The 144,179-nt window shown below is 36.0% G+C and overlaps 6 protein-coding genes across 11 annotated transcripts in view; 2 read left to right on the top strand and 4 right to left on the bottom strand.

Annotated features, from left to right (window-relative positions):
- The window catches only part of LOC121730363 (prisilkin-39-like), a 12,716-nt gene extending 8,521 nt beyond the window's left edge, over window positions 1-4,195 (bottom strand). The window contains exons 1-2 of the mRNA XM_042119375.1: window positions 4,113-4,195; window positions 3,090-3,266 (exon numbers count right to left, since the gene is read on the bottom strand). Of these exons, the coding sequence (XP_041975309.1) occupies window positions 3,090-3,261 (172 nt within the window). The 5' untranslated portion in view covers window positions 3,262-3,266; window positions 4,113-4,195. The remainder of the gene's footprint in view (window positions 1-3,089; window positions 3,267-4,112) is intronic.
- Window positions 4,196-27,475: 23,280 nt separating this feature from the next.
- LOC121730150 lies at window positions 27,476-42,761 on the bottom strand. Of its 2 annotated transcripts, XM_042119042.1 has the most exons (6): window positions 42,725-42,761; window positions 36,404-36,589; window positions 31,774-31,849; window positions 30,779-30,820; window positions 29,754-29,783; window positions 27,476-27,594 (listed from the first exon to the last, which is right to left on the bottom strand). In XM_042119042.1, exons 2-6 carry the CDS (start codon window positions 36,579-36,581, stop codon window positions 27,582-27,584), a joined length of 339 nt encoding a protein of 112 aa, XP_041974976.1. In that variant the 5' UTR covers window positions 36,582-36,589; window positions 42,725-42,761; the 3' UTR covers window positions 27,476-27,581. The 2 variants fall into 2 exon arrangements, with proteins under 2 accessions (XP_041974976.1, XP_041974977.1); XM_042119043.1 differs by lacking the exon at window positions 30,779-30,820.
- Window positions 42,762-53,609: 10,848 nt separating this feature from the next.
- Window positions 53,610-118,568, top strand: LOC121730125 (solute carrier organic anion transporter family member 5A1). 2 transcript variants are annotated; one of them, XM_042119001.1, is made up of 17 exons: window positions 53,610-53,878; window positions 75,245-75,279; window positions 88,534-88,665; window positions 96,036-96,206; window positions 98,203-98,338; window positions 99,009-99,225; window positions 100,710-100,909; window positions 104,445-104,586; window positions 108,767-108,868; window positions 109,968-110,195; window positions 110,811-110,975; window positions 111,845-112,046; window positions 112,388-112,557; window positions 112,990-113,224; window positions 113,922-114,113; window positions 114,774-114,925; window positions 116,007-118,568. In XM_042119001.1, the coding sequence occupies exons 3-17, from the start codon at window positions 88,595-88,597 to the stop codon at window positions 116,678-116,680; spliced, it is 3,057 nt and encodes a 1,018-aa protein (XP_041974935.1). In that variant the 5' UTR covers window positions 53,610-53,878; window positions 75,245-75,279; window positions 88,534-88,594; the 3' UTR covers window positions 116,681-118,568. The 2 variants fall into 2 exon arrangements, with proteins under 2 accessions (XP_041974935.1, XP_041974936.1); XM_042119002.1 differs by lacking the exon at window positions 75,245-75,279.
- Window positions 118,569-119,862: 1,294 nt separating this feature from the next.
- LOC121730147 (peptidyl-prolyl cis-trans isomerase-like) lies at window positions 119,863-120,563 on the bottom strand. Its single transcript, XM_042119039.1, has one exon. The coding sequence runs from the start codon at window positions 120,509-120,511 to the stop codon at window positions 119,939-119,941; it is 573 nt and encodes a 190-aa protein (XP_041974973.1). The 5' UTR covers window positions 120,512-120,563; the 3' UTR covers window positions 119,863-119,938.
- A 1,880-nt stretch (window positions 120,564-122,443) lies between these two features.
- On the top strand, window positions 122,444-126,149 carry LOC121730137 (mitochondrial ribonuclease P protein 1 homolog). Of its 2 annotated transcripts, XM_042119025.1 has the most exons (6): window positions 122,444-122,464; window positions 122,637-122,762; window positions 122,858-123,078; window positions 123,167-123,315; window positions 123,408-123,774; window positions 125,683-126,149. In XM_042119025.1, the coding sequence occupies exons 2-6, from the start codon at window positions 122,642-122,644 to the stop codon at window positions 126,046-126,048; spliced, it is 1,224 nt and encodes a 407-aa protein (XP_041974959.1). In that variant the 5' UTR covers window positions 122,444-122,464; window positions 122,637-122,641; the 3' UTR covers window positions 126,049-126,149. The 2 variants fall into 2 exon arrangements, with proteins under 2 accessions (XP_041974959.1, XP_041974958.1); XM_042119024.1 differs by lacking the exon at window positions 122,444-122,464 and having other exon boundaries at window positions 122,578-122,762.
- An 86-nt stretch (window positions 126,150-126,235) lies between these two features.
- Window positions 126,236-141,208, bottom strand: LOC121730123 (death-inducer obliterator 1). Of its 3 annotated transcripts, none has more exons than XM_042118997.1 (17): window positions 140,801-141,208; window positions 139,540-139,704; window positions 137,715-139,443; window positions 137,272-137,473; window positions 137,114-137,152; window positions 136,063-136,656; window positions 132,665-133,000; window positions 132,360-132,512; window positions 132,140-132,249; window positions 131,232-131,747; window positions 130,540-130,796; window positions 130,317-130,429; window positions 129,826-130,034; window positions 128,958-129,159; window positions 127,692-127,821; window positions 127,020-127,213; window positions 126,236-126,664 (listed from the first exon to the last, which is right to left on the bottom strand). In XM_042118997.1, the coding sequence occupies exons 1-17, from the start codon at window positions 140,931-140,933 to the stop codon at window positions 126,506-126,508; spliced, it is 5,241 nt and encodes a 1,746-aa protein (XP_041974931.1). In that variant the 5' UTR covers window positions 140,934-141,208; the 3' UTR covers window positions 126,236-126,505. The 3 variants fall into 3 exon arrangements, with proteins under 3 accessions (XP_041974931.1, XP_041974929.1, XP_041974930.1); XM_042118995.1 differs by having other exon boundaries at window positions 136,907-137,152; window positions 140,801-141,207; XM_042118996.1 differs by lacking the exon at window positions 139,540-139,704 and having other exon boundaries at window positions 136,907-137,152.
- Between the last annotated feature and the right edge of the window lie 2,971 nt (window positions 141,209-144,179).

Below are 144,179 nucleotides of genomic sequence, written 5' to 3'. Positions count from 1 at the left end.
TAAAATCTAATTTCGATACTCACGGGACGTCCATAAAATATATTAAGAAAGTAATTTTCCAGATAATAATGGACCTTAGGTAATTTGATGATCCTAGGTTGATGAGAATTTACGCACGGCTCGGCGTCGCCGTGCGTTACTCCTAGGAGTCTACATAAATAAAGTATATTGTCTACAGGAGTCTACAGGTTTAATTAAATTTTGCTATGGGGTGTTAACATCAATATGTTATCTGGATATGAAAATAGGACTAGAAATAAATATTGAAAGCATAAAGGAAATTGTAAAAGATAAGAAAAATCGGGAAGAATTTTTGCTATATTGTGTTATAATAATAAAAGGAGTAAATGGAATCAACACAACAGAAAATAGAAACAGAAGATAAGTGTGTAGACATAGGACAATATAAATTGTATTCACAACATAAAACCCTCGAATAAAAATCAGGGACAAGAGCATTATAATTAAAAAAAAAAAAAAAAAACATCGATATGTTTTTCAAGAGAATCTGTGCTGTGCATATATTATTACAGTACACTGTTTCTATGTAGTTAGGAAAGGCGTGGTCTCTTGCAGAAGAATTTAGGTAGCCTTATTCCCTAAATTCTATTACACTGCCCTTCCAGAGTGAGGAGTTTTTGAATACAGTGATTATAATTACTACAATAATCCCCTCGATTATAATCATTAATCATACAGCTTTGATGTAGTCTCGATATTATAGAATTACATAACGATATTTACATAAATATTATTGGTTGTATTTTGTGTGCAGTGGCGGATTTACAAATTTGCCGCCTGTAGGCTATTCAATTTTAGCCGCCCCTATAACTGACCATTGAAATTCAATACGTTAGTTTAGTTCACAATCATATCCCACCGAAAACATTTTTTGAAAATTTTTGCTTAGACGACCACACAATGTTTCACATGGTTTCACCTTGTGCGGTAGCGAAACGGCGAAGACTTACATATTTGTTTAAGTTAGGGTCAGTAGAGTTAGGCCGTGTAGATTCAGAAGCTTGACTCTACATGAGATCTCATATCTTTTTCACAGAGTAAACCGTAAACCTAATATGTCGCCCTCACGGCGATATTTTACAAGAAATGTGTTTGGTGGGATTTTTTATTTCTGTAAGATAAAAAAAATGGGGCTAAATTTGCCGCCCCTCTAAATCTGCCGCCCTAGGCTCCAGCATACTTAGCCTATTGGTAAATCCACCACTGTTAGTGTGTACTTTGGCTATCTTTTAACACATTGGGCAGTATGCTTGTTCAAATAAATCTCGTACCATTTTGTCATTAGCGGAAAATTTATCGAAAGTAAAATATTATATTGTCGCTAAGAGAACGTGAACTTACTACTTGTGATAAATTGTAAAATTATTACTATATCTATATATTAATACGTGAGCTAAAAACTTTGTATCCCTTTTGACGAAAAATGGGGACACGTAGGTCAATTAAATTTTGCACAGTTATAGTGCATCGAGCTAATATTATTTTGAAATTATGCTTTTATCATACATTTTTTTACAATTACACACACCACAACACACACACTAGGAAAAATGACAAATTTTTGAGTGACAAGCTTATACATACGAATTTTTTTGATGGTTGAAGTCTGTAAACTGTAGTGACTATAATCCATTTTCAATTTGTCACCTTGTTGTCAACAAGGTGACAAATTGAAAATGGATTATAGTTTTTTTTTTATTGAATCTTAGATACTATAAGACAATGCTTACACGGCCAGTCTGAGATCAGCTGAGTCCCAGAGACAAGAGTTGAAAAAATATGATAAAGTTAATATTTTTTTACAAAATATAGTCTTAATGTAGTTGAAACTAAGGTCGAATTTCGACCATTGGGCGATCTCTAGTTGTTATTATTATGTGAAAGTATTTCTGTATTTTTTAATCCTACGCATCCCCGGCGGATTGGGGACATCGGCCGGGGTATGTGGGACTCTCCGAGGAGCTACCCACTAAAACCCCATGGTGCTCCAGTCACCGCTTAGGCAATTATTTTTTAATCCTAGTACTCCAAAACTAGACGCTACCGGGAACATTATTGCGCTGGCATTCGTATGTCACGGAAACTGTAAATTTTTCGGAATTAAAACTTTCCTTTGTCTTTCCCGGATCCTAAAGTAACTTCATACCGAATTTTATTAAAATCAGTTCATCTCCCCAACGGAGATGCTGATTTTTTTCGCGTCCACTCTATCGTGTGGGGTGTCTTGGATAGGTTTTTTGTAAATATTATGAGTATTCAAAGATCATTTTTCGATTTAAGGATTCATTTATGAAATATGAAGTTTTAAAGTGGAAAAACACGTTATAAATGTACACTTGTACATGACCATACAAAAATTATCAAAAACTAGCGGTACTACGGAACACTACATTGGGTGTGGCACGACACGCACTTGACCGGTTTTTAATATTTGTATGGATATATTATCAGTAATAAAAGCTGTTATGTAACGACTATATAATGTTCGAAATTTATTTCTCTCAAAAGAACCTGAATACCAAACTTGTAGCGGTCACGCCGCGCTGAGATTTCAATAAATTATTACTCCCGGACACATTTTGAATTACATCAATAAAATATATTAAAGGGAACAAATTATTCAGTCACAATATGATAATTTCGCATATTATAACCATAAAATCAGGTTCGTAATAAGGAAAAGTTCATCAATAAATTGGTGACGATAAAATCATGCTAATTTCTTCTGACTGTAAATGGCTTAAAATTAATATTATTAAAATAAGTTAAGGTAGCTCTTCTATTTAGGTCAGGTTATACCTTGGGTAAGGTTATCTTGATTAGGGTTAGGTACACTGTACAAAAATCTCTATTTATTAATTTATACCTATATAGAGTTCACTGTGAAAGTAGCAGCGTTGTAAGAGGCAAGCGCCCCCGCGTCATGAATATTTCCATACAAAGACGAAAAACAAAGTTACTCTTTCAAAGCTGCTATTTTCATGGTGAACTCTATATAGGGGGCGCATACACACCCTAAAGTATTAACACTTAGTTTTGTTACACCCTGTGTATAAACATTAACCTACCTAAACCTAAACTCCTCTTGTCCCTGTTCTCTTCCTGGACGGCGCCCTGGTTCTTGGTGTTAGTGACGGGGTTGAGGACGGTGGTCTTCTGCGCGGGAGCCGGCAGCTGCTCCACCGCCAAGGTCACGGCGCACGCCGCCAGCAGGACCAACACGGACACGGACACTTTCATTTTGGCTGAAAAAAAGTTCTTTTTTTTTTAAGAAACTCTACCAAGGAACTCTACATTTTTGTGAGAAAAGCCTATGTGTTTAAAGCGACAACTTGAATTCCATATTTCATATTTATTTCAAAACCGAAGAATAATAATATAATTTATTTCATGAAATATAAATCTAAAGTATTTGAGAGATATAAAATTTTTATACACTTTTTCTGTTTAAAGGAAGAAAGTAAAAAAATATATTTCAATAAGTCTTATAAAAATATATTTCCTTATTAAATAGCCATTAAAAATATTTGCAAAATTTCATAGCAACGTTATAATTTTTTAAAATAAACCAGCCGGCTTCTAAAAATCCGTAATCGGATCAGAGGGACTGTCAAAAAATGGTTAAAAAGTTTTCAAAACACACGCATTTTCCATGTCATACGGATTTTAAAATTTTATTACAGCGGGTCAGATACGTGAATAAACCAAAGCTTACAGATTTTTAATTGAAAACGTTGTTGAGGGGAACGCTATTTGACAAGAGTCAAATATTATTTTAATTTCAATACTATAATATTATTACGTTTATAATATTTCGATACTGTGCAATAAATTCTAAATCAGCAATAAGTGGCTATTTCAAATATTATTTGAATAATGGACATAATTTAATATTGAATTTACAAGTATTTTTAGATTGCAAAGTTTCTAATTTCAAATATTTCGTCCGTTATTGAATATTTAAAACAATTCAAGTCTGATATCAAACACACCAAAAATTTAATTGATGATCTTTCAACTTTTTAATCAACTTAATTAAAAAAAAAACAAAACCTGATAACTTGTAATATTAAAAAAAGAAAATCACCAACCTATTACGAAATCGGCAACTACTTTGACAATCCAAATGGCACTGTGTGAAGTGGTCCAGCCGGTACGTATATATAGGTCGGAGCTGCTGACCCCGCGCCATGGTGGTACTATACTCGTACGAACTCATCAAATAATCCAAACTCCTCTTCTATCAGGCCTGAAGAACCTTTGATGACAATGACAATAGATTAGATCATCTATCATCTATATATATAAAACTCAAAGGTGACTGACTGACATGGTGATCTATCAACGCACAGCCCAAACCACTGGACCGATCGGGCTGAAATTTGGCACATGCAGGTAGATATTATGACGTAGGCATCCGCTAAGAAAAGATTTTGATCAATTCCACCTCCAAAGGGCTAAAATAGGGGATGAAAGTTTGTATATTATAATAATACTTCTTAACGCGAGCGAAGCCGCGGGCAAAAGCTCGTCTTTAATAATTATACACTCAAAGGTGTGTGTGTCTGTCGGTCTCTCGTAACTTGTCTTTACCTCTTCACATATTATAACCCCATGAAACTGACTTTGACGTACGTTGAGTCTAGTAAAAAATATAATTTCAGCAGGTTACAGTAAGCCTATTTTAAAAGCCTAGTAACCTTTAGGAAGAATTTGCTTCATTTTCAATGATCCTATTTATTTTTAGAACAAAATTTCAATAATATTAAAGTTACTGCCGGAAACGGATATCTATAATTCATGCTTCGTATAACGTAGAGGTGACTAAGGGTGGCTATGGATCCAAAAATTAATAGGCAATTCTATTGTAATGTTTTTAATATAAGCTTTTGTCATTGATATTTTAGAAGACCGACGGAACAAAAAGTTTTCAATGTTCCCGGGTTTGGATGTGTATTAAATATGTGTATGATATAATAAAAATCTTAAATATATGTATAGTATAAAAGTATTAAATATATTTCCGTTGTCTGGTACCTGTAACACAAGTCCTTTAGGTGCTTAGCACGGGGCCAGACTGACGTGGTGTGAAGCGTCCATAGATATTATTATTAGTATTATTATTACTATTATTATTATAGGTATAAAAATATATTATGTGATTCAAGAAAACCAAAATGTTCAATTTAAGCTCCGTTCACAGTTTCCATTTTAATTAACTTTTTTACTTGTATCATGTTCAATTTTTATTTGAAGTTTATATTAAACGAGGAGAAGTAGATTAATTTTGTTCGAAATATAAAAATATGTGAATGCTTTTTTTTTATTTGAATAAGAGAAAAATGTGATACTTTACCTATATTAATCTTCATTGTCAGGTAACGGATGTAAAATATTGAAATTAGAATTAGAACATGAGTACCTACTTACCATTTTACAATGGTCACCATGATATGGCGCTAATCTGCCTATAGTCACAGTGTGTTATGTATTTATTTTGTGTAAATTATGACATACAATAAATCGCGTATAACTTACAAGTACATATAAAAAAAGTGTAAATGTAACATTTAGAAGTTTTGTGACTCATCCCAATTTAAATTTATTTAAACTGTAAAGGTATCAGTAACGATGATCAAATACATTTAAATAACGTGTAAATGGTAAACACAATAATATTTTATCTGTTAATTGCGTAACAAATATGAATGAATAATTTTAATTACGGTATTTTACTATTGTTTTAATGATCAAAATGATACATAAAGGCCTTTTCACGTTGAACTAGGATGATTAATCATGATTGTGTCGTCGATAATAATTGGCAATCATAAAAGAATACACGCTCGAACATTCTTTGCTCTAATATAATTTATTTGCGTACAAAAGTGTCCAATAATTGCACAGAATACATATAAATGTCTGTTTGTTTTTGTTTTGGATTTAACTTTGGTACATTAACAAGTACCATTCACTTAGTGCTGACAGCACCTAATCTGCACACGTGTTGACAATGATTACGCTTGTCACAGTATGTGATTACTAGAGCAGTATGTGCAACTCAGATCCCGTGCTGACACATGGACATCCAAATATAGACTGAACAGAATTCAGATCTCAGTCTAACATCGTTGATCGTAATCTACGTTAGTATAATGCCACGGCCGCACATGCGTCTGTCGTACGAAGCTTCGTGCTATGAGACGATACCATTGGACGTTACACCACAGAATATATATTAGTAGTACCAAGTTACACGCAGATCGTCCAATGGTATCGTTTTAAGCACGAAGCACTACTCATGTGCGGCTGCGGTATAAGGAAAATAATTGTAAAAGTTACTTTTACTCGAAAACTTACTATAAACAAACTACAACAATCACACAGGGTGTAACATAAGTAGGTTAACAGATTTAGGGTGCATGTGTCCCTTATATAGAGGTGCACTAAAAAGTTACTTTTAACATCTGTTTCTATGACAAATTTGTCTAAACAAGATGTCAGTTGCATCGCGATCACAGCCGTAGCTAGGGGGGGGGGCATTGTGGGGCAATGCCCTACCTTAAAAATACCAAAACCCAAGAAAATCATTCAATTATGATTTTATTATTACTTCCGCCCTACGGCCTACCTGTAACCAATGCTGCCCTACCTCAAATCTGACTCTAGATACAGCCCTGATCGTGATGAATATTAAAAAAGCTTTTAAAAAGCGGTTAATTGTAGTATAAAAAAATTGTATCATTTTTTATATTTTCATGGTTATAAATGCTTTTTGAGTGAGTGGCCTAAAATATACCTCTAGCTACAGCCTACACGGCAAACAAACTCTTAATGAGTTTAAGAGATTAAATGAATAATTTATGAATTCAAATATTTATCTTTGGTAGCCATTAATTAATTTACAATAAGCCTTGTGTTTGTGAAAATAATTATAAATTTTCACAATAATTTATGTACGAAGTAAAAATTACCTACTTGTTAATAAGTACTCGAAATATTTTAATACTTTTTATTGTTATTTGTGTTTGGTGAAAAGTTAGAGTGTTGAAAACTAATCTACAAAACTTTAATATTATAATCTACAAAATACATTTTTAAGGACAATAATAATAATAACTATAATTGTCGTACTCAAAATAAAAATTGCTATGGTCATTCTCTTCTAAACGTGCCTATGCTAATAGGCTAGATGACAAATTTTTTTTCTTATTGGTAATTGAAAGACCCTTAAAAAATAGAAACATCGCTGAAAGAATGACTCTGATAGCTTAAAAATTCACCAAGATATGACAATTCAAACATCTCATAAAATAGACCTGCCCGAAATGCTCCATACAAAGTGCTACGAAAGACTGACGTCACTCTTTCGTAGTTTGTATGCATCGGGAGACAACTTTGTTCGATAGGTATATCAAATATTGCGTTTATGAAAGTGGTTTCATAACAAAAGTTGCTTTTAATTGCATAAGTTATCGATTGGTATACAAATATTAAGAAATTTAATTGAAAAAAAAATCGACTTGATTATCTAACTTTGAAGGCGCATAACAAAAAAAATAAAAATGCTATCGAGCTGTAATTTTGGGAACACTTATTTTTCACCGTGATTTCTTTATTTTATTAACAAAATTCGCTAATCTTTGACCTTGTAATCATCCCTATTGCTCGCCCACTTGTCGCCCACATAAAAGAAGGATTATTATATATTTTTTTATGTGTGACAATTATTATTTTCTTGCCAAAAGGGTTCTAAGTATGTAAGTTACACAAAGTATCTCTGTATAATTTTAATATACCTAAAATTTTACCAAAACGTAATTCAGATGGAGGAAAATGTGCCTAATGGTGTGAAAATAATATTTAGTTAACAAAGCAACTACATATTAATAATTTACTAGTGTTAATCTATACTAATATTATAAATGCGAAAGTATCTCTGTTTGTCTGTCTGTCACGCTTTCACGCCAACTCTGTCTGTCTGTCTGTCTCGCTTTCACGCCAAAACTACCGAACCGATTGTAATGAAATTTTGTATACAGATAGTCTAAGGCCTGAGAAAGGACATAGGCTACTTTTTTACTGGAAAAAAGGGTTGTAAGGGGGTGAAAATGCGTAAATTTGTTCAAATTAAGTTAGTTCCAAAAAATCATAATAAATGGCGCCGTGCGTCTCCTACATCGCGGTGACGCTTGCCCAGACTTCTTTCTATAAGAGGTGGTATCATCTTACATTTGAGTTTCGATTTTTTTCGATTGTTATTAGGTACTTTTTTTACGTTATTAAATAACTCAGTACTTTGTATATGCAGTGACGTATCGCGTAACCTTAAAAGTTAAACCTATCAATGATATAAATAGTTTATGGGTAAAGTTGTGTAATTATGGGCCTAAATAAGCTTTAAAATTTGGCATAAAATATAAAGTTTAATTTAAAAAAATGAAATATTAATGTACCCAATGCACAGCTGTTTTGATTTAAGGGGTACCAGGGTTTTTATATAAAAGCTTTTGACACCAATTTTGTTGACATCGTGCGCTATAAACTGAAGTCCACGCGGACGAAGTCACGGGCAACAGCTAGTGTGTTAATAAGACGTTTTAAGTGTTTGCTGGACTCGTGATAATGATAGTGGCTAAAGGCCCTCATATACGAAGAGACCGATTTAACTGGTCGGACTGATCCACAGGCTGACGATTTGTAACCTCAGTTGTGGCTCAATTTGTTGATGACATAGCTATAGACGGAGGTCGTGGGTTCGAATCTCGCCGAAGAGACAAAAGTTTCTAAATTCCTGGGTCATGAATATATAATATTATCCAATAATATTATGTTAAATATACCTGTAGTATAAAAATATTAAATAATATAATATTTCCGTTATTCGGTACCAGAAACAACATGATACCATACTGACGTTAAGTGAAGCGTCCATAAAATTAATCCAACATTATATAGATTCCATACGGTTCTCTGCTCTGAATCATACGAGTAATATATTATTATCTGAATAATAATAATAATATAACTATTTATATTATATATAGTTATATTATTATTTTTATTCAGAATATATTTCCTACATATCCTATTATAATAATATATCCTACAAGTCAATTTAAAACGTTCCCAGCCGGCGGGATTCCAACCCGCGACCTCCGGTTTTCAACCAACTGAGCCATAGAGGTTGAAGCACAAAATATCGACCTGCGATAAGTCCGACCGGACCGACCGGCCCGTATATGGGGGCCTTAAGAACAGTGTGGCAACTGGCACGCACACCTCATACAAGTTAATGAGTTTGTTCATTTCCTAAGACATAAGTTCCGGTTCGCCGAGACTTGGTCAGGGCTTAATAATATTAGATCCAGCTTGAACTTATACTCGATTATACTATTTTGACTAACACTAGATGACGCCCGCAACTCCGTTGCGCCAAAATTCGTTTATCGCACAGGAACCGCACATTTTTCTGGGATAAAAAGTAACCTATGTCCTTTCCCGGGACTCAAAGTATCTCCATGCCAAATTTCAGCAAAATCGGTTCAGCGGTTTGGGCGTGAAGAGGTAACAGACCGACACACATTCACATTTATAATATTAAGTAAACTATGTATGGATTTACACAGCTTCGATCAAGTCCGGATTCTGTGAATCAACTGTAATCTGTAAAATAGTAACTTACATAAACGACAAAAAAGTTATCTGACTGCTGAATGACTTTTGGAGTTTTGACCAATCAGCTGGGAGTGCCTGACAAAGATTTGGTCTTTGCCAGGACCAACAAAGATTTGGTTGGTCCAACCAAATCTTTTAATCTTCATTAAATCATGACTGTACAATTTCATTATGAAAAGGAAAGAATAACAATAACTCTTAACCGATTAATATCCTACCTGATAAGTGATATGAAACGGTCAAGCGTTATATTGTCTAGATCAGGCACCAAATGGCGGACCGCGGTCCGCATCCGGGCCGCCGCGCCGACCTATTGTGTGCGGACCAAGCATGCTCGAAGATGATCTTCGTTCATCTTTGGACTTGAACATCTCCAGGATTTAACGTCAATATCTATAGCTTGCACCAAAATTTAACTTCAGAGTTCAGAGAGATAATTAAAAGCTACAAAAAATGGTTACTTTTCTCATTGATACCTTAAAATACCTTTGTAATATTCGTAATTACTTACCTTTGTTTAATATTTTTTGTATATAAAATGTGTGGACCGCGAAGGTCGTTTCATGTCTTAAAACGGACCCCGAGCGAAACTAATTGGTGACCCCTGGTCTAGATTATCCAGGAATTTGTCGCAATGTTTACTTACAAACTTAATCCGTTTACGAAGCTCATAATGGTGATTCTGCCCTCCCATATTAGGCGCTCATTCATACATTTATTGGTGAGTTCCACTCGACAATTTTATGTACACATTAAAAATAATTGAGGAAGCATCAAAGTAATTGCGTCGTTACTGCAGCCGCGTATTTGTGTGAAAGTACGATGACTCGATGGTCCTTCGAATTAGGGGTCAAGGTTGGTGACTTTTTTTAGAGAAAATTTTATTCGGTCGTGACCCAATTGAGTTTTCTCGAGTCTGTAGGTCGCGACCTCCTGTATTTTATCCGAATGCAGCTTAAAGGAGTGAGCACACTGAAACGGGCCGTGCCGGGGCTCAGCGTGCCGGGGCTCATCGCAAAAATCCGCCTCCATACAATTTGTATGGAAGCGGATGCGCGTATCGCACACTGTGTCGGGGCGCAGCGGATTTTTGCGATGAGCCCCGGCACGCTGAGCCCCGGTACGGCCCGTCTCAGTGTGCTCACTCCTTAATGCAGCTCCTAACGTGACAGCCGTGACAAGAATATCCGTTGTAAGGATAATTATTTTTTTACTTACCTCAATCACCAAACAATATTACAAGGCGCTGAACTTTAAATAATTTAAAAAAGTAAAGCTTTTTTTCCAATTATTGCGATGGTTGTGAGTACTTGTAAAACAATGTTAACGAAGATGACAAGAGATTTCTTTATTTGCTCAAAAAATTATTTAATTGACGTCATTATAACCAATTACAACCAGTTACTGAGTAAATCAGCTCTACATTTTCACGGGACACTTCGTTAATGTAATTACCGGAAACTTGTTTTTACTTTTTAATGTGGCATTGTGCTCACCACACACTTGGCCCAGTTTTATTTTTAAAAAATATAAGCTGTCACTTTTGTCACCTCAGTTCCCGCCAAATTCAATTTACCCGCCACATTCCGTGCGATTGAGGTGGAAGTTCCGGTGAAACAAGGTCGTCAAGGTCTGGCCACTGTAAACACGGGGCAAAGGATTTATGTACTACCTACGGTCACATCAAAGGTCAAAAACGTTTGTTTACAACAAATTACTTTTTAATCATCATACCCATCGCACATGTTTCTTATGCATATCCATTAAGAGGATACCACAGCGGCTAGAGAAATGAAAAAAAAGTACGTGTAATATCTATAGCTGTCTCCCTTACCTCAAGCCTATACCGCAGAACGCGATAGAGACAACTGCAGAAAATCCAGAAAATCAACGATTCGTTGTCCCCTGATTCCTTCTCCAAAACTTAACCGATTTAAGTACTTTTTTCATTAAAGATTAAAAAGAGGCTTGAGCTGTGTTCCTATGTTTTGCTTTTTTTGTATAATCTAGCCAAATCTGTTTTCTGGACGTTTGAACACAGTGGAAAATATGGCCATTTTTTTGGGTTTTTGAACGTTCATATCTTATTTAATAATTAAATTATGAAAAAAAAGAAAACATAGGGACATTGTATTAGTGGCCGTAGATATTCAGGAAAAAAATTATAACTCTACTTGCATTATCCAGGGAGGAAACAGGGGACAGCGTTTGTATGGAAAAAATGGCGGTGTGGAATCCTCTTAAATATTAAATGAAAAATGTATGCTACTTGTACCTGATTTTAAAAATAACCTGTTAGACAATTCGCACTTTTGCTAAAAAATGTGCTGTAACTTGTAAGAAATGGACCGAAATCGCGGGAAAATATTAATTAGCAAGACATAATATTATTATTCGGAGTTTTCTTTAATGTCAGTCTCTCAAATTAATAAATTATATTTCAAAGTCAAAAGATACTCATTTAGGTATTCACCAACTCGTGCTTTTAATTTATTTATAACTAGCTTTCCACTGTGACTTCTTCCACTTTTATAACAAAATAAATAAAAGTTTTGTGTTTCTGTATTTTCAAGATAATGAAATTCATCTTTGCCCTAATTTTTAACTCCGTTTTGTAAAGTTCGTTTCAAAGGAGACGAATAACATTAACTTTTCTGCCCCTCAAATTATTTTTTTAGGGTGGAAAAAACTTTAACAACATTCCTGAAGATTCCGCTGATGTTTGATTATTACAGAGTACCTCTGTAGAATAACTATGAACTATCACGTCACGTCCACTTAAGACCGGTAACGCACTTAAAAGTTAAAACTCATTGGGTGGTGCTAGCGTCTCTGAACAATGGTAATCACTTTCCATGAAGTTGTGGCATTATTTTCGATGAAATTCGAAGTTCCTGAGATCGGCAAGACAAATTACGTCATTATAGGGCCTCGGTTACACATGTCAACAAGGTAATCTATTCTTAAAGAACGCCAGATAAGTTTTTTCTGGCATGGTAATATTACACTAAACGCTAAGTGCAGTACCAAACGTAACAAGTGAATAAGTGTGACGTTTTATTTAATTTTGTAAGTGCATAGACGTCGACAGCTGCACACCTCTCTAATTAGCTAGTTTTTCGCACCTGAAATATTGTTATATTTAATAAAGATGTAAGGAGGTTAACAAACTTCCAAATCATAAAGCGTCTCATTTATAACCTAAGGTACCGGGTTACTGACTTTGAAATTACATTAACTTTAATAGTTAATGTAATTTCAAAGACTACTTTTTTAAAAGAAAACTTTTAAGCAAGGAGATGTTTCGGAGTTATAATGTTTTATGGTCTATTAAAAGGTTTATGATTTAAAAAAAATTAACGCTATGTAAATTAGTAACCTCCTTACGATTATTTTTTTATGAAACGGCAAACGGGTCACCTGATATTGGAAAGCAACTTCCGTCGCCCATAGACACTCGCAGCATCAGAAGAGTTGCTGCTCTATTCCCTCTTAAAAGCAGCTGCTGCTGCTTTTAAGAGGGAACCCACCCACGCCATAGATCCACATTGTGTAGTGTGTAGAGAGAGAAACGTAGAGTGACAGAGAGAATAGTAGAGAGTAGTCCTAGAGTGCAGACGTTCTAGTTTCAAAATGTTTTGCCTTTTTCTGGTACGAAATGTTGCATGACAGACAAATACTATAAGCACAATGGATTTTTTAAAAGTAAGGGATCAAAAATTATATATTTACTAGCTGTATATATATTTACTAGTAGCAAAATTTATAGAATGCATCAATTCCTTAACATTTTACGATGTCTTAAATGAACAAAACGCTAGCAAAGCATTTTCTAATTTTTCTCTTTCTTCTCTCTAATCTTTGTTTTCCCATTATTACAGTTAAAAAATTTGCTAAACGTAAAAATCAGTGGCTAACAAAAGGTCTCAAAAAATCTTGCATTAAAAAAAGAATATATTACTTACATTACCGACAAGGATCAGTCACTCAACACATAAGCAAACAGAAATACAAACCATACTCGAAAATTTTAAATAAATGTATCTTACAATCTAAAAAAATCAATAACATTAAATACATGCTAAAGGCAAAAAATCTAGCCAAGGCAACATGGGACATCATAAAAAAATATACAAATAATAATTCTACAGGATGTGAATCCTCTGACATAACTCAAATTCGAAACCTAGAAAATAATACTATATTGACTGATCCTAAAGACATTGCAACTTAAATAATTCCACGAATAAAAATAATCTATTACATAACAAATCAAAAAATGATATTTCGAATTTAAATTTTAGCAACAATACAAATAATTTTAATGACAAAACAATATTTCTTACACCTGTCACGGAAGCACAAATCTGCAAAATTATCAGTAAATTAAAAAATACTAATTCTTCAGGCTTTGATGATATAAAAACTGACATAATTAAAAAATGTAAAACTAAAATTTGCAAACCATTGACGCATATTATTAATTTAACTATGACCCAAGGAATTTTTCCAGAGGAGCTAAAGTTCTCCATAGTTAAGCCTGTTTTCAAAAAAGGAGACAGTACTAACCCCAATAACTATAGACCAATTACCTTAATACCCATAATTGCTAAAATTTTTGAAAAAGTAATGTTTGACAAAATATATTATAACTTCCTAGAAAAGAGTAAAATATTAAAAGAAGAGCAGTTTGGTTTCAAAAAGAAAACATCTACAGTTCATGCTTGTTTCTCACTAATTAAAACCATAACAGAATGTCATAATTCAAAGACTCCTCTTGTGGCATTGTTTTTAGATATGACAAAAGCGTTCGATTTTGTCTCGCATGAAACCTTACTAAATAAATTGCATGCATTAGGCATACGAGGCGTTGCTCTTGAATGGATCAGAAGTTACTTATCTAATAGGTATCAGTGCGTGGAAATAACAACCACTAAGAACAGAATAAGAACTGTTTATAAATATATCTTTAAAAAAATGATGTAGGTGTGCCACAAGGCACAATCCTGGGTCCTTTACTATTTTTGGAATACATAAATGATTTGCCAGATGAATTCGAACATGAGACTATTTTATTTGCGGATGATACTACTATTCTTATCAGGGGAACTAAAGGAAATGACATGAAAATCTAAATAACTAAAACTTTGCGGTGTGCATCAAATTGGCTAAAACAAAACAACCTACAAATGAATTTAAGTAAAACAAAACTAGTTCACTTCCAAACTCGTAAACAAAATACAAACTATAAATCAAAAGTAAATTTCGGTGACGTTAAAATACAAGAAACAGAATCGACTGAATTTTTAGGCCTTACTGTGGACTATTTATGCACATGCAAGGAACATATCGATAAAATCTGTGTTAAATTGGAAAAGTATATGTAAAACACACAGTGTCTGTCCAAGCAGCCATCATAGCGTATCATGGGCATGTTGCCTCTGTTCTTCGCTATGGTCTCGTTATATGGGGCAACTCCGTAGACATGAACAGAGTCTTCAAAATACAAAAGAAATGTATCAGATGTATATCGAGCGCTAAATATTTTGAAACCTGTAAGCCATTGTTCAAAAAGTTTAATATACTACCGCTGCCTTGTCAGTATATTTTTGACGTTTGTATTTTTGTGCATAACAATCTAGATCGCTTCTTTAATAAAAAATGAACTTAGCAACAAAAAGTAGTAGAGATAAACATAAACTTGTTATACCTGACCAAAGACTCAACATTTGTAGTAAAAACGCGTATTGTATGGCAGTTCGGATCTATAACAAATTTGTTATAGATCCGAACTGCCATACAATACGCGTTTTTACTACAAATGTTGAGTTGAGTTGATTCTTTGAAGCAGTTAGGTAATTCCTAACTGCTTCAAAGAACTGACTATAAAACAATATAAAAATAAACTATACATATGGCTCCTTAACAAAATGTATTATTCAGTAAATGAATTTTTCGATGATAAAAATATTATGAATGAGTTAATTTAAACAAAATTAATGTGTAAGTAACTTAAATGTTTCTAAAAATATATAAAATGCACCTGTCTATTGTAATGTAATAAATTAATAATTAATTATCGACATTTCTATTTCTATGATCTATATAATAAATCTTCTGACATTAACCTTAAATTAAATGACTTAGTACTTTGTAGTTTGTAGTAATATTTGCACACTCATTGTAGTAGAATATGTGGAAAATGTAATAACTAACACCTTATTGTACCATATTCCTAAGCAAACAAAATGATTTTGATTTGATTTGATTTTTGATTTGTCCCGGTGAACTTTGTGTCACTTAAAAACCTTCCCTGGACTTCAAGGATTATTTTAAGACTAAAATCAGCCCAATCCGTTCAGCCGTTTTCGAGTTTTAGCGCGACTAACATATAGGAAAATCCATTTTTATATATAAGAAGAAGAAGATAGATAACTGCAGTATACCGTAGTACTATCAATCATGGCGTATATTTTTTATTTTCCAATCAAAATTCTAAAAATATTAGAAGCTCGACGGCGGGGCAGGTGCGGGCGAAAGGCAACAATTTCCTATGAACTTGCACCTGTCACAGGCGAAAATTTCATATTTCAGCCTTTATCTTGCACTTTTATATAAACTTCAGCTTACTGCTCTCAATATTATTGGCAGAATTGAGGATAGAGATAAATAAATAAATAATGAACCTATATTTAAATATTATCCATACTAATAGTATAAATACGAAACTGTGTCTATCTGTCAGTTACCTCTTTATGCCCAAACCGCTGAATATACTGATACCTTTTATCCCGGAAAATGTACGTTTCCCACGCGACAAACGAATTTTGGCGCAACGGTGTTGGTCTGATTATAAGAAAATACTTACAGCAACTTATTCAAGCGAAAACACAGATAATATAGTAACAAACTTATTATTATTACATCCATATTTTTTTTACTAATCTGATTTGTCTCGTAATTATTGATCTGAGGTATACCAATGCACAATGGTCTAACCATTGTGCATTGGTATATCTCAGATCAAAACAAGACCGATACAAATTAGATGTTTTATCTATATCTAAGTATATTCTATATGTTATATATAAAAATGGATTTTCAAATGTGTTAGTCGCGCTAAAACTCGAAAACGGCTAAACGGATTGGGCTGATTTTAGTCTTAAAATATTCGTAGAATTCCAGGGAAGGTTTTAAAGTGACACGAAGTTCACCGGGACAGCTAGTCTTATATATAAAAATGGATTTTCAAATGTGTTAGTCGCGCTAAAACTCGAAAATGGCTGAACGGATTGGACTGATTTTAATCTTAAAATATTCGTAGAATTCCAGGGAAGGTTTTAAAGTGACACGAAGTTCACCGGGACAGCTAGTCTTATATATAAAAATGGATTTTCAAATGTGTTAGTCGCGCTAAAACTCGAAAACGGCTAAACGGATTGGGCTGATTTTAGTCTTAAAATATTCGTAGAATTCCAGGGAAGGTTTTAAAGTGACACGAAGTTCACCGGGACAGCTAGTCTTATATATAAAAATGGATTTTCAAATGTGTTAGTCGCGCTAAAACTCGAAAGCGGCTAAACGGATTGGGCTGATTTTAGTCTTAAAATATTCGTAGAATTCTAGGGAAGGGTTTAAAGTGACACGAAGTTCACCGGGACAGCTAGTCTTATGTATAAAAATGGATTTTCAAATGTGTTAGTCGCGCTAAAACTAGAAAACTGCTGAATGGATCGGGCTGATTTGAGTCTTAAAATATTCGTAGAAGTCCAGGGAAGGTTTTAAAGTGACACGAAGTTCACAGGGACAGCTAGTATATAGATGTAAATATTCCAGACCTGTTACTAGTTGAGTCTTCGAACATAGTCGTAAATCATCATTTAATTTTATTAAATTTATTGAAGGCATATGATATTTTATTCTACGCCCACGAGTTAGGCACGTTTTAAAAATGCTAATATAATATTATGATACGTCCTAATCAATTTTCCAAATTTATAGAAAGATATTTTCCATTTTTTATATTGGGAAAAACTCCCGTTTAAAACAATTAAAAAAAACATGTTTATAAATAATTTAGGTCTTCTAGCGGTCAGGTTTATAGCATTTGTAATTTGTAAGATGATGATGAATGAATGGTGTTAGGGATACCATCTTTCAGGATTCGCGTATTTCAGTAGATTTTTTTTATGATATAAGGGGGCAAAGGAGCAAACGGATCACCTGATGGTAAGCAACTTCCGTCGCCCATGGACATTCGCAACATCGAAAGAGCTACAGGTGCGTTGCCGGCATTTTAAGAGGAAATAGGGGAGGGTAAGGAAGGGGATAGAGAAGGGTAGGGAAGGAAATAGGGTAGGGGATTGGGCCTCCGGTAAACTCACTCACTCGGCGAAACACAGCGCAAGCGCTGTTTCACGCCGGTTTTCTGTGAGCCCGTGGTAATTCTCCGGTCGAGCCGGCCCATTCGTGCCGAGCATGGCTCAACCACGTAAAAAAATAATTGATAATTTTATTATAAATAGTTTAATATAATACTTTTCAACTAACTGGATGTCGTTCGCGAATTCATGCGCGTTCTCTCCACCTAGTCCACCTACCCTGTAGCTTACTCTATAACACTGTTACATTACATCGAAATCGGTCCAGTAATCTCAGAGCCGATCTCATATCTTTTAACGAGCAATTCTTGTATATATGTATAATGTATATATATAATTGTAATCTCAAAATCAGCTCCAATGATTTTCATGAAATTTAGTATACATACACATAGTATACATAGCTAGGAATCATTTTTAGAAAATGTCATTTTGTTCGTGTTTTATCGAATACCGATTAAAGCTCGGTCAAATAGCTAGTATCAATAAACAAGGAAACGTTTTCTCTTTAAAAGCACCGAAGTACAAATAATATTAGGTTCTACGATAAAAGACTATCGGTCTTACCACAAAAAACGAAACATCTGCTGAACACTTAGATGAATGATTGGTCTCGCGCGTGCGCTACGACTAGATACCGTCGGAGTACTTGAAAAATGCGGCAACAAATCATACGCCTTATGCGGCGTAACCGCGCCAGTCGCGCCGCAAGCTTCGGGTGAGGTAGATGTGTCGATAATTTTCGAAATTTAAAGTTACGTCCGTAGCAAAATGCCAGTTTGCGTAGTGAGACTATGCAATAATAACACTACAAGAAACAAGAAAGGTACTGGCATCACATACCATCAGTAAATATTATATAAATCGTCATAAACACAGAAAAATAATATAAACCTGAAAATTCGGATCGGAGTACTGCTTGATGTTCAGTGTTGCCAGTTGCCATAAACTAAAAATTCCCAATTTTTTCTGAGATTGTGATTTTTATTTATTTATTTATTATATCTTTTTTTATATATATATACATAGTGATTAGTGGCTGAGTGGATGAGCGCATTAAAATCTCTAGCTAGCGTAGCTGGTTCGAATCCCACCAACGGAACAAAAAGTTTTCAAAGTTCCTAGATCATGAATGTGTATTAATAAATATGAATTAGGAGTATCATATTAAAATAAAAATCTTAAATACAGTTTATATTTTATGTACACAATACAGTAACAAATGAGAAAACAAATTTAACATTTGCTTTTTTATGCATCTTCTTAACTTTCGTTAAACTTCCTACCATTGTTTTTGTATTGTTTTCTCATCAATATTGTACCCATTATATTTCGTTGACCTAAACAACGTTGTTATTTTATCGCATTCTTTTCGAATAGACTTTATTCCAATGGTAAAGTTTATCTGGTGATTGAAAAATCAGCACTTACTATACAATAATAATAAATTACAAGACCACAGCAACTAATTTTTCCCCATTGATTGGGCACCAGTCACGTATCTGGCAACCCGATTATCTACGCACACAACAATATTTGTGCATTGTTTTACACACACTACAATATTGAGTTGCCGCATTCTGAAATCAAATTTTCTATACAGCGCGGTATCTAGTCGAGCGCGCGCGCGAGACCAATCATTTATCTAAGTGTTGAACAGTTGTTTTGAGACCATTTTGTACTGAATTTTTCTCTAATCAACTGTTCAACAGGTGTTTAAATTTTTTGTAGTAAAACCGCTTATAATGTCTCTACTTAGATTGGAATGTCTATGAGAATAATATTGCTAAATTACTTGGTTGAAAATTTACCTGTTTTCAAAGTTAATTTAAAACGATCATATCATTAGGTAGTAAGGATTTAACAAACTTATATATTACTATAATAATTATTATAACTAGCTGTCCTGGCAAACATTTCTTTACCATAATATAAAGTATTTCGCCCATATTATTTTATTGAAGTGACTAAATAAGTATGTCACCATGGCAACGTCCATTGCTATCCCGTCGCACAAACAATGGTCGCCGTCAGTCTCGAGTTGGAATAATTTACTATTATTTATTCAACAAATGCACTTATCAATATAATAAGTACCCAGTAGCCGATTCTCAGACCCACTGAATATGCATATAAAATTTGGTTAAAATCAGTAAAGCCGTTTCGGAAAGAATTTTATATTAAAATATCTAGATTATGTTTTGCCATGTCATAACCCTAAAGAAAATCAAACTTCCGAAGTTCTAGAAAATTTTAAATCAAGTTATGGCTGCTAACTGCAATCTGAACGAGAACAAACCGCACACAGACATCTACGAGTTAATGTACAGTCGGCTCTTTCATAAGTTGTCCATTTCCTGAACAGAAGTGAAGCAAAAAGTGTTATGCACAAGTTTTACCGTGCACAGCATGACAGAATAAACATAGCAAGCAAAAGGTCGGCAAGCAAGTATTAATTACTACTTGTGTTTTGTTTTTCTGTAGACATGTTATTTTTTAATGAAATAAGGGGGCAAACGAGCAAACGGGTCACCTGATGGAAAGCAACTTCCGTCGCCTATGCAGGTGCGCAGTCAGCCTTTTAAGAGGGAATAGGGTAATAGGGTAAGGGAGGGTAAGGAAGGGAATAGGGAAGCGTAGGGAAAGGAATAGGGTAGGGGATTAGGCCTCCGGTAAACTCACTCACTCGATGGTTCACAGCGCAAGCGCTGTTTCACGCCGGTTTTCTGTAAGCCCGTGGTATTTCTCCGGTCAAGCCGGCCCAGTCGTGCCGAAGCATGGCTCTCTCATGTACTAATATTGCATTCTGTACTTTCGTACTTATAAAGAGATAAAACGTTTCTTTACATTGAATAATTTGCAAAAATCACAGTCACAGCAAATTAAACGTTTCTTTGCTTTGAGATTTTTGCATATTTTGAGCTTTGAGATTGCTATACTGCTTTTGATGAAATTTCGCCGAAATAGAAAGTAAACTGCGGAGAAGTTACTTAGGTTATTGCGGTTTAGGGTCTCTTTCCGCTCCTTTGCATTACATTTCATGACAAATCCAAGGTTATCTTTAATACATTTTAAGTAGATAGAACAGTAAAGGCCTGTTTCACCGCTTCCTGATAAGGTGCCCGATAGGGTTATTTGACAGATTTTCCATACTCCATCTGTCAAATTAAGTGGTGGATAGCCTTATAAGGAAGCGGTGAAACAGGCCCTAAATCTAGAAGCCATAATAATATTATTGTTACGGATACGGATACGGGATACATAGTGCCATCTAGTGTCAACCAGTGGAACCACTCGGGGAATTAAATCAAAATAAATCCCCTACTTAATACTAGATGGCGTTAGGCTTCCTGAAATATTCCACACTTGTTTACGCGAATAGGGTAAATTCTAGAAAGGAATGTTCTGGTACAGTCTAGGACTCGCCTCGGCCCATATAAATAGCCGCATGAAGGCGGGCCAGTGATTAAGTTCAGTTCGAGCGATCTTCAAGGCGACTTTGGAGTGGAAACAAGGAAACCTACGACATGGCTACGACATCGCAAGTGCTTAGTGTTTGGACCTATAAGTGCTTAGTGTGGGACCTAGTGCTAGTTGATAAAGTCTTTAAGAGAGTCAGCAGGTCTTTTTCTCCAAATCCTTCGAACCCTAGCACGTAACAATATATCTCGCTCGGTCTAGCATTCAACTTGTTAATACAATATTGCGTTCAGTAATGTGCGATGTTGATACATAATATTTTAACACTGTACCAAACGATTATTTGGCCCTCATAAACATTATTGTATGAAATTTTATAGCTTTGACAACGTTATGCTTATGAATTACCGATAACCGTGTCAAAGCCTGTTAGCTATTGACTATTGAGTATTAACTACAATACATATAGCGGTATAACTACAAGTAATAGCGCGTTTATATTATACGAATCCAGTAATCCTATCCAGCACTGGATTGCTACTGGAATAATGGAAACGAGCCATGTAATGCACGCATGAAATTCCTATACCTTTTTACATCATTCCAGTAGCCCTAGCACCGCGGCCACCAGTAGAAATGCGAAAGTATAGACAAACTGTACTTATGTAAGTAGTTAACAAATTACAATCCAAAATATATCTTGTTAAGCACTATTTTATAAGCAACCGCCTGTACAAGGTGCTGAGTTTGTATATTGTATACTATACTTGAATGCTAATAAAGTCTTTGAATCTTTGAATCTTTGAATCTTTGAAACTGTGGAGATAAACTCAAGGTAGCGTTCCGAAAAATTCAATTAAAAATGCCACTTTATGACAGACTCTAGTCCTTAAAATTCAAATAATATCCTATTCAATGACATATACTATAGTCTGTCATAAAGTGGCATTTTAATTGAATTTTTGTCGGTCGCGATTGGCCGCGGTAAAGATCGGAACGGCAGCTTTACTTTTAAATGTCCACAGTCTGTCCATACTTTCGCATTTCTACTGGTGGCCGTGCTAGGGCACAGGACTCTGGACGCCTCGATAATCCGAAAAGGGTCTTGTTTTGCCTCAGCGGATTAACAAGGCCCTACAGCTGTACTTAAAATAAAGCACGATACATCTCATTATATTATTCTACATACAATTCTCGTGTCACGGGGTGCGGGGGTGCGTGGTTGAACGCCTCCGAAACGGCTCGACCGATTTTCGTGAATCTTAGCGAGCATATCGACTAGGGTTGAGAATCGGACAACATCTACTTTTTATATTGATAAGTGTTTTGTAAATAATAATAAATTAAATAATAAAATTGTGTGACGGGATAGCGATGGACGTTGCCATGGTGACATACTTATTTAGTCACTTCAATGAAACAATAGGGGTGAAATACTTTATATAGCAAAACAACGTTTGCCGGAACAGCTAGTCTTAAGAGGATACACCAGGGGCTAGAGAAATGAAAAAAAGTACGTGTAATATCTATAGCTGTCTCCCTTACCTCAAGCCTATACCGCAGAACGCGATAGAGACAACTGCAGAAAATCAACGATTCGTTGACCCCTGATTCCTTCTCCAAAACTTAACCGATTTAAGTACTTTTTTCATTAAAGATTAAAGAAAGGCTTGAGCTGTGTTCTTTTTTTGTATAACCTAGCCAAATCTGTTTTCTGGATGTTTGAACACAGCGGAAAATCTGGCTATTTTTTTGGGTTTTTGAACGGTCATATCTTATTTAATAATTAAATTATGAAAAAAAGAAAACATAGGGACATTGTATTAGTGGCCGTAGATATATTGAAAAAATTATAACTCTACTAGCATTATCTAGGGAGGAAACAGGGGACAACGTTTGTATGGAAAAAGGGGCGGTGTGGAGACCTCTTAACATAATTATAAATCTTTATGATCTACACACGGCAGCTATAATACAGTATATATTTTACACTTTTTACGTTTTCGTTGAATGTAAGGTACAGTAAGGGAAATCGATTCATAGTCAGATGGCGAACTTCATAATATATTTTTTTTTATGAAATAAAGGGAAAAACGAGCAAACGGGTCACCTGATGGAAAGCAACTACCGTCGCCCATGGACACTCGCAACATCAGAAGAGCTGCAGGTGCGTTGCCGGCCTTTTAGAGGGAATACGCTCTCTTCTTGAATGTTTGCAGGTCGTATAGGTCCTATGCTGCGACTGCCGTATGCCGCAGCATAGGACCTATACGAGCCCTTAAAAGAAGCTTTTAAAGCGAACATGTTTTTTCGTTATATTATTATAGCGCACAGGTAAATATTATCTCAATCTATTTCACCGTAACCTGAGAGTATTATGTTTAAGGGAGATTTATATTCGAAAAAGGTTTACGTTTGTGTTTTTGTAATAAAAATCCTGCGGGATGGTAACCCTGGCCCTCGGGCAATAAAGAAATTTCGGGGTCGTTCGCCATACGTCATAAACTCTTGCCGAGCCGCGAGCGTATCGCCATTCACAGTTATTCTACCTCTGATAGCATCCTTATTGCTAATGACATGAGGACTATATTCGTAGGAATGTAACCGAAATTATTCTAGACGGTTAGTAAGGTAAAGTAGCCCTTGTCTTTACGAACTACAAAATTGTTATTTCTCGTTCGCCTTGAACGTCATGGTCCCGCGAAATGTTATTAAAATTTATTTTTGAATGGTACCTATAAACCTCTTACGACGTTTCTCTTCTGGGATTTGTATTTTTTTTAATTTATATTGAGGACTCAAGGCACGTTTATATAATCTCTTATTTCCGTCTCTTTATTAACTTTTGATCTTTGAGCTAGAGCCATAATTAAAAGTCTATTTTATTTATTCGGAACATATTTTGCAACTTTAAGATGGGTCTTAAATTAGAAAAGTTTTCCTGGCATGAAAAATTTAATGCCATATTAAAATTTAAAACCTTGTAAGGTTTTACCTCACCTCTAGGTGAAATTTTTTAAAAGTCTGGCTAAATACATTATGAGAACAAATGTGCGTTTCAAGTGCAAGCGTTTGGGCTGTGCATTGATCTATCAATGTAATTAATTGATGTTTGATGTTGTGAAACAGGTCAAACAACATAATCCGCGCTAAAATATTATTCTACATAATATTATTACTAGCTACTCCTTAAATAGCGTGTTTTAACAGTTTGTCTTTCCAAGGAAAAAGAAAAAGAAAGTAAATGAGAGTAAAACCTTTATACGCATAAATACTTTTTTTTAATTTACATAATCTAAAATAAAAGCTCTAAATCAGCTGTAGTAATTTATGTTCTAAGCATCCTAATTGTACAGAACCCCTAGGTTTATGGACTAAATCGACGACAAAACTGGAATACTGCCTGCCTAGCATACGCCAACGAGATATTTCACTCTCGAGATAATTAAAAACTACTCGTCTCATAATGTCAAAATCTCGACATTATTTCGACAAAACTCTATAAAAATGTGTTATTTCGATGATAGATCTACGCGAGAAAAAATGTTTGTCATGCTAGGGTCAATAGAGATGAAGAGACAAACCATCAAACATCGAGAACACAATATGTAGAGTGAGATATCTCGTTGGCGTATGCTAGGCAGGCAGTTCAGTTAATTTTTCCATAATTAAATTGTATTTATCACCATAGAACCAATATTATTTCCTAACAATTGTCAATTAAGACCTGCAAACAGTAGCCGGTGGCGTAACTATAGGGTGGCAGGGTCGGCAAAATGCCACGGGCCCCCGGTCCAAGAGGCTGTGAGGTCAGAAATCAGAATATTATTATAATTATACATTGTTTTATTATTAACTTGATGATTTTTACTGATTAATTTGCCCCATTAATTTGCCACGGGCGCCGGATGTTATGGTTACACCACTGCCTGCAAACCTTCAAGAACAGAGTGTTCCCTCTTCAAAGGCCGAAAATGCAAAGGTCGATATATTATTGCAACGTTTTCACGCTGGAGCCAGCACCAGAAAACGTTTCTGCCAATATGATAAAACGTGAGCAACATGTAGGATTTTGGTCGGATTATTTACTGTATGTACCATCGAGGAAATTGATTCCTAGGCAGTTGACAGACCAACGTCATTTGGTCGGATCATGTCAATTCAATGTTAATTGTTATCTGTCGGCTGGGTTTGACGTAATGCGACCAAACTACGTAGGTCCCCCATCTGCCTAGGAATCAACTTCTCTATTAGTACTAGTAGCGTCCTCTGCTCCGACCTCTGCTTAATATTCCCTGTTGCAACTGCGGGGCTAAAATGGTCGCTTTGAAGAATCATGATATGAATCATAATATGATTCATTTTTCTAAAATCGCAAAATGCAACTCCGCTTGCAATTCATTTCTGTATTTTTGTACTGATTTGACATTTGTCATTTTGACAGTTTTGACAATTCATTTTAGCCCCGCTGCTCTTAAACTTCTCAACTGATATAAAGCGATAAATAGGTGTCTACCATCCAACACGCGCTTTAAATCTTGGTCTTTGCCCCAGTCTCATAAATAAGTAGAAACTACTAGAGTCTATAAGTTATTACAATATATTTTGTAACTCATTTCACAGCCTGTCTTTCGTGATACTAAAAAGAAGATATGAGTGGAAGAACTAGGTAGCACATAAAAAATCCATTTTTGCATAAGTGCCGGGAAAATGATTTAAATACAAAAAATCTGGATTTTATGTAAAGCCAGATATATTTTAGCCAGATGATGAAGTAGGTAAGTTCCACGGTTTGTTTAAATTATAAATAAAAAATGACTGATTGTCCTTATATTATAATATGTTAGTTATCTGGTTCTTCCACATAAGTCTTTAATTATTATTAATTGAATTTAATAATATCCTCTTCTGTGATATAAAAAATGAGCGATTTGTTTTTTGATGATCGTTTAAGATTCAATAAAAATGTTATTGACCTTTTTTGACGATAAATAAGCAGAATCTTTTCATTATATTAGTGGAACCTAACAGCTAAAATTAATCGGTTTTTGTAAAGGTCACTTCTTTCAATTATAATATTGTGTATGTGTGTGTTTGTGTACAGCTGAAATCAAAGTAGCAACCTAGATGGCAGAGGGTCTCTTTAGGTCTCATTTGGTAACACTACTTGTACTATTATCTATTCAAGGATTTAGATACTATATGTGCTCACGCTTATTTAAAACTTACTAAAGCTAAAAACTGTATAAAAATCTTTGCGATCAAGATAAACACTGAAATCAAAATCAATGAACTTTAAGAAATTCTTTATTTACAACCCAACAATACTTTACTTATTGTTATAAATATTATAACAAACTCGTTACTATACTGTTAAAGATAAAATATACGAAAATACAAATTATATATTATGTACAGTTAAAAGATAATAAAAACCAGACCGATCGAGAATTTTCTTTCATCAATTTTCATCATCAGTTTTACCTTATGGTGGCGCTTCACATGGCTATTGGTATGTTATTGGCTATTTGTTGCATTTGGCAAAATTATTGACGTTTACACAAACAAGCAAATAAAGGCAAATACGGCCTTCCACACATGGACGTCAAGTACCAAACTTTTACTTGATTTTGTTTACTTGCCTATTTGACTCTTTTGATGTGCGTCAAAAACCGACAAAGGTACGGATACGTGTATTTGGTATTGGTCAAATACGCAAATGCAAATAGTCATGGGAAGTGCCACCATTCTGTATATTATGTAAACTTTATAAAACGATCACTAATAATTATTATACCTTCGTTCCGTTCCTAATACATCTTCTATGTGATATATTTGCTAGTTCTTTCCTATAACTATCGTAGCAACACACCAAAATTGACGGGTTCTACGTCCAATTCAAGATATTCATTTGATTTTTACTATCTTCCATCGGGTTTTATAATATGGCAGTTTGAAAACAATAATAATCCAAGTAATTTAAAACAACATTAACATTTATTGTCTAAAACTGTACAAGCACTAACATTGTAACATAAAACTAATTAACCACTATAGTACTTCTAACGTGAGGCTCTTTGGTTAACCGGACCAGCTGAAAAAAAAAGAATAACATAAATAAAACTTCTTTAAACTCGGTTTATTGCAGTAAAAGAAAAGTTTGTGTGAACGGATGGTCGAAAAACATTTAATCATTTTAATTATTGTGACAGAAAACGTTAAGGCGAATTGTTATTAAATTAAAATTATTTAAAATCTCTCTGGGAGTGACAGTAACGTTAGTAGATCGAGTATGTATAAAAAAGACCGTGTACCGTTCCTGTATTGTCATTAAAAAAAATTAAATTCTAAAAATAATAATGTTACAAAAGAAGAAAAAGGTTTTGTAGCCGGAACTTCATGGTACCTATTTATTTAAATGATGTACCCATCCTCAACAGTATCGTCATCCTCATATTAAGTCCATAATTTACATTCCTATGTCGTAAATTTTACGATCTTCTAGTTTCATAATCTCTATTTTATTCATCACAACACAATGTGTATGTATGTGGTTTGTCAACATATTCGAACATAATATTTGCTGCCGAAAGCAGACCAGAACCTGTTATTTTGTGATGATTAAAATTTTTTTTGATACCTATTTGAATATGTCATTTTTTTAATTTTGACAGTACTTTTTTAACTCTCTTAAATAGAATTTGAATTTCGAATCTGTGATACAATAAATTAAGGTAAAGGCACTAATAGTAGACTCGGAACTAATAGATGACACTTACGACAAAAATACCATAAAAATAAGAATTATTCTAATTATTTCTCAACACTATTAATTTTATAAGCTTCTCAAGCTATCTGTTCATGTGAAAAAATATATTTGGGACGCCTTCGGGAACAAAATTTTAAAATGGGGTCAGTTTTCGTAAATAATAAGACCACGTCAACACGCGCTCGGCAATTTCTTAACAAATAGGTTAAGGAAGGCGAAATTTTGCACGTAAGTTTTGAATACATTTATTTTCATTTTTTTTTAATTAGTATTGATTTCATTGGATTAATGGTCATGTTGTATACACTGATTAATGTTTATTTATGATTTTTTTCCATTTTCCCTAACAATATAAAGAATGTCTACTATTAGTTCTTTGAAAATGTAAAAAACCTAATAGATGACATGGATCTCATCTTTTAGTTTTGCAATACATGCTAAAGTTATTTTGTAGTTTATTCTACTGCAAATATCACCACTATTCTCTGAAAATATAATTCTATTAACAAACTAACAAATTAGAACTACTGTATCTAAAAATGGACATATAAGACCTTGTACTGATCTAAAAATCGATTGCTTTAGTTTTTTAGCAGTAAAAAGAAGAAAAAGGAAAGCTGAGAAAATAAAGAAGAAAAAAGAAGAGGCAAGAGAAGCATGGAGACTAAAGTCTGAAAATAAATTTACTAGGAAAAAATAAAAATAAGAGGAAAGATAGTTTCAGCATGGAAGAAGAATGGATAGAATCTGGAGACAACGTGGATAATATTTCATATGCATGTAGTTACTATGATGAAGTAAATGAAATCTTAAAAAAAACGGCAAATAAAAACCTAATATTAGGAAAAATGTAATGTAATGTTCTATGTCAACTATTAGTTCATATTGGAGACTACTATTATTATATAGTGATGTTCGTTTATTGTGATGTCACCTATTAGTACTTATGATGAACTTTGCAAAAAGACCAATAATATATATTTTTTATTGATTTGTCAGAGAATAATTATAGTAATATTTTTATTTTGTAAGAGTTACTGAAGGCATGGAAGAAGTTATCAATCCTCTATTTTCATAAATATATATTTTATAACATTCAAATGTTTTATGTTTCCTTAAAGCGTCTGCCATTAGTGTTTTTACCTTACTTGATAGTTACTTTTACGTAAACTTCGTTTCGTTTTATTTTAATTTAAACAATAGCAAAGTGCAAGATCAACGGCTATAAATTATAATTTATAATGCTAATAATAAATTAAGTATATCACTTGTCCACTTTAGAATAATGAAATACAATAGCACATTTGTTTGGTAGAGAGTAGAGACTAGAGTTACAATATTTTTTTTTAAATGCAAATTAAAAAAATTAAAACGAAGTTTAAAACATAAAGGGGGTACTGAATGACTGTTAATTAATAAAATAATAGGTAGCACCTTAGATATTATGATAAAAATATGCATAAATTTGTCAGTATAAAGCTTACCTGTGTACTTCAACGTACTTTGAAGGACGGCTGTAAGGTTAATAAAAAATTAGTATAAGCAATACATTATATATATACATATAAGTATACGTGTATATAAATAAATAAAAATAAAGTAAAAAAAAATATATGAAAAATTAATGATGATAATTTAGTAAGAACTTATTTTAATGCTATTGACAATAAATGTAAAATATTTATAGTAAACTATATATTATTATGATGGAAATAAAAAGCATAATAAAATATAAATAAAATATTGAATGTAATTATAAATATGGGTATGCTGTGTATATAGTTAAACCTGAGAGCAACATTGACAACATAAAATTGAGTTTATATTTAGGCGCTGAATAAAATGCCTTTCGTTATTTTAACTGCAATCGTTTTAAAAAGATATTTTAAATAATGTGATTTTACGGTAAATATTTTTATCAGCAAGGGGATTTGTTTCTCTGAGTGTGAGTTTTTGGCACTTTTCATCGTAAGGACTTTTAACGTTAATTTATATGGCGTCGAATTAGTCACAATATTTCGCTGTTTCGATTTCATATAAATTAATATAGTTTACTTCCTAACAGTAAGAAGTGATAAAAACGCACATTCAACAGGCTTAGCATAACAACAGTAGAAATGGGAAAGAATCGACATACTGACAGATTTTATCGACAAAATGGCGGATTTCCATTGTCTAACTGCCGCTTTGTCTAATCTTCCGTAGAAAGAAACCGTTTCTATAGTGAATATGCTAAGCCTACTGATGTGCCGTCGAGGAAATCGATTCCTAGGCAGTTGATGGATCTACGTCATGTGGTTGGCTTATATCAATTCAATGTTAGCTGTAATCGGTCTGATGGGTTTGACTTAACGCGACCTAATTACTTAGGTCCGCCATCTGCCTAGGAATCAACTTCTCTGATAGTACTAATCTCTAGTCTCAGGATTACAAGCAATTTAATCGCAACGACTACTACTAGTATTCTAGTAGCACTAGTCGTAGTTGTAGCTAGTAGTTAGTAGCTTACCTATGGATATCAATGTACCGGGTTGACCCATGTCTTTGTTGACTGTAATATTATAAATTGGTTAAAGCATAAATATAATATACTTAGCTGTAATAAAATTATACTGGCTCTATATAAAATAATATAATAAATGCGGGTTAGTTAAAAGCTTTTAGGCATTATAATGACGTTAACGAAATAGTATTATGAATATTGTAAAAAGCTAACGCAAAAATGACAGCAAAATATAATACGAGTTATTAAATTATTTGAAGTAGGTATATTAATTGGCACTAAAGTATATAACTACAATTTACACATTAATAAAATTGATATAATAAGTGTATTGAGAAGTTAATAGGTATAGAACAGGGTTTCTCAAACTTTCGGCTCCACGAACCCCTGTTAAATATCCAGGTGAGAGCGAATCCCTTACTTATATTGAAATCCCCCCACTCCTCTTTAGGAAGGGGAATTCACCGCTTTGCGTGAGAGTTCGAAATACTCTGCCTGTCTAGCTGCCCAAAAATCTATCAAAGACATCCTTTTTAAATCAGCTTGAAGAGTTTCATTAACGGAAATAATTATTATCTAACAATGACTCCTGTTACGTAAATCTTGTCGCGAACCCCCTGCCGTCGAATGGCGAACCCCTAGGGATTCGCGTACCCCACTTTGAGAAACCCTGGACTATAGAAGATAAAATGAAATAGAATTATCTTATAACATAAAATTCTCGTGCCGAGGTGTTGCTTGGCTAACTCCTTGCTGGATGCTCACAGAATTTTAATACAGGATACTCGATCTAAGAATAGGCCAACATCTATTTTTTGGCAAAACGATGTTTGTTAACTATTCCTTATGTGTAAAATTTCAAGATATTATATCACACTCTACAGTTCTAAAGGCCACGTCCTTGTGGCAGTGAAAAAATCTAAATAAGACTCTAGGGATCAAAATCTGGCGTCGCGCCAAAGGATCCTTGTATCAGTGAAGGACTGTAAGTGTTAAGTTACCTCTTCTTCTTCAGGGCGACCGCGGCGACGCCCGCGCCGACCGCTCCCACTTTGGCTGCTTTTAATCCTAAGGCACCTGAAATTAATAAATTATTGTCTTAATACGTAACTTAGACTTAACTCACAAATACAGATATATTATTATCTACAACCGGACATAGAAACTTATTTTTGGAAAGTCAGTTAAAAATATTTAGAAATTAATGATCTTCCTTCTTGTAAAAAATCATACTGAGTTTGCAGACGTCATACTTAGTTATATGTAGTATATAGTTTTGACCTTGTCTATCAACAGGGCTAGCATAACAACAGTAGACATGGGAAAGAATCGACATACTGACAGATTTTATCGACAAAATGGCGGATTTCCCTGCCTGCAGGTAACTTTTGTAACGTATCAGAAAAGGATAAAACGCAGTATAGGTACAACAGTGTGGATCTTTTTTTTATTGGTAAGAACTAAGAAGTAAATATTACATATTGTGCATGTTATTGTTGTACATAATATACTATGTGGCTTTTGTTGCATTTGGATTCTGCATTTTTTGACCTTTCATCTTCAAGTTATAATATATTATAACAACCACTTATGTAAGTATGTGTTTATACAACACAAAATATATTTACCCATTACCAACTTAAGCAAGTAAACTTGACACTAATTAGTTTAATATAAATAAAATCAGGAGTGTCTGTCGAAAATTCGGAAAACATTTATTTTGTAGAAATTTAAACCAAATTAACTTTAGAATAAAGTAGTAAAAAACCACTATCACTAAGTATCAAGAGGCGCTGCTCTAGAAAACTTGTAAACCGACTGTTCTATGTTTATTGGAAAGGGACATTGTTGTACTATGTACACACATCTACACATAAATAAAAGTTACTATGTTAAAGCACGAATCAATAGGCGTGATAGTTTTTTCCGTAAAGTGTACCACAAAATGTACAGGTTGTGGGATATACTGGGGCTTGCTTCGCTCGCCTTGATTATTCATATTATTCTTTAAGGGAAACAATAAAACGAGCGAATAAAAAATTACTTTGCGACTGATGATGAACATACTGTTTTAATAACATGAGCGGTATTAATTTGATTAAGCGAAAAATAAACTAAACTAACGACTAATATTGATTTATAATAAAATCCAGAACGAGCTTACAAAATGTGGATTGCGATTAATCTATTTCAGATATTAAAATTCTATCCGAGCGACTGTATTACTAAGTGAGCGACTGGAAATACATAGCGGGCAACTTCAATATTAAAATATATAGATTAAATTTTTCTAAGTGAGGTTATTTATTACGAGCTACTAAAAAGCTCATTTTGAGCAAACTTTTGTGAGCTGCTTTATTAATGATAATTGGTTACTGATAATTTGATACGTGTTTTAATGAAAACTACATATTGTTAAATGCGTGCGAATTCGAATGGTAGCGGGGCGACGAATCGTTGCAGTCAGGTGAGGCCCGTGAGTTGGGCTGCGGACCAATACGACTTTTTTGGGTTAGATTAGATCGTGGTTATTTTTTTGTAAACCACCCAGAAGTAGGAGCCCCACGTAGCGTGGCTCCGTCAAATCATAATTGAAGCCAGTTGTTATTTTTTGGTACAGGTCGCCATAAAAGTTTTACCCATTTCTTTGACGTTTTGATTTTAGGGGGTTTACCCGCCCTCCCCCTCCTCCCCTCCTCCTCCCCTGCCCCCCTAAATCGTTGGGTATGATTCTAAACTTTTACCGTTATATAATTTAAGTTCCTACAAATAGAACTATACATATGATGGGATCATCAAATCAAATCCTTTCTATCTCTGTTAGCTACCACTTTTTTCACATAAAATTGTAAAAAAAAGTGGTAGTACATTTAAAATTGTTGTTCCTCTTATCCAAATAAAGCTACTCACAAAAAATTTGCTTGATAGTAATAAAAAAAATTGTTCTATCCCGGTCCGTAGTAGTCCCTGAATAAAAGTCTCACACGTTTTTATAAAATTAAGGGGCAAACGAGCATGTGCACTTGTAATATTAGAAAAGATGCAAGTGCTTTGCCAGCTTTTAAGAATGGATCGGTTATATAAAATTAGGGGACAGACGAGCAAACAGGTCACCTGGTGGAAAGTAACTACTGTCGCCGAATTGGCAACTCTCTCTTTCCTCAATTAAGCCTCTTCTCTCTTTTAGAGAGAAGAGGCTTAATTGAGGGAATAAAGAAAGAGAAATAGGCAAAAGGGGTATCCCTATTCCCCTGTTCTCTTTCCCTTTTTTATGAGATTAGGTGGCAAACGAGCAGACGGGTCACCTGACGGAAAGCAACTGCCGTCCCCCATAGACACTGTAACATCAGAAGAGTTGCAAGTGCGTTTTCGGCCTAAGCCTAATAGGCTAAGGGAAGAGAATAGCAGAAGCGTATAGGGTGCAGTTGGGCCTCCGCTAAACTCACTCACTAGACGAAACACAGCGCAAGCGCTGCTTCACGCTGGTTTTCTGTCAGTCTGTGGTCTCTCAAGGCTAACACGCATTTTTAGTTGTCTTAGTAGTAGGGTCCCGTTTTTATCCTTTGGATAAAAACGGGACCCTACTACTAAGACATCGTTGTCTGTCCGTCTGTCTGTCTATCTGTCTCCAGGCTGTAATTCAAGAACGGTAAGAGCTAGAGAGTTGAAAATTTCACAAGTTATGTTTATTTGTTGCCGCAATAACAAGAATAAAAAATAAGGGCACCCATACATAAAAACACAATTTTGGCCTGATTTCGCTCTATAATGGTACGGAACCCTTCGTGCGCGAGTCCGACTCGGACTTAGCCGATTATTTATTTGTCCCAATAAGTATTTTATACTATTTTTAATTTTGTATCTAGCACAAGAAACAGTGGTATCTCATACATCCTCTATGTCAAGGAGTGGGATAGGTTAGGTTGAGTTTGATATTTTTTTTGTTGTTTCTATACTAATATTATGTTACCTACATACCAAATTTCAGCTTTCTCAGACTTTAGGAAGTACCCTAACAATTTTGATGATCGGTGAGTCAGTGATAAAATTGTGAGTTTTTGGATACCTATAAAATCGAAAGTATAATAGCTACGATATTCATACTTTGTGCATTTAATTATTATACTCATGTCATCATATCTTAAAAATTTGAAATATCTGTCATAATTCAAAAATACGACCAAACTTTTCCAGAAAAGTTAGGTAGTGCCCTTGCGCTTCGCTAGGCTCGTCTTGGCGGGGGCACTACGGGCACTACTAATTATTACTATTTTATAGAAATAATTTTTGGGTATTGTTAAATGATTGATCAATAATTCTTTAAAAGCATCTGTCCTTTCATTACATGTTTACTTCACTAAGTGTTCGTTTCATAAGTATCGTGTTAAGGTTAGTCAGCAACTCAGCACTGACATCGGGCACAAGGCGAATCTCATGATGTTTCCATTGTAAGTTATCACAAGCATTATCAACTAACTATTATGCAAATGCCTTATTAGGTATTGATTGAAACGTAACCTTCTTACACAATGAAATATTTTTTTCAATACTTATTTATAATAAAGATATTTATTTGTGCCTATTTCTAACTCATGTAGTTGTAGCTGTCTGTCACATAGCTTTCGCAGCGTATCAGACTAAGGCAGAGAGAAGAATTAGCTTAAACGTAGTATAGTATATATATATATATATATATATATATATATATATATATATATATATATATATATATATATATCGTGTTAGATAACTATGAATAACTAGTTTAATCCACTAATACTTACTAAACTAGAAACTCGTATCCACTAATAAGACTATTATTATCTGAAAACCGGTAACTGAAACCGTAACAGTTTCCAGTTCATGAGCAAGTTACATTCATGTAACATTGATGTAATGTCGTGAAACGCTGTATGACTTGCAAGGAAAGTGGTGTTTTCCTGTTTTGGGAATAGTAATGTAAAAAAAGTTTTATGGTAACTTTGCATGCTAGTTACCGCTAATCTTATAACTTTAAACGAGCAATTTTTGTATATATATAATGTAATGAGCTAAATTGTAGTTAAATTGATTGTAAAGGTGATAATATAAAATAAATAAATATATATATATAATTGGAATCTCGGAATCGGCTCCAACGATTTTCATGAAATTTTGTATATAGGGGGTTTCAGGGGCGATAAATCGATCTAGCTAGGAATCATTCTTAGAAAATGTCGTTTTATTCGTGTTTTATCGAATACCGAGCAAAGCTCGGTCAAATAGCTAGTAACATTTATGACAGTAAATACTCTACGTTTTGTAATCTACGTATAGGTTTTTGATTGCTAAGTGATGCTAGAAAGAGATGTAAAAGGGGTTGAACAGAGAATAATTATTCATGATTTTAAGGGCACGTTATGGGAAAAAATTCCAATCATTCCTTTTAACGCATTCATTACGAATATGAACACTGTAATTCAATCTCTGAATATTATGTCTTTTTAGCCAACTTCAGCACTATGTACTATGTATGTATTTTACGTCATAACGCATAAACTGCTGGCCCGATTTTACCAATCTTTTTTTGACACTTAATTTATTTTTAAAAACTATAACCCTACTAAGTAAAAGTAACTTAACGATACTAACCAAGTAACAATTTTTTCTTCAGCAGCAGCAAGCCTCTCTTGGTCCTGTCGCCTCGCTCCTGCTCCGGCGCGTCGTACACTGCCTCGTACTGCTGCTGAAGAGGCTGCTCCTCCGCCGCCACCATCATCACAGCAGCAGCTACGAGACACGCCAGGAGTACCAGAGTGGAGGTCTGCATCTTGATTCCTGGAATATGATGGCGAGTGATGACGAGAGTTTAGTCACAGCAGATCCTCAAGGGTCACAGTGACGTCAGGGGTGTAATGTCCTTTAAAAAAAAACTAACGAAACAAAATCGCATTGACTAGAATAATGTGTGTAGAGCCAACTATAAGTTTACTAAAACGTGGTAATATTATCGTAAAAAGAACTCATAAACAAACGTTTGTGCAAAAGATTCAAAGTTTAATAAATTGCAGTTACAGTTTCATTTGAAATTTGACAAACTCGGCCAACATAGGCTGGATCTACCTCGTTAGCGGACCGAAGCGATTTTAAAATCAACTAGGAAATGTAATTTAAATCTATGTCGAGCTGAAAATAAATTCCTCCCACAAACACCGCTATTTTCTAACTTAATCACAACTGAAAATTTAATGGAAAACGCCGCTGTATCTTATCGCACGAGATATTTGTTACTGACTGATCGAATCTATTTGTGCAAGTCATTTTCGGAATTCGAAAATTTTCGAACTTCGAATGTAGCGAAAACACATCGAATTAGGGTTGTCAAAACAAATATTTATTACTGTTTTGTTTGCTAGTGTTTTGTTGTACTCAGATATTATATCTAGCACTTCTGATAAATAAAATCTTTTTATAAGCATTTAGTTGGTAATTAAATAATTATAAGCCGACGAACCGATGGTTAGTCAAGAGACAAGTACTTCTTAATTTGTGCTGAATATGATAGGCATTCAAAAAATATGACCTCGAGTTAAATAAGAAAGCTGTAATTTCGCATAATTTGGCTCCACGTGTTATGTGTAACGACACAAGGTTGACAAGTAACCTCAGACATTTGCTCGAAATGGTCACCAAACAGAGTATGTTTGCTCTGCGCATGCGCAGCCTTGCCACTGCCCTTATGGACGTTTCGACATCTCTGTAGAGGATAAAAACCTGTTACTTAACACGCCAAATATGGTGCATTGCCAAAAAAAAAGATTTATTATAATTGCGTGCTTCTAGAACGTAGGTAAGTAAATGTAATAATGTATGAGTCGTAATTCAAATATTTTTATTTTTATATTCATAATAAATGGCACCTTTAAATATGGAATGATTTAAAAAAATTAAAGTACATAGTATTTAGGTGAAAGCCATTGGAATACTTATTGACTTATTTTGGAGGAAATCAAAAGTGAATAACTCTAAATAAATAAATCGAGATAAAAGTATCTCGATAGCAATAATTAAGAATAAATAATATAAGTTTTGCTACCATAATAAAGAGATTTATTTTAGGATTGAAACGCCCCAAGTTTCTAGAAAAATGAGAAAGCACTGCGTTCAATCTTACTTTTCCTAGAACTCATGTAATAAGTCAGCCTTCATAAGAACAATTTTTCCAATTATTTGAGTTTGAAATTGCAAGTTACACTTAAATTTACTTTTTCCTCAGACCAGCTTAGTTGGTTGTAACTTTGAAATGAAATATAAAGCATTTTCAAGTATATTTTCGGAATAATAAAGAAAGCATTGGAAACGCAATCACAAAAAACTGTTCAGTTTTAAATTCTAACATGTTAAGTTACAATTTTTCATCTTTTAACTTACATAATTTTTTTAATCATCGAAAACTTTTTGGACTTTTCTTCCGATGTGGTGGAAGAATTAGAAAACTCAATGCGAAATAAAAATAAACGATGGGGACGTAGGAAGGAAGCATTCAATAGGAAATTGAGATATTTCTATTTGGTTCCGTACATCTAGAGTTGCGGGCTGCACTCTATTGAAATACGTGAATACCGTGTACTGGGTACCAGGGTATTTCATTTATATATCTGCAGAATAAAATCAATTAAATATTATATGTTTTATGAAAGCAAGGTCTTTTCATCTATATCTGAAGGCTATATATTTATAGAATTAATGCTGAATGTGACTATATTATTTGGATTTCACATAAACAGCATTTAAATAAACAAAGCTATAAGATTTATAGCGAAGGCGTAGCTCTGTATTGTGCATCACCAAAAAAAACAAGACTTTTATCTATGTGATAGGTATTTAGTTTTGATCTTTAACTTATGATATGGGCTTAGGTTTAGGTTCTATAACTTGCTATATGGGCTTAGGTTACTCAAACAAATTTTTATAAAATATTGTTCATCAACCAAGAAAAAAATGCAAAGAAATGAAATGAAACCCCTCAACGTAAAAACACAATACAGGTTTAAAAATAAAATACGTTTATTTCAGGTAATAAGTTAATACATAGAAAGAAACCCATTTATGAGCTACACTAAAATAATTTGAGATACTAATATTTGAGTGACGTTTTGAATATTATTTGCAAGTATTATAACCGAATACAACAACTAGGTGATAATTGTTCGTCAGCTTGGTATTATGCTCCCTACATTTAGTACAACATATAAACATAGTATATTGTTTCAACGTCCTAAAGTCAAACAACGCCCACTACTATAGAATTCGATTGTTGGCACAAATCTATGACCAAGGATTTATTCCGAAATAACATGTACTGCTTATAATATTTAACGAATTTTCCGACGCATACGGATTTTGCAAACATTTGGGAGTTTCCTGGAAAACTATATAAAGGCCGAGTAGAGAACTATACATACAAACTTTAGGTTTTGATCATTGCTTTTCATTATAAATGGGACATGTTGTTCATTATAAATGGGACATATTGCTGCGATGTTTTCATACTAGGGCATAATATTATTCTGTAATCTGTGACTAGGGCAGCACCAGCATAGAGAGAGAGTAAACAAAAAGTTATGTCCGGCGTTTGACAACGCATCTGTCAACATTCTGATGTGTGTGCATCATGTCGGATTTTGGTCGGATTACTTACTGCATGGGCTAGTTATAACGCAAATGTATTATATTATACAGGGTGTAACAAAAATAAGTGATAATACTTTAGGGTGTGTACGTGTTCCTTGTAGGGAGTTCACTGTGAAAGTAGCAGCGCTGAAAGACCAAAAAATTTTTTCACTTTTGTATGGGCAAGGGTCCGAGCGTCACGAGTTTCCCCGTACAAAAGTGAAAAAATTTTTTGGTCTTTCAGCGCTGCTACTTTCACAGTGAACTCTCTACAAGGAACACGTACACACCCTAAAGTATTATCACTTATTTTTGTTACACCCTGTATACGCGTTAATTTCCTATTATTTAAGGATAAAAACTACACTGTTACAATATGAAATACAAAAGTAGAAGCAAAGGTTTACCTTCCTACGTGAATTCATAGGTATATGTATATTGTATAATGTATCTTAATAATTATTAATTATTATACTGGATGATTTTCACTTTGAAGTACACCCGATAATAATCATTATCCAATTCTATCATCGCATGTAATTGATCGGGACAATTTAATCTAAATTATACTATTAATTGTAATAATTGCCCATAATGATCACTCGATCAGCACGATTAGCATGGACTGCTTCTTTCTACGGTAGAATAGACAAATTGAGACACTGAATAATTTTGCCTCTTTTTCGACTTTGCAAAAGAAATACGAAAAAATCGGCCAAGTAGGACTCGCGCCGCACGAAGAGTTCCATACCGTTATAGAGCAAAATAGGCCTTAAATTTTTTTTTTTGAATGGGAGCCCCCTTAAATTTAATATTTTATTTAATTCATGAAGCCCCAAGCGGCGACATCCGGGCGCGATAACAATAGATAAGCTATTGTGTCCCGTTTTTCCACGATCAAAAGGTAAATATTATTATTGATATCAAACAAAAAAGGCCAAATATCACGTTTGTTGTATGGGGGCAAATATTAATATTATTTTGTTTTTGGTATTTTTTGTTATAGCGGCAACAGATATACACAATCTATGAAAATTTCAGCAGTCTAGCTATAGCGGTTCTTGAGATACAGCCTGGCGACAGACAGACAGACAGACTGATGGACGGACAGACGGACAGACAACGAAGTCTTAGTAATAGGGTCCCGTTTTTTCCCGTTTGGGTACTCAACCCTAAAAATTGAATAGAAACACTGACAGATTTCAGGGACAAAGTTGCTCATACTCTATGTCAATATAATATTTTTTTGTCTATTTCCTAGAAATCCATTTAATGACAACAATTAAAGCTATTATAGTCATGCTAATAAGCCTAATTTAAAAACTAACAATACTAAGGTATAATAAGTTATTGACTGTTACTAATGCATATCTATTATTTTCATTTATGGGCTGATGTAAGCCTGAAAAAGTGTTTTAAACAACATTTTATAAGTGTTTAATATGAATTTCCACCAATCCATATCCGTACTTCCATACTAATCCATACTTACTTAATATTATAAATGCGAAAGTGTGTCTGTCTGTCTGTTACCTCTTCACGCCCAAACCGCTGAATTTTGCTGAAATTTGGCATGAAGATACTTTGAGTCCCGCGAAAGGACATAGGTTACTTTTTATCCCGGAAAAATGTACGGTTCCCGCGCGATAAACTAATTTTGGCGCAATGGAATTGCGGGCGTCATCTCGTAACCTATAGTACAATCTATCACACATTATGAATTCTGAAAAAAAAATTATTTTATTTACTTATTTCATTTTCAGCCCGCAGGTGAGTGTGGTCGAGCCTTAAGCCCTAAGATACGGAATTTGAATTTTCGCGCTGTTTAACGATGAGTCGACAGAATTAACGCATTAATTCACGTTATTTGATTAGTACGAAATAGGGACTCGAGATTAATCGCCTGTCAGATAATGTGCTTTCCAAATATGTATTAAAAATAATTGTAACCTGTGATTCATTTCAAAACTTGTGAGTGCGTAATTTTGACATTACCGTTTTTGGTATGGAATATTTTATTTACTAATTGTTATCATAAAAACCTTGACGTTGAGGATTTCGTTTCATTCAGGTCTATACTTGATATTACTAATTATTATATTTCATTCTTGATATTGTCTAAAAGGCATCTTAAGGATTTTTTCTGTAAACAGTATAATATGTACTATCAGAGCAGTTGATTCCTATGCAAATCGGGGACCTAAGTAGTTTGGTCGCGTTACGTCAAACCCAGCTGACAGATCACAATTAACATTGAATTGACATATTCGACCAAATAACGTTGGTCTGTCAATTGCATAGGAATCAACTTCCTCGATGGTACATATAATATTAATTCCAGTGTTTCTCAACAAGAGGATAAAAGGGGTTTCTTAATTTAAATATTTTTTTAAAAGTAATTTCTCCCGACGGGAAAATTTCTCGGAACACTTCAGTCACAATGAATTAAAACGGATAAACGAAACCGAAATAACAATTTGAGTAAGAAATTTAATTTAAGTCGCCTTCGTTTTCTTGAGTTAAGAGACTTTCCACTAAGGAAGGGTTAACCTCTCGTCCTGACCTTTTAGGCAAAGTGTTTTAATTTGATCGCGATCTAAAAATACCGAAAAACTCGTTTGGAAACCCTCGAAATATAAAGATTAGGGAATGTGTAAGGTTTCTTGGGTAAAACTGTAAGGACGGACTTGTAAACCGATACATAAATATTAGGGAACGTAAAATATCTTATCTTATATCTTTAAACGAGCAATTCTTGTATATATATAATTGGAATCTCGGAATCGGCTCCAACGATTTTCATGAAATTTAGCATATAGGGGGTTTCGGAGGCAATAAATCGATCTAGCTAGGAATCATTTTAGAAAATGTCATTTTATTCGTGTTTTATCGAATACCGAGAAGCTCGGTCAAATAGCTAGTATTATACTAAGCTAGGCAACACTGAACTGAAATACGAACATAATTAAGGTAGGTTCTTACTACTTATATTAGGTCAAACTATAAGTAGGAACTTGAAACCAAAATATAATTAATATTATGTGTAAAGTATTTTCAGTAATCCTGTAAGGACGAAGCTTAAACCAAAAGAACATAAGCGAATTTACAAAATTATTTAATCCTTGAGTAAAACGGTAAGGATAAACTTGAAACCTAAATATAATGAATAGGTAATAAATAAGATATTTTGGTTGCAACTTTAAGGACGAACTTGATACCGAAATATAAATATTAGGGAATATGTAAGGTACTTAAAACTGTAAGGACGAACGCGAAACCGAAATATTTAAGGTAATGTACCTTGGTGGGTCGGCTTGGACACTTGATACACAGCACTGAAGGCACAAACACAGAATGCCTTGAATTGCCGGCGAATACTTTTATATTGCACGCGGCGGGAGGTAGGGCAGCCGCACGCACCGAACTTAGGGATTCAAGGAAATTATGCATCACCAACACGACCGGCGCGCGGCGTCGTCACGCTAGTGACAGCTTAAAGTTGAACTATTCTTTATGAATTAAAAGTTTCTAGAAGAATGTGCTAATAAACTCTACATAAATAAAAATGAATTCTCAATTTTGTTAGTCTCGCCACAGAATATGTATTAGTAGTACCAAGTTTCGCTCGAGAGCGGCTGAACCGATTTGGCTAATTTTGGTCTTGAAATATGCGTTGAAGTCCTGGGAATGTTTGTAAGGTGAGAAAATGTAAAAAAAAATAATTTTATTTTCCGGAGTGATTTCCTCGGCTCATCTCTCAATCTCTATGCCAAATTTCAGCAAAATCAGTTCAGCGGTTTGAGCGTGAAGAGGTAACAGACAGACAGACAGACAGACAGGCAGACAGACGGACAGACAGACACACTTTCGAATTTATAATATTAGTATGGATAATGAATGGTAAGGAATATAATAATTATAGATTACGAGCTTTTGCCCGCGGCTTCGCTCGCGTTAAGAAGTATTATTATGTACAAACTTTCATCCCCTATTTAAACCCCTTGGGGTTGGAATTTATCAAAATCCTTTCTTAGCGGATGCCTACGTTATAACATCTACCTGCATGCCAAACTTTAGCCCGATCCGTCCAGTGGTTTGGGCTGTGCGTTGATAGATCACTATGTCAATCAGTCAGTCACCTTTGAGTTTTATATATATAGATACCTATATTCTGACATGCCAACAATGGCACGCCGCACGGTCGTACTCATTTTTATTAACATGCAAGATGCGTAAACGTTTTAACATTTTTTTCTTGACCTGTATAATATCTGAAACAGCTCAACATGTAAGGCGGTGAAGCTTTATTAGTTATTTATGATTTCAACTCTTCATTGGTTAAATAGGAGCAGACAAGTCGTGTTAGAGTGCAGACCACGCTTAGGCAAACGTAGTGTAGGACGTCCCGCAGCACGGTGGATCGATGATTTGAAGAAAGTGGCTGGCAGCAGGTGGATGAGGGCTGCCCAAGATCGGGATGGTTGGCGCTCATTGGGGGAGGCCTACTTTCAGCAGTGGACGGCAATAGGCTGATGATGATGATGATGATTGGTTAAATGTGCTTCATTTACAGAATATGTTATTACAACTTACGCTATTTCAAATTGATTTCATGCAAACATATTACCCAAATAATACATACAGCAACGGAACCTACTCAAATAGCTGTATAACACGGTTATAGTAAATATTATAATAATCCATAGTTAGCAGTAAGTCAGTTTGAATAGTATGCATAGATCTGGCAACGTGTGAAATGGGATATCGATCATCCACGCTTTCGGGCTCATTGTGGCAGAAATAATGGAGCTCATACATACACGTCACAGCCAAAATGTGAGTGAAATAGATAGGAATTAGGAAACCTATTTGTTTGGCCTCATCCTCTATAGCGTTATAAATAGATTTAAAACAGAAATACACTTGAGGATTTTCATTTGCTCGTATGCTCGAAAAAAAACGTAAGTACTTATTGAAATAAAATAAAGTGCTTTCAAACAGGCTACACAGCATCGTTTCCCAAAGGTAACGCCCCCTTGTGGAAGCTGAAGGCCTAAAGGGTGGTGGTGTGGGACCCAGAAAAAAAATTGGGGCGTTGTGTAGAGGCTTTAATTTGAATATATTAAACCAGTTTGTTTCTGATATGTATGATTTGAAAGTAGGTGAAACAATGGGGGCACTAAATGTTTTTTCTCGAAAGTGGGCGGTAGACAAAATAAGTTTGGGAACCCCTGCTATACAGTATACAAGCCTAGCAGTGGAAGAATATTTTACACACGGTTTCGTTAATTAATTTTAATTTTTAAACTTGAAAGTCGATTTCCTTGTGGCACTCACAAAAAAATGTGAATATATATTTTTATCTGTTTACAGTTAACACAAACTACCGTTCTTTATAATAATTAATATACAGAGCTTATAGAGTTCACTGTAAAAGTAGCACTAGCAGCGCAATGATCGCGTTGCCACTTCGAAGATGCCTGCAGGCATATCTCACATACATAATGACATAACGAATATATTATGACTTGACAGTGTCTTTTGAACAAAAAAGTGGTTACGCATTTCTGAGAATCTTTTGTAAGACATTGCTACTCTAGTATTTTAGAAACTCATTGTAGCAGCGCATTTTTTTTTTTTGTGATATACAAAAGTAAAAATAAAAGTTACTCTTTCAGTGCTGCTACTTTCACAGGGGACACATACACAGCCTAGAAAAGATATAATATGTCTAATAGAGCGTAGGTATTATGCCACTAACTGCGGCACTCAGAGTCGAATATTAATCGGTTAAATATTAATATTAGTCGGAATTCTGGCCGACTGATGTGGTCTACCGAAGGTTCCGGGAAAAACTCCGGAATGAAGCGCGCGTCACGTCGCCGATAACTCGTGATAAAGTGTAGTTATTAAGTGTATATAATTTATATGTATGTTAGTCATTAAGGTATATATTGTATGGGCCTATGCAGCCTGCTATAAATAAATTAATTAATTAATTAATTAAATAAAAAAATAATAATTACAAAACTACTTAAATTAAGATTTTGACATGAGCCCTATACATTATCTGTCAAAATCTTATTGTATAGGTAATTAATATTCGTCTCTGAGTGCGGCAGCTACGGCCTGTCCACATCTCCACGTCACGACATTGTCAACGTGGAACGTTGACGTGACGTGGAAATGTACGTCAACGTAACGTGAAAATGCACGTCACAGTGTAGCAACATTTTACGTCTTTTAACTTTTTTTCTTAAATCTCTCACTTCGTCTTCTAAAAAAATAGCAGAAGCAGATTCATACGTATTGTGCAGTCCGTATCTAGATAAGTAGTGAAGAATGTAGCAGTGTGTAAAGGCATGGTGACGTACAATGTTGCTACATCGTGACGTGCATCTTCACGTTACGTCGACGTAAATTTTCACGTCACAACAACGTACCAGCCACGTTACCGCACCGTTCCACGTTACGACGTCGTTGACGACGTCGTAACGTGGACATGTGGACAGGCCCTTAGTCGTATTGTGTTCTCATCTTGGTGTTATTTTACAGGAAGACACTTTTGATGGGAAATAATATCGAAATAGGATAATTTTTCCCTTTTTATTTTCCCTATTAATTCATCAAGCCCCATACACAATAGAAATTCTATTGTGTCTCGTTTTTCTACTATCGACGGGTTAATAAAATCTTATAATTTTCTATCGTATTTCTTAAAGCACGTTGGTAATTAAGTTATACAAGGTGTAACAAAACTAAGTGATAATACCTTAGGGTATATACGTATTCCTCGTAGAGAGTTCGCTATTAAAGTAGCAACGCCAAAAGACCAACCAACCAACAACTCTGTACAAGGAACACATACACACCCTAAAGTATTATGCACTTAGTTTTGTTACACCCTGTATAATATTAATTATATTCTGTCGATTACAAAACGCAATTACTGTCGGGAAGTTTCGAAATAAATCTCTCAAGCCTGAATTAACTATATTATACCGATTTTCTTAAAAATCTTTTAAGAAATAATGTAGAGTTTATTTGAATTTAAATAGACAAAACTAGCGACCCGCTCTGGCGTCACACGGGTATAAAATATATAGCCACTGAAAAAATGATTAAAATCAATAGCCTATGATCCTTCACGTGGTCTACTTCTTATCTGTGCTAAATAACATAAAAATTGCTCCAGTACTTCGCGAGATAAGCCCTTTCAAATAATTTCCCCCGTTTTTTCCACATTCTCCAATAATTAGTCTTAGCGTGATAAAATATAGCCTTTCTCGATAAATGGGCTATCTAACACTGAAAGAATCATCAAAATCCGTTGCATAGTTTTAAAGATTAAAGGGAACAAAGGGACATGAGGGAAAAAAGCGACTTTGTTTTATAATATGTATAGATATTATACTTATCTGCAACTGCGTTCGCCTAAAATCTTGCTGTATAGTAAGTAGCTGGAAGAAGGAAGTAGATCTTTCTCTCGATTCTATTGCTGTCATCTTAGCTGTCATAGAACTCCTGAAATGTATGGTCGTTATAAAAGCTATCAGCTTTACATGTACGTAATTACAATTTAACCTTAAACTACCAAACGAATGCAATAGTGCTGAAAACTGCACTATTCTAATAGTGCAGTAAGCAGTTTTCCGCAATATTATTTGATTTGAATATACGGACGGTTAGCATCGGTCTGTTACTTTTACTTCTACATTCTGCAAGCATAATAAAGTAAAAGTTACATGTAGGTACTTATAATTTTAAATCTAGAACTTACAAGTATAAGTTTTAAGTCTAGATAGAGGATGCGTGGGTATCCTCTTTAGAGACTAACAATATCCATGGGATATACTTGAACATTTTCGGAATAAGATTCTAGAAAACCCACTCATTTACAAGCTACACCTTCAAATAGTACTTTTGTTATAATATTTTAAGGTTTTATAACTTTTGTTATAATATTTGAAGTGTAGCTTGCAGGCCATCGAATTGCTACGTACGTAACTTGTGAACCTAATTGCTAGGAGCATGCTTCCTGCGCTAAGTTACATACGTCGATGGAAGATACAAACCAGAGTTCGAGCCATGAGGTGAATTACAATTCATTTTAAATTACATACTTAATTTGTATGAAAATGTCTAGTGGTTTGGATACAATAATTTGGGTGTAAAAGCAAGCTAAGCAGTGTTAAGATTCAATAAATTTATTATACAACTAACAGCTAAGCTTTCAAATAATTATCTGTTCTTCTTTTTTGTTTTCAGCGTTTAGGAAATAAAAACGTCACATACACAAAACATTACACGTTTTTCCCCTGTTCACACAAACGCTAACTCATTGAACCCAAACGAGGTAGTATTTTGGTTTGACACCGCAGAATAAACACATTTATTTAGCGGTGAAGGCTGCGGGTGGAGCGCTAACACCTATATTTACTTTAAACCAAAATTTTATTCGCGAACGGGAGCTGGTGCGATGCAGTAAATCGTTCGTGTGTCGATTCAGCTGTTCTTGCGGTCTTTTTAATGGAAATTAACTGCGTTTTTAGTTTCCGCACCTTTCATGGATTCAATACATACTTTTATTTACCAAATAACAAGTTAAGATCTAAAGATATATCTTCATTATTGTTCATAAACATTTTACGATCTGACTGTCTAATTTTTACTTAGTTTAAGTAATTGTACTTAGCTTATCTTATATCTTTAAACGAGCAATTCTTGTATATATATATATATATATATATATATATATATATATATATATATATATATATATATATATATATATATATATAATTGGAATCTCGGAATCGGCTCCAACGATTTTCATGAAATTTAGTTTATAGGGGGTTTCGGGGGCGATATATCGATCTAGCCAGGAATCATTTCTAGAAAATGTCATTTTCATCGGATACCGAGCAAAGCTCGGTCAAACAGCTAGTAATATTTTAAAAAGGCATTAAAAATAGTGGGAAAAAAAACTCCATGCAGTACTAGTAGATTGATGTCCAGCTTCTAAGGTTTGTTGACAGGAGGTATATTTTCAATAGCGTTGTTGATCAGTTAACATGTCTCTAGCACTAACCTAGAGAAAAAATAACCTCCTGTAAACCCTCAGAAGACCATGAGACGATTCTCCTAAAGCTCAATTCTCATTCCACGTGGTAATATGAGTATCAGCAAACATTAATTTGTCATCATTAAGAGCTAGTATTTGGCGACCTCCGGCGTGTTTGTCCACAGAGCGGACCCTCGTTTCGACATGTGAGCAAACGGCGCGCCTCTCCATACGAGTGTCATTATGAATCAGTATTTATTGGAATTGGGATTGACAAAAGTTGGATTACAAAACTGAACTATAGCGCCCACAATAGCATTGACCAACGAAGGCCTTTTTTAGGGTTCCGTAGCCAAATGGCAAAAAAACGGAACCCTTATAGATTCGTCATGTCTGTCTGTCTGTCTGTCCGTCCGTATGTCACAGCCACTTTTCTCCGAAACTATAAGAGCTATACTATTGAAACTTGGTAAGTAGATGTATTCTGTGAACCGCATTAAGATTTTGATACATAAATGGAAAAATTATTAAAAATTTTAGGGGTCCCCATAGATACAGCTGAAACAAAAAAAATGTTTTTTCATCTAACATATGCGTGTGGGATATGTTAGATGAAAAAACTATGGATAGCTCTTCAAAAATCATATTGAGGTTTTTAATATCATTTTTTTCTAACCTGAACAGTTTGCGAGAGACACTCTTCCAAAGTGGTAAAATGTGTCCCCCCCCCCCCCCCCTCTAACTTCTAAAGTAGGCGCATTATAAGTCTAAAAAAAATATGATGTACATTACTATAAAAACTACCAACGAAAGTTGGTTTGAACGAGATCTAGCAAGTAGTTTTTTTCATACGTCATAAATGGTAAACCTTAAACCAACAATTTTTTTTTTCATCTAACCTATGCGTGTGGGGTATCTATGAATAGGTCTTCAAAAATCATATTGAAGTTTCAAATATATTTTTTTTCTAACATGAATAGTTTGTGAGAGATACTCTTCCAAAGTAGAAAAATTTGTGTCCCCCCCCTCTAACTTCTAAAGTAGGGGCATGATAAATCTAAAAAAAATATATGATGTACATTACTTAAAAACTACCAACGAAAATTAGTTTGAACGAGATCTAGCAAGTAGATTTTTTATACGTCATAAATGGTAAACCTTAAATTAACTTTCATTAAATCAACTGAAATATAAAAATTAATCAAAAACCTTTTAATTTCATAAAAATAAACCTTAATGCTTTCATAAATATAAACTTTCATTAAATCAACTGAAATATAAAAATTTATCAAAAACCTTTTAATTTCATAAAAATAAACCTTAATGCTGCTGCGGAACCCTTCATGGGCGAGTCCAACTCGCACTTGGCCGGTTTTTTATAATATAATATCATAGAACGAAGGTGAATGCTGTTTGAAACGTGTTCCATCAATGTCTTAACGACGCCATCTTGTAAAATGACACTTCATGGTGATTGGTGATTGGTGATGAACTGATGACGATGATAATGTAGATTTTTGAGATTCCATATAATATTATAGTGCATGTATAGATGTTTCATCTCCAATAAAGTCTTTACTGAGGCTTCCATCTTGTAAAGGTCACTTCAGACTTCAGAGACAGTTGTGCCTCATCCACTCCCCCATCATTCAAGATCCCTGTGGGTCTACATTTGCCTTTCTCTTTCAGTAACTTTAACAATAGTAGGGATAAGTTATAGTCTCTTATATGTAATTGATTGTAATGTCCTTGGTGGAAATTCATGTTAAACACTAATGAAACACAATTTACGTGCACTTCTTCCACTATATTTAGTATTTTTTATCAATTTTAATGAATTACACGACCAGTTTTGATACTAATGTGATAATAAGATCTTCAGAATCCTATTATCACATTGTTACGAAAATTGTAAAGGATTAGAGTACAAGAAGTAATCTCGTAAGTCTCACTACTTCACTTCACAACGTGGAAATGAAAACCACTAATACACCTCTCTCTACATAGATGTAGAGAGAGGTGTATTAGAATAGAATAGAAAATTGTATATTGAATAGAAAATAGAAAATGTATTAGTTATAATCGTGTCCCTATATAGATTAACTAAGTAGTAATTCTGTTGCTAATAGCTGAATCTCAATCAAATTATGTGTATCGTGTGTTCTTTATATCACTGCCTACTATTTCGCTTAGTTTTAGATTAAAATAAATTGAAACAGAATATTATAGGCCAAGATATATAGTTCGGTTGGTCCTTTAACGACTGCATTGTGTAACGTACGTGTATAACAAATATTGTTATAACTTTCTGGTCTTAGGTTCGGTGTTTCGTGAAGCGCACGCGCATTTAATTTCTAATTACGTCAAATTGCGTGGCCGAGTGACATAACGATGAGTTTTGTTTTAAAAACGCCGCACGCGTGATGGCAAAACCGGCAGTGTGTTACGAGTGACAGTCATTTTAATTCTACACTTATTCTTACTCCAGAAACGTGTCGAGATGCCCCATTGTGAAGTTATATAACCTTCATGATGAATAAGGTTACATTTAAAATGGTCTACCGTATGTGACGATGCGTGGGAACTCTACATTTTGGTCGTAACTCGTACCAGGTAACCAGAGTAGAAAGAACTAAGGTTCTGTAGCTCTACCATGAGTTTAAAGCTATAGTATTTATCGATACTCGATACCGACTACGTAAATATTTACTATGGCGATTTTAGTTCCGCAAGTAACCGCTAGAGGCGCTGTAAAATTTGCCATACTAACGTCGTGGTGCGTGGGAACTCTACATTTTGGTCGTAACTCGTACCAGGTAACCAGAGTAGAAAGAACTAAGGTTCTGTAGCTCTACCATGAGTTTAAAGCTATAGTATTTATAGATACTCGATACCGACTACGTAAATATTTAGTATGGCGATTTTAGTTCCGCAAGTAACCGCTAGAGGCGCTGTAAAATTTGCCATACTAAAAATTTACTTAGTCGCTATCGAGTATCGATAAATACTATAGCTTTAAACTCATGGTAGAACTACTGTATTTCTGTTGTCAACAAGCCTTGCACTTGAGTCAGTGGCACAAGGCACTGCCGAAGTATCTGCCACGTCAATTATACGAGGCCCCCGGGCTTCGCACTGGGGCCCCAACGTGCGAAAGTAACCCTTCCAAACAAATAATAGGGGCCCCACGAAGGCACGCTACGCTTCTGATTTGAATAAGTAGCGTAATAAACTAAAAATAGTAAGGTACAAGAAGGACTGAATGATCATGGAAACTTAATTCATAAAATTCGCTACTTAGAAAGCTTCGTTAAAAATAACGTCTAAATCAATGTGCGTTTATGGATATCTACGGAAACCTATTCTACGAGTATGTGGGACCTGACATGCATTTGGCTTGTGTTTCTACCTTAAGTACACGTCAAAACGTTATACCGTAAAAAGAGTCGCTACGTAGGAACTCTACCTTACTTAAGTAGCCTAACTAGGTAGAGCGCTAGTTTTACAATTATTTAGGGTCACAGCACACATATCAACTCAGAAAGGGATCGTCACCGTAACGCCTTACGCCTCGCCGTCAACCAGGCGTCAACCTAATGTATGCACGTAACTAAAGCGCATCAGTAGCGCCTGTACGTCAACTCGGCTACGGCTAGGCGACGCCTCACTATAGGCTCGGGGAAGGGGAAAGACGCAAGGGTAGACAAAGAAACGTAAGCTTGAGTACGGAGAGATGTAAGCGCGAGGACGACGAGCCGTAAGCGGGTGGACGACGAGCCGTGAGCGGGGGGACGACGAGCCGTAAGCGGGGGGACGACGAGCCGTAAGTGGGGAGACGACGAGCCGAAGCGGGTGGACGACGAGCCGTAAGCGGGGGGACGACGAGCCGTAAGCTAGCTGATATTATATTGTGTGCTGTGACCTTTACACTTATCACGAGACTGGCGTTTGATTCATACACTAGTGAGTAGTGACTCTATAAATTATAATATACAGTGTGTAACAAAAATAAGTGATAATACTTTCGGGTGTGTTCCTTGTAGAGAGTTCACTATGAAAGTAGCAGCGCTGAAAGACGATTTTTTTTTCAGTTTTGTATGGGCAAGGCCAAGGGCCCGAGCGTCACGCACAACTCACGAGTTTCCCCATACAAAAGTGAAAAAGAATTTGGTCTTTCAGTGGTGCTACTTTCACAGTGAACTCTCTACAAGGGACACGTACCTACACACCCTAAAGTATTATCACTTATTTTCATTATAGCCTGTATTATATAATATTCTTGTAAAACTTGCTTTCAAAAGTTTTGAAAAAAACCAACATCATGTAGGTATCATCATAGAGGAATTAAATATATATGTATGGCTGGTCTCTGGTATCATGTATGACTACGAAACCCTATACAGTATGTGGCCTAACATGCACTTGACTTGTACAATGTTTTTCAGCCTAAACATAAGTACTTACACAATAGTACATCAAGCAGTTATATCCTGTGTATGCGTTGCAAACCTTCAGGAGGATAGCTTATTCCCTTTTAAAAGGTAAACAACTCACCTGCAGCTCTTCTAATGTTGCGAGTGTCCATGGGCGACAATAGTTGCTTTCCATCAGGCGACCCGTTTGCTCGTTTGCCCCTTATTTTATAAAAAAAATGCAAACTGTCATTGAGACCTAAACAATGTTTCTTTCTTTTCTATTGTGTTCGTTTGTAAGCGACTGTACTTTTTTTTTATTTCCAAAAATTTTAGCGCCATCTATGACTGCTTAGCTAAAACTCTACAAACGTTTATCTTGTTCCTTTCGTTGTAGTTATTAAATTAGCCGCTAGATGTCACTATATAAATTTAAATGAATCACTAGATGTCGCTATCTTATTGCCATTGCCAAATACATTAGCTACAAAAATATCTTGTTAACCCGTTTGGCGATTTGAAAATTGAAGGTAAGAAAAGAACTACACGGTAAATGCTAATAATTATTATTGCTTTCTTTTTAATATTTATATTTGGCAAAATCATTCGTACAATTAATTGGGAGAAAAAAAAATCAATACGTCATAGACAAATGACACCGCAAAACGTCAGTGTCGCTCTGTCATCTCTGAATTGTCATAATCGTAAACATTTTGGTCCGAGCATGACAGACGACAAGTAGTCAATAAAACCAAAATTAATTGTGTTTTGTGTCGTGTGAATAAAAATATTGTCAGTAAATCTAGTTTGAGTGTGCCTGATATTGTGCAATAATTTATCTGGGTGCATATTTTCCGTTTGTGGTACAAATTCACGAGTGCAATTAAAACGGTGTTGTGGTGCTACTTTTGCCTTTCACAAAGAGATTGGGTTTCTATACAATCCTTCGACGTTGTATGCAAGCACAGTTCTGAAAATGTAAGTAAAATACATATTTTTTACCATTAGAAATTGTGTTAACGAGTAAATTTGTTTTCGTGATATTTACTAAACGTGGCAATGGAAACTGCCCTTAAAACAATAAAGACTTTATGTAACATAGCTGCAGCGTTATCTGGAAACAAGAGCATTGTTTTTATAAATTTACCATGAAGTCAATTAATAACACTTCACCTGTAAACACGTAAAACGCTATATTTATCTTTATCAATTGTAAAATGGTAAGGGTTTAACTTCTATATAATATGCAAAACATGTCTAAAATGAGACTGAGACTAAAGGTGTCTAAAAATACAAAGTTTCATTTCCTAGACCTATAAATTGTTTTCAGTACTTATTTCAAAATACAACTGCAGGTGGCAAAATAACAAAGAAAATATATAATGCACTATGGTGTCAATAACCAAAGCTCTTTACAAGCCTCAGTTATTTAATTAAAAGGCAAAATATTAAATTTAAAAAAACTGGCAAAAGTTTACACAAGAGAGCCTATATAAATTTTGCTTTATTATTATATAATGTAAGGTAGAATGAAAACTACAATTATAGTGATTAATCAACATGCCTATATTTTGATGCAGGTTTAGAAAAATATTAATTATAATTTTAAACTATGTTTTTGCTTCCCCAATTTAAAATTTACTTTACTTTATACCATATTTTAAAATAAAAGAAGGTGTTCATGTACTTTTGTTGACCTCATTGTAATTAATATTGCAGAGGATCTTTAGAATATAACGCTCACTTGTATTTTCTTCGCAGCAACAAAACAAAAAATTCAATTCTACATTCATAAAAACTTTACATTTATTCTATAAAAAACAACCCTTAGGTCACATAGGAAGCAATTTGAAGTATTTTATGACCCAAAACAGGTAGGTAGTTGAAGTTGAACAGCTGTTGTCAAGGGTAACATTGTAAACCTTTCTGCCGACTATTCATTCATGATATTTTAGTTCGAATAAAAGACTTTAAAATACAAACTTATAATAAAAAGTGTATTATAATACAATTGATAAAAGGTCAAGTTACTTTATAAAGTAACTTGACCTTTTATCAATATGTAATATACAAGCTGTACAATAATTTATTCTTGTCTTTCAAGTTACTTTCTCAATGTGTCACATGAGAATAAAAATTGTATATTGTTTCAATTTGCAAATATTTTTATTACTTGTTGTTAATCTATTTAAAATTAAATAAATTCCAAATTTTATATATAATGTGAAGTAACTTTAGCAGCACAAAATATTCAAGTAAATATTATCTTCTCATTTATATGCAGGGTGATAAAAAAATAATTTCTGCTGGCACTTAATTCTTTGAAGAATAAATTTTATTGTTACTCAAAAGTAATATTGCGGTCGGAACATTTTCCATTCTAACCTCAATAATTTTAACCAGAGGTATAAGCATACCTCTGGACCTTGTGTTGAGTCTAGACAAGTCTATTATTATACATGCTGCAGAGACATGTCCTAGAATTGAAATAGGTCTGTCGTGAAACTGTTTATGTTTACATAAATAGCCATTAAATAAAACAGACCCTGTAACTAACCGGTGATTAAAATTTTGTTGTTGTGCTGAACAGAAATTAGGCAGATAGTTTTTATCTAAGTAATCCTTAGACTTTCTGCACACATTATGTTTATAAACATAAAACTATGCCAGGAGTTGAAAATAATAAGATAATTGAACACAGAGACTGTTTTCAAAATTTGTTATCACTTCATGTTGTCATTGTAGTTGATTGTAGTCATGTTATAATGATGAACTATGTGGCAGAAATACCAACCACTAATTTTTTGTCATATGTACCACAATTTAGCCTTACAATGACTTATTCTTAGAAGACTACTTATCGCATTAGAATTGCAATAACCTTGTTTTATCAAAGATAATGGAACATTATTGTTTCATCAATGGGACATCCTTAACATTTATCCTTATATTATTATGTATTATCCTGACACTATTCTTATATTAAGAAAGTCAAGGCTGTCTTTTAGTTTCCTATGCTGTATTGTAATGGGAGCATTGATTTAGTACAAAGGCGAAGTAGAACGTTAGTGGGTCAATTCTGTTCCGTGTCTAGATTCGAACTCCGAGCCGCGCAATAAATAACGTCAGATTGCGCTTGCCAGCTCCAAGCCAAATATTATCTGTATGCACCGCGTTATACGCCGTTCAAAATTCATACATTTTCTTTGGATATTATGACGTTTACCATATTATAGAGTAAGAGCCAGCGACAGCCAGAGTTTCGTCATTTTAGATAAGCTGAATGTTTACCTGATTATGAGGTAAGAAGTAAGAACGACCAGCAAATGTGGAGTTTCGCTCGCGGTGGTTTATAGAAGGCGTTTTTGTCACTTCTATTTTATTAAGGGCCAACATTTTTTTATACTAGAGTTAGACGGAAGAACAAGATAACTTTTGGAGGAGCATTACACCAGTGTCTTACACACCTCACACATAGAAGTTAGCACGTACTTGGGCCAATTTATAATATTTTTGGAACTAAGTTCTTTATCGCGATTCGCGCGTAGCGAAAGGGGGCTAGACGGAAAAAGTTGTAACGACACTTTTTGCTTCAAACGTAGATCAAGATTCAAGATTGACACCGATCTATCTTGATCTAATATGTCTGTGCTTTTTGTTATAGTTGTAACTTGTAAGCCGTGTGGCGTGCGCGTGTTTCTGTCTCTCTCTCTCTCTCTCTCTCTCTCTCTGTGTGTATAAAAAGCAAGCCAGTTATCATTTTTACTTGTTTTTTTTATAATTTAATTAGTTTTAATTTTATTTTGGCTGACCATTAGTAAGCACTAAGCATTAATCACAAAGGCCAAAAGCGTGACCCCTTCACACTTTGGGTCTCTCTCAAAAAAGTTGCTAAAACATCACGTGATTAATGTACAGCCCCTTTGATGGAGGGGAATGCAGTTTTGATGTTTCCCTGCAAAGACTTTAGAACTCGATTGTACTCAGGGTTGCCAACCGTCCGGATAAAGTGTCCGGCCAAAGCAAAATTAAGTCCGACTGGTCTAATCAAAGCCGGACGCTTGTATTATTAGGCTTTTTACATAATATAGCAACTAAGCGATTACTAATAGTTTTTTCCATGATAGGTTAGCAAGTTATCAAAACTAGCAAGTAGCGACATGCCGGCCGACATGAACATGACTAACGTGTCCCAAGTCCCAACTCCCAAACTAGCGACTATGTCCGGCTATTCAGTTTGGCACAACCCTAGTTATACCCAAATATCTTATATCTACATTGGAGTTTAAAAGATGAGATCGATCAACTTCGCGCTTGTTTTCTGTATCGCATTAAAATGCCCGTACGTCCTTCTTCCGCCACATCAATCAATTATAATATCCGCAATGCACCGCACTCGTGTCCGATACCATCCGATTTCCAATACAGACGGATATGAAACTCAAGTAATAGAAAAATACGCGTAATCATACTATTTCGTGTGTTAGGGCCTGGGGCCGTACCACGAAATTGTTTTGAGAATTGAGACTCAAACAATCGAACGAAAATGCCACGTCCTACTCCAGCAAACGTGAAATGACGTTGTTAGAGCAAGACGCAGCATTCTCTTTCGATTGTTTGAGTCTCAAAACAGTTTCGTGGTACGAGTTACGACCCCTGATTACACCTACCGAATAGAGTGGCGCGGGGCGGGACAGTGCTCTCGGCCAAGTTTACTATGGATATATGCTCGGCTGCGGGCACAGTCTCGCCACTCTCTAGGGCCGGTATAAATAGTCAGTATCAATCAAAATCAGTATCAGATTGGTTGGCTGTCAAAATTTGGACCAATCATAGAGCCGAACCGCGTCTTGAGACCAAGATACATCTTGAGTACTGACTATATTTATACCGGCCTAGGTGTACTGGCCCTTAGGGCTTCGTTTGTAACATATTGTGACGAGTAGGGAATGCAATCTTGGACCAAGATTGACTACTCAAGATCTTGGCGTCTTTTTTCTGAATCAAGATTGGTCAGTTCGAGATCTTGTTGAGATTCGGGTCGAGATCTTGGTCGCGAATCAAGATTTTCGGGATTTTCAAGATTGAGCAGAATAATTGAAAAAAATGCGTTTTTTTGCTGCAAATTGATAGTAACCAGTATTTTAATATTAAGTAATATATTATGTAATGTTTCAAAGAAGTTGTTTTTGAGAAAATTGGGTATTGTTATATAAACTAAACATAACAAACTCAGTTTTTACAAATTCAAGTTTTTTGAAACATTTAAAGCGGCGCAACGCAGACGACAGACTATCCGTGGACCGTGACGCACTTTTTAGTCCGTGGAAATAGAACCTATGCAATTGCCAAATTATATGCAGTAACGCACACGTCTGCGCTGCGCGTAATTGTGTGCGTTACTGCATATAATTTGGCAATTGCATAGGTTCTATTTCCACGGACTAAAAAGTGCGTCACGGATAATCTGTCGTCTGCGCTTATCTGTCTACTATATATACCCTAATCTGTGGTTCGCGCTTTGCAGCGCAGGTATAAATAATCTGAAAATCTCAAAATCTTGTTACAATCTTGGACTATTTTGTCAAGATCGCGAACAGGATTTTGAAATTCAGGATTGATGGCTTTCAAGACTGAATCTTGGAAAATCACTCAAGATCTTGGTGGAATCTTGATCTTGCAAGATCAAGATTGCATTCCCTAGTGACGAGGGATGCGACCCAAACGAATCTATTGTAACAAACAACGTCCCTTATAGGCCCATAAATAAAACTACGCATTTACGTGTATACCTATAAACACGATGTTGAGGTCATACTTTTCTACATTCATCGTACTATCAAAATTCAAAACTCATACTCGGCTGAAAAAAAAAAACATCGTGCAACAGTGGTCACAGTAGCCAGCCTGAAAGCTGTATGTCGGCAAACTCCGAATTTATCTGCAGTAGTACATTCTGATCTCTATTCTCAACTTGGTCTTGCAGTGCTTCCACTAGTGCAGAACTTAATCAATTTTTGCCAAAAATATCATAAATGTTAATGTCTTTACTTTAAATTTCTTCCTAATAACTTGTACTATAATTATATTCTAATCTGTGGTAATACACCATTTTTAACACCCAGAAACAATGTAACATGATCAAATCAGGTATGATCCAAATGTTTACGTTTCGGTACGTGATGCGGAGATGTCCTGAGTCAGCGTATAAACTGTGGAACCATCACGAATGACTGCCCTTTGTTGTAGCAACACGCGCTGTTTAATCTTGACCTACTTGGGTGGACCTAATTCGTATTAATTTACTTAATTCGTAGTTCGTACCGACCTGTTAATGTTCTATTTAACGTTTTAAAGGAGATCATTCATACAATAAAGTCTCTCATTTGAGACAGTGGATGCCTTTTCTGTTTTTATCTTCTACCTAATAATTATTAAGATTTTAGGGTAACTTTCTTGCGGCCATTTGTCTGCGTAAATTCTTAAAGGTCCCCTTTAAGGCTACGTTCAGGTAATATTTTATACAGCTTCTATGTACTATGTAGGCCGTAATCCAGCTACTGTTTTACGCCTAAAACGATAACAGCCCTATTGCAGTCTCTTTTCAAATATGCCCATCGAATGCGACAAATAAAATGATGTGGGAATGAAAACCAGCTTTCTTCTAGCATTTTCTAATTTCCTTTTAATTTTTAATACAGATGTAGTTGCAGGAGACGTAATTGCAATTTAATTGCAGCTCTTTGAAGAGAAAATAAGTTGTTGTAGAGTAGTTAAATGTTAATCCATGGGAAAAAGTTATTCCAGTTGCAATCCAGCGCTGGATTGGAATAATGTATATATGCCATATATCTGTCAAATAAAGGGTTAAGTGTTACTAGATGTCAGGTTAATTACTATAATATTACATAGGGTTAACTTTAACGTAGGTGAGCCCATGTGGGTCTTAAAGAAGTAATTTTGAAGTAGCTAGAGCAAGTTGGTAATAGAGCAGTATGTATCTTCTTGGAAATTGTTAGGTCATATCTTAAACTACATAATATAATGCTTAAAAGTCAATGAAGGTTATTTTCTGTAAGCTTCAAAATATTTTCCTCGGGGATATCACTTGATACCATGTTAAGTATTTTTTGCACGTACTCCCCGATCTCTATCACGATATTAAGCCGGGAATCTTTCGTTTTATACAACGACAATCTCCCAAAACCAATGTTATATTATCTCGATTTAATCCTCCATAAAACGATAATCCTGAGTCGTTTTTTTTTATATTATTCACTATTTTTCGTATTGATTTCGTGTCACATCTATTAATAGTCAGGGAGCCCTAAACATTTTTTTTTTATTACTATCAAGCAAATTTTTTGTGAGTAGCTTCGCTTTGATAAGACGAACAACATTTTTATCTGCGTAAAATCTTGAAATTGATAGCTAACAGAAATAGAAAGGATTTCATACTTTAACTTGATGGTCCTAAAATATGGATTGTTCTATTTGTAGGACAATGTTACTCTTAAATTATATAACTATTAGCCTTTCAATAACTATTAACCTATAAATCTGCTTGTTAGGGTTCCGTTTTAGGGTTCAGTAGTCTTACCTTATAAGTTAACTAATACTCACAAAAAATTTGCTTGATAGTAATAAAAAAAATGTTCTAGGGCTCCCTATTATAATGTTTTCAGTCAAAGTAGACAGCGGAAGTTTGCAATTAACTACACTTTAGAATAACGATTAACGACTAATTAAATGTAGTTGTAATAGCTGTCGTACTGAGGATAACCTTACTCGCTAAAGGTGGGTGCACACAAAGTCATAGCAATAGTATCACGGTCATACGATTACTTTCGCTAAGACGGACGGTGGATTGAATGAAACAGTTGTCAAAGAGCAACGTGTTGGCCCTGATGCAAGCGTATTGCGCAATCTATTGCGGCACCAACCGACCGTGCCGAGTTTTCACGCGGCAAAATCGCTTTTCCGTAGATTCTGTTTTTTTTAAATTATCTATGATTCGTTAAGTTTTTTTTTAAAGTAGCCAACTAAGCAAAGACATCGTCGGTCAAGTACCTTTAATGTATAAATCTGATGCTGTTTTTCGCAATAATATAGGTCTACCGAATTAATCTTACACGGTATTATTTAATAGCGTAGCATAATTATTTTCGGACGGATGATGAGAAAGAATGAATGTTTAATATAAAGTCCAGTGGTTAAACTCGGAATAAATAGCATTTATTAAATTGCCCCAAAATAGCCCTTAGGTGGGCAGAGGGCGGCCCACGCGGCGGTCCAGGGTATTGGGTACATATTTTACTGTGCCTTTGTCAACTTATAATGCCTACTTAGGATTACTCAAAGGGCAGTTTACTCATCCAATACTCTTTTCAGCAAAAACGTTTTATATATAGAGTCCTTTTGCGGGAAATATTAGAGTTTTTGTCAATGCTACGAGTAACGCTTAGTTGCTTAGGTTAAAACACCTTATCACTTTTGACCTTTATTGCCAAGTAATAAAGTCGAAAAGTGTTAAACATGTATTTGCCTGAACCTAAAGTACCTTCAGTTAAACGGACTTTAAGTAAAAGGAAATAACTAGTTACCGCAATGGGCGGAATATCGTCTCGTACTAAATTGATACTTGAGAGCAATGATTGTTTAATGCGTAGCAGACGATAAACACCTTTAATACTTTGTATTACGATGACAACATACAGTTTTGATTTCACTCGGAAGTCGGGAGGCCTACTGTATTCGTCATATTTTGTATCAAGGCCCTTTCTTGACGTTGGATGTTAATTGTTAAACCATATATATACGATGTCTCATGTCTATCATGATTCATGGGCAATCGTAGACGAATAGGCATGATGACTATTTTTTTTTCTTATCGGTAATTGAAAGACACTTAAAAAATAGAAACATCGTTGAAAGAATGACTCTGATAGCTTAAAAATTCACCAAGATATGACAATTCAAATATCTCATAAAAAAGACCTGCCCGAAATGCTCCATACAAAGTGCTACGAAAGTATGACGTCAGTCTTTCGTAGTTTGTACGCATGGGGAGACAACTTTGTTCGACAGGTATATTAAATATTGCGTTTATGAAAGTGGTTTCATAACAAAAGTTGCTTTTAATTGCATAAGTTATCGAATTGTATACAAATATTAAGAAATTTAATTGAAAAAAAATTCGACTTGAATATCCAACTTTGAAGGCGCATAACAAAAAAAATACAAATGCTATCAAGCTGAAATTTTGAGAACACTTATTTTTTACCGTGATTTCTTTATTTTATTAACAAAATTCGCTATTCTTTGACCTTGTCATCATCCCTATTATAAGCCCCTCGACACGTTCATATTATAAGCCTGTATTTTTCATGAGCCAACTTGGAGCTGCACTAGGAAAAAGATGTCTTTACCAAAAATAGCATCAACATTTTTAGTGATCAAACTATAATAATATTAATTGTTAAAAGTTAAAACATCGTTAAAACAGTTTTAAATAACATTGAGAGTTAATTATTTAATCTTTTGACCTCCTCAATCATAAGACCCTTGAACCTTAAACCTTCCGTGAAAAGTTATCAATAAATTGCGAACTACCAACTATGGACAGCAAAGATGGTTGATTGCCTTTTACGTAACCCTGAGATTCCCGGTTTATGTTTGGTTGCAGGACAGAGTAAAATTCTTCCACTAACCTATCAGAACCTAAGGCCTCAGATATTTGTACCAATATATTCGTCCGCGTGTGAAAAATCCAAACAGCAGTACGAGAAATACTCCCTTCGCTGCCGATTTAAATGGTACCAGAGATTCGTAAACAGTTAACTACGAAGTACTATACTTAGGCCCGATTCGACCAAACTTGAAGTTACACGAGTATAACTATCATGAGAATAATTTTACTCCTTTAATTTACTCTAGGGTATTATCGTTTGCATTTTACCAAGTTACTCAAAGAGTATGAAATAAAATGTCAATTATAGTTCACAATGACACCGACCGTGACAGTTGACACCCTGTTGTGCAACTATTCTCAGTTTAATTAAAACGTAGTGATTATATTCTCTTTGAGTTTAATATGTACTCCACCAAAATAGCCCGTGTAAATATTTACTCCCGTGTAATTACCTCATTCTTGGATTAGAAGTTGGAAAAACGCAAAACCAGCTTACTCTTAGATCAGGAAACAGTTATACTCGAGTAAAATTTTACTCCAGTTTGGTCGAATCCGCCCTTAGTACTTCATAGTTAACTGTCAACAAAGGGCACCTGCTACGTACCTAACGATCGAATACTCAAATCATCATCTAATACGTATTCAAAACAGCCAAACTGACAAGCTGTGATTGGAGCCCCTAGCTCTATTAGAATTTCAGAGCTGTTTACTTGTTTACTTTCTTCACCGAAGGCCAAGCAGCCTTGCGCCATTGACCTAATGACTACACTGATGGATGACGATAATCAACACGAGCTGCGAGCAGAAAAGACGTCATGTGCTGATAATATTGTTGTGATATTGTCAATCTCATAATGTAACTTGTAGTCTGTAGACCTTCTAGGACGTACCATACGTACCTAATGTGCTTATTTTGCACTATTGAATGAACTCTTCCGAAACAAGTTGTTCGTCCAATTATTTTTCGCAATAACGTGTGTCGCGTTGTTGAAACATAGTGTTACGCATCATACGTTACTGCAACGTATATCATTATGATACAAGACTGACTGTTACATTGCAACGCATTCACCTACCTGTCCGTCATTTCGCTGGCTTGCGAGAATATCGACGAGATTTGTCAAAACATCAAGTCCAACGTCGCGAGTCGCAACGCATCTATGTGGATTGTGATTTGTGGCTACTGCCTACTGGCTATCATAGTGTATGAAATGTCAGAAGTAACGTAATGGAGCAGTGTATCCTCGCTTTTACTCTTACCCGCTCGCAAATACGTATAATGTATATTTATAGGCTAGGTGAGACGGCACTAGGCGACACTACACTGTTCTAGGGAACGTGAACTGTCGCGTAGCTCTGCTATTGCCTGCAACGTTATAGTGTCGCCTAGTGCGGTCTTGCCTTTAGACCCTGTTTCAGTTGCTTCACCCTTATTCGATTAAGGGCTCCCACACATATAGTTCTGCGATTTCGCATCGCAATGTCATTTTAGATGATTTTTAGTAACTACTAGCTGTTGCCCGCGGGCCGCGACTTCGTCCGCGTCAACATAGTATAATAACAAAGATGGATAGTCCGCTAACAAATATGAAAAAAGTAAAATATAACCTCCTCCTTTTTGGAAGTCGGTTAAAAAGTAGCCTAAGTTACACCTTACTATATCAGCTATCTACCAAAAAAAGTCCCGGCAAAATAGCTCCAGCCGTTTCAGAGATTAGCCGGAACAAACAGACAGACAGACAGACATACAGACAAAAATTGTAAAAAATGTTGTTTAGGTGTATGTACGCTACATACATTCATATGCATGTAGTAAAAACGGTCCTTTCAATATTAAAAACAGACACTCCAATTTTATTTATATGTATGTATGTATGTATGTATAGATGAGTTTTGTCGCAGATATTTGCGATGCGATGCGAATTCGCAGTTTTATGTAGGAGCCCTAAATTGTAACAGGGGGAATTAAAAAAAATGTGCACTATCACTTTCCCAAGTGGACATCAAATCAATTGGACGAGATGTTTTATCAGCACGTGTTATCGCCCTGGCCTCGTTTACATTCTGCCTGCTCCAAACCTCTACACATCTTCTTTGTTTCATTTTGACCTTTATTTACGTATTTGCGATAAATAGTTTCTTGTTTAGTGAATTTGAATAATAATATAATATATTGCTTTTTTATTATTCTAAAGTTTAACATAAAGCAATGTTAAAATACGTAAATTATATATTTTGTTTTTAACTAAATATTTAAACTTAATGTATAGCCCAGTCACTATAGGGGGTTGACCTCGGAAAATCGAGATACCCAGTATATTACCACGTAAAAAAAACATAAAACGCATAGAAAACGAAATATTTGCAAAAAAAAGGAAAAAAACGATTTTTGTGACTTTTGACCCCTGATTTTAAAACTTGCAACCATCATAATATGTGAATTTTGAGAACTGTTTTAGGGTGCCAAACTACAAGTTTTTACGTGGTAATATACTGGGTACCTCGATTTTCCGAGATTTGCTCCTAATTTGGCCTAAAGTGATTGGACTATTAGTACTCTACATTCTACGCAGCTCTGTCTCTCAAAGAGTAAATATTTCCAAATAAAGGCAATTGGTAACGATTTGTAATCGATTTTTAAGTTTTTTTTAAAAGAAACTCGGTTGCATACGTGAATTAATTGTAAATTTTTATAAAATACCTACTTTAATGTTAAGTGAAAAACACCGCCAAAACAAACAAATATAGAATCATTGTGTGAAAATATTTAAATGTCAAGGTGAACTGTAACTTATTAACATATTGAAATTAACGTTTTCTTATTATATTTTTTCTCTAATGGCTTTTGTTTTCATCAAATTTGCATGACATGAGGCAATATGATGTCTGTTAAAACTGGAGCGTAACAAAATGTATTTAGTAATTATTTCTGAGTAATTGTTACAAACGACAGTTACGTCACTTTACCCTATTTATATATTTTTTTTAGTATTGTTTTACATAATATCATGCATACTTGTATCAACGGTGTATCAACCTTTTCTTGGTATCTACATAAATATAGTCAGTACCTAAAATCAGAAATGATAACAACGCGGTAATAATATTATGTGGTCGCTTGTTGCTGATGATGGACTACAATTTACGTTATGAAAATATAAAATATAGATAATTTTACAGAAATTAGGCAACGACCTTGGGAGGTCGATATTCGGGGGTGTGCCACACCTAAGTCCGCATAATGACTGTAGCCTGCCTTAAAATATGAACATGTCTATGATAAAATCGCTCGGTTTTAATGTAATGTTGGAAGCATTAGCCCAAGAAGTGAGGAAGCAAAATCTTAGCTATTAAGCAAAGAGATTTTGCTTAGGTAACAATACAGGAAGAAATTAGAAGCTAAGTTTTCACAAAAGTAAAACAAAAAATATCAAAGTGCGTAATAATGGTGACTAGGGAGTAGGGACCTTTAAAAACCTGTTTAATTAATATTTATATACAGAAGTAAATTAAGAACATCCGCTTGTTATGTTTAAACATTGTTAATTTTACTGTAGTCTCTACCGCAACTCAACAATCTACCTTTTATGTACCAACCTTCTTTTTCCTGCAGCTTCGCCCGTGAAATGGTATTCCTGGCATACAAATTTTCACCCCCTAACCCACCACTTTTGTGGTGATATTTTAAAACATCCCTTCTTAGCAGATGCCTGTATCATAAGAGAAACGGGTGCACGACATTTTACGTTTAATGGTTTGGCATATGCGTTAATCTATTTAAGGTGATGAGTTATTATTTATTAATCAGCTTTGGATTTCAGGATTTTTTTCTATTCTACGTTGGCATGTGCTTAATTGAATGTTGTGTACTTATAGTGATAATTTTATTGGACTGCATGGTACAAATTACAATGCTATTTATTTCATGTATAATTTTTATAACTGTTACTTTGCTGTCTGTCGCTATACCTTATAATAAATAAGTTCACAAGTTTTAATGTTGTCAGGTATACCTACCAGTATATCTACCATAGAATCTATACAGTTAATACAATTTATAATTTAATCGTCAGAAAACATACGGATGTTCGTCCAAACACACAAAACGAGGTCAAAAGATTAGACCGTATCACAAACACAGAAAGGGAATAAAAACATAAAAATAAAACAGGGACGAAACGTTCATGCATTAAAAGGGAAACGACCGAAAACCTTTTTTCCGTTTTCTATTTTGGTACTGGTAATTTGCCCGTTACATTTGTTCGTACCAAACTTTTAGGAATATTCACGTACAAGTTAATTACCACTGATAGCCTTTCAGTAACAGAAATGTTCTCTGATGCTCCTTACCGAAATTTTATTTTCAATCCTACCTAAATTCTCTCTTAAGTTTCCAGACTATGGATGATATTTTCCGGATTTAATCGAATGTACGAACGAATAATCAAATCAGTAATCAGCTGCGGCCTGCGTCTGTTTTCTAACCCCCAACGTAGAGGAGTTATTAAATAACATATTTCAAAACACCTTAATTACTAAATTATTGGTACCGTACTAAAAATTCGACTATTTATGTATGGTCTATCCACTCTTCCTTCTCAATTAAACGCGAAAATATCGCTATCGCAGTCCTATCGCGATTTGCATACACAAGATTAAATAGCTTATTTTTTCGAGTGAATGCGACAAATAGCGATAGGTCAATGGCAGACTTTCCACGGGTTCGGTGTACGAGCTTTAGTCAACCAGTAATTTAACTAGCAACCACGTTGAAATTCAGAATACTCAACGTTTAATAGTAATAATAATAATAATATCTATGGACGCTTCACACCACGTCAGTCTGGCCTCGTGCTAAGTACCTAAAGGACTTGTGTTACAGGTACCAGACAACGGAAATATATTTAATACTTTTATACTATAATAATAATAATAATAATAATAAAGCCTCTTTTATTATCCTTAACTTTACAAACATATTTTTACATAATTTTGATAAACATAATAAGAACATATTTTTATTTAAGAGGTAAAGTAAATAAAGTTAAGGCCCCTGTCGGGTACAGGCCTCCTCCAAAATTTTCCAAGTTTTCCTTGATGCAGCTTTCTTTGTCCAGTTACTCCCAGCGTATTTTTTGATTTCGTCTACCCAACGTTCTTTCGGGCGGCCTCTAGGTCTTTTGCCGCCAGGGCCTGGCCAATTTGTGGTTAGGATGGTCCATCTCTCATCTGTCATTCTCGCGATGTGGCCAGCCCACTTCCATTTTTGTCTCTTCATGTGTTGCAAAGCGTCTATAATATTTGTTTTTTGCCTGATGTCTTTTGCTCTTATTTTGTCTTTTAACCTTATATTTAAAATACTTCTTTCCATTGCACGTTGGGTTTTTTGTATTTTCTCTATTGCTTTTTTATTGTAGATCCAGGTTTGTGATCCATACGCCAAACAAGGCAGCAAACATCCATCCATGATTATTTTTTTAAGTTTCAGAGGTAGTGTGGATTTTAATATTTCTTTTAGGCTCCAGAACTTATTCCATGTCAAGTTTACTCGCCTGTCGATTTTGCTCGATCAAGCAATAACGTCGAGCAAAACCCGCAGCTCGGGCTTTCGTCCACACATTCAGCATTGCTCGATAGTTTTACTCGAAATCGATATATTTAATTCCATCGAGCAGGCTGCTGTGAGTTTTGCGATCCACACAGTAATTATTACTCGATTTGGAGTAAAACTATCGAGCAAAACCGTATGTGAGTACTTAGCATAACACATAGCAATTAGGTTTTAATTTGCAATGTGTGGAAAGGTTATAGGATACGCAAAGTTAATCTGCCGTAACAACGCACCGGACACCGGTTGTTATTAATAATGATAATATGGATGTTATACGCTTTAGCTGACCGTGAATTTTAAATGAAGGCAGAGTGGCTATTAAACATGGAAATATGTTTACCCACAAACAGATAATGTAGAGAGTACGTTGTATATGGCTGTACGTCGTTTGATAACAACAACATGGAAGTTTGCTCATGTTGTGATTCATAATATGACCTAGAATACACCCAGTGCTCAATCTAGGACCTAAATACGATGATAACTGTCGCTTAAAGCCACAATTTTAATACTTACGAGATGACCCGGGAACTTCCCATCACTTCCCTCCTAATATAAACCTTCCCCGGACTTTCACGAATTTTTCAATACTAAAATTAGCCAAATCGGTTCAGTCCTTTTCGAGTTTTAGCGAGACTTACTAAAATTCATTTTAATTTAAGTAGATTTCTTGTACGGATCTTTTTATTTCTTGAGCAACGTGCATACAATACTTGTTAGCTTAAGAGGATACACCAGGGGCTAGAGAAATGAAAAAAAACCGGCCAAGTGCGAGTTGGACTCGCCCATGAAGGGTTCCGCAGCAGCAATAAGGTTTATTTTTATGAAATTTAAAGGTTTTCGATTTATTTTTATATTTCAGTTGATTTAATGGAAGTTAATTTAAGGTTTACCATTTATGGCGTTAAAAAAAACTAATAGCTAGATCTCGTTCAAACCAATTTTCGTTGGTAGTTTTTATAGTAATGTATATCATATATTTTTTTTAGACTTATCATGCCCCTACTTTAGAAGTTAGAGGACACACATTTTACCACTTTGGAAGAGTCTCTCTCCCAAACTATTCAGGTTAGAAAAAAATTATATTAGAAACTTCAATATGATTTTTAAAGACCTATCCATAAATACCCCACACGCATAGGTTAGATAAAATATTTTTTTTTTGTTGGTTTTAGGTTTACCATTTATGACGTATAAAAAAAACTACTCGCTAGATTTCGTTCAAACCAATTTTCATTGGTAGTTTTTATAGAAATGTACATCATATATTTCTTTTAGACTTATCATGCCCCTATTTAGAAATTAGAGGGGGGGACACACATTTTACGACTTTGGAAGAGTCTCTCTCGCAAACTATTCAGGTTAGAAGAAAATGATGTTAGAAACCTCAATATGATTTTTCAAGACCTATCCATAGATACCCCACACGCATAGCTTAGATGAAAAATTTTTTTTTTGTTTCAGTTGTACCTATGGGGACCCCTAAAATTTTTTATAATTTTTCCATTTTTGTATCAAAATCTTAATGCGGTTCACAGACTGCATCTACCTAGCAAGATTCTATAGTACCTATAGCTCTTATAGTTTCGGAGAGTGGCTGTGACATACAGACGGACAGACAGACAGACAGACAGACATGACGAATCTATAAGGGTTCCGTTTTTTGCCATTTGGCTACGGAACCCTAAAAAGTACGTGTAATATCTATAGCTGTCTCCCTTACCTCAAGCCTATACCGCAGAACGAGATAGAGACAACTGCAGAAAATCAACGATTCGTTGTCCCCTGATTCCTTCTCCAAAACTTAACCGATTTAAGTACTTTTTTCATTTAAGATTAAAGAAAGACTTGAGCTGTGTTCCTATGTTTTTTTTTTTGTATAATCTAGCCAAATCTGTTTTCTGGGTGTTTGAACACAGCGAAAAACCTGGCCATTTTTTTGGGTTTTTGAACGTTCGTATCTTGTTTAATAATTAAATTATGAAAAAAAAAAAAGAAAACATAGGGACTTTGTATTAATGGCCGTAGATATTCAGGAAAAAAATTATAACTCTACTAGTATTATCCAGGGAGGAAACAGGGGACAACGTTTGTATGGAAAAAAGGGCGGTGTGGACTCCTCTTAAAGAAGCTTCACTTTAAGGAGGATGCGAAGCAAGCTGTAAACAAGCCATTAGGCGAGCTGTTGAGCTGTTGCAGGCACTCGGCGTTGAGATGACTCACTCAAGTGATTGACCTATGACTGTATCAGCGAAGCCTACCGGTGTGCCATGTCACATGCGTAGTAGGTAGTAGGCACTTAGGTGAAATATCAAGTGGACCTTAAGTAAAGTGTGATTTGTTTAATGACATCATTAAAGGTTTGATGACGCAATAAAATGGAACTTTTAAGGTTTTTTCGTGTTAGTCCGTAATAGACAAATACGTTTATGACGTGGTGATATTCGCTCTCGAGAGCGCAGTCATGGTAAAAATCATCAGAACCCAATGATTTTAGAAATATAATAGAGACAAAACTTAGGCCTTTTAGTAGAAAGTACTGACTACTGAGATACCGCAAGCACGGATATGAAAAAATATCGTTATTTATATAATTGCTACTATTTTTAACGTCTTGTGCCTTCATCATGTTTACAAAGTTAAGATAAGCATAAAGCCCCAACTCAACGAACCACAAGTGAAGCCTTTTCTATCCAATAAGTAGGCGTTGGATGTATGTACTTTCTAAGTCACGTTTAGCCAGTTAATCACATAGCAGCCAGCAGGTTTACCATACTACGACCAAACAAGACTTAGAATTTTATCTAATAAGAAATTTTTGTACGCCGATCTCACTGTTTAAAACAGTGAGATCGGCGTACAAAAATTTCTGCATGCAACATTGCAAATGCAACATTCGTTTCTTTATCAATCCAGTCCAATTCCTGTAATTTTTTAAACCGGACTTTGTCCCATTACAAATTCTCACCCTATGTCTTCTGTGTCGCCAGGAGCGACAGCGGTATCCAACCGCGAAATCCCTTTGACATTATTTCAGGGAGCCCGAGGAACATGCTGAAAATGTCTTGGGATCCGCAAGAAAATAAACCTATGAAATGTTAAATTAAACAAACCGTTTATTCTGGCGTATATCTAAGAACTATAAGATGTTCCGCGCGGCTTCGCCCGCGTAAATTAGATATTTCACAGACAAATTAGTCCACAAAAAATAGCCTTAAATAAACCTTCACTTTGTCTACTTCTTATCTGTGCCAAATAACAGAAAAAATGTTATTTGGCACAGATAAGAAATAATTTCCTTTCAAATAATTTCACCCGTTTTTTCCACATTTTCCTCTATTTCTTCGCTCCTATTAGTCTTAGCGTGATAAAATATAGCCTATAGCCTTCGTCGATAAATGAGCTATCTAACACTGTAAGAATTTTTCAAATCGGACCAATAGTTCCTGAGATTAGCGCGATCAAACAAACAAACAAACTCTTCCGCTTAATAATATTAGTATAGAAAGTATTTTGCCGTTTGGAATGGGACTGGATCGAATGAGGAACTAAAATTCATTCATGTTGCAATAAAATAGTAGAGTCATATTACTGAGTGCATATTTTCTTTGCCGAACAAAACAAGCTGGTTTTTTATACCTTTGCTTCTTAGTTCCCCACTGTTCCTTGAGCCTTTTATTGATGCAACTCCCTTCATCGTTTATCAGGCCCTAACGAGTGTAATATGGAGCAAACATAAGTAGCATGACACAATATAATTATGTGCAATGGAGGTCAATTGACGACATGCTATCGAGTTCGCCGTTCGGCGTACAAGACGTTGAACCCTGGACGATACTGGTCAGTGAGCTAATATTCTCTTATCATAGGCATTGATAGGTAGAGATCGTCTAGTAAACAGACGTGTGATTGCAGCAGGCTTAGGATGATTATCGTATAAAGAATAGAAACACTGACAGTTTTAGAGTAGAAAACTTTCACAATCTATCTTCTTTCTTTCTGTTTCTGAATAATGAAATCCTTTCTGTGGATGGCTATGAGTAGCTAACAAAGGATCGAAAAATAAAACTTCGCTTATTTATGTCTAACTAGAGATCGCCCAATGGTCGAAATTCGACCTTAGTTCAACGACATTAGGACTTTATCATAATATATTTTTCAACTCTTGTCTCTGGGACTCAGCTGATCTCAGACTGGCCGTGTAAGCATTGTCTAATAGTATCTAAGATTCAATAAAAAAAAAACTATAATCCATTTTCAATATGTCACCTTGTTGTCAACAGACTTCAACCATAATTAAAGGAGTATAATTCGTATGTATAGGCTTGTCACTCAAAAATCTGTCATTTTCCTAGTGTGTGTGTTGTAGTGTGTGTAATGTTTTATTTGTTAAAAAAATGTATGATAAAAGCATAATTTCAAAATAATATTAGCTCGATGCACTCCTTTACCATATAGACTATAACTGTGCAAAATTTCATTCACCTACGTTTCCCCATTTTTCGTCAAAAGGGATACAAAGTTTTTGGCTCACGTATTAATATATAGATTGTTGTCTAATTGTCTAGGTCACCTAAGTCCACTTACTGAAAATATTTTCACAGAAGTCAGAAACTAAACAAACGACACTTTTGGTTGAGAATATATTTTTAAAGATAATATTATGTTACCTACGATAAGTTTGTATGTAAATAATTTAATGTATTTCATCCTACAAATATAAAACTCTACTTAATTTTAAACTTTAACCATACTTTTATTAATTGAACATTATTAGTTTTTAACTACCTATCTTCCAATAATGCGTCTGTTTTGTATTCTATAAAATAATTACGTGTTTGCGGATTAATTAAATACCAATAAATGGAAAGGGCGATGTCCAGCCTTAGGGCATTAATTCTTTGTTGCCTAAATACCAACGCCCTTATAACACGCCTAATTTGAGATAGCCACATTTTATATTAATTACTATTGAGGTTATCAGCCTACTTCTGCTAATCCATGGCCAAATCTAGTACTATTTTGTTCCTACTAGGAAATGGTACAATATGGCATTTAAGAATTTAAAAGTTTTGTAAAGAAAATATTTTTTTTAATCCAATAGAGCCTCGACATGCGGGGTGATTCACAATATTCTTGTGGCGGTACCAACAACAACAGCGACAATCTGAAAACGGCAAGACATCGTTTGAAATGACGTCAATAGGCTTCGGGCGCTTCGGCCTTACCTCGTTTGGAAGATCTTCCTTTGAAGAGCCTCTGCATGTCCCTTAACTGATGTTACCCCAATAGAACACACATGCTTCATAATCACACCCTTTCAGCTAGGATTTAGAAACTAATTACTGTAGTGTTGTTATAGGCCAGCACCATAGACGCGGCAAGAGTTTATTGGCATTTGGCTGTTTTTTTTGGCAATTTGGGATTGCGTACTAGACCCATAAACTCAACTCTGAAGTTGAAGAGGCGAATAGGTGAACTCGTCCTTATCTTGTAATTTACTTGTCGATGACTACCTACGTTTTTGATTGCCCGTCTAAACATTAACCATTTTAAACTCTATTGTATAGATAAAGTCCTGTCACAAAACCTCCAGCAACTGACCATACTTACGCTGGTAACGAAGTTAATAGTTAGGGCAATTTCTTATGCAACATTAAACGCAAAATGCTTTAATATTGCATTTCCACAGTTTGCCTTACGGTAATTAATTCGCTACGCATACATGAAATAGCAGACTGTTTATTTCATAGCTGAGGACAATCAGTCTATAGGACGTATAGGCGTTTCTAATGTGTTGCTATATTTACATGATATCTTTATAATAGAGTTACAAAATAATATTATATTACTTTAATACTGTTTCGTTACATAAAGATAAAAATAAACGCTTGTTTTGTTGAATTTCACGAACCGTTGGACAAATAGTATGTTGTATTCGTGTTTTGTACTTAACATAAGTCTGATAGGCGTTTATTTGCTTTCTGATAAAAGGAGGCATCTGGACTTATACAAGTTATGTAATGTCCTTATTTCTTCGTTGCTCTACCAAAAAATAAATATAAGAATTGGTTACGATAGAGACGGTAACTGCAACATCTAAATATTATGTTGCCGATGCTAAGATGTCAGTTGTTCCGCAGACCTGCAGGTTCCGGTAATAAAACTGAGTTTTTATAACTAAAGACTCGAGTTAAATATAAAACTAAAAAATATGATGTTCATATCCTTCAGAAGTCAGAATTAATCACTGCCGAAAGCCGAAATACAACAATATTTTGCAAGTAAGGTACTCTACCTACCAGTCATAGCTAAAGACTCGACCAGACATAATATTATAATGCACATCGTTATAAATATGGTGTCTTATCAGAATGCAGGGAGTGGTTTCATATCAAAATTCCGAGCCGTCTGGTGCCTGACTCATCGCGAATGTAGAAAAAGGGAAAAATAACGGATCCCCAGCTGAGCGTTTTGTCACCACTCGTAATATTGTGCACAGATGTGAGATGGATGCTGATTTATTTCTAGGTCAATTAGCTCAGTAAAACGGATTGATTACAGTTGTTAAATTAAACGGTATTATGATTTAGCATAACATACAGTAGATTCTTCTAGTTAAAAACATGAAAATCGCTAAATTACATGTCCTTTAGATGGGGACATGGAGTCCAATGTTACAATGACACTATCGCTTGATAGATAAATGTTAATTAAGATTATTGCACAAGTGGTATATAGATAGATAAATGTTAATTAAGATTATTGCACAAATAGTAAAATTTTAAGTCGAAAACTAAGATAATCTCAGAATATAATATAATATTATGTACCTTAGTTATAATATGATTTATACAATAATATTTTAACTTTCTCTTCACAATTTGGGGGTTATTTTCTACCTTATTTGAGGAAACAAAAAGCTGCGGTGTAGCTTTTTATATCACTTCCATTTATCCCTATTCCGTGTAAATTATGCGTCGGCAAGAGCGCCTCTTATGCCACCTATACAAAAATTAATTATAACATTTTCTTATTTCAGATTTTCGATATGCAAACATCACACGACTCGTGAAGGTTCGTAACTTCTTTTTTTTTTTCCTGCTGAATATGCGGTTGGCCAAAACCATGTGGGCTCACCGGAAACTATGTCGGATCCGCCATACGATCTTTTGTTACTTTTGAAGAATGGATAGGTTCCCAGAACATCCTTTCTCTTTTTAATCGATTTTTAAAAGGAGGAAGTTCTATGTTCTACTGTACTTTTTATGTGTCATCATCACGTCACTTTTGTTAAAGGATTCATCATATTGGTGATGAATTTATGATAAATGTGACGTCGTTGGCATTTCTGATTAATGTTTCGTTGGAGTGTTGTTAATTAAATTATTATAAGGTCGGTATTGCGTGCTCAGTGTAAACATTCTTCGGTGTATCGACCCCATACAGTCCTGTGAGACCTGAACACCACGCAGCGGCAAATACTATGAATAATAAAATATGTGAACTACGAACTACCCTGTAATTTAAACTTGCAAGTCCTTGTGGTGTCTTTGTTGGTAACTAGACGTTTCCCGTAATTTCGTAGTACGCTAAATTTGAATGGGAATCGAACTTGTTACCATACAATATAATGAAGCCTACTATAGCCTATAGGGTAGGAAAAACTCCTTTTGCCAAAGGTCCCTTTAATATCTTTGCCAAACAAAAATTTTCGATTCAAACAATCAAAGCTCTCCTCTTAGTCACAGATTACTAAATAGTTATCTTAGTAATGTAGTTACATCCTACTTCCTACTAATATTATAAAGGCGAAAGTTGGTTTGGATGTGTGGATGTGTGGATGTATGGATGTTTGTTACTCTTTCACGCAAAAACTACTGAACAGATTTTAATGAAACTTTACAATAATATAGCTTATACATCAGAATAACACATAGGCTACAATTTTTACCGACTTTCAAAATGGGGGAGGTGTTATGATCGTTTTCTTATATTCAACGATTACTCCGCCGTTTGTTAACCGATTTTCAAATTTTTTCTTTTGGTATATATCAAAAGTGATCTGATGAAGGATCCATAAGTAATCGAGGGAACTCCTCAAAACTTATAGGGATACATGTGGTGACTTCGGTTTCGTGAGAAGTATTCTAAGCATATGCTACCAACAAGTAAGATTTTGCACCGAGATATACCTGGTATACCGTGGTTCGGAAGGTGCTGAGGGAACTCCTGATTCTTTATAGATACAAGTTTGGGAGTTTCAGCGTTGTTTTAAGAACAGAAAGCATATGCTACTATGCAAATTACATTCATCATCATCATCATCACTACCATATTATACCATTTCATAGTCTTTTAGATCGAGACTCAGGTTTGTCAAGCGATAATAAAAAAAAATCTATACCTACCTAATATTATAAACCTGAAGAGTATGTTTGCAGGAACTACAGGTCCGATTTAAAAACTTATCTCAGTGTTAGATAGATCATTTATCGAGTAAGACTATAGGCTATATTATATTATCACACTAAGACTAATACGACCGAAGAAACTCAGGAAAATGTGGGAAAAACGGGGGAAATATTTTTTATGAGAAAATGTACGGTTTCTGTAAAATTCCTAATTTACGCGGGCGAAGCCGCGTGGGACATCTAGTAAATCATAATGTTATATTCTAATTTAATGCCCTACAGAAGTAAGTTTAAAATATCTACTTAGTTAATTGACAAATTAGAAATTAATTAATTAAACAAATGAATGCTCTAGCGTCACTAAACTAAATCGTCGCCTGTATCGGTTTTTTGTTCGTCGAATATTAACGTCACGTAATGATCGTGCTTTTCTATTTGTAGTGCACCCCACAAAGGGTTGGTTTTGAACCGAGTCTATATTTAGAGCTTTATAACTACAGAGTGTAGCTCTACTGGTGGTCTAGACTATTTAAACGACACTGAGGTGTTTTGTCGGTATTTCGATCATTAACCTGTGCCTTGATTAGGGAATGCAATCTTGATCTTGCAAGATCAAGATTCCACCAAGATCTTGAGTGATTTTCCAAGATTCAATCTTGAAAGCTATCAATCCTGAATTTCGAAATCCTGTTCGCGATCTTGACAAAATAGTCCAAGATTGTAACAAGATTTCGAGATTTTCAGATTGTTCATACCTGCGTGGCAAAGCGCGAACCACAGATTAGGGTACAATGTATAGTAGACAGATAAGCGTCTTAAAAGAGTTTGACGGCTCACGAATCGAACATTTGATCTATATAGTGTGGTTTGATCTAGCGCCATCTGTAGTTAAAACAAGTCAACTTCACAGGTGCGTATGTGTGTGTGTTAGCGTTTGTATGTTTGTGTATATTGCGTGTATAGGATAGGATGAGGATTGAGGCGCAGGCCGCAGCGCAGACGACAGACTATCCGTGACGCACTTTTTAGTCCGTGGAAATAGAACCTATTATATAACTTGTCAGATTTTTGTTTCAAAAAACCTGAATTTGTAAAAACTGAATTTGTTATATTTAGTTTATATAACAATTCCCAATTTTCTCAAAAACAAATTCTTTGAAACATTACATAATATATTACTTAATATTAAAATACTGGTTACTACCAATTAGCAGCAAAAAAACGCATTTTTTTCAATTATTCTGCTCAATCTCGAAAATCCCGATAGTCTTATCCTTGATAGATGTAAATCCCCTTGTAACACCTAACCTCCATCGTGGGTATGGCAGACACAATAGATTTTCACTGGCTGCCGCTTGGGGTTTGATGGGTTAATGTTAAATTGTCATAGACTGTTGCGAAGTTGTCTGGAGCTGGTCTCAACCTCGACAATGGATTATTATTATTAGAGTCCTGCACATTAGGCCACGATGGCAACTATGCCATTTACCACCACGACATTGAAGCGAGCAGCATTTAATACACGTTCGACGTCGAAAGGAGTACTAATTTGCCTGTCTACTAGAGATGGGCAACATTTCCTTATATGGCCATAGTCCATAGATGACCATTTCTTTAGTAGATACAGGCCCAATTTTTCACGGGCGTTTACCTTGTATTGTCCCATTGTACAAACATAGAGAGGCTAAAAAACTTTCGTATTTTCCAGCCTTTAATGGCGTCATAATGACGCGACGTCGTTATTGTACAAAATCGCCTGATTCAATCCTTGACATATAACTTCAGTAAGTAAACGCTGCCAAGTGGCAACCCACATTAGCTCATATGTTAAGCCCGTGTCCCTGCTGGAACAATAGCTGGGAATAAGTTATTTCGAGCATAGACAATAGAATAATTAATACGGTATGCCTTGCCAGATTTTTGGTGCTGGAAAATAGTTCTCGTCGTGAGGTATGAGAGTAGCGGGTCGTGCAATATTTATAGATTTCCTTTTCAAGTTCAAAACTAGCTGAATATAATAAAGCTTACCCAACTTATTGAATGGCGTTACGCATCACAGGGAGAAAGAATCCTCATGAATTTTTGGGCCCGCCCATAAGTAAATGTCCGACATTAATGAGGTGACCTTTTGAACCGTATGGCCCACCAAACACACAAATTATGGCGATTGCTAATAATAAAATATATAAGGAAGCATACTCAAAAAAGAAATCTCTTGTAAAACTAAGAACCCATGCTTTTTTTGCGAGTATTTCTTTAATTTATATGCACCACAGTCACCAACAATGAAAAAAACAAAACAAAACAAACAACAAAAACAGCGCGGTGAATGTAATCCTATTTGAATGATATTGTGTATCTGTAGCATGTCTTCATATCCGCATTGCATAATATTGGCCTTGCGAGCTTGCGGCGAGAGCTCTATGACTTATCATAACTTTAATAGAACCAAGATTCAAGAAATTTTCAAACTTAATAAACTTGAAGGAAACGAGCAAAAGCAATTTTCTCATGTGATAAGAATATAAAATGAATAGAAGCTTTTAAGCACTTTGTCCTTCAAAATAAACTTAAAACTTATCTTTGACTGCATTGTCAAATGTACAGAAAATGATTTTTGCATTTTCTGTACAAGAATTTATGTTTTTGTTGCAAGTTCATTCCTAAACAGCAGAGTCTTGATATTTGCAACTTGCACTAGAATCCAAGAAATAGCTTAGGCATGAAAGTGAACTAGCGATAGGTTATTGTGATTTGTGGTGGGGGCCGCGGGGCAACAGGCAGCAGGACTATCGACCGAACATGACTCATGCCGGTCTCGGGAGAACCGGTTCCAATGTCGTTTTCCTGGCCATTGGCACTGCGAACGGTGCCATGAGCATGCTTAGAAGATGCAAACTCATTGCTCTTGATTTTTTACCCTTTAGGAACTTTATTTCGGGTCCGTAACGAAAATCTCATGGGTGAAAGGATGTAGTGGAATGGAAACGGATGAAACAATCTAAGTTATTCGATCTGTTTCTAATAGCAATTGAGGTTCTTTTAATGCGTTGGTGTGTCCATGCACAGCGGAACTTTGTAAAAGGACTTTAAAGATCTAAGAGCAGCTAGTTTATGAAGGTAAGTTGTTTCATAAGGGAGTTTCTATTCCCTACCGTGTAAGTAACCTAATCATGTATGAAGATCTAAGGTCAATTAAAACAAATTAACCAACTTGAAAACCATTTCGATGCATGCTCCGTTTTGGACAGCTGGTACGCAACGTGTATTTCGGTCGTAACAATTAAACCATTATTACGTTGAACATTACCATTCGTGGCACGCAATGGTGAGTTCCATTATTGCCTACTTCTTATAGTCGAACAATAGAGAGCCTTAACGGGAAATCGGCTCGCCGCTTCAACAACCTTCGCGGAATTCTACCGGAACTACTAAACTACCATTTAGAATTATTTTGTATTTGACAGGACCTACCTCTATAACACGTACACTTGGCGTAACCTGGCGGTAGCGTTCATTGTCTCCCTGCCAAAAACTTGTCATCTATACTAATATTACAAATGCGAAAGTATCTCTGTCTGTCTGTCTGTCTGTCTCGCTTTCACGCCAAAACTATTGAACCGATTGTAATGTAATTTTGTACACAGATAGGCTAAAGCCTGAGAAAGGACATAGGCTACTTTTTAACTGGAAAAAGGGGTTGTAAGGGGGTGAAAATGCGTAAATTTGGTCAAATTAAGTTAGTTCCAAAAACTCAAAACAGATGGCGCCAAGAATCCCCTAGATCGCGCTATCGCTTGCTCATGCGTATTTCTATAAGAGGTGCTACCATGTTGTGCTAGGTTTTTCGATTCTTTCGATCCCAAAAACTGGAACAGATGGCGCCAAGAGTCACCTAGATCGCGCTATCGCTTGCTTATATGTATTTCTATAAGATGTGGTCCATGTTCAGTTAATAAATTCGATTCTTTCGATTGTTATACACGTAAATAACTCACCTACCAATATAGATATCAGAAACAAGACAGTCTACCAATAATAAATTTTAAATAGTTTATGGGCATTGGCAAATTTTAAAATTTGGTATAAAGAAGTTTAATTTTAAAAAAATCATATTATGTGCACACTACACGGCTGTTTTGGGTATTTCGATTTAAGGGGTGTCAGGGTTTTAAAAAGCTTTTGACACCAATTTTGTTGACACCGCGCGCTATAAACTGAAGTCCACGCTGACGAAGTCGCGGGCAACAGCTAGTTTTCTATAAGTACAAAACCGCGATTGACAACATCTGACACCTTATTGTCAATCGCGGTTTATATAGAAAATGACAAGTTTTTGACAGGGAGTCAATGACCGCTACCGCCCAGTTAGGCCGAGTGAACCTTAGTAAAATTAATTTACAGAGTATCGAAATACTGCGTAGAATGAATGCACTCCTTGATATAATGCAACTTTGCCTATGGCAGATACTATCGCTGTTTAAGAACTTATCTAAGTATGAAACATCTGATTGTTCTTATGCTTAAAATGCGCTGAGACGGTTTGTAAGAAACATCAGATTTTTCAAATAGAAAAGTTGCCATTGAAAAGGCTTCTGATATTTAGAAACGTATCGGCAATTTCTTGAAATGGAATTATCACTCTCTTATCCGTATATGCCAACGATCCTTATAGGTTAAGGGAAAAGAAGGTAAAATACCTCTGAACGAACCTCTGTTATAGTTATTCACTGAAGGTTGTTAAAGTCTACATCAAATATCGACCGTTGACGCGAAGAACTATCGAGTAACCTTGGCTGCATGCTTCCTTTCACATGGTACCCCAATATTACAGTTTATTGGTCTTGTAAAACAATGATAGAGATTAGAGACATCAAAGTGGCAACGCTGTGGAGGTGAAATAAAGCAATTTAGTAACGGAAAAGTTGTGATCAAAGCATTTATCGATTTAGAACTATTACGAAGAAAACGGTGCAGTAAGAGCAATAAAGCGGTAAAGCTATTTGTAAGGCATTCAATGTTATTCGTTATTGCAAGCGACCGTTAGAATCCTAGAACGAAACAGCAATTTTTCAGGAGCAAGGCTATAGTGTTAAATTGCAAAATTGTTTTTTAGTCTGATTTAACACTACTTCTACTCTTTTGTCGCCTTAAATTCATTTTTACGAAAACTAGAGCTTGACAGATAATCTAGGATTCTTCTGCTTACTTCTGGTATTTAATAACAATAATGAATAGTAAATCAATATCATGTACAATCGATCCTTTCATTTTCTGCTTCCGTTTGCTTTGAAATTTGGCAACAGCCACGCTCCGCAAGGTTATATAACGTTGCAGGTAGCTGGTAGTCCGTACTCGGTAGGAAGACACCCTATTATGTTTTGTACCGGTAAATTATTACTTGTCATTGCTTTATAATGTAAAATCTGCACGCGTAGCATGAACACCATAGACGGGGTTACATTTCAAGGTACTTACAATAAATAAAGTGTATTGTAGCTCCTTAAATTCTGTCAGTAATAATGTAGAATAAATAAAGTGACTGTGGTGCTCCTTAAATTATGTCAGTGTTTCTTTCAAATTTTTTGCGTTTCTCGTATGACCATGCTAAGCCAGCTGAAATTTTACTGAAACGTTTGTCACTAAGGACAGTTTAAGGATTACTATCTCAATATTATGTAACGATATTTTGAAGCATTATAATATTAAAATATAAACACGTGACTTTAAAATGTATCCTTAATTCAACCTTTATAATAGAGTAATAAATAATGTTTCTATCCAAAAGTTGTTTAATTCGTGCGACCAGTTTTGAGTCATTCGACATTTAAATCCAGTATTGTCATAAATAGCAAGTATTTTTTTTTTCCTAAAATGCAAACCGTATGGTCGATTTTGTATACGTAATGAATTGTATTCTAGTATAATAGTGTTTTATCCATATACCCTATGCCAGGGGTCACCAATTAGTTTCGCTCGGGGTCCATTTTAGGAAATAGACTTTCGCGGTCCGCACATTTTATATAAAAAAATATTAAACAAAGGTAATTACGGAAATTACAAACGTATTAATTTACTTACATATCAATCAGAAAAGTGTCAATTTTTGTAGCTATATTATCATCTCTCTGCTGCAAGCTATTGATATTAAATCCTGGAGATGTTCATCAGTAAGACGAGACCGAAATTTATTTTTAAAGGAAGTTCATCTTCGTAAATGCTTGGTCCGCACACAATGGGTCGCGCGGCGGTCCGGATGCGGACCGCGGTCCGCCATTTGGTGACCCCTGCCCTATGCAGTAGGGTATGTATATAGATAAAACACCAGTAAACTATTTATATATTATTATGAATAAAACACCATTATTAATATGTTACATTATTTTCTATTATTTTTTAATTACTTATAAAAAGATAAAACACGATAAGAGTATAAAATGAAAAGTCGTGCATAATATTTCCTAAAGCAACTGTTTAATTCCTTCTGAAAAACGGTCCTCAATCCTCATTGTTTCGTGGTCGCCCTGGTTTCCTTGTGATGATTTGTACAAATGATTCGTTTCATGCCTTTGAAAGTTCTATAAAAATTGCCTGTGAGCTGTGATGCAACCTACATTCTCGAGCTATAAAAATATTAAGTTCACTTAAGTAGATACTTTTTTTAAATGAAATAAGGGGGCAAACGAGCATACGGGTCACCAGATGGAAAGCAACTCCCATGGACACTCGCAGCATCAGAAGAGCTGCAGGTGCGTTGCCGGCCTTTTAAGAAGGAATAGGGGAGTGTAGGGAAGGGAATAGGGGAGGGTAGGGAAGGAAATAGGGAAGGGAAAAGGGTAGAGGATTGGGTCTCCGGTAAACTCACTCACTCGGCGAAACACAGCGCAAGTGCTGTTTCACGCCGGTTTTCTGTGAGCTCGTGGTTTTTTCCGGTCGAGCCGGTCCATTCGTACCGAAGCATGGCTCTCCCACGTCTGCAATACTGTAATCTAGATCTTTATAATACATCTAAAATTTGTAAGTCTTTGGGTTAGTTATTAATTTCGACTGATATAAACCTTTTTATTGGACTTTCATATCTTTCTAAGGCTCGATTATTGCTTGTGATTTCGTTGTGTAGCGGCCAAACCGCTCTGTCGCGCTGACGCATATAAATCGAGCTTGGAAAACCCTACCAGTTCATTTCGATCCAAACGATCTATCGCAAAAAGCGGCTGCCCTTAGATTCTCCAAATAAAACTAGATGGTACGCTTAGGCCAATCTCGACATATGGTCGACCTCTATATTCGTAGGAAATAAGGACACGAATCATATCGTGCGTTATGTTCTATTACAAAACGATATCAAGGTTCCGTAGACGGTAGAGTGACTTTGAAACTAGAGCTGTAGCCCGATTCTGCTATAGTATTAATCCAACATTAATGCTGTTTCGATATGGTTTGACGAAGTCCTGATATTATAATCCCAAAAAATTATCTGATAGGTCAATTTAACTAAACGATTTTAAAGTCCCTCTTCCATAAAAAAAATATTTTTAACCGACTTCCAAAAAACGAGGAGGTTATATGTTTGAATAGTGCATTTAGCATAATTAGGGCCTGTTTCATCACTTCCTGATAAGGTGCCGGATAGGCTATCCATAGCTTTTTTGACAGATTCTCCATACTCTATCTGTCGAGTTAAGTGGTGGATAGCCTATCTGGCACTTATCAGGAAGTGGTGAAACAGGCCCTTAGTTTTATATTTTATTCCCGACATAATCCCCGTTTCAAAAAATTATGTTTAGACACGAACCAGATTTTTATTGTGTCAAACGACATCAATGATCGATGGAGTTGAAATTCACTGATGCTCTTTACCTTCGATCAAATACTTCTGTATTTGATCGAAGCTCTTTACTAAAGTCCCTCAATCCTCATAAACGGAGAGGCCGATCATGGATAAACAAGGCAATGCATGCAACTTCTGTAAGACCCCGTGCCCCGTGGTATAGGCAGGTCGGTCTGCGATCGGCCCAATCAGATAGATCGGCCTCCCAGTATATGCCCATAAATCATAATATACTGGAAGGCCGATCTATCTGATTGGACCGTATATGGGGGCCTTAATATAAAACCTTCAACGCACCATCGCACCTGCTAAAAAAACTGTTAATCAGGTTATAAACGTCTAGTACCGCTTGACGGAAACTAGGTGACTCTAGAATTCATTAAGTTCTAAATACTAATGAAATACCGGCGGAGATGTGTACAGTTATGTGACGTGAACGGTGGCCGTGGGAGCGGCGCGTAATGGGTCACTGTTTCCAACTATTAGGGCTGCTATCTCCTAGCTTCGTATTTGGCCCAATTTTGAGTACCTCAAGGGTTTCCTGTTGACTAAGCAAAAAACGCTTTCATTATGGAGTATTTAAGTAGGGCGACTAATACCAAGTTTCTGAAATGTGTTTGACGTTTATCTATTTTCTAGGACTTTTCATTAGCTAGCGCCAAAATATTAACCAATAAACGATACTATTAATTTGATTAGATCCTGTCTAAAAACCTCGGAAACCGGTAGAGTCTGTTAAAATTCAACACTTGAAATCTGATCATTTCAATGAAGCTCTAGTAGAACTAGTTTCCGTAATTATTTGGCAGCATAATACCTAGCTAGAATGTTTAGAGACAATTCTCGTATACGAGAATTGTCTCTAAACATTCTAGCTAGTCATGTTCACTCAATTCAATCATAGTCTAGATTCTTAGTCTTAGGATCTGTTTCACCACTTCCGGATAAGGCTATCCACCAATTAACTTGACAGTTCAAGTATGGAGAATCTGTCAAAAAAAATTGTGAATAGCCTATTAGGCACTTTATCAGAAAGTGGTGAAACAGGCCCTTAATCTTGTAGGCTGTAGCCATTATCGGTAAAAACTCGTTTGGATTATTATCAGACTGTTGCAAGTATACACTATTTGATACTCATGCGAATAAGTTGCTCTGTTCGTAAGTGCGATTCGAGGTACTAGAATTGCCTCCCAATTCTCTTCTAAGTACAAACCGCAGAATCCGTCCGCTTTGATGGCAACCCTATTGAAAGTACTGCGAACTTTTCACTATAATTCGTTACATAACCCTGTTACGTATTTCCCGTGAATATTACGGTCATTTTGTAAGGCTGGTTTTATAGTAGAGCGTTTCGCAGCGCCGTTGGAGCGCGCGCGTTCGAAGCTGTAACAAACGTATGGACGAACGGCGCTGCTCAAGCGCGCGGACTTTAAAACGCAACTACTACCCCCATACATATTCGAACGCGCGGCGCTCCAACGGCGCGTCTAGCGGCGTGACTGTAAAACCAGCCTAAGCCAAGATTAGTGAGTTATTAGCGAAGAGTTACAATTCGCCGCTGTCCGACATTTAACCTTATTTCTGGTTACTAAGCAGCTGTTTAATGATGTTTAATGATGACTGACACAGTTACATAACTTTTAATAACACGTGGGTAAGGTTAGATCTCTGGGTGCAACACTCTTATCTCAAATCAACAGATACAGTAAATTTTATCGAAAGAGTGACATGTTTGCAGTCAAGTGTCCCAACTTCTACCCACTTGACGTGAAATGTTTTTTTAATCGTGCTATATCGTGACATAAATCTAGAAGCGAAGGGGTCTTTATGCTAAGCTTAATCCAGAATTTAAACTCTTTTAAATATTTTTTATGACTGGTTCAGAGGTCGCTGTCTCATTCGCAGTGTTCGTTTTTAAAATTTTCTCTATAGAAAAAATCGCAAAGATGCATCTAATTTTCACGAATTTTTCATTTATTGCCATAACCGTGCATTGAACTAAGTTATGATTTTAACGCATTGTATAAAATTCTATAATAGAGAAACCGACCTAGCGGATTTTTAAAATGTTGTATATTTATCGAGTTATTGAGAAAAAACTAATTTGGCGATGAATCTGCGTCCTGGCATATGAAATACGGGCGTGAGTGTGTGAGAGAAGGACGATGTTTGATTTTTTGGGTTAGTCGCCCTCTTAAGTGACACTGAGGAGAAGTCCACTGTCTAAATATTAGTAGAGAAGTAGAGTTTAGACCTTAAACTATACTTGAACTCCAAAGTCCAAACCAAGTCTAAAGAGAGTTTCTGGAGAGTAATTTAATATGTCTTCCTCCTCAGTGTGACCAAGGCAGAAGACAATAACCGATATATTATGGCAGATTGCCAGCCAATGACTCTAGCGGTAATTGTGCGTGGTAAAATCGGCAATGGATGTTAACGGGCTCCTAATGATATTTGAACTGGCAGTATTATTAGCTCGGACCTGTCAACATCTCGTCAGTCCTCACAAAAAACTGACGTTACAGTAGACACAGTGTCTATAAGTTTTTTGCATAATTGACGTCATTGATGTTGAGGTAAAAAACTGAGCTTTATATTTCTGTACCCTGATTCTTTATTTTAATGCAACATTAATGCAGCTTCGTGTCTTGTTCGAAGCTATCAAAATACGAAATGATATTCTCATGGCATTTCAAACCAGCGCGCAGGTTCCGCCTGTCCGTCCGTCAATTTTTTGCCAAACTCTACTACCTATATACATAAACTCTACAATATACATTTGCGTCAGCTAAGGCATAACCAATTTTGGTTTTTACGGTTAATTTGAAGATATCCAGGGAATCTCAAACAATTCACTAATAGCTATCATCACGGGTGTTTAATCATGCAGGAATGCCATAATATTATAATGACTTTTACCCATAATTAAGATTGTGAATAGAGCATTGTTATTGAAGTGCTGGAAGCACCTGACTATCTTATCGCTGTTTATTCAGATGTTACAGTTTACATTATACATCTATACCCGGTACCGTACGGCATAAAAGCCGTAATAACAATACGGATACCGTCACGTGTTTTCAATTGAAAATTGTTTTGTATACTTGTAGTTTACAAAAATAGAGATTTCCTATAAACTGTAAACCAATTATTGTATTAATCTTAAAGTGTACATATACAGCTTCAATATAGTTTCGATGCAGCCTTGGTATAAAAGTACAAAATGTTATTAACACAGAGTGTCAAGAGGTTGTCAAACCAGCATTAAATGCGTTGTGAGTTGTGATTAGTCAAAACTCCAAAACGTGTCGTTTGACGTTTGATTGACGTATGACAGTTAACAAGACAATCTTCCCCGCGTTCCAGTTGACGTAAAAACGATCAAAACGCTCAAAATGCCTCCTGTTTTGAGCGTTTTGATCGTTTTTAACGTCAAGTGGAAAGCGGGGCTTGTATTTTCAATAGTTGTCCGAACTGAATCGAGATCAACCTTATTGTTGGATTAAAATAGCCGAATCGGGTTACAGATTTTAATGAACACATGTATGGTTTAACGCAAACTTCGCTTATCTACACTTGCAAATTACAAACGTATCAAATCCCTTTATGTTGCGAACACGCTATCAAATACCTCAATTATGTACGGGGTAAGATGGGTGTGAGTATCTTTATTAATGAGTTTGCGTTATATTTAGCACTTCGCTGGAGGCGCTTTTCATTATGGAGCAGATTCGACGGGATAATTATAGTGTCAGGACCAACTGGGATTTCATTATTTAAAGGATTATGCCTAAAATGGTAAAATGAAGATTAAAACTTTATAGGGACGAGCTGATTTGTAAAATGTAGTCTAGGTACATTTTGCGAGTTTGGCAGAGTAAATATTTCACTTGAATAAATAAATTCTTACAAGAAAAGAAACATTTGTTATTGACTTATGTACCTACGTTATAATAACAAAAGAAGAAACACTCTACTATAGTAGAGAAAATTAATGATAGGTATGCTTCTTTCAAGTTTAAAACAGCGCGCGATGTTTAGCCAATTTCTTCTGTTTATCAAAGGTGTTATGTTTCTCTTTCTCAGGTGGAGACGTATCGCAGTGATTGGAATGGGCGTGCGGTGAGGCCAGCAGTGAACCAGCAACATGACAGAGGGGGAAAAGCAGCAGAACGCGGGCGGTGCCAATGCCGCGCCACAACACAGGAAAGGACACAGGTACGGCCTATCAGCTCTTTCTAGCTTCTCTAACAGAATAAGATAATGCACAAGAAGTCGGTCTTTATATCCTCAAACTAAAGAGTCAAGAGGTCAATCCCTGGGGGCCTACAACGAAACCGTTTTGAAACTCAAGCGAACTAATCGGAATGCCACGTCCTACGTAAAATTACGTTATTAGAGTAGGACGCGGCATTCTGGTTCGATCGTTTGAGGCCTCCTGATTTCTGAGCTCTTACAACCTTAGTCATGCTGGAAAACAATGTTTTGACTTTTGCCCCGTGGAGTCAAAACAATTTAGCAGATCAGCGATAGTAACCGTTTAGGTGTTAAAATGGAGACCGATCCTGCAGTCTGTTATTTCCATCCAATATTATCATCCGCTTTCTGCTAGTAGGTACAGCAGAATCTCAAAGAACTTTTCAGTTGTAGTCGTAGTTGCTACCGCAAAAGTAAGTTATTCTTCTACAGTATATTATTCCCATCAAATTAACAACCAGCAACAGCAACCGAATTCGTATTAAAATTGAAAGCAAAAGGAGCAGCATATTATATCGTCATACCTTAAAAAGTGTCGGCTGCTGACACTGCGGTACGTGTTGCGCATATTGTTATGTGCTTAGAAATTGACACTTGAATATGACTACTGCATTGTTAGAGGATTGTACCAACGTATTGTACTCTTTAGAGCCAATTTGGCGTTCCACAGACCTCATATGACCTGCTTACATTCATTATATTGGTTGAGTGATATAACATCACGTGTCTGTTGTCTTGGAAGTTGGACGTGCTTTTATATGTTTACTGTGACTGCCTTTCATCGCTGCAGACTATAGCCGTTTACTGCCAGCGAGAAAAATAAACTATAAAATCTACCGGCCTTTAATGTCCTCACTGAAATAACTTTTACTGCTTTAATAATTTCATTATAATTAACCGTCCGTCCGTTGTTTTACGGACAGCGTTTCAATACAAAATACTCCGATTAAGCTTTTAAGAGGTAGAGGTCTTCGTTTTTTTGGGACCTACCCTATATTTCTAATAATTTTATGTTGATTTTAGTCAACTGAAATGCTAAGTACTCACATGCGGTTTTGCATGTTAGTTTTACTCCAAAGAGTAATAATTACTGTGTGGACCGCAAAACTGACGGCTCGAAGGCTCGCATCGAGCCGGCTTGAATGGATTGATGGAATTAAATATTATATCGATTTAGAATAAAACTATCGAGCTGAATGTGTGGACTAAAGCCCGAGCCGCGGGTTTTGCTCGACGTTATTGCTCGATCGAGCAAAACCGTGTGTGAGTACTTAGCATTATACTAAATGTGTCATAATATGGGAGTGAGGACTACGAGTTTTTCTGTCTAAAAATAGAGGAAAAGTAAGGAGCTAATTATTTTTATCCATCCAATAATAGCGAAAGTGATTAATTCAACAATTAGAAAACAAAATATTGCGATGTCCAACGTAGAAGTATTAGCAACAAGCAACATTGACGCATTTTATGCGTCACAGTACAGCTGCGTACTAATACACCTACGACATAATTGAACAAAGCATTGTTGTTATGCACCATGCTTTTGCACATGAGAGGCCAGAGCATATGCAAAAGGTATATTCAACATCATTGTATCCTAGCTCCACCATATCAGGATATTTGCTACTCCATCCGTTTCTCCAAGCTCTATATTTACAATTTTTAATACAAATATCTTAATTGCCAGATCGTTGTTGATACAAAGGACATGGTCTTCTCTACAAATTTAGTTGACTTTTCGCTCGTCTCTTGATCTTTGAAAACCTATCTTAACCTACAACTTTATCGATATCAACAAATATACTAAAGATATTAGATAGATATATTGTAAGCTTATCATTTACCTTATGTTTTGGCAATAAGATGATTCACGAACAATATGTTTCCTCAAATTGAGATCTTGGTGAGTAATTTCGGCCGTGTGCCCTAATGATAAGGTATCTGATACGCAAAGGTTTGCGACACCTGCCCCACATACTCTCGATGATATCATTCATAACACGGAAAGCTCTAAGTTTAGACCTATCTAGTATCTATAGTTATAATTAATAAGTGCCAAGGATTGTATAAAGTTCTTAAAAAAAAGAATCGAATAGCGGGGGACACAGCATCTCTTACGCCGCGCCGGTGGTCTTAATCCTGTCTTACGAATTTTCGATCAGGTCACGTGCACTTTTTTGGGATGGTAACACCATCCCAAAAAAGTGCACGCCGCAAAGTTTTCATTACAAAAACAAACACGAAGTTGTAGTAACGAAATTCCGACAAATTCAGGATAGTTTGCAATTCTCCATTGAAATGGGTTAATTTTGTTGACATTTATGGTAGTGTAGATGTGTTATAATAACCCACTCGGAATTAATGTCACGAGAAAGTGAAATCGTCTAAAAGTGGTGACGTCATCGCGGTCACAGTGCGAAGTGCGATGTGAACTGTTATCTCGGAACTCGGAAGTTATTGTTCGCCAATAATATGGCGGAGGCGCGCGAACTTCAGCCGCTAGTTTGGAGGTAATATACGGTTTTTTTTTTTTTAAGTAAGTGAGTCTTTATTTCCATGAAATTGGTTCACAATTTCTGCCTCTAGGGCGTGAAAAGATTTTTAAATATAAAAAATCATGCTTTATTACTATAATATCTAACCATAATACATAACAAACAGATATTTAAATAGAATCTAAAACAAATTATCAAATAATCCTCAAAAAATTATGAGAAAAAAAATAATGTGTAAATACGAATACTCAGTCAAAACATCCTGAAACCATAAAAAATAAATAAAACAGTCAAATAATGGTCAAAGATACAATTAATTCATATTTAAATTAGTAACATTCATTTCAATTCCTTAAAAGAAAATACAATCAAATAAATAATAATTATTATGATATACTTAATCATGACAATAAAAATATGGTGCAAAAAATCATAGAAACTGGTTAAGATACAATAAAGGTGGTTAAAATACAATACAAATTTTTAAATGTCAAATCATTCATATCATAAATAATTTAATTAATTTTACTTCTTAAATATATATACTACTCTACTTTTCTCGAAATAAAAGAAATCCGGGGTTTTTTTTTTAAATTGGAAATAAAAGAAAAAGTTTATATGATTTTCATTTTTAACGCTCAAAATAGGAGGCATTTTGAGCGTTTTGATCGTTTTTAACGTCAAGTGAAACGCGGGATTTGTATTGATTGCACGGGTATAATGTGACTTTTTGATTTGGTAGCATTTCTAGCCGTCTATAGTTACGTTGGGATTAAAAACTATTTGAGACGGAGTATGTAACACAACATTTTATGATCTTCAGTGCTATTAATCTCTATTATATTCTGCATACCCACAAAGGTAAAATCGAGAGCCCGGTACTCTCTACTCACTAGATCCGTATCTGTCGGTCTGTCCGTCTGTACGTCTCCCCATTACCTGCAGGGCTAGCATAACAACAGTTATAGACATGGGAAAGAATCGATGGATAAAGAGATGGAGAAGTATCTCCATATCTTTATCCACAAAATGGCGGATTTCCATTGTCTGACTGTCACTTTGTCTTGTCTAACCTCTCCACATTGTCAATTCTTCCATAGAAACAAACCGTTTCTATGGTGACCATGCTACGCCTGCAGGTGATAATATTCCCTTGGTTTGGCAGTTGCCAGAAACTAAAGATGCGAAAAAGCTCTACATAATATTAAAAAGGTTTTTGACGTGTTTAGCAAAATAGGTTTACTAGTATGTATTATATTCACTAGTATTCAATATAATAATTATAATAACAAAAATATTATAATTTATAATTAAAATTTTATTGTTAGTTTTATTTTATTACGTTTAATATCACATAAATTAACATTCACCTACTTTAACCTAAACTAAACTCACATAATTACAATCATAATAATTGGTATAAGTTATAACCCACTTCTCACAAACACATGTATAAAACTACGTAATAGAATTAATTATGAAAAGGTATTAAAAACAACATTTGTACCTAACACTACTAGAGGTGCCTGGAAGTAGAGATTTAGAGTTTTGGAAAACATGAATTTTTAATAAATGTAGGTTTTGGAGTGTGTACTAGTCAAGCTCTAAAACACTACTTGATCGTGATTCTATGCAGCATTCATGATAGCACTTTCCCTTGGCCCTAGGTAAAGATTTCTTAGTTCCTTGGCTATGAAATCTTTACCTAGAATGATATTAAATAGCTATCCTTATTAGCGCCTTTGATCAATTCTACTTCATATTCTTAGACCACTTGGTAGCATTATTGGCATGTTAATTGAATGATTACCAACCAACTGCTAAAAGCCCTGCACTTAGCATAAAAAGATAAATAATAGTGACAGATTTTAAAGACAAAATGACAGATTTCCCTTGTTAGTCTGTCAGTGTGTTCATTTTTCATTACAGAAAACTCTTTACGTGCTAAGCGTGCAGATAAAACACACGATCAAAATCAGACTATTTAACTTATTAATTTTTATCAGCCCACGATTATTAATTTTTCAATTAATCTACCACTAATTAAACTGTTAAGTCGTAAAACATTTAGATTAAATGATACTTCAAATCTACCATTAGAAGTCAGCTAATCATGAGCTTCCGATGATCAAAGTAATTTTACATGATAACTGAGTAATTATGATTAAGATACGTGCACATTATGACGAGCCGCATTCTCCATACTCGTTTTATGATGACAGGTAATAAAATGTTCCAATTTGAAGCTACTGACGTGCATATCATGACGGGCTAAGATTGGCAGGCCGCATTCTTCATACGTTCTATGATCGAGTGCGCAATATTTCATAAAAAGTGTATGAAATGCTGCCCGCCCCTCTGCGCCTCGTCGTAATGTGCGCGCACCATCATCGGCACGACTTCGTGGTTTTCCACGCAACAAAAGCCGTTATACGGTTCCCAGAGGTTAACGCACTGAAACTATAGTAAACACGCCGCGGCCCACAAACAATAATTGAAATGATAACACTCATCTGCTCGAAAAATGTTTGTGTGGACACGACAGATGGTCGCTTTGGGCACGAACATAATGCCGTGATAGGACACATTTTGTACTCTTCCGTTTGTAGGAAGAGAAAAAAAATGCAAAAAGTTAAAGTTGATTTAAATAATTACTAAAGCCATGCTTGCGCTATCTACAGCACATTCGACATCTATCATAGAAGAAAGCGCAAACGAATATGCGATCTACACATTAATAATAATGCCTGTGCTTGTCCAATATCCATCACAACCTATAGTAAGGGACATAATGTTTTCCTAACCCAACCACTAAAAGGATGCAACATTGTATAAACATTGTATACTTCGGAGTCATTGCCTTGTTGGCGTAGGTCGTTTCCTAGGCTCGCACAGCAATTTGTAGATCATTATTCTTTACTCAAAAATTACATGGCAACATTTTAACTTCAATAAATTATATGTGAACACAATAATGTACCATCAGATGAATTGATTCATATGTAGATAACGTAAAAATTGATGGAAAAAGAGATATGAATGATCTCTCTGATGGTTCACTCTACAAAACTTAAACGGACGAATTTATGTGTAATCACCAAATTAGCTCTACAAAAGCTTAGGAGTGAGCACACTGAGACGGGCCGTACCGGGGCTCAGCGTGCCGGGGCTCATCGCAAAAATCCGCCTCCATACAATTTGTATGGAAGCGGATGCGCGTATCGCACACTGTGTCGGGGCGCAGCGGATTTCCGCTTCCATACAAATTGTATGGAGACGGATTTTTGCGATGAGCCCCGGCACAGCCCGCCTCAGTGTGCTCACTCCTTTAGAGCAGAGTTAAGAACATTTCAAGGGCTATTCCTAAACATGCTACAGCAGCTGTTTCATCACAGCTTCAGCTACAATAATAAGCTCTACAGTAGATTTTGAATCTAATTTTTGCGGTACTACAACTCCTGTTACTTACTTTCAGAATACGAGGGCTGCTATTTATGTATCCGGAATTAAAAAAAGAAACAAACATATATCATTTAATATGGTTTTATTGCTTTTCAAAATATTCGCCGCGATGATCGACACACTTTTGCATACGCTGGAACCAATTTTCATAGCACTTTTTCCATTCTGATTGAGGTATCTCCAAAACGTGCATTTTGAACGCATCAACAGCCTCTTCGCGGCTCGAAAAACGTTGACCACGTAATTTGTTCTTCGCGTATGGAAATAAAAAGAAATCGTTAGGTGCCAAATCAGGGCTGTACGGCGGATGACCAGTCAATTCGATCTTTTGACCCTCCAAAAACTGAGTTGTTTCAGCTGAGGTGTGACAGCTAGCATTGTCGTGATGTAATATGATTCTGCGTTGTCGGTTGTCCTTTCTTATTTCTTCAAAGACTTCTGGTAAACAAATTGTCGTATACCATTCAGAATTAACCGTTTTACGATTATCTAATGGCACTGTAGCCACATGTCCATTAATTCCAAAAAAACAGGCGACCATTTGCTTCAAAGTACTTTTTGCACGAGTAACTTTTGTTGGTTTCGGCTCATCTTGGAACACCCACACCGTTGACTGTTGTTTAGTTTCGGGGTCATATGCATAGATCCAAGATTCATCACCTGTGTAGATATTATAAACGGCTTTTGACGTACCACGGTTGTATTTTTTTATCATTTTTTTGCACCAATCGACACGAGCCCGTTTTTGATCGATTGTCAAGTTGTGCGGAATCCAACGCGAACATTTTTTTTACAGCCAAATGTTCGTGTAATATCTTATGTATGCTCGTCATACTTATGCCTAAGGACGCCTCTATCTCGCGATATGTAACATGACGATCACGCATTATTAGTTCCCGCACAGCATCTATATTTTGTGGGACAACAGCTGTTTTTGGGCGACCTTCTTTATTTTCATCCGTGAGCATAGACCGCCCACGATTAAACTCACTGTACCAGTGATAAACAGTGGTTTTTGATGGTGCTTCATCTCCAAAAGTTGCGGTGAGTTGAATAAAGCACTGTTGTTGATTTAGCCCACGCCGAAAATCGTAGTAAATCATTGCACGAAAATGTTCACGCGTTAAATCCATGGCAAATGAAGACACGCAATTTTCAAAATGACGCCACAATGGAAAAATAATTGACAGTCACATGAAACAAAATGTATTCTTCAACCAAAGAGTTCTATTTTCAAATGTTGTAATTACTTTTTAAATATTGTTCTTGTAAGTGGCCAGTTCCGGATACATAAATAGCAGCCCTCGTAACCCCTCATGCAGGGTCCGATTTTTACGTGCCTCTCTCTCTAACGCCATCATCTCTTTCCACCAGGAGACAAGAGTCTATGTACGCGATGACGGGCCTGTACGCGGAGTCAGGGTGTGCGGATGTGTCCGGCAAGGACGCAGCCGGCCCCAGCGCTCCGCCCTCGCACCCCGCGCTCCCCCCGCGAGACGCCGTCAAGTGCCACAGCAGGAACCCCTCAGCTGGTATATACGAAAGGTAAGAAGACCAGCAGGGCATTTCACGATTCCCCTTCGACACGGATTTGAAAACCGTGAGGTCATGGGTCAACACCCAGCGGGGTGAGCGTTTATTGGATGTCGCTCGATGAAGTTTCCGAATCCGTGTCGAATTCGGCATTATGAATCAGGGCCCTAAAGTCCTTTTCTCATGTCTCGAATATCTCATTGATGACAGTCTAGACTCGCTCGTGAAAAAGCCTCGAAGCGGCATTCAAGTTCAAGGCTTTCTGAGTCACAGTGCATGATTTGATGCAGATTTGACAACTTTCATGCGCAGGCCGCAGCAGCCTATTAATCTCGCGCGAGGTATTGACCAATGACCGTTGTTTGTTTTCAAATCGAAGTAGGAGGGCAATTGAAAATCAATGCGGTAAAGCCCGTATGAATCCTCGAACCAAACGGATGTGGCGTCGTAGATCATCCGGCATAACATAATATTTTTTTTGCTACGCGTCATTATTGTAATATTTTGTACGAGTATCTAAGGACTGTCTGAGAATAATATTTATAAGATTCTACCAGGATACATCATATTGATTTTGTTTTGTTTTAAAACGCTGAGCCTTCACACGTTAAAATCTTTGTGTGTCATTTTACATTCAAACTGAATGTAAAATGACACACAAACTACATTGTTACAATACTATTAATGGAAGTAAACTTTTTGATTGAGTGGGTCAGACCATTTGACTTTATACGACATGTAGTATCTTTTAATAGCTTTATGAACTAGTTTTTCCAGAGTGATTTGATTTTCCTGGTTTAAAGGTTAGGTACTTGTTACTTGTACAGTCAATATGAAGTTTTGTGCCTAGCCTAGTGCTTTGGACCATATAGTAATTTACAAAAAGAAGAAGGATCGAACACTCTTTCGTTTAAGTTTTTCATAAATGACATAAATATTATAATTTATAATATTATTCCAATCCATTATTTACATATGAAGTAATCATTGCGTAAGAATCGCTAAATTTAGCGAGTAAGAGGAGCATGACCTCAATACAGTCTGAGACAGTACTGATATAATGTTAGAGGCTGCTCACTAATTAAAGATCGCATGTCATTTGAAGCAATATTCGATTTGGATTTTTGAGGTAGAGCCTCAGCCCACCAAAGTGGGGCCGAGGACACCCAATAGCATGTTACTAACAGGAAGATCAGTGATCAGGCGGCTCCTTATTGGTAGATTGTGATTACTGATCAATGATCATACTATATAACGCCTTTACAATTAGTCTATATTATATTCTGTCAATTGTCACTTATAATACCACAAGAGCTTCAAAATTATCGGATATTTCCCGATAGGTTCGTTGCAAACAAATGAAGGATTCACGCTCGTGATTTTTTAACCTGAAAAACTTGACGACTTTATTTGTTTGCAGGGAACCTTGAGGGAAATGCCAGATAATTTTGAAGCTCGTGTGGTATTCGGGGGATTATTTTTCCGTCCCAAATGTCGGCCAATATAATTGCACCATGAGACACAATTGAATTCAACCTGTCAGTTTGACGTGTTTGTCTTTTATACAGGGTGTAACAAAAATAAGTGATAATACTTTAGGGTGTGTACGTGTTCCTTGTAGAGAGTTCACTGTGAAAGTAGCAGCGCTGAAAGACCAACATTTTTTTTCACTTTTGTATGGGGAAACTCGTGACGCTCGGGCCCTTGCCCATACAAAAGTGAAAAAAAATATTCGTCTTTCAGCGCTGCTACTTTCACAGTGAACTCTCTATAAGGAACACGTACACACCCTAAAGTATTATCACTTATTTTTGTTACACCCTGTATATAGCAACTACCAGAGAAAATTTTCAAAAAATTATCAGTATAATACCATGTAGGTTGTACCACGTGACGTCGAATGGTGCAATTCTATTGGTCGATATTTGTGTCGGAAAAATAATCACAATTGTACTATGTAATGATTTTCTTGAAAATAATAATTATTTGATTGATTGATTTGTCACAGGGAACGAGAGCGAGAAAAAGAAAAAGAAAAGCCTCACCAGCTGTACCCAGAGATATTAGACATTCCTCATGACGCAAGAGATTGCGGGATCCTCACGTGGAGACCGCTCTTCATACAGAGATTCTCTAGTATTAAAGTAAGTATTCCCACTTAAAGTCCACTTAAATAGTCTTAACTCTTATGTATTCACTAGCGTTACGTGGTAAATCCAATAAGATGTTGAGCGCGCTTCCTATTTCTTAAGAAACCATACTGTACATTTAATTCTATCCACCCTTTTTACACCTATAACCGTTTGCGAGGTTATTATTTGATAAGAAAAGGTCGTCTAATTACAATTTTCATACAAAGCACCACAAATGGTTTTGTTTAGAAATACCGCAATAGCGGCTGTTTTTAGACCCGGACGAAAAGGGAACACCCCTTTTCCACCCGGGTCTAAAACAGCTGTTATAAGTTTATGTGTATGTGTGTGTCTGTCCCTGACATCGTATCATCCAAAGGGATCAACCGATTTCTGCGAAAGCTGACATAATCGAAGGTGTTCTTAGCAATAGTCAATCGTCATGTCGAGTGCTTGAAAATTTGGATTGAAGTATTTTAATGAAAGACAACTTCACATGAATAAGGGCCAGTTTCACCACTTCCTGATAAGTGCTTCAATCTTATCTGACAGATACTCCATACTCGATCTGTCAGATAAGTTATGGATAGACTATCCGGCACTTATCAGGAAGTGGTGAAACAAGCCTTTAGTGTTTGGTATGGGAGTTCTTTTCTTTTCTTAATTTTATATAATATTTCAGGTATTCGTATTTTTCCTATCAATCCTTGTGACGTTACAACAAGCTTTGAGCTCGGGATACATCAACTCGGTGATCACGACCATCGAGAAGCGGTTCGAGATCCCCTCGAGCCTGTCGGGGCTGATCGCCAGCAGCTACGAGATCGGCAACGTCATCACCGTCATCTTCGTGTCATACCTCGGCAGCAGACGGCATATTCCCGTGTGGATCGCTGTTGGTAAGAAACCTGCTTTTTTTGGGGTTTTTGGCACTGACTTTGGGTTTAACTTTGCTATAGAATAGATAAAGGGAGAAATTATGCGAGAAATCTGCATTGCAAATTCTTTGGAATTTTCAAAATTTGAATTGAATTTGGAGTTTATAAAACCAATAAGTACTTATATAAAATTCTTAATTCAAAATTTAAATTCATTCGTTTTTAATGGTAAATAAGTTAGAGTAGATAGGCAAATATGTAAGTATTTGTAGTATAATTTAACTGGAATCTAAAATGTATTTGTGACAAATTACTGATTTCCCCTAGTTGACTTGGACGTTTACCATACGTCCTTGGTCAGGTCATAATAAATTAACCAAGCGATAAAGCTATCTACTAGACACGTACAAATCGAACGTCTGAAAACTATACAACTTTATATGTAGAACTTTCCAGAACCTAGAGTTTTACTTGTAGAAATTTCGATAAAGGAACTTTATCTATTGAAGCCTAGAATTTCTTTAACTTCTAACCACCTAATCGACATTTCAGTAGTATCTTAAATCCTAAGTATAGTCTGTCAAGAAAGTCATGACAGGCGGGCATTTTTTTTAATGAAATAAAAAATATGAGAACTTTATTAATTCGAGATAAAAATGTGCAAGGTGACAATATTTAAAATGTAATAAGCGTTCTCTGTGAAAATACAAAGAAAAAAATACACATTACTGGCATGATTACGTTTAGAAAATTTTCTCGCCTGTCATGACTTTCTTGACGGACATATCATTCGATAGAAAATAGTCTGTACTAGTTTTTTATTATTATATCATTGGTCTGCGGGGCTAAAATGGTCGCTTTGGAGAATCATATAATTAATCATAATATGATTAATTTTTAAACTCCACTTTGCGTGCAATTCATATAGTGATTCGCTTACATCAATGATTGGTCTCTCGCGCGCGGCGACCAATCATTAATCGAAGCGAATTTCTATATAAATTGCACGCAAAGTGGAGTTTAAAAATGAATCATATTATGATTCAATATATGATTTTCCAAAGCGACCATTTTAGCCCCGCAGTACTGACAAAATTTATATGTCTTTCACATTTTTAATCTGCGGGGCTAAAATGGTCGCTTTGAAGAATCATGGTATGAATCATAATATGATTCATTTTTCTAAAATCGCAAATGCAACTCTGCTTGCAATTCATTTCTGTATTGTTGTACTGATTTGACATTTGTCAGTTTGACAGTTTTGACAATTCATTTGCTGAATTGATTGAGAGGAATTGCTAAATGTGACCATTTTAGCCCCGCTGACATGTTAACTGTTTCATGACCGTTGTAACAGGTGTTTATGTATTTGCTAGCGCTTTTGGCTAACGTCGAAAACTGCAAAACATTTTGCTTGTGGAATGTTCCAGAACACTTCTTTCACAACACAATTGTAGCAATTTTGATATTGGAATTTTCCAAAACGTGAACGTTATTTTCCTTAGGTGCTGTTATAATGGGCATCGGGTCATTGGTGTTCGTGGTGCCTCACTTCATAGCGGAGGCGAACAGCGAGATGTTGGCCAACAACAAGTCCGACGACAACATCTGTCGGCTGCCCGGCATCGAGAACGACATGGGCGGCCTGGGCCGGCTGTCGCAGGGCCTGCCGCCGAGCAACCTCAGGCCAGATAACTGCATCAAAGTGAGTTCCAATTTCAAAATTTAAATGTTATGGGTCTACCCACAGTGAGTGAGTTCCATTTTCAAAACTTTTTAATGTTATTATGCCTTGGTGCATCAAGTGAGTTGTATTTTCCAATTTCAACTTTTTTATTGTTGTGTTCGGCCAGCATTTTCTATGGTCGTTGCTAAAGTTAATTTTAAGTTTCAACTAATAACTTATACCTTTATTTAGATATCTATTTTAATCTAACACTAATAATATTTATTTCAATCTTTGTTTGATCTACTCTGGGGCCGTACCACGAAAGCGTTTTGGGACTCAAAAAATCGTACGAGAATGCCGCGTCCTAGTCTAACAAACGTGAAATGACGTTGTTAGAGCAGGACGCGGCATTCTCGTCCGATTGTTTGAGTCTCAAAACGGTTTTGTAGTTGGCCTACTGGATACCGTACTAATGATAGTTTTAAATAGGAGGTAGGTACAAAACTTGAATTATATAAGATAGCCTTAGTAGCAAATATGAAGTAGCAATGGAATCATTCACAAAATATTAATGAAAACACCATTACCAACTACCAAGTAATACATCATCTCTCCATGAATGAGATTATCTCATCGGCTGGCCTCGGGACAACAATTTCTGATGGCCGCGACTCCGAGGCGATAATCACGATTAATATCAACAAGTTCGTAAATGTCATACGTTTCATAATTCGCCGGTAGAGCGGGTCCGCCCAAGGACGATAGAAGCACTTTTTAACCGACTTCAAAAGAGGAGGTTTTTTAATTTGGCCGTATATCCTACCTATAGGTTTTAGCCAAAGGCAACGACGATATTATGTTTTTTATGTTTGCGAATAACTTCGTCGCTTATGAACCGATTTTCAGTAAATAAATAAATAAAATATATTTTTATTCAAAATAGGTATCATAAATACTCTTTTTGAACGTCGTAGAAAGAACGAAGAAACTAAGGTGCCAGTGGTGGCCCTACCCATTGCGAGTCCCTGGGCGGCAGGTCTTTGCGAGGCCCTTTGTCTTACTAAAAATACCTTCCGAGGCCACTGCAAGAGCGAGGCCCCGGGGATTTTTTTTAATTATATTAAATAAGGGGGCTAACGAGCAAACGGGTCACCTGATGGTAAGCAACTACCATCGCCCATTGCCACCCCCTAAGTCCACCACTGCCGATTTCGAAGATTGCTTTTTTGTTGGAAAGCAGGACCACCGTCCTATGATAAAGATCTGAAGTCAGTTTTGTTGGTAAAGGTTATTATTATTTGGCATTTAATAAAAACCTGTATTATAAGCTATCCAAATAACATATTAAGACTTATACCGCCCGCGCTACTGTCAAAATGAAGGTTTTGTTGAGCCGCACGAATATGTTAATTACGTTGACGTCACGCATGTTATGTACGTTTGAAGTATAATAATTTATTTTTATAGCATGCAGTAAGTGCTTAAGTTTTATTAGTAGTACTAGCACAGATTACTAAATAGTAAGAGTCAAAACACTGAGACGTGGCACAGATCCTAATCGCGCTGTTTTGTCTATAACTTCGGGGCAAACTTAATTTTATTCAAATACTAAAGCCCGCAACTTCGTTCGTGCAGGTTTTTCGCCGCGCTGACATTTTCTGGGCTAAAATATATCCTATGCCCTTTACCTCATGTAAATCGGTTTAGTTTTTTAGGCGTGAAGAAGTAACATAAATACAGAGAGAAAGACAGTCAGACATTTATAATGTAGTATGTAAATATAAATTAGGTTTGCCACCCGTACTTTATTATAAAGTTACAATACTTTTTTACGTTATTTCAGGCAATTGTACATTGTACTTTACGAAAACAATAACGTACGCAAAAATACTTTATTTCAAACTAGATGACCCGATGAACCTCTATCACCTATCTCCCAACATAAACCCTCCCTGGGCTTCCACGAATGTTTCTTTCAAGACCAAAATAAGCCAAAGCGGTTCAGCCGTTCTCGAGTTTTAAAGAAACTAACAAAGTACAGAATTCATTTTTATTTATACTTACAGATAATTTTATAAATTGTACTTTATTTTTATACTGTGTACGGTTTTTTCTCACTTAAAGTAGCCGATGTACTTTATTTGCAAAAAATAGGTGGCAACCCTAATATAAATTGTCAATTATTAGCGTCTACATTTACATACTCAAATCCGCCTGTGTCAATTAGAGGCAAATGTTTAGTCTAAATATGTTACGAAACTGGTTTTCAGAATATGGAGGCCGCTAGGCGGTCGGGGCTGCTTTCATATATGGCACCCAGTATTAGGTACGCCCATCTAGAATCCTAGATACCTAGTACTAAGTACGACTATCTAGAATTACATTCTAGATCGGTCGATAAAGTCTAATTGGTATAATCATTGCTCATTAGAGCTTAGATTATAGGGTAACAAGTTGGAAAGACACCAAATAAGGCCACGATAAGCTATTGTTAAGATATCAGGAAGATCAATAGCTTCCACAAAGGACTCTGTTCGTTGTAACTTGTATGAAAAGTATAGATTCTACAGAAATACACCATTTTAAAAATACAATACCTCTCAAGTTTTCTTGGGTTGTCGAGTCGGTCGGGTAAAACCTATGATAATAAGGCTCCAATACAGATTACAGGGTGTACCAAAACAAAGTTTTTTTCGTTATTTATATGAGCAATCGACCCAGGCCCCAGCGTCATGAATTTGCCTATAAAAAGTTGAAATAATTGACTTTAATGAAAATATTTGACTCATACACATTACACACCCTAAAGTGTTATTTCGTTTTGTTACACCCTGTATATGGAAGTTTCTAAGCAAAGTTTCAAAACATGGTTCAAAGTGTCTTTAAATTGACTAAACCGTTTTTATGACAAATCCAAATCTTCTAAAATTTCAATAAGGCAATACCATAGTCCATAACTCATTAAACTAGGACACCATGATTAATGTAATCGTCGTTGTAGTAAGTTTTTCATTTCGAAACAGCCATGCCATAGCTAAACGAAAGTGTACCTAATACCTATTATGTAAGCTAAACCTCTTCATAGAACCTCATAAAATATTCATGTTCCCGATAACGTCTCAAACGTAATACGAAATTGCTATAGTGCGTATAATATGCCTAGATTACACAAATATTGATTGTTATTTAAAACGCGTTGAATTATACGAAAATTTACATTTTGAAGTTTGTAAACAATTGTGCTTAATTTTCAAAGGTGAGGCTGCTCGAAAATCCTTAAAAAATAAAGAGTTTTTTACGTCATTCAAGACTACTTAGTACTTACGGAAACTTCTGACAGAATATTAATCCCAATTCCCAACGCCATAAGGATCATACTTACATCACTGTTTTCAATACAATCTATACAAGTTTATTCTACCTCTGACAGAATCTTAAATAAATTTATCCCAACGCCATATCATACTTACATCACTGGTTTCAATACAATATGTTCAGGTTTATTTTACCTCTCACAGAATCTATTTCCCAACGCCATAAGGATCATACTTACATCACGGTCTCTCCACAGAGTTCACCGAGTACCTTCATGCCTGTGATGATCTTCGTGGTGGCGCAGCTGCTGCTGGGCTGCGGCGGCTCCCCGCTGCTGACTCTCGGCACCACATACGTCGACGACCACGTGCGACCTGAATCCTCTAGCATGTATATCGGTAAGCTACCAACATTCAGAAAATTACCCTCCATATTATGCTTGCAGCATCGGTAAAAATGTGACAACTGCCAAGGTTCAGAAAAGAATATTATCTTATACAGGGTGTAACTAAACTAAGTGATAATAATTTAGGGTGTGTATGTGTTCCTAGTAGAGCCTTCCACTGAGAAAGTAGTAGCGCTGAAAGACCTAATTTTTTTTTTAACTTTTGTATGGACAAGCGCCTGAAGACGTAATTAAATTCAGAAGATTTCGACATAAGCCCGGCATACATTATTGTCAAACTTTTCATTAAATTTAAGTTTAATCATCGTCAAATGTCTCTGAGTGCGGCGATTAATGTTGGGAAAGACCCAGAACAATGAAAGCGTAAACCAGTATCGACCTTTTAGTCCGCTCATCCGTTTAAGATTCGGCAGATGTCGTAAAATCCGTCGCGGCATAACACACGAGTCACGACAGGTTCGATGAACCTTCGGGTACACCTGCAATGTTTATTGACCGTATAAAGCCACGACCGAATGTTCGGTATACCTGCTCAGTCATAAAAGGGTTAGCAGTTATGGGGAAAACCACAAAAAATGAAATTGTCTGTATTCATTCAGAAGAGAGTTATTTCGATAGTCCATCATTGGCCGCATTATTGAGTTTCCTTTATGCTAAGTACTCACATACGGTTTTGCTCGATATGCTCCAAATCGAGCAATAACCACCGTGTGGACCGCAAAACTGACAGCTCGAAGGCTCGCTTCGAGCCGGCTCGATGGAATTAAATATGTCAAATATGTCATTTCCTTCGATTCGGAGTAAAACTATCGAGCAAAACCGTATGTGAGTACTTAGCATTAGATGTAGTTAAGTTCTATTTTAATATGTTTGTTTATGCTAGTATCTTTAATTATCAAAATAAAATCTTGATTTTATTCCTGGAAAACCGCGCTTTTTGAGTCATTCAGACTTTGTTCTTTCTTTAAACTCCGTGGAAAGCTCGACACCAACTTTCTACAGAAGCTTTGTTAAAGTGACAAATTTCCTTTACCAATCTGTCACTTTGTCCCCAAAACGTTTAATACTTCTATTACGTCGCATTTCTACGGTGATCATGCTACGCAAGCATACTGAGTCGTGTCATGCTCATATAAAGTTTAACCAACGAGTCAATATTTTAGCGCCACGCATAGTTTCTCCCCAATTCAACCTTGACCTACCACCTTATGACTTGCATTAATAAGGCTGTTGACAATTTAATCAACTGTCGCTTCCTATACGACCGTTTCCAGAGGCGTGGCAAAATACGCAGTAACGTCACGCTGTGGTGAAAATTGATGTTCGCGAATTGTTTTGTTTATATGTCCCTTATCTAATTAATTGCGCGTATATATGTATATACAACTGGTTTTGTATCGTTATTTTACTATCGTTGTGTTAATGATAAGCTTTTAAAATTATTGTTTCTGTACGATCAAAGCATGTGACTTTTACCGCATTATAACATTTGGGACGTACCAGTACCGAGTATCAAGGTGAAGTAGTTTGTACTTTGTAATATCGATCAGCAATCTGCATTTTGCAACATGGCATTTGCTATTCGCATCGATTGAATTTTTACGCCCCTCCTACGAAGGCAGGGATTCCCAAACTTTTAGGAATGCATTTTTATGTAACGCCTGTTAAGAAGTACAGTAGCAGTTTGATAGCATGGGGTATCAACTTACTTTTCTTATCTCACCAAGGCGATCGTTCTCTGAAAACAAAAGATAGAAAAGAAAGAAAAGATAAAAATAGGGTGACTTCTGTAAAATCAAAATGAGTGTCTATAGACTATACCTCATAAATTAGGTATGTTCTGCTAAGACCTACACTTCCAGTGTCCCGGTGTACCTCCACAATACACAGGTATCCTCAAAAAAGGGCAAGTGGCTCTCGACTCTCGACTCCCTTTGAATTCCACTTATATTTTACAACGCCGGGAATATACTCTTACATTTGCTCTCGAGATTTGTATACAAGTAATTCCGAGATAAAATTAAACCCGAGTATATTCCTTCAATGACATCTTTAACATCAGTCCAATTAGACGTAGGAGTTCCTCGGAATTAGCATTTTGTTCGGGAAGAGACTCGAATGAAATATATTTTATTTCGAGGTAAATATACGCTTTATTATGATTAGAAAACTTGGTGAAGCCTTATTTCGCTGTAAGGATCCTACAAATACGAGCAGCTGGTCCCAGTGCAGTGGCTTGATCAACGTTGTTTTTTTTTATTGTCCATTGCCCAATAAGCGTATGGAATCTAGGATTGGAGGGCGGAGACATTTTAAGGTCCCTTCTCTTGAACCTTGAAATAACTTTGTACAATTGTCAAAGATCACACTTTCACTGGTTTGGTAGATACCCGATAAGACCCCTATCAATGTTACAATACAATCTTATATGTATATAAAATTCTCGTGTCACAATGTTAGGCCGCGTACTCCTCCGAAACGGCTTTACTGATTTTAACCAAATTTTATATGCATATTCAGTGGTTCTGAGAATCGGCTACTGGGTACTTTTTATATGCGGTATATTTTTATACGCACTATGAACTGAAGTCCACGCGGACGAAGTCGCCGGCAACAGCTAGTACTTTATATGGCAAAGAAACGTTTGCCGGGACAGCTTGTTTTACTATAAAATAATAAATCGAATCCGTGTTTTGTGTACGAAGCGAAGGAGGTAAAATTTTATAAGGTTGGCGTAACACGGAGCTTTGACCCAGTTCGAGCCCGCAATATCGCCGCTATTGCACCACGCGGCGCTTCCTACAACGCTACTTATAACAACTATACAACTTATAGCAAAGTTTTCTTTCGAATCCTTGAAGCATCTAAAAATGCACTTAGTATGGAAAGGTCATACCGAGTATTATACAGGATGCGACAAACAAACTAGATAAAACTTTAGGTTTATGTGTCCCTTATAGATTTCACATTAACGCCTCCGTGGTCCAGTGGTTCAGAGCTCAGCTCTTGACTCGGAGGTCGTGGGTTCGATTCCCGCGTTGGAAACATGTTATTTCCAAGTTTGGTTAGGATAATGCAGGCTGATCACCTGATTGTCTGACAAGTAAGATGATCCATGCGTCGGATGGGCATGTAAAAAGTCGGTCCTGCGCCTGATCTCTCGCCAGTCGTGTCGGTCTGCCGTCCCACTGGGTTATGAGAGTAAAGGAATAGAGAGTGCTCTTGTGTACTGCGCACACACTTGGGCACTATAAAATTACTCCTGCGTAGCTGGCCTGGTTTCCATGAAACCGGCCACCGTCACCGAAACCGGTGTGGGAGCTATTATTATAGATTTCACTGTGAAAGTAGCAGCGCTGGAAGAGCAATTTTTTTGCGATTTGTATGGGCCAGCGTCCGAGCGTCATGAATTTTTCCATACAAAAGTTTAAAAAAAAGTTACTCCTTCGGCGCTGCTATTTTCATAGCGAACTCTACGTAGGGCTCCGTATACACCCTAAAGTATTGTCACTTAGTTTTGTTACAGCCTGTATAGTGTGCTTTACAATATATTATGACTCTCCCTTTTCGATAGTCGGATTCAATATATTCATAATGATTATGATTATGAGGCAATGAATACTTAAGTATTGAAATTTTTTCGTTGCATTGCTCTAAACGATTTTTCATAGGAAACCAGGTCCTAGTTTGCCTTGGCATAAGCTACATTGCACCAGAGGCGTGGTTATAGTTACAATTATGGTCAATGTTATGGTTATATTTAAAGCTAATTTAACTTTAACCTTAACTTTGACCAATTTGACAGATGTCTGTTGCTGGTCCGACGAGGCTATAAATGAACGTGGACGGGGGCGCTGCTGGTAAAGGAGAACTGTCAAAAATGGCGTTTTTGTATGATGACAGCGTTAGTTCCTTTTTTCGCCACGTTCATTTAAAGCCTTGTCGAGCTCTATAGTTATGGTTAAATATGGCGTCAATTTTGATTTTAACCAAAGATTTGCATTTTGCATTGTAGTTAAAGTTACAGTTATAGTTAAAGAAGTTGGTACAACCCACCCTTAACATTCACTTTATTTAAAAGCTAGTATTTACTATACGGCTATTTTTGATAAGTCTTTAAACATGCCCTATGTAATAAAATCAATAATTTAGTAACTCTGTTTTTTTTTCAGGGTGCATGTACAGTATGGGTGCGTTCGGACCGGTGCTGGGCTTTCTGCTCGGTGCGTATCTACTGTCATTCCACATGGACTCCTTCTCCGGTACTGTCATGAGTAAGTATCTAAATTCTTAGCCAAATTTTACTGTACAGTATATGATGATGCTAACCTAGAATATAATATATAGTGCTTGAGCAGGCAACAACAGAATCAAATCTTTAAACTCAAGCAGAATAAAAGTAATGTAGTCTCCTACTTGAGCTTAAAATTGTTATCTTTAAGCAAAATTTTACGATTACACGGTACACCTACCATTTGCAAAAAACAATTAGTCTACTTACTTATAGTCTGTCAAAAAAGTGAAGAAATTAAAAAGTGGCAACATCGTAGTATCCCTTTCAAATCAATCTAAGAAAAAATTACGATGTTGGCACTTTTTAATTTCTTCACTTTTTTGTCAGACTATATTATACAGTATGTTCTTATGTTTGTATTTTCGTGTAAAAATCATCAAGGTATTTTTATGAAACGATTCAAATTTTTATTGCGTTAATTTTTTTTTTGTTGCATCTCTAGTGTTTCAGTTGAATGTTAAACAATAAACAGCAATAATTTACAACATCAAAATCACCTTGCGTGTTAAACATTCAAATATTTTTCGTACTGTAGTATGTATTTTTCAATTATAATAAAAAGTAAGTACTTAATTGAATATTTAAAGTAAGGTTTTGCGTTGTAACTTGAAGTACCTAGCTCTAAGAGTGTTTTTACATGTAGAATATTAAAAACAAATTTATGGAAGTTGCTAAATAAGACCCAAGAACTTATACATAAAATTGAAAAATAATAAAGTCGATACTTATGGTAGTAAGATTTGATTTAAATAGAACACATGTATTGCAAACGTATGTAGTAAAAAACTAAAAAGCAAAAGCTTGCGAATGTGTATTTTTGTTACTTCTTTACGCAACGGCTTTGGATTAACATAATATTATTATAGGATTACTTTTTCCGAGAAAAATTAGTGTTTCCTTGGGATATTCTTTTAAAGTAGGTTTTAAAGTTTGAATTAGTTATAACTGAATTTCTCCTAGCCTTTCGCTATCCTTTTGTAACAAAACGAATATTTTTAACTCGCTCGTCACTCTCCCAATATTTTGAACTCGCTCTTCTCTCTCCGAATATTTTGAACTCATATCACTTTTCTCTCCAGACCCCGGCGACCATCGGTGGATAGGCATGTGGTGGGGCGGGTTCCTCCTCTGCGGGCTACTGCTCATCCTCGTCGCCATACCCTTCTTCTCATTCCCCAAGGTGCTGGTGAGGGAGAAGGAGAAGATCAGGCTGGTGGAGAAGGCAGCGGCGGCCAGTGGCTCCGGCACCAAGCCGCCGCCCAAACAGAAGGATATTAAAGACACGGGCTACGGGAAGGATATTAAAGGTGATACTAACAAGAATACTTAGGGGTTGTTTCACCACTTCCTTAATATAAGTGTGGGAATAAGTGTTTGATAAGCTATCCACAACTTATCTAAAAGATAGAGTATGGAGTATCTGTCGGATAAGTTGTGGATAGCCTATCCGTATCAGTAAGAAAAGAGTTAGGCAGAAATTTTACGTGGTTAGGCAGAAGAAGGGTCATCATGGCTTGTTATTATAAAAAGCGTAAATTGTAAATATTTTTATTAGTAAGTAAATGGGTAAAAATTTTGTAGTAAAAAATATACCTATTTAAACATCAAAAACATAAAGAGCCAAACGAACCTTATTTCCATTAACCATTTGTCAAATAATCTCTTTTTTAATAATTTCTTAATTTATAAGTATTTTTACTACACTTGAAAAGCGCTACAATAATTTCCGCTCATAGTTTCAATGTCCATAAATCCATGTGAAAATTTTCCGGTGTTAAATCCCTTTTTTGCTGGGGTCATGTCCATAAACTCATTGACAAAAAAAACAGGTGTCAATCCATTTTTTGGGTGGGAGTTTACGGAAATATATAAACAGATTCCGCTATTTCACACGATTTCTAACTGTCATATTTACTTTTCAGACATCCCCGTATCGATGTGGCGTCTGCTCAAGAACCCGGTTTACGTGGTGACGTGTCTCGGCGCGTGCATGGAGCTGATGATAGTGTCCGGGTTTGTGGTCTTCCTGCCCAAGTACCTCGAGACGCAGTTCAGCTTAGGCAAGAGCCAGGCTAGCGTCTTTACAGGTAATTACAGTTTTTGGCAAAAAATGTATGATACGCTAAAATTGCAGTCATCAATTTATCTAAGCTTTTCATCTGTAAGTGTGGTTAATTTTTGATCAACTCTATAGCAATAGGGTTTATTAGTTAATAGTTATGATATTTGAGCCTGAGAGATATAAATATTCCTATTAGTCAAGGAAGTAATATACGGCTAGTGACGAGGGAAATGCCTTTAAAAACCCAAAACGGAGGGGAATTTTCTTTAGGAGGGGCCCATAAGCGCCCAATATGCAGAAGCGTTTAATGCGTCGTATTAATTATTAAAATAGACGACCCATTGGTTGTATTTGCAAATTTTAAGTATTAAAAAATGCCTGTGCGTTTTGCGCGTTTATAGGCATTTCGCTCGCTCGACAAAAATTGAAAGATAGCGATCCTTCAATTTCTGTCGAGCAATCGTCGCATTGCACGATGAGTCAGTTTGCCATGTCATGATAAATCTAAAAAAAATATATGATGTACATTATTATAAAAACTACCAACGAAAATTAGTTTGAACGAGATCTAGCAAGAAGTTTTTTTCATACGTCATAAATAGTAAACCTTAATTTAACTTTCATTAAATCAACTGAAATATAAAAATAAATCAAAAACATTTTAATTTCAAAAAGATAAACCTTAGTGCTGCTGCGGAACCCTCCATGGGCGAGTCCAACTCGCACTTGGCCGGTATTTGATAAAGGGCTCCCACACCTAACTGCGATTTCGTGCGAATTCGCATCGCAATGTCTTTTTTACCTATGAGTTTTGTCGCAGATATTTGCGATGCGATGCGAATTCGCATGGGAGCCCAAAATTATGTAATTTTGACACCCAAATCTTCCTCTCAGGCTCCATAGCGATCCCCGGCGCGTGCATCGGCATCTTCATGGGCGGGTGCCTGCTCAAGCGGCTGGAGCTCCGGCCGCGCGGCGCGGTGCAGTTCGTGCTCATCTCCAACACCGTCTGCCTGTCCTGCTACGCGCTGCTCTTCTTCCTCGGCTGCGACAACATCAAGATGGCCGGGACTACTATACCGTACACTAATAACAGGTATGTGGTCAGAGGTAGACGCAATCGAGTAATAATTGACCCGTACATACTAAACCATCGAAGAAATTTATTCATAGAGTGAATCAACGAATATGTTAAGGGCCCCGTTCATATTGACCAATAATTGTAAACCAATTAGATGCTGTGATGTTAACATTTATATCAACCATACTAATGCTTTTAAATTATCTTCAAGAACGTGTAGTTACGTAACTACTTACTTTAACCTAACTTATTAAAACTAATAAGTTGTGTTGTTTATAAAATACCCACATATATCGAATATGTGGGTATTTTATAAACTAAAAATATACTCACAATATTGTCATTTTACGTTGCAGCAACGTGGAGCCGTTCAAGGTGAACCTAACAGCGGCGTGCAATTTCAACTGCCTGTGCGCGGACACCGACATGGAGCCGGTGTGCGGCAACAACGGGCTTACGTACTTCTCGCCCTGCCACGCCGGATGCGCCGCGTTCTCGTCACGAAGCAACTTCACTAACTGTGCATGTGAGTATAGCATAGATACACGCACGTAAGCGTGTACGTACGTACGCACATAAGCACGTACCACATACACGAGGCGATACTCAGTAATATACGTTAAAAATTTAATTTAAATACGTTTCCGCATAACGGTAATGTAACAACGTAGTAAAATTACATTTCCTTTCCTGTCTACCTTACCGTTCCGTCTTTTGTTCTTTTAATATTTAAACACTTCCTATACCTACTATTATATTTTATGAGAAACCTGTTATCTTATCAGGGCAAGCGAAATTATATGTAGATGTGTTATCATCAATCAGTCGTGTGTGACGACGCAAGCCCTCACAAAGCTCGGCTTTTAGCTAGTTGGTATTATTGTTTACAAATCGCTATATTTTGTTATTGTTTAAGTAATTGTTGGTTTTAATAATAAAACAAAATTTCACGGGTTAGGCGTGCACGAGCACGTGCGCGAGGAGGCGGGGTCGATGGGCGTGGTGGGCGCGGCGGCGAGCGCGCTGACGGCGGCGGGCGCGCGCGACTACGGCGAGGTGACGGTGGTGCCGGTCGCCACCGCCGGCGCCTGCAACCCGCCCTGCACCACCATCTTCCCATTCCTCGTGCTGCTGTTCTTCATGACCTTCGTGGTCGCTGTCACCCAGATGCCGCTGCTCATGATTGTGCTCAGGTGAGAATATTTAACGTACTAACGCTTAATTTAATCAAGAGTTTACAGAAAGAAAGTTTAGAAAACATTTGAAAAAAAAATATTATGAAAAACAAAAATTGAGTTTTATGTCGAAACTATCATTAATTAATAATGAAATAACTCTTAATGCAATAATTTGAACTGGATAATTATTATATTATGGTCGTTTCGTCGTCATTTTGACAAGTCTTATTGCGAATTAGGCTTCATAAAACAAACGGCACTTGCCAACGACAGATACAACTGCAGCCGTCGACAAGGAGTAAGGACGGCTGCAGTTGTTTGTATCTGCCATTGGCAAGTGCCGTTCATCTGTAAGAACTAAGAAGCCTTATCTTGACTTATAAACTCACTTGAGACACGATAGTCCTGATACAGACTATTGCAATACAAAACACAACATAACGACGCGCAGGGCACGTCCACAATTGAATCAAATGTATCGTTTTGCAATAATCTGTCTTGAGACTCTCCTATCTTAGGAGAGCGCTCGCTCTTGGGGTTACCACACAAAACTGCGAATTCGCATCGCATCGTAATGTCAATTTTAATATGAGTTTTGTCGCAGATCTTTGCGATGCGACGCGAATTCGCAGTTATGTGTGGGAGCACTGGGAGCCCTTATTGTTAATAGCTGTTGTATGTTGTTATAAATAAATAAATAATGCAATTACAGGTCCGTAAGCGAGGAGGAGCGGTCTTTCGCCCTGGGCATGCAGTTCGTGATATTCCGGCTATTCGGGTACATCCCCGCGCCGATCCTGTTCGGCAACCTCATAGACTCCACCTGCATCCTCTGGAAGCAGTCCTGCAGCGGCGAAAAGGGGGGCCGCTGTCTACTTTACGATATAGAGCAATTCCGATATAGGTAACGCGCGTTTTTCTATTAAACTGTACTGTATATAATAAAATAGTGGGATAGTCAAAACTGTACATTGAACACTAAAAAAAATACTTGGCGTGATCTACGATCGATATCGAAGCCAAAAATATGGTTTTCAGAATTTTTGTCTGTTTGTCTGTATAATATGGACGTCCGGGCTGAACTCAAAAAGTACTGCATGGATTTACTTCTTTTAAAGTGTTTTAGGTACACAATTACAATTATTATTCATTGTGTTACAATTAATGACGTATGGATTTAATTCTTATTTGAAGATTTACATGAAATGAAAATTACTAAGAGGTCAGGTCAACATAATATTATAGGCTACATATTATTATCGCTCTACAACCTACTTTTGGTGCTGTAGAGCCTTCACACAGACGACGTCGCGGGCAGCAGCTAGTAATTTTCTAAAATTCTTTGTGGTTTCTTTATTGGTATAATTATATAATATAATTAACAGCAAGGAAATAACTTAACAAAAACATGGCATATAACAATTCCCAAGTGGGGTTTTTCAAATATAAGCCTAAGACGATATCGACGATGAAGACCACCTAACAATTTTTGCGAAACTCTGTTTTTCGTGTATACAACTATTATTACGATATTTAATAATAAATTATTTTAAAATATGATCAGGTACGTGGGTCTATGCGGCGGCATCAAGATAGTGGCGCTGGGCATCTTCATAGCGGACTGGTGGCTCGTGCGCCGGCAGCGCCACCTCGACACCGCCGCGCCGCTCGACCCGCACAGGGACATCGCCGGATCCATCATTAGCCTTGACAAACGTATGTTACTATTTTTTTTTATTAGATATTTATATTAGACATCCATTGTACCGGTTAGGCTTACCAATAGGAACTATGCACGATTTTTTTATATATGTATTTAAATATATCTATCATTCTTTATTGAAAAACTATGAAGACTAGGTAATTAGATTTTTTAATAAGATGAAAAACAACAAAGGAAACGTAACTCCCATACCTCTATCGTTTTGAATTTGGTTCCTTTTCGCACACTAAAATATGACAATAGTTACGAAACACTTACACTCTTTATAGTAGAGGGGGGTTGGTGCTATTTTTGTAGTCACTCGAGCGTCATGGAGAACTAGTAGGTAAAGCTGATAAAAAAATAATAAGAGCGTTTTTTATTTTAGTAGTGGGTTCAGAAACTGCAGCCATTTTAAAGTTTTGAAAAAGAAAATATATTAAGAAAATTGCTTATTTATATCAGTTATAAATATATTTTAGACAACAATGACTAAATCACTTAGTTTAGTGCAAAATAAAATATCTGCGAAGCTTAGTTAGGAAAATATGAAGCTTTATTTTTTATATTTTAAAATGTCCCTACAGGCTTACTTAACCTTTGAATCGTCAGTGCTTTATACGGAAGCTTCTTTGGGGTATACTAAACATCCCCTATCTTAATCTGACAGATCCGAACACATTTCAATATTTAAAAAAAAAATTAACCACCACGTGAGAAATCTGATTTCTATACCCTGATAACTAGACACATGTTGGAAACCTACACAAGCTTAATCTGACACGCTCGAGCTGCTCCCGAAATCCCCTCTTCCCCTCCCCAACTATTACAAAATAAAGCTTAAGCCAAACCTACGCGACCAGGCGACTGCGAAGCGGAGCAGTCGCCTGGTCGCGTAGGTTTGGCCTAAGCTTAAAGCCGTTGACAATAATTGTCACTTCTATACATACACAAAATTGTGTAGCCAATGACGCCAATTGGTGAGAGTCCCATACTTTATGTATGTATTCGGTACGAATACATACATAAAGTATGGGACTCTCACCAATTGGCGTTACAATCTTAATAATAAATTTCTAATAATATTTATTCCAGTATTCGAGGAGCCGCCGTCGGCGGAGAACACGAGCGGCGTGCGGTCGGTGAGCGCGGGCACGCCGCAGGAGGCTGGCGCGGGGGCGGCGGGGGGCGTGTGCCGCGCCGACTCCGCCCGCTCGCACGCCGAGCGCCACGACCGCGTCCTCGTCGCCTCGCGCCACCACCGCAACGACTCCAAGACCATCCAGCTGGAGCCGCGCGCGCGCCCGCCCGCCCGCCGCCACTCGCGCCAGCACTCGCTCGACGACGCGCGCCCGCCCCTGCCGCGCTCCGCCTCCCACTCCCGCGACTTCAAGTCGCACTCGCGATCCAACTCGCGCGACTTCAAGTCCCACTCGCGGTCGAATTCGCGCGACTTCAAGACGCACTCGCGGTCGAACTCGCGCGACCTCGGCCTCGAGCAGCTTCGGCAGCTCGCCATCAAGAGCATGGACAGCCTGGACCTGACGGTGCTGCCGCTGACGCGGTGCGCCGACGGCGAGAGCGAGCGGCTCATCGAGGGCGGCGTGCTGCGCCACCGCCGGACCAACTCGAAGGACCTGCGGCCAGAGACCAAGCACAAGCGCACGTCCTCGCACCACATCACGATGGAGCCCGGCGACCTCACCCTTCAGATCCAGAAGGGCCGCAGCGCGGACCAACTGGCGCCGCCCGACGACCCGCACGCCTGAGCGCCCTCCCCCCCTCCCCCCTCACTCGGGCGACTGTGGAATCTCGTAGATAAGTTGAAATTACCGCGAGCGACTCGAGTCGCGCGACTGAACTGCTAGTTAATTATGCGCGGGCTTAATCAGACGCCCGCGTACACAATCGGAGTGATATATAAAGTGCAATCAGTGAGAGTAGGATAGCCGTAGTTTCTATTTTCGCCTTAGACTATCCCGAACTAGGAGTCGGTCTCTTTCTTACTTTTAAACTTTAGTACATACTTTATTACATGAATACGCTTACACCGTGCGAGTGATGTAAATCATATCTTAAATTGTGAAGTATGATCGTATGATGAGTCACGCTTAACGCGATGGTATTACGAGATCTTTTTATTTTGTGTTCATAGATAATTTTGCGTAAGTAAACATTATGCTCTAAATACTCGAATCACCGGCAAAACGTCTTTGTTACACTATTTGATTTGACTTACTTTTTTATTAGTCTTAAGATGTAGAATCGAGTGTAGGATCGTTGTACATTTTGTTACTGTAATTGTACTTAAAATATACATAAATATATATTTTATATTTAAATATTTTTGCCCGAAATCGAGTTCGGTATACATATGTCATATCGTGAAATATCATTGTTTTATGAGATACAAAATAACATTAATGCGATGATTCAAAATTAGTTGTTTAGAATGTTAGATTTGTATAATTGAACAAATGCGAGTTGGCATTTTAACAAATTGTTCAAACTAAATTTCTAAAAATATTAGTGATACCTGTTAAAATATGTAGTTGTATCGTTTTAACATTCCTTTTAGTGTAATTATCACATTCACAACACTAACTTTTATATTAAATTACTGTAAATATTTGGAGCTCTGAAACTTAGGTGACAAAAAAATATGAAATTGATTTTCAAGATATTCTAAATTATAGCAACGATTTCAAATTATGCAACCCCAAAATGTATAAAAATAATGATAAATATATTTTGTATAAATTACAAAGAGTACTGCACTAAATTAGACATTAGACGCAATTTATTAGAGTGTGGCCGATAGTCTCCCCAGTATTAGTGATCTCAGCTCATAAATACATTTCTACATACATAATAACATCACCTCTATAGTTTTTAGTATATCTCATAATATTATACTTACAGTAATTCCAAACAAAAAATAACCATTTACAATCTTAATCGTGATTTGTCGTATTAGTTATGTCTTATTCATTTAAATTAATCCGTTTTGTATAGTTTAATAAGCATGTTGCAAATTTTTTTCTAAATGTCTGTAGGCTATACCATATACATAATTCACTTTAAGTTTTATTACTCCTAACTTATCTTGCCGCATATTTTTATGTTATGTTGTGAAACTGAAAATAAATGTGTGTGTGGCTCTAATTGAGGTTCATCCACTGTTATAGACATCATCAAATCATAATATTATGTACAAGATGCTTTCAATTTGAAACCACTACTACTTTATTTTTCAGTAATACAATTGTCAGTTTTTAGTTTTATGTTTAGTTCAATTACTTGTATTTATTACTTCTTTTACTTGAATGAGCAAAAAATCTTGTCAATTCATGGCTGCTGTATCATTGAGCTGCTGTAAATTAATAACTTTCAATTACTACTATAGTAATATTTAGTATGAAATTAAATAAAAAGACAAAAGATAATAAATACAATCATGTACATTGTCGTATACATGTTAAGAGAGTAATAGTTTGATATGAAGAGAGTGTTTTATCTAAAAATGCCTTATTACAATTATTAGTGGTTAAGACTTGATACTGACTTAGCTGTATGATTAAAGTTGTTATGTCAATCACGGTGATCATAGCAACCCCCTAATTTGTTGCATTTAGTGATTAATAAAATTGCATACCTTAGCTCTTTGTTTTTCTTTTCATTATTGTAAATGACATAATTATTTTTTGTGAGTAGCTTAATTTTGATAAGACAAACTACAATTTCCTCTGCGAAAATTCTTGAGGGTCCAGTAGCGGTAGCACGGCGACCAGCGGAAATGCGAAAGTATGGACTAACTGTGGAAATAAACCTAAGGTGCCGTTCCGAACTTTTTTCGTTCCGAAAAATTCAATTAAAATGCCACTTTATGACAGACTATAGTCACAAACTGTGGAGATAAACTTAAGGTGCCGTTCCGATCTTTTTTAGTTCCGAATAATTCAATTTAAAAGCCACTTTAAGACAGACTATAGTACTAAAAATTCAAATAATATCCTACATTATGACATATACTATAGTGTGTCATAAAGTGGCATTTTAATTAAATTTTTCGGAACGAAAAAAGATCGGAACGGCACCTTAGGTTTATTTCCACAGTTTGTCCATACTTTCGCATTTCCGCTGGTCGCCGTGCTACCGCTACAGGTAGCTAACAGAGATAGAAAGGATTAAATATTTTGATTTGAGCCTTTCCCAAAGTGAGCGATAGCACCCCCCTGTGGGCGCTGAAGGTCTAAAGGGGGGGTTTGGGACTCACAATAAAATGGGGGCTTGGGGGGTGATTTATGTCATCTGGATGCACTTAAAATTGAAACAATGGGGGCGCTAAAACATAATTGGTTCTCAAAGTGGGCAGTAGGCAAAATAAGTTTGGGAACCCCTGTCCTAAAATATGGATTGTTCTATCTGTAGGACAATGTAAGGCTATATCCACATATGTATCATGATCGCTAGAAATGTACGCGATAATCATGATCATTTTGCTTCCACACTAGCGATCATGATATGCTTCCATGCTACGCGACGGAGATCTGATACGCGATCATAATACAGATGTAGACAAAGCCTTCTGTTAAATTATATAACTACTAACCTAACAATAAACAAAAATCTGCTGGTAAGGGTTTCCTTTTAGGGTTCCGTAGTCAACATGGATGTGTTGACTACGGAACTCTGTGTTTTGTTTTTGAATGTCTCCATCCTGATACTGATGACATTTCTAAAAAACAATTTGTGTCGCTCACAGAGCTTCTACAAGGCTTTTGCTGAGCCACAGGGCTCTGCTGAGCTCACTTTGAGAATGGCTGACTTATTCCATAAGTTTTGGAGATTATTTTGATGGTTGCATTCATAAGTGAATAAGAATTATATTATTGTTATAAAAATAATATCTTATTATGAATATTGTGGGGAGGAGACTTTAAAAGAAACATTTTTCTAAACTTAAATTCTTATTTCAACATCTACTATCTGATATACACAACATTTATTATTTCACTTATATAAACCTAATCTAACTCTCCGCATTCAGCAATAACAACTTTTTTTGAGGGTTTTCCGCTTTTGGAACCTAGACTTTCCATTTTCGACACTACATCTATTCCTTCAACTACAGAGCCAAATACTACGTGTTTCTTGTCTAGCCAGGGTGTAGCAGTTGTAGTAATAAAGAACTGAGATCCATTCGTATTGGGGCCAGCGTTAGCCATTGAGAGAATTCCAGGTCCAGTGTGCTTGAGCTTGAAGTTTTCGTCTTGAAAGGTTCTACCGTAAATGGACTTGCCACCGGTGCCGTTGTGATTAGTGAAATCGCCGCCTTGACACATGAAATTAGGGATGATTCGATGGAAGGAAGAACCCTTATACCCGAACCCTTTTTCCCCAGTACATAGTGCTCTAAAGTTCTCTGCAGTTTTTGGAACTTCCTCCGTATTTAGCTTCATAACGATTCTACCCAAGGGCTGGCCATCAGCGGTAACATCAAAGAAAACTTTTTTCTCAGGTTGAGTAGACGCGAACCGTAGTGCCGCAGCAGAATATACACTGGCGTTGATCAGGGAACGGCGTAATATTGCCGTCATGTTGAAAATTTATTTTTTAACACTCCAACAACTTAATTTTATATAGGTACTACCTACCTATATTACGAGCTTTTGTTCACCTTTTGTTTTAGCACATAACCTCAAAAGTCAAAACTTAATGTGACTTTTGACGTCACTGACAAGCACAGATTACTAGTAAATATTTGTAGAACTAGTATATATGCTGACAAGTGACAACTGATAAGTGACAGGCATAACCATAGATGATAGAGAAAAATAAATATACACATGACAGTCCATTATAAAGTTGACAGTCAGCTGCTAAACTGCGAAAAAATGAAACGAACACGGCTTTTATCATAGATAAAGTATTATAGTATAGATGTAATCTTAGCCCATCGCGTGGCCATTATGTGCTTATTTTCATACAAGTAGTGTGCGTTTATTTTCTTGAATATTTCTATTTGTCGATTATTTTGAAGCACATTATAATACAGAAAAGAAAGTCATTTAGTTCGTGATATCGTTAAACTATAGTTCAAGTAATGAGAATTCGTAAACGCACGTAAAAAGCTATGCAATTTTTGTAGCCAAATTATTTATAAATGTGACATTTTTAGCACTTATGCCTTATATAGCACGAATAAGGGATTATTAAACTTATAAATTGTCTTTTTAGCTTACAAAAATACCGATTAGAAAGGCCAAAAAACGTTGTTCAAAACTTACGTATTTAATGTTAAATCCACGTGTTTGAGGCATTCTTTGGCCATTCTTATGGTTTATTATTTAAAGGAACCACAAAACTCAACAATATCTAGCAGTAAATGTTCACTAAAAACCTTTATTAACACTTTTATTACATGAAATATGCAGACCGACTCCTTTGATTTGATTGAGATACTATTACTAGAAGAGAGCCTTCATACGGAGTATAAGCGTCAAAAGCGTGTAATGTTATGTCCTACTTACTAGGACATAACAAAGGAGTCGGTCTGCATAATTCATGTAATAAAAGTGTTAATAAAGGTTTTTAGTGAACATTTAATGCTAGATATTGTTGAGTTTTGTGGTTCCGCTAAACAATAAACCATAAGAATGGTCAAAGAATGCCTCAAGCACGTAGATTTAACATTAAATACATAAGTTTTGAACAAAGTTTTTTGGGCTTTTCAATCGGTATTTATGTAAGCTAAAAAGATAATTTATAAGTTTATTAATCCCTTATTCGTGCTATATAAGGCATAAGTCCTAAAAATGCACATCAATTAAGAATTTGGCTATAAAAATTGCATAGCTTTTTACGTGTGTTTACGGATTCTAATCACTTGAAATGTAGTTAATCGATATCATGAACTAATTGACTTTCTTTCCTGTATCATAATGTGCTTCGAAATAATCGACAAATATAAATATTCCAGAAAATAAACACACACTACTTGTATGAAAATAAGCACAAAATGGCCACGTGATGACGGGCTAAGACTACATCTATACTATAATACTTTATCTATGCTCTCAACCACAGTCCACAGATTTTTAAAGGGGTGACAGACGTGCGAGTAAGTACGCGGACTTATGGCTCGACGATCTTAATTATTCTTATTTGCCTGTGTATCAGGCCACAGGCGTCAGCAAAGAGCCGCAAGCTGCGAGCCGCGTATCGTGAGGCGCGAGCCTGGGCGTATGGTAATTCAGTGTGAGCGATTCTCGTGTGTCACCGACGCGGCGACGCGAGCCGAGTAAGTTCGCGAACCTAAAACCCGCGTACTTTAAGGTCGTACGTCTATCAGGCACTTTATATTAAGGAAGTCTCAACTCTAAAGCACGAAGCATTATAATATATATTAATTATTATACGCATATTATATATAATATATTATACGCATGTGCGGCCACAGCATTTTATCTTTATTTTTAATCTATGTAAACAGAAAAATGTCAAGTTGACAGTTGACAAACAAGACAGCCGTATGACAGCCGTCTGAAATTGTAAATTAAAAATTTTGTAAACAAAATTAAAAACTATTACCTATTAGGTACTATTATAAAGTTTATCTCGATTCTCGGATATCGTATTCATTAGTGTGCTATAACATTATTATATATATTATAAACACAGAGCGTGCGTGCTTACTATATATATTAATTCAATAACTTTCAGATAAAATGTTTTCTATGAGAACATTAGCTTCATATTTTCACAAAACCTTCATTCAAAATGTTATAAGAAAAAACCAGCTACTAGAACGTTGTAGGTTTTATTCTACCGCAACAGAAGAATTGTCAGGTCCGTGTACTTTATATTAATCAATAGTTACATCTTATAACCTCAATTTGAATTTTACATTGTGCTTATAAGAAAACGTGTGCATTTACTTTTAGATGAAATAGTTCAGAAAATATGTGGGGAAGATCAGGAACTAGAAAAAAAATTAAGAATTTTAATGTTAGAAGTAGAAGTGATGCGACAAGATGGTCGCTTAGCACCGGACAATTTAAAATTAGACCAGTGGCAGTACTTATTGGAATTACAAAGTAAAAATCAAAGATCCTCATACTTAACATTTCTATGGAAGAACGAGAAAAGAAAAGAAAATGAGCAGGTATGGTTAAAATTTGTATTTACTTTTATATTCCAAAAACTATTAGATTAAAACCTTACTATTGTAACAATGAAAATTCACTTTTCAGGCAAAAAAGGAAGCCAAGCGCAGAGAGTATGAAATGTCACCACCTGAAGTATCCAAAGAATATGAAGATGATCTTCTATATGGTATTCAATACCAGTCCCTATTCTTGAGGATTCGCGACGCATCTATCAATAATTTTGATAATTATAGGTGAAAACATTTTTGTACCTCAAAATAATAACATTCACTTTTACATCTACAGAATTACTTACTTTAGTTACATGAAAATAAATTTATTTCAGAGCTCTACAAGCTTTGGTTTATGGACAAAAAACAGTAATAGACTGCTCTTATGAGGAGCACATGGTTTCAAGAGAAATAATAAATGCAGCAAAGCAAATGACATTTGTTTTTGGTGATAACAGAATTCATAAAGAACCATTGAATTTGCATTTATGTAATGTTAATTTTGATGGTCTGTTTATGAAACAACTCCGTAAGAATATTCCAAATATTGATGAACCATGGTTTCCACTAAATATTCATTCACAAAGCTACTTAGATTTGTTCCCAAAGGAAAAGCTAGTATACCTTACACCACATTGCCGAGAAGAGCTAACAAGCTTTGACCATGATGCAATATACATTGTGGGTTGTATGGTTGACAAGGTAATTTGTATTACTAATAATTATTATAAATAGTTGACCCTTGTATCAAAATGTATCAGTGTATAATATTATGACCGATTCAATGCGGCGCACATTTTTAAAAACTTTCAGTAGTGGCGGCATACAATTTTTTCGTGACACGTTTAGCCGTGTCTTGCCGCCTTGGAAGTATAAAATAATATAGAATAATATGGACTCCCAATATTACTTCTTTATTTTCTTAAAGTTTACTACCAAAAAGCCTGGCCGCACATTCTCCGAATTTCTGATCAGAAAAATTCGGACGCTCATACATATTTTTGACACATCAGAATTTTGATAGTATGCGGGGTCCACAACAAAATGTAAAAAATTTCAGATCAGAAATTTCGGATAATGTACGGCCGCGCTAAAAAAGGTGAAAGGCCCCTAGTTTTTTCAATTCACAGAATATTCAGAAACAAAGACTATAGGCTTGTTTTACGCAGCAAATTAAAACGGTTTTGTTCGGAGTAGAACCTGCTAAAGTGTAATTTGAGGGAGATACAATCGTTTTATAAATGACACGGCTCACGTGTCATACGCCACACGTTAAAAACACATAATATGACACGGCTGCTGTGTAATCCGCAATTAATGCACCTTTAAAAAAGGTTGACGGCCCCTACTTTTTTTAAATTCACAGAATATTCAGGAACGAAGACTATAGGCATATTCTATGTGGAGAATTAAGATGGTTTTGTTCAGAGTAAATCCTTCTAAAGTGTAATTTGAGGGAGATACAATCGTTTTTTAAATGACACGGCTCACGTGTCATACGCCACAAGTTAAAAACATAATATAATATGACACGGCTTCCGTGTCATACGCACTGAATCGGATAAGCCAATACAGTAACAGTAAACATACACAAAATATACTTTTATGTGTTAAAAAAACACTTAACTAGTGACAGAACAATAATTTGATCCATAGTACAGACCAACAAACTATGATGATAAGACTGATATTGTAATAAATTACTTTTGTATTTTTCGCCATGTGTTGTAATTATAATTAATAAATAATGCTTAGTTGTTTTCACATGTAGTAAAATGTTAAGAATTTATTTATTAGGAATTTATTGGATCCTCCAAGTTTCTAGTGAATGTGTAAAAAAGCATTCTGTTAACTGTGTTAGGTTTAGGTCCAATTTCTATTTCCAATTTCCAAAAAACCTCTGTTAGTGTTAACAGCTTGTTAAAATATAATGTCTTCACGTTCATTCATAAGAAAACCGAAAGAGGTAACGTGATACTAATTCGAGCATTAACTTTTACAATCGTTGATGAAATTGGGCCTTAGGCTCTAGGGAGACTAAAGATGTGTAGTATGGGTAGTAACGTAAAATAGGTTTGTTTAGAGCCTGTCCAGATGAGGCGTTTTACGCGCGAGTCCAAACGGCGGTTAACACTCGCGCGTACCCGAGATACTAGAGCTAGATAATATGTATATCCCGTCCAGATGAATACGCGCGTAAAACGCGTGCTCGCTCGTAAAACGCCTCATCTAAACAGGCTCTTACAATTTACGTCAGTAGTAGATAGTCATGAACTACTTATTAACCACTGATCTATATATAATTATAATACACTGGACAGGCGATCGCTATCAATAAAATGTTCCTATTTGGAAGTCGCCATATTGGCGCTGATTGCTATGTGAAAGCAGTAGTGAGTGTACTTGGAACTACTATTTTGCAAATGGCGGTTGTAATTTTCTATGTAATTAGTTCACAGTACGCTCACCGCGGCCCTTCAAATCGGCACAAAAAATAGCTGTCATTTTGTACGGCATTAGCCTGTCCAGTGTATTATAGAGGTCAGTGTTATTAACTCTTGCAGTGCTCATATAAACTGCCACAATAATCTGAATTCTAATCTGTTTCAGAATAACAATGAACCATTATCACTAGCTAAAGCCAAAAGGGATGGTTTGCGAATGGCGAAGTTGCCTCTAGACAGATACTTGGAATGGGCTCCTGGTTCAAAGAAGAACCTTAATATAAATCATATGATTCCTATTCTTCTGGATTTAAGAACTACTGGTGACTGGGAGTACTCGCTACGCCACATTCCAAGACGAAAGTTAATGGAAACTAAAATTATGGCCATGCAAAATAGACTAAGCAAGGGCAAGATAACTAAAGATGAGCTGGTCAGAAACTTAAATGCGTTTGGTAAAGGTCGAGCCTTGACAATTAATGACCAAAGAAGAAATTCAAGAAAGTCTTTGTATGATGATGATAATTTATAAAGAAAATTAAATAAAAGGTCTTTATTTCATGCCAAAGACATACATACATCTTAAAACTATGTTTACGATTAATTAATCTAATAAAAAATAATCTATAATTTTGTACAATATATTAAAATGTTTCTGACATTCTGATTATATACATTTTGTGTAAAACTTATGTATATTTGTCTACAGCATACTTTAACTGCGTCCATAATTTTCACAACGTACTTATATAAAACTCGAAATTAAACATTAATATGACATTGCTTATTGCACATAATTAAGTCCATTTCAAGTATGCTTTGCATAAATATTCTAATTAGTTATCTCATGTCTTTGTCAATTTTGTTTTATACAATCCTACTGCTCATATACAATACATTTAGTATTGGTTTTATACTTGTAACAATATTACTAATTATTATTAATATTGAAACTTAACTTTAAGCTACATTCTATGATCCTATAGTAATTATAAAGGCAAAGTGCGCATATCGACGTCAGCGTTAACATTTTCTGTTCTCTGTTTGATTGTTGCTAGTATTTCTTGTAGGTTTGATGGTAGAGAGATGTCTGCCAGGGGCACCACGGGCGGCGGCGTCAGCGGTCGAGATGGAGAATACGCCTCGTTCTGTAATTTAAAACACATGAATTTACCAAACAATAGTAATTTGAAGAGAAGCCAGTTAATTAGAACAACAATTTACTTTTGTGGGCCTCGCTTACTTCTAGAGGACGAAATTAGAGGGGGCAATAGAGGCATGTGGACATTTACAAAAGACATACAACAGCTGTCAATAGCATGTCACCGTTTGCTCTCGAAACATTAATCGCTAACCGCGCGCGCATTTGCCCCCACACAAAACTTGTCTCACCAATTAAATTAAAATTTTAACCCTGCGCCTTCCCCTTCCTTTTACCGTGCGATGTTAAAATTGTACAACACAAAACGGGTTAGGACCAAGTTACAAAACAAATTTACAAACCTCATTTGTAGCGGATGTGTCTCCTTGAGCCATTTTGAGAATTTGCTGTTTCTGCTCTTCTATCTGGCGGTTGAGCTCTTCCATCTTGGTTCTGAGAGTGTTGGACGACGGCGGCGCGGCGACGGCGTTGCCGCTGTTACCGCTGCTGCCGGTGGAAGACCCCGGGCTGTACGCCTCGTCGTCGTCAGCTGAAGCTGCAAATGAAATATGTAAATTTTACTCGTCGTACGTTGGAACTTGGAAGTGCAAAAATAAATGAGAATGATTGCAAATATCCAAACATATTAATAATTTCGTTTGCTTGGAATAAATTGCTGCATAGAAATAAAGCCGCCTTTTGTGTTTATATGAAGTTTATTAATAGTACTAAGTTTGTTATATTATTCCTATATACTTATTATGTTATGTGTAAATGCAATAAAGAATATTCATCCATTCATTCATTATAAACGCAAAAGTGCATGTACTGAACCAATTTTGATGAACGTTAGAATGAAAATAATTTAGGTACCGTGAAGATGCCAGTTTTTACAACGGCATAATGTTCTGTTTGTGCGCGAACGAAGTTGCGGGCAGAGTCTAATATATTATATAATTATTGTTTTATTTAAAATTTTATAACTCTGTCAGACCGTAAACTTCGACTGAGTAAACTCGATACTAATTACTAACCTAAAGTCGCGGCGATTTTGTCCTTGACGGAAGTAGAGAGCGCGGGCGACGTGTACGCCGGGAGAGGCAGCGTGCGGTGACGCGGCGATAGCGGCGGAGTGTACGACTTCTTACGGGACTCACGTACTACCTGCTTGCACAAGTATTACATTTATAAATTTGTTTCATAATAACAAATCTGTATAGGCCGAAACACAACCGCGTTGCGCCTTCGCACTGTTGGGCAACAACAATATTCTAAACTTTTAATAAAAAATAATAAAAACCGCCAATTTGTGTTGCGGTGCTGTTGAGTTTCGGCCCTTACTAATAATAATGTTACACAATAATAAGCTATTAGTTTTGTCCTTGTCTATGCCTCTTCACAATGGTCAATGGTCCATGCTGGCCCACTACAAGCCATCGCCATTGTGTAGACGGGGTAGTGGTGTATGATGACGGACGATGGTCTTGTCAGTATCGTATGTCTACACAATGGCGATGGCCTTTAGTGGACCATCATGGGCCATTGTAAATCTGAAGAGGCATATTTAGATTGAGTGTGTCAATTATTAAACTAGGTACCTCAGTACATACTCTTTATACATTACAGCAGTGTATAGTATTTAAAAGAGTTCGTCGGGACGAGCTCACTTGCACTTAGGGCCTGATTGAACCTACCGAGTAGACTGGCGAGACAGCGTTAACATAACGAATGGTGCTTGGTCGTGAGCTCTCTCAATCTACTCATTCTACTCGATAGCTGGTGTGAAGGCATTACTTAACCCACTTGCAGGTTGATCCAGTATCAGATACATTACATGCAATACTGCAAAGTGAGTACCCAGCCTTATATTCAATTTTTTTCCCTAACATAGAAAATATAGAAATAAAACACCAATCTAGGTACAGCTTTATAAAATATGTACAGATATCTTTTATTAGACGTCTTTTAGTACTTTAATAAATATATCACAGTATTTGAACATAATATGATGCAGGGGAAGAAATAAGGAACAACTTGTAATATTTATTAAATACAATAAATAATACTTTCAAGTTTCAACTTAATAACAATGGTTTTCTAATGTCTCTCGGGAATACATAATGGGAATATATAACGTAGAGACAAACTGCAATGTTTCTAATTTCTATGTTGCTATTCTGTACAACGTTTTTAATACTGTACTGAAAAACACGCTGCAAACTATGGTGCGCGGTTCTTCTATACTTAATACTGTCGATATGTTTGTACCGTAACTATTGACCGCGGGGGGCGGAGCTAACCTTGGCGGGGTGTGGCTCGGGGGGGGCGGGGTGTCGGCGGCGGCGCTGTCGCACTATGACGGCGAGCAGGAGGTGCGTGCGCGAGTCCGGCGGCGCGCGGTCCAGCGGCAGCAGCGCGCGCGGTAACGTCGCGCCCGCAGAGAGCGGCACTATGTAAAGGTCCTTCACTGTCGCCGTATTAGTCACCTTCACTACGCCCAGCCTGCAACATGCGAATGCACAATTATAGTGCTTAATGCCTCCGTGGTCCAGTGTTTTAGAGCGTGGCTCTTGACTCGGAAGTCGTTGGTTCGATTCCCGCATTGGAAACATCCAAGTTTGGTTAGGAAAATGCAGGCTGATCACCTGATTGTCTGACAAATAAGATGAACCATGCGTCAGATGGGCATGTAAAAAGTCGGTCCTGCGCCTGATCTCTCGCCAGCCGTGTCGGTCTTCCGGTTATGAGAGTAAAGGAATAGAGAGTGCACTTGTGTAGTGCGCACACACTTGGGCACTATAAAATTACTCCTGCGTAACTGGCCTGGTTTCAATGAAACTGGCCACCGTCACCGAAACCATAGTGGCAGTATTATTATAGTGCTTGTTTATATTGTACAGATTACAGGACATTCGTTTGATGTTTTTTTTTAGTGAACAAGCTAAACTATTTCACAATAATATTTAGTTAGGAATACTTGTGTACCACCTTACAAATTAAAGATAGTTACAAAATGAATAAGATTTGCAATGTTTTATCCTTGCTGGTTAAGTTACAAAATTCACTTGACAAACAAGGACCAAACATAGTGTAAAATTGTTTATGTGAAGGGCGTTTTTGTGTAGGATGTTGGGCGTGCCAACACTGCACTATTACAGAAATACTTACCTATTGCGCGTACTCAAATAACTATACAATGCAATATACTGCATCTTTTCTTCGTCATTTGCAGCTTGGAGTTTCAATATTATTATATCTTTATTGCTGGCTCTCTTCATTTTACTTATATAGTCCCACACTGTATCTGGGTTTATTCTGCCAACTATATCTAATTCTGGAGTGAGATCTTCTTCTAAATCTAATGCATTACCCGATACCTGTAAAATATAAAATATTTGTAAGTTGTTTGTTTGTTATATTCATTCATTCAAAGCATTACAATAATTCTACAAGAAAACAATATGACAGTAATTTCCCATACAAAAACCTAAAAGGTTTATCTGTTTGGGAGAGACATTCTGTTTACATACTATTCTTAAACTACTTTAGTATATTATTTTGTATGTTCTCTTACATAACATTTTAAGTTAACAATTTATTACAAAGTAAACAAGTATAAAATATATTTTTGAAAAATAAACACAAAATAGAATTCATACCTCATGTGCAGCTACATAAAACCTTGCAACATCAACCATGTTGATACAACCATTCCAAACGGTTGCCACAGAGCTATCCATTGTGCTAGTGGGCTCTTGATCACTTTCTACTTCTGAAAAAAAAATTGGGAATACTGGCTTTATTATTAAATATAGAAAAGATTTTTTTAATGAATTATCATGGCTTTTGTTTTATTAAAACACCACAAAATGTCTTTCTTACCTTTATCTTGTTTTTCAATATATCTATCAGCGAGTATACTGGAGCCAATCGAAAAATCTTTTGTTGTGTCATAATCTGCCCCTCCGTAATCAACAATGTCATTCTTGTAAATCTCCTCATAAACATCATCCTTGGATTTCCGCAAATCCTCTTCGGAAAAAGCGGATGTTATCATAGGTTCATGAGGATCGTATTCTGGATGTGCCTCTTTCGTCATTGCAGATTTCGGTCTCTCTATTGAATCGGAATCAGTTGAACTAAAAAATAAACAAAAAGCATGTGACATTTTAGTATGAAGCCTGGTATACAAATTCGCGTTTAAAAAAAAGTCATTTTGGTGGCAAGAGATGAAACATATTCAGATCATATCCGAAACCGTATTAGTTATGACATTTTACCGAAGAGTATTTCCTATTTGTATTTTGATGTACTATATCGATTATCACATGTTTCATCTCTTGCCGCCAAAATGAGGTTTTTTTCCAAAATTTCCAACTTTAGGTATACCAATTATTCCAATTCCAACTTTAGGTTCCTTGCTCTTTAACATTTAAAAATATTTGTGTTGAAATATAAAAATTAAACCCTGTTTTACTTGTTTACAGAAAGGACAAACACAACTTTTTATCGCGACAAAATGAATACACGCGTAAGAGAGCTTTCAATTAACGAAAAATGTATGATGAACTTACTCATTCTTCTTCCTATATGCTGTCTCCTGAGACTTAGAGCGTAGTTTGGTCTTGTCCTCGGTACTGGACCTGTGTTTGGAGCGCGACCGCCGCCTCCTCTTCTGTTTTAGACTGTCCCTGGAGCTCGAGCGACGCGACGACCGCCGCTTGCTGGAGCGAGTCTGCTCGCGACTCCGAGACGACGATCGCGAGTGTTCTTTGGATTTCCTCTTTGATCTGTCCCTCGATCGCGACCTGTGTCTTCGATCTCGCGATCCCGACTTGTCTCTCCTCGATCGTTCTCTCGATCTCGACCGCGACCGGCTCTTTCTCTCCGATCTACTGGACCGACCGGACCGACGTGACGAGCGATGTTCCTTGACCTTCTGATCTGACTTCCGCCGAGACGACTGCGACTTCCGGTCATCCAAATCACGCTTCGACTCCTCGTCTCTCTTGTCTTTCTTTGACAGTTGGGATTCATTTTCCTTGTCTTTCTTTCTGGTGCTCCTTCTATCGGGCACCTCTATCTTTGGCCTATGATAAGGATATAAAATTAAAATATATGGCATTTTCAATATTGCTGTCACGTTTATAAATACACATTTAATTAATATAACTTAGATCATAGGTTCTCAACGTGGGCGATAATGCCCCCCTGTGGGCGTTTGAGACTTTCGGGGGGGCAGTAGAAAACCCAGAGAAAATTAGGGGGCATTGAGATGGCGCAGACGGGGCGTGGGTAGATTAAAAACTCTATAAATATCTATAAATTAAAAACTCTATAAATGTCTATAAAGGCAAAAAATACACGCAAATCACAATCACGTAAGTAAAATTAAGATGGGGGGCTCTAGAAAAAAGAATATTCTCAAAGTGGGCGGTGAGCAAAATAAGGTTGAGAAACTATGGCTTAAATGAATACTTACGTCTCTGGTTCTTCAGGCGGTGCGTCGCCGTCGTTCAAGACGGAGACCAAATCCTCTACAGCCACGTTTGGGTCTAATTCTGTAGACACAGACTCCTTTGTTTCCATTACCTAAAATATTGACAAGAATTTAAAAAATACACTAAGTTTTCTATAATATCTATGGACGCTTCTCACCACGTCTATATTTATGTAAAGAATTTTACGCAGTGTTTTCTTACCTCTTCACCTTTGTGGGTTTTCAAGACATAAGTTTTGCTGGCCGCCAGCAAGTCTAATTCTGATTTTTTTATCAGTTCTAGCTGATGTTTTGCTTCCTTGTCTCTCCATTGTGCCAATTCCTGGCTAGCTAACTCTTCAGGTGACAATCTGACCTGTTGGAAAAGTAAAATTTATAACATAATATTAAATATTTTATAATATACATAATAATATAAATATTAATTAATAAAATAAATAAATTAGAAAGAATATAACTATTATTGGCTTTAATAAAAAATATTCTGATATTATTTTTAAAACTTACCAGCTGTTTAGGTGTTATAGTGCGCTCACATATCTTCTCCCAGAGCGAAAGATTTTTGCGATCCTTAATATTGAACATGAGAGACCTGTACTTGGCTTTGTATTTCATGCCGACGTCCCTATTGAAGAGCTCGTGAAGTTCAGACTCGGTCTCGTATGCAAACTCTTGTATCTCCTCGTCTGTGAACTTGGGTCCCGTGGTCTCTCCCATGCGGATGGTCATCTGCTCGTGAAGGGCTTTCCTCACATTCTCTCGTATCGGCTCCTCCGAGCTCATCCTGTTCTGCCTCTTGTCCGGCGTATCTTTCCGCTTCGACGTCGACGGCGTAACTGCCGGCTAACAATTATCGTCAGTTTGTGAAGTTCAGGGTTTAATCATAACGCAAACAGAACAAGGTTAATGACAATATTCGTATCAGTGTGAGGTTCTGCATTACATAATTTTAATAGTGTTTCAGCTCACATAAGTAGTATGTACATGAATTATATATTTATAGTAGGGTATTTCTTTCGTATAAAAAAACAGGTTAAAAATTTCAAAAATTTCTTGCTATCTTCAATAGCTAATTGAATTTATAACAAAAAATGTATTCAATACTACACTTTATTAAGGTATTTTGCTTATATTTTATTTGCTGAAAATTTTTCGTATAACAAATCGAAATATTTCAGTATAATTTTTTGCCTACTAAACAATATACTACTTCCATATTGGATGAGGAAGTACTGAGAAGTGAGAAGTGATACATAGCCTTCTAGGTATACAAAAAGCTATACTATGCCATTTTCGACCTTGTGTTCTAAACCATAAAATCTAATCATGATTGGTTTGTCTCGGCGTGGAATTTTTATACGCCAAAAATCAAGATAACAATTTACGAGTGTGCTCAATGTGAATAACAAAGTACCATAGATTACTACTGCCATGACATACCACTTTATAAGAGTATCGAAATATGAAATACGTATTGCTAATCGGGAGTCGCACAAAAACATAATATTATTCGATTTTAGGGAGAAAAATGTTTTCGTAGACAAGGAAGGGAGACAAGTAATCATTGCTCAATAGCCATAGTGTATTATAACTAGTGACCATGCTAAATCCATACTAATATTATAAATGCGAAAGTATCTCTGTCTGTCTGTCTTGCTTTCACGCCAAAACTACTGAACCGATTGCAATGAAATTTTGTACACAGTTATTCTAGAGTCTGAGAAAGGACATAGGCTACATTTTGATGTGGGAAAATATCTTATTTCCATGAAAATATCGATGAAAATGAATTCGCATTGCGCGTGGCCAGCGCTCATCCCGGGGGTCCTGGGTTCGAGTCCCGCAGGCGGAACAAAAAGTTTTCAATGTTCCTGGGTCTTGGATGTGTATTAAAATAAAATTTCAAAAATCTTAAACATATTTTATGTATAATATTATAAAAAATCCAGAAATATATCGATGCAATGAACATTTTAGTTCTAATACGATTCAGCAGATGGCGTTTTATTTTTTACTTTATTGTAACATAGATCTAATCATACTTATTAATTAGTATGTTTTTGTTTATAGTTTTTAATACGTTAGAATATTATGTTTAATAATATTATCACTTGGTATAATAATAATCAATCTATCTTATCTTATAGAACTCCTACTGCATTTCTAATCCATACTATCCATACTAATATTATAAATGCGAAAGTATCTCTGTCTGTCTGTCTGTCTGTCTTGCTTTCACGCCAAAACTACTGAACCGATTGCAATGAAATTTTGTACACAGTTATTCTAGAGTCTGAGAAAGGACATAGGCTACATTTTGATGTGGGAAAATATCTTATTTCCATGAAAATATCGATGAAAATGAATTCGCATTGCGCGTGGCCAGCGCTCATCTCGGGGGTCCTGGGTTTGAGTCCCGCAGGCGGAACAAAAAGTTTTCAATGTTCCTGGGTCTTGGATGTGTATTAAAATAAAATTTCAAAAATCTTAAACATATTTTATATATAATATTATAAAAAATCCAGAAATATATCGATGCAATGAACATTTTAGTTCTAATACGATTCAACAGATGGCGTTTTATTTTTTACTTTATTGTAACATAGAACTAATCATACTTATTAGTTAGTATGTTTTTGTTTATAGTTTTTAATACGTTAGAATATTATGTTTAATAATATTATCACTTGGTATAATAATAATCAATCTATCTTATCTTATAGAACTCCTACTGCATTTCTAATATATGTGACAAGTTGACAACAGAAGGCGCTCTAAAATAAAGGAGTTCGAGTGTACCGTGTTGGCCTATATTCCATCCAGAAAATATATCAATGCAATCAACATTTTAATTCTAATATATGAAAACAGATGGCGTTTTATTTTTTACTTTATTATTGTAACAGAACTAATCATACCTACTTTACTATATAATATTGTTTTTATTCATAACTAGCTGTTGCCGGCGACATCGTCTGCGTGGACTTTAGTTTATAGCGCGCGGTATCAACAAAATTTGTGTCAAATTTAAAAACTTTTTAAAACCCTGGTAAGTGGTACCCCTCTTAGGGCCGCGCTACACCGGAATGGCAGCGCTGAAAGTGCTCGCCTCGCAAGGCAGCGTCATTCCGGTGTAGCGCGGCCCTTAATTAATCAAAATACCCAAAAACAGCTGTGCAGTGTGCACATAATCTATACTAATATTATAAATGCCAAAGTATCTCTGTCTGTCAGTCTCGCTTTCACGCCAAACGCCAAAAGTATCTCTGTCTGTCTGTCTGTCTGTCAGTCTCGCTTTCACGCCAAACGCCAAAACTACCGAACCGATTGTAATGAAATTTTGTATACAGATAGTCTAAAGCCTGAGAAAGGACATAGGCTACTTTTTTACTGGAAAAAAGGGTTGTAAGGGGGTGAAAATGCGTAAATTTGTTCAAATTAAGTTAGTTCCAACAATTCATAATAGATGGCGCCGTGCGTCTTCTACATCGCGCTGACGCTTGCTCAAAAGTCTTTCTATAAGACGTGGTATCATCTTACATTTAAGTTTCGATTTTTTTCGATTGTTATATCTATTCTACGGTAATTAATAACTCAGTACTTTATCTGTGCAGTGACGTAACCTTAAATCTATCAATGATAAATAGTTTATGGGTAAAGTTGTGTAATTGGAGGGCTAAATAAGCTTTAAAATTTGGCATAAAATATAAAGTTTAATATAAAAAAATGAAATACTTATTGTGTGCACACTGCACAGCTGTATTGATTTAAGGGGTACCAGGGTTTTTTTATAAAAGCTTTTGACACCAATTTTGTTGACATCGCGCGCTATAAACTGAAGTCCACGCGGACGAAGTCGCGGGCAACAGCTAGTATAGAATATAATATTAATAATTCAAGCTTACCTTTTCAGCAGGAGTCTGGGTGCGACTTGTTGCCCTCACGATCTTCTTAGGTTCAGGCGGCGCTTTGGAAGATTTCGGTGTATCAAACATGTTCGTTTGTTGTAACCTCGGTGTTCCTGGCGTTCTAGGCTGCGGCGATTTCACTTCCTCAGTGGGAGATGTCATCTGAGACATCTTTAACATCTGTTGAGACCTCGGACTCTTTAACAAAGTGGGCTGAATCTTTGTTTGAACATTTTCTCTCCTTCCCAGAGTGTCTGCTTTCTTCACTGGAATTAGCTCAGGTTTTCTCGTTTGAATATTTTCTGTTTTCTTCACTGGAACATTTTCTATTTTCTTCACTGGAACATTTTCTGTTTTCTTCACTGGAACATTTTCTGCTTTCTTTGGTATTCTAGCAAAGTTTAATGTGGTTTGAATTTTATTAGGTTCGGAAGACTTCTTTCGCGCCAAATTCGGTTTTATCGTGCTCAATGTTCCAGGACGAACGACCTCGAAAGTTGGATTTTTCTGGAGCCAAGCCTTTAGATTTTCAGCTGTAGGTGCATTCGGACCGGCAAGTAATCGTCCAGATTTTCGTTCGTACACAATTACCTGTAAAGCACAAAGGATAATAAAGGCTATAGGATAATGAGCAAAATAGAGGAATTCTTATGATGTATGGTTAATTAGGTTACAATATAAATTTTTGAAAGCGCTCATGATGTTTGATTATTAATGACAGAATATATGAACTAGCCGGTAAAGCTATTTAGACTACACAATAAAATGTAGGGTTTATAAAATATATAACCCACAAAATTTTCCAGAGCCCACAATGAAAACAACATGATGGTGCGCTTACCCTGGACTCAGAATGTTTTTCTGTTGTTTTGATGCTGGTGTTTTCACTTCTTGAGGTACCAGCTTGAGCCCCAAGCGAGTCCTGCGCGTGTTTCAGTATACATGCGTCACTACAATATATGCTGCTAGCCCGAGCAGCTTTCTTGCAAACAATACATATTGTTTTTGGGGCTACCTCTTTAGTATTAGCAGATAATGGTGTACTTACTCCGTCTTCCTTATTTGTATCCCTTTCAGCCGTGATCATCTACAAAAAAGCGTTAAGTCAGTAATACAAGAATAATATTACATCAGGATGGATTCCTGTGCCTAATTTTATTTACCATTAACAAAAAAGAATGTATAGGATTTAAAAGCTAAACTTACTTTCACAGGATTTTTAACTGCACCAGCTTGTGATTTAGCCTTCTTAACACAATTGGGACACCTCCACTCAATGCCGTCTTCTTCCATCTGTTGGCCAATGGCCTTTGTGATGTTGACACACTTGCCGTGGAACCAGTCCTCGCATCCATCACAACATATCATGAACCTATTATTATGCGGCTGCTTACAAATACACCAGAGCCTAGAAAAACCGTGAGATTTTTAACACCTATCAAGATAACCTAAGTAAAAAATTATCTTTATGGTACTAGTAAATTAAATGTGGCAAATGACAAAAATTTAATTTCCTTTTTGATGTAGTAGGTGCCAGTTGGCAGCGGGCGACATCCTATGTATTTCTATGAAAGTGTCGCTAGCTGCGCAGGGTATTTCACATTGCATAATGTCAATACTGTAGTGGAATTTATAGAATAAACACCTACCTATTTGGATCATCCTCTGAATTCCAACTTTCTTGAGATTCTGCTGAAGTTTTTTCAATAGCTTCAATTTGACTGGCAACTGGCATTGGAGCTACCACTTGCTCCTGTTTTTTGGTTATCAGCTTCTTGTTGGAATATTGTCTGGACACCGGGGTTACAATCGGCTCGGGAGTGAGTGACACTGGTGGATTTGTAATGGGTGTTGAAACAGGCTCAGGGGGCATCACTGATTCAACTTGGTTCTTGCGTTTAGATGCTCTCGTCGCTGGAGCCTCAATAGGTGGTAGTGTAATGACTCTACCGTCGCGCCGAATAATCTCAATAGGATCTTTTCTAGGTTGCATAACCTTGACAGACTTGACAGGTGTCTGTGCGTAAGCATTAGGAGTGGGAGTTTGGGGAAGTGGTTGAGCTACTTCAGGCTTCATTGTCACAGCATCCACTTTCCCTAGAACTTGTTTATCAATAACTTCCTGTAAGTTCTCAGAGCTCTCAACCAGCTGAGCGACATGCATGAGTAGATCTTCAGTTAAACCATCCTCCTCTGGTTGTAGACCAGCTAGTAAATCCAAGGTTGGTGAGAGAGGTCCAGCTAACCCAGGGCTATTGATAACATTTGCTGTAGAGATGGTCGGCTGAGATTTACTGGCGGTTTGTGGGGGATCCTGGAGTATCTGAGCTAAGCTCGCATCATCCAGTTGAGGAATAGGATCATAATTTTTATTACCCTTCTCAGTGACACTGGAAAGTTTCAATTGTTTAAGTTGGGGTTTCTGCAAAGGCACCGACTTTTGTTGATCAACATTTTCTATGAGTTTGGAAGAGTCCTCTTTTTGTGCCTTGTCAATAGCACCAATCTCCTTTTCTGGTTTACCAGGTAGCTTAGTCTCTGTAGACACTCTTCGTATGACATCAGGTGTCGAAAATAATGAAGACATGTCCGACAATAATGCATTTACATGTGCTGGTGTTTTTCTCTCTTTCTTTGCCGACTTTGGAGTAATTTTAGAGAACAGCTTTTCTGTATCAATAGTTGCACTAGATGGATTAGTAACAAGTGAAACATTAGCCATTTGATTGAGTTCGCCTTTCTTATCAATCAAATTCTTTGCCAATACCCTTTCTTTCAGCTCTCTCTTAAGCAAATTTTTATTGGCTTTGAGTCTTGGTGTGAGTTTTGGATCCAACTTTGTGCTCTTAGTTGATTGAACTGATTTCAGAATCCGTGGTTTTGATTTTACTTTTGCTTTAACTTTATGACTTGTGGATTTATCTTTGGAATCCTTATAGTCAGAATCTGAATCTCTATCGGCGGGGCTTTCTCCGGAGGAGCAAGCCGATGACGAATCAGAGGGTTCATCAGATTTTTGTGCCTCATTTTTATTATCATCAAACGACTTCGCCTTTGAAAGAGGTAAGGGTTTGTGAAGAACATCCTTGCCTTTTATTATCACCGGTGAATCTTTCGGGTTTATCAAAATCTTTTTACCCTTGGGAATGATTTTCTGGTCTAATATGGTAATTTTTTTAGGTGTAGAAACTGGCTTCGGTGGTGTGGAATGACTAATTTCAATAACAGGCTCATCATATCCCATCAAAGCATCCTGACTCTGGGGCAAGGATTGACTCGGTGATGTCAGTGGGGTATAACAATGATCATTATGAAATCCCAACAGACTGTTTTCTCTTGTTTCAATTCTAAGCGACTGCAACATTTCAGCTCCACTGTCTGCAAATACGGATTAAAAAAATTAATTCAAGGTTTAAAAGAATTAAAAATAATTATTAACTTTATTTTGATGTTGTTGAATAAACATGCACACACCATATTTGATTATGCTGTCTGGTTCGTCATAGTAGCTATCTACAGATAAAGTGACATGTGGAATTTTTTCATCTAAATCACTTTCAGAATCTGTTGCATCGTCAGGTCTTCCTTCGTGACCAACACGGACCACACTGATGCCAGCGGCTTGAGATCCATCGCTTCCTAAAATACAGACTAAGTGTAAGAACTGGAAAGGAAAAGGTCCTCCTTTCCTAGTATAAATATTACTTTATGTATTTAATTTAAAAAAAAACTTTAATATAGTGTATGATACAAACTTACAACAATAATTTATTCAATGATTTTGCTGCTTGATAAAGTTTAACACAGGGGTTCCCAAACTTATTTTGTCTACTGCCCACTTTGTGAAGAAATATATTTTTCCGCCCCCATTGTTTCTCCTACTTTCTTATTTTTATTTAAAGTAAGGAGCTTATGCCGCAAAATTTTATAAAAATAAATTCAAAATGCCAAATTAGTCGTTTTCAAACCATATTTTTACCATTACTACTGACTTAATTTGCATTCCCGAATTTTCGCCAATTCCGGAATTCTGGGATTTTTGTAATAAAATAATAATATTATATTCTAAGAAGTCCCCTCAAAAACTTGCTAGTCAAAAATTAAAATTAATGCGAAGGAATATATGTATGTCATTTAAAAATTAAAATGCATCCAGAAGAAATGAAATTACAGATCACCCCCCAAGCCTCTACACAACTCCTCCATTTTTTTCTGGGTCCCACACCCTTTAGGCCTTCAGCGCCCACAAGGGGGCGTTATCGCCCACTTTGGGAAAGGCTGGTTTAACACAACAATTAAAATTATTTCAATATTTTTCAAACACAAACATTTCTCCAAAGCATTGGCACCTATAGGTAGGCAATAGATATGACATTATGAGTTCCTGAAAATGCCTTATTAAGCAAATTTGATAATAAACAACGCTTTAACGCTTGATAGGCGCATTTGGCGGGAAAACGTATTATTGTTTACATTAATACAACTACTAAGAAATTAGATTTCTATCAAACTAGACTAGACTTTTTATAGGTTTTAAATAGGTTTATTAAATAATACTTCTAAAGTAATTGTGATGAATATTATACAAAATAACGTGTGCAGCATCTTTCAAAAGAGTGCATTACATGCATGTAAATAATGGCCAGTACGATGCTGCGTATTCCATATTATAACAATTGTGAAGTATATTCATTTTTGTTTGTGTAAATTAATGAGATATTATGATCTAACTTACCCATAAGAGTCCCCAAAAGTTTTTGATCTACAGAGAGTGATCCATCTTTGTTTACAATAACAACAACCGAACTATCTGTTTTCGTTGAAGGTCCATTAAGGTCCGTATAGTTAGTAATCACGGTATTAGACATTTCTGCAAGTATTTCGAAAGCGAACGCACAGTAACTTCTCTATTTTTAGCCCGTATTGGGAACATTTGCATGGCGTCTATCTATAAACACGCTTGCCGCCATTTTGAAATCAATCTTGGTGTATAGCGAATTTGCACAGCTCACACTATTTCACATAAATCTACAACTAAATTAAAACTTGGGATAAAGACAAATATTTAATTTTCCTTGAAAATGTTTACAACATGTGTGTAATTTTTAATGACATTTCTTTTTATTTTATCAATAAATTGACAACACGCATGACGCACACCGCGCATCAAATTTTAACTTTTTTTTTTTTCTTTAATGATGAATGAAGACAGAAATCCAGAAATCGCTATCGGATGCGTTCCGAAGCTGCAAGCAGTTCAAACTGGCTAACCAAAGATCCAATACCTTTACGGCTAACTTCATTTGACGTATTAACTAGCCAATCGGTTATGACTTACGGTGAAGTGCACATACCGTACCTAGGTGTACTGGGACTTGGAACAAACATTCGTCAATCGTCATTCTGCCCAAATCATAGGCAAGAGAGTATATATTATGTCTATGGGCAAGAGACATGATTTGTTTTTTTTTTTTACTTTGGTCTTGCGTATAAAAAAAATATGTAGTCTGATAAAGAGAAGAAATTAAAAAATGGCAACATCGTAGGGGGGTATTACATTATCATTTATATTGGATCATTTCTATGATCATATATTATAGGATCCAATATATATGATCATTTGATCATATCTGCATATTACATTATCATATTTCATTGATCCTATTTTACGTCATATGTGGTTTCAATAGCCAATAGAGAGTGCTAACGCTGACAGGTAATGACGTCAGGGTTACTAGAGTCTGGCTAGCGAAAGATGAGACTGCAAAAAGGCGGCAAATTCAAAAAATCTACGTATGGCAACCTTGTCTATAGACGGAATTATAGTTTTGATACTTGATTATTTATGACAATAATATTATATTTTAGTTTGGATAACTCGTTTCAAGAATAAGTTTATTGTTGTTATTTACTTAAATTTTATTTTGCAAAACATTACATTGTTTTGTTTTTGACGAAAACTCTTGCATGTTTTTGTCGGAGTATTAAAACTTCTTCTCTTACCGTACATTATGAAATATATTACAAAATATAATTAAACCAAACAATTATTTTCATTTTCTTAAACTAAATTGTCACTACTGTTTCTAAGTTTAAATATAATTTAATTTAAATGTTAAATAATTTCCTATATTATATTATTACTCGCAAGCATCATAAATTGTATTAATTATACTCAAATATGTTTATCTAATACATACATGTACATGCCTGAAACTAATAACCCCCCCTTGCAAGTTGATTAAAAACTAAGGATTAAGGGGAGATGAAAAAACAACACAGAAAATCAGTTGCGGAATTTTTTTTCGCATTTTATATAAACATTCGGAAGGTTTTTTATAAAGTTTATTTACAATTGACTTAAATATATAGGTCTCATTTTGTTTGACAACTTCTTGCCATCTTGTTGGTAGGGACACGATCCCATTGCTATAAAAATTTTGGGGGAAGCCCAGAAGTGATGAAAAAACTGCGACAAGTGGTTTTGGCAGTCCTCTTGTGATGTCAACCTGACACTGCCTAAGGAATACTGCAGCGATTGAAACAGGTGGAAATCTGAAGGTGCAAGGTCAGGACTATACGGCGGAAGCATTAACACCTCCCAGTCAAACACCCGTAACCACACGCCTTTATTTATGTGGCCTTCTTTTTTAATCCTTTTTAGGGTACATACACTGACATCTGAAAATATGTTCTTATATAAAGTTAGCATTCAATAACAAAGTTGCTTTCAGGTATTTTTTTTTTTGTAACGTTAGGGTCTTACCGGTCTAAGAAGAAATCTCATCAGGAAACTGATTTTGTCTTCAAACACTCTGCTTGGAACATAATATCTCATAATTTATTTATGCTTGATATTTTAACTTGCATAACCTTTGCATCATTACACAACCTGCATTGCATATTACCTGCAAAACAATAAATTCAATTACATGATAAATAATAATGATTTTAATTAATTGTAATTGAAAGTATCAAAATATTTTACCTGTACTTACCAATGCACTTTGATATTTCATGTAAACAATCTTGTTTTTGTTTAAAAATTGCATACTTTTCACTTCTTTTTTGTTCGTATTTACTAGTCATAGCTAAAAGCAGTTTTCGCAAATCTCTTTTCAAAGTTTTCGTCACGTTTAAATTAGAAAATCACGTAAACCACAGAAATATTTTTCACTTTGACACATAAACAACAGATGCTATAGGTGACACTGACGTTAATGACAGTGTTACCATAATCAGTTTTGGAATAAAAAGCCAGTCTCATCTTTCGCTAGCCAGACTCTAGATCTCAGAGAATTCGATTTGTCAAAAGACATCGTCATTTTTAATATGGCTTGTTTTTTGTTATTTCAGCAAGATTATCCAAGTATATAATTAGAAAAATAATTACATTACATTATTTGAAACATATTAACGAACAAGAAATGAGAAACTCTTTTTTATATTAAATAACTGGCAAAACCTATTTCTATGACCGTATTGGATCCAATCTCTCAGCAAATGTCAAAAATCTATGATCAAGACTCAAGAGCCGTGTTCGTTTCATTTTTTCGCAGTTTGGCAGCTGACTGTCAACTTTATAATTGAGTGTCATGTTCAATAACATCCTAACAGTTCTGACAGACATTTTTAGGATTTTACATTGACTTTTATAAGTGGACGCGGCATAATGGTCTCTACCAAATCAAAATACTGTGGCCGGTCCGCCATTTTATGTTCCGGTTCTCCAAGGTACACAAACTTTCAAAGTTCGTATTATAGGGATGTCGAAATTGAAAGAAAATATCGATATATCGATACATCGATATTTGAAAAAATATCAATATCGGTCTCGATATATCGTAAAAAAATATCGACATATCGGCAGGCCTGTTACACTCGCGAGAATAGGCATCGAACTGTATGTACCACCCGCGGGTGGCTAATCAGTAGGGACTCACAAGCGAGCGGTGACGCACACGCAAGATTTTTCGTCGCGTATCTACTGTTTACTGATCATAGAGGAATTTTATTCATGATACTGATTTAACCGCTGTGACAAAATAATTATAAATCTTATAAAAATGAACAATTAAGAAAGGCCAATGAAATATGTATTTGAATAAGGTATT

The sequence above is a fragment of the Aricia agestis genome, chromosome 9, assembly GCF_905147365.1.
Source record: "Aricia agestis chromosome 9, ilAriAges1.1, whole genome shotgun sequence".
In the NCBI taxonomy this organism is placed as follows: domain Eukaryota; kingdom Metazoa; phylum Arthropoda; class Insecta; order Lepidoptera; family Lycaenidae; genus Aricia; species Aricia agestis.
This window is presented reverse-complemented; position numbering and strand designations above follow the sequence as displayed.

Excerpts from the sequence above, each read along its gene's own strand:
- LOC121730147 (XM_042119039.1), bottom strand. The coding sequence starts at position 120,511 with ATGACGGCAATATTACGCCGTTCCCTGATCAACGCCAGTGTATATTCT.
- LOC121730137 (XM_042119025.1), top strand. The coding sequence starts at position 122,642 with ATGTTTTCTATGAGAACATTAGCTTCATATTTTCACAAAACCTTCATT. Across the intron at positions 122,763-122,857 it reads CGCAACAGAAGAATTGTCAG|ATGAAATAGTTCAGAAAATA; the intron begins GTCCGTGTACTT and ends ATTTACTTTTAG. Across the intron at positions 123,316-123,407 it reads AATAATTTTGATAATTATAG|AGCTCTACAAGCTTTGGTTT; the intron begins GTGAAAACATTT and ends AATTTATTTCAG.
- LOC121730123 (XM_042118995.1), bottom strand. The coding sequence starts at position 140,933 with ATGTCTAATACCGTGATTACTAACTATACGGACCTTAATGGACCTTCA. Across the intron at positions 137,153-137,271 it reads CAGTTAAAAATCCTGTGAAA|ATGATCACGGCTGAAAGGGA; the intron begins GTAAGTTTAGCT and ends GCTTTTTTGTAG. Across the intron at positions 132,513-132,664 it reads CTATAACACCTAAACAGCTG|GTCAGATTGTCACCTGAAGA; the intron begins GTAAGTTTTAAA and ends CTTTTCCAACAG.
- LOC121730125 (XM_042119002.1), top strand. The coding sequence starts at position 88,595 with ATGACAGAGGGGGAAAAGCAGCAGAACGCGGGCGGTGCCAATGCCGCG. Across the intron at positions 96,207-98,202 it reads TCAGCTGGTATATACGAAAG|GGAACGAGAGCGAGAAAAAG; the intron begins GTAAGAAGACCA and ends GATTTGTCACAG. Across the intron at positions 114,114-114,773 it reads ATAGAGCAATTCCGATATAG|GTACGTGGGTCTATGCGGCG; the intron begins GTAACGCGCGTT and ends AAATATGATCAG.
- LOC121730150 (XM_042119042.1), bottom strand. The coding sequence starts at position 36,581 with ATGCAGACCTCCACTCTGGTACTCCTGGCGTGTCTCGTAGCTGCTGCT. Across the intron at positions 31,850-36,403 it reads GAAGAAAAAATTGTTACTTG|GTGCCTTAGGATTAAAAGCA; the intron begins GTTAGTATCGTT and ends TATTAATTTCAG. Across the intron at positions 29,784-30,778 it reads CGGTACATTGATATCCATAG|CCGTCCTTCAAAGTACGTTG; the intron begins GTAAGCTACTAA and ends TTAACCTTACAG.